General features: G+C 45.7%; 1 protein-coding gene across 1 annotated transcript; it reads left to right on the top strand.

Annotated features, from left to right (window-relative positions):
• Positions 1-9,355: 9,355 nt before the first annotated feature.
• LOC138663672 (oocyte zinc finger protein XlCOF6-like) lies at positions 9,356-65,325 on the top strand. The gene is made up of 7 exons (XM_069749959.1): positions 9,356-9,508; positions 31,243-31,373; positions 31,503-31,682; positions 31,764-31,887; positions 31,968-32,065; positions 32,264-32,354; positions 62,345-65,325. Exons 2-7 carry the CDS (start codon positions 31,296-31,298, stop codon positions 63,928-63,930), a joined length of 2,157 nt encoding a protein of 718 aa, XP_069606060.1. The 5' UTR covers positions 9,356-9,508; positions 31,243-31,295; the 3' UTR covers positions 63,931-65,325.
• The last annotated feature ends 56,571 nt before the right edge of the window (positions 65,326-121,896 follow it).

Genomic DNA, 121,896 nt, shown 5'->3' with positions numbered 1-121,896 from the left:
TTGTTTTTGCAAGTTGTGTATTATATTCTGCACTGTGGTTGTTTAAAGATATTGTTGTATTTTTAGTCTGGTTGTGATGTATGGCGTTGTATAGGATGGCGTTTCATTGTCTGCGGCCTTGATTATTGTCCTTTCCAGGATAGATTTTTCTTTTCCATTTATTGGTTTGGTGGTGTTTTTTTGTATTCAGTTGTGATGTTTTATTCTTGCGTTATATGAATTTTATTGTCTCCGGCCATGTCGGTTTTATTGTAAAGTATGGTAGTATAGAATGATTCTGCGCCCTTTTATTAAATGTAATAATTTTTATTGCAAGTTGTGTATTATGTTCTGCACTGTGGTTGTGTAAAGACATTGTATGTTTCTGGTTGTGATGTATGGCGTTGTATGGCCTTTTATTGTCTCCTGCCCTGTCGGTTTTATTGTAAAGTATGGTAGTATAGAATGATTCTGCGCCCTTTTATTAAATGTAATAATTTGTATTGCAAGTTGTGTATTATGTTCTGCACTGTGGTTGTGTAAAGACATTGTTGTATGTTTCTGGTTGGGAGGTATGGCGTAGTATGGCCTTTTATTGTATCCGGCCCTGTCGGTTTTATTGTAAAGTATGGTGTTGTATTGCTGTTTCTGCCCTTAATTTTTGGGGGTTGTTAATTTTTTCCTTTCAAAAATCTATTGTGTTTTTTGGGTTGCTCCGTGCATACTGTACATTTGTTTTAAACAAAACTCTCTTTTTGGATTACGACATAGGGTCTGTTGTGTATTTGTTTTGTTATCTTTAGGCTTTTGTTTACTCTGGCATTGTGTTGTCTCTGCCATTGTTTTTTTTAATCAATGTGGCAGTGTTGTTTGCTCGGCGTTAGTTCAGTTGGAGTGCAATGTTCTTTGTGGTTGAAATGTAAATGTTTTTTTTTTTTTTTTTTATATTTTACTATGTTCCGCTGTATTGTGCATAGGATAAATTTTATTGTGTTCTTTATTTCAGAATTGCATTAGTCATGGCCAGCGACTCAAGCCACACCCCACCGCTGAGGAGTCCGGTGAGTACATGATCTACTGTTGCTTACTATTCGCTGTCATTTGTAGATGGGTCACTCAACTTTTTGTAAACTATTTTACAGGCTTCTTCAAATGAGGAGGAGAGCCAGGAGGAACAGAGGCAGCAGGAGCAGAGACCACGGGACCAAGCTGTGGTTGCAGGACGGCGAGTAAGTTTTTATGTCAAACCTATTCCTTTTTTTTCTTTAAGTTTTTTGTTTTTGCGGGTATGGGGGTGGTGGGAGGTAGGGGGGGTGGTGGAGGTGGTAGGTGGAGGAGGTAGGGACAACAATTTTTATCTTGCAAACATTAATATTTTCCATTTATTCTAGGTTTCACAACGGGCCCATGATGACCCACTGGACATTGACATGATGGTGGCATCCATAGAGGAACGGGGCCCGTTGTGGGACAGCCGTGACCCCCGGCACGCGGACCAGGGCGTGTTGCGCCGTTTGTGGATTGAGGTGGCACAATCGCTGTGGGATGGCTTCGACAGCGCTTCCCCCGTGGGCAAAGCTAAATTTCGTAAGCATTTCCAAAATGCTGCTGTGACCCATCATGCCAGGATTACACAACCGTCTGTGATGTCTTCTATTGGAATTGCACACGGTTTCGTTATCATTTTCAATATTTTCTCTAAAACTAATTTTTTTTTTTTAATTTATACACAGTTAAACAATTGAAGACCAGATGGCGCTCCATGAAGGACCGTTTCAAGAGGGGCCTGAAAAAGGAGGGACAGATCCGTAGTGGTGCTGCAGCGTCAAGGACCTCTGTCTACAAATATAACCGTATTTTGCAGTTCTTGCGACCGGTCCTTGACAGCAGAGAGTAAGTATAGTACCTATGCACACACCTAGTTTTTACAACATGCATATTCACGTACTATATTCCAGCCACGTAGCTTATTGCCCAGCCATTTATTTTGGCAAGTACAAAGTTAAGAAATGAAGAAAAAAATGCAAGCTCACCGAGGCGTGAAAAGTAAAAAATACATACTTTTATTCACTTCAATCATAAGCAGAGGATGAAACATCAGCACAATACAATAGACACTATCTACGCGTTTCAGGTGACAGGGAACATCAGACCTGAAACGCGCAGATAGTGTTTTTATTGTATTGTGCTGATGTTTCATCCTCTGCTTCTGATTGAAGTGAATAAAGTATTTAGTTTTTACTTTTCACGCCTCGGTGACCTCGAATTTTTTCTTCATTTCTGGTCTTCTCACGCTTGACACAGCGTCTCCATGCTCCGAGCCTTCTGGGATTAGTACTATGGTGAGCTTGACTTCCTCTTTTTTTCCCTGAAATACGAACTATACAGAACACAGAAAGATAGTAGATTGGCCATGCCTGGGCAATATTTCATAGTGGAGTAGTATATTGCCCATCCCGGTGTATCCCAGTTTTTTTTTAAAAAAAAGGAAAAATATAATAGACACGGCATACCTTCTACTCCAAGGCAGGTTATGTTCCCATGGTTGCTCAGCTCGCAGGACCTGTGATGACGTCTCGGTCACATGACCGTGACGTCATGGCAGTTCCGACGATAAGCGTAATTGTCGGGCGTTACAAACGGCAACCATGGGTGACTATTTTGAAATAAATAAATGCATTCTTTTTTTAATATTGATGCGGCATATGCAGTGGCAATATTAAAAATAGGTTAATATTAACGGCGGCAATGGATACCGCCGGTAAAGTTAATTAATGACGCATGTGAAATGTTATATTTAGTATACTAATGGTTTCCTTATGTTTTCACAGAACACACAGCAGCACCCGCGAGACTGTCCGACCCTCTGGAGCGGTCCTTCGTGAAGCGCCATCTGAACCGTCGCAGCCATCCCACAGCGAGAGCAGGTCTGCACCACCACAATCTGGCCAACCGGCAGCCAGTCCATCAGATGTTCCCCTGGCCGAGGCCTCTGTCGCTCCTTCCTTCGGGTCTTCCAGACAGCGTCAGCGGGCCTCGGACAGGGCGATCCTGCCCAAATTTTTACATTTGAGCACCGTATTCCAGAATGGTTTCAAGGCGCTGTGCGATAAAATGTCCAATATCGACCGGCGTCTTGAAACCATAGAATCGGAGCTCTCGAGGCCGGCCAAACATTTTTTTAGTGCCATTTCTGAAGGGCATGGTTGAACATCTTACGCCGGAACTCCAGATTTCAGTCATGCAGGCCTGCAACAACGCATATGTCACTGCTCTGCAGCAGGCTCGGGTCATGCAGTCAGCGACTACAATGCCCGCAGTACCATCGCTGGCTGCCATGGCTCCGACTCCTGCTGCAGAGCACCACCACAGAGCTCCGCGTGCCGAGGGCCACCGCCACCGCCACCACAGAACAGAGCCCCAAACTTCTGCTCCTGCCAGGCCTTCAAGGGCACACAGACGAGAAGCCGACCCACACCCAGAGGGAGAGGAGGAAAAAAAGAAGAAGATGACAAGCACTACAACCTTGGCTATGGCTGCTCCCAAAACAACCACCCAAAGTACACAGCCTGGGTCTACCCGGAGCACACCCAGTACCCAGCCTGGGTCTACACGGAGCACACCCAGTACCCAGCCTGGGTCTACAAGGAGCACACCAAGTACTCAGCCTGGGTCTACCCAGAGCAGGAGTAGCCAGCCAAGGACACTGGTCGTCCCTCCTCCTCCCTCACCTCCTGCGTTGGCAGTCTCGCCACCGTCAACTGGCTGGATTGATGTCGGCATCCCGTCTAGTGTAATAGAGTATGCTGCTTCCTCCCCCTCGTCCTCCTCCTCGGTCTCCTCAACACCCACCAAAAGTGGAGGATATCAATCCCCCTTAATCGCAGATATTGATACCCCATAACATTTCCCATTTCTTTTTTTTTGTGTCCCAAATAAAATTGTTATTTTGTTCAAAAATAATGAGTTTTTATTGTCTATAATAAAGTTTGCACCAAATCACACCGTGCGCCGTATAAACAAATCTTGTGTTTGTAACACCTGATGTGCAATGTCTGACAATATTTTATCAATATTTTTTTTCATTTTTTTATAGGGCTGTCGCTCATTGTACTATGAGATGTTACAAACACAAACAGCATCAATATATCAATTTTAAAATGTACCATCACACAACGATTTCAGTAACGATAGAGTTGGTTTTTGTCAGTAACCAACGTTATCTTTTCTGAAATCGTCCAACGATTAGGCCCCTGCTGGGAGATTGTAGGTGTCAGCGAATGATTAGGAATTTTTTGGGGTAACTGATCACACGCTGTCATTGTTGGATCGGCGTGTTTGACACCGATCCAGCGATGTCTTTGCTGTAAACAAGGGAATATTGGGTTACTAGCGCAGTGTTTTAAACAATCAAAAAAGTGAACAATACCCCAAAAAAAAAAAAAGGTGTCAACCACGTCCCTCGCCGTCATCTTCCCGCAGTGACTGGCACTGTCATTCCCGCCCGTAAAGCAGAGCACACCGTTGACTTAATAATAAACGCTGTGCTGTGCTTTAGGGCTGGCACAGTACGGAAAGGTGACGGCGATGGACGTGTCACACACCGGAATTTTTTTTTTTGTTTAAATTACATTTACAATGGTAAACAGGGAAAACATCGTGAGTGCGGCCATGCGCTTCATAACACAATGGTTACCCAGATTACACGGGGACTTGCTCTTTTTTTGTCGCTGGAGAGCTGTCTGTGTGACAGCTCTCCAGCAACCACGGGACGACTAACAACGATCACGGTCCGGTCGTATCACTGGTCGGTATCGTTGGCTAATCGTTTTATTACGGTACCTTAAGAATATTGGTCAGGTGAGGTGGTAGCAATGTTCACAGTGTCGCCACTATTTGACTCTGGACGTATACTAGCATCCTGAGTGCAATAGTGTTAACTCTGTAGAGTTGTGCAAACATGATCGTCTCCCTCCTTGTCAAGCCTGGTTCCATATGCAAATAGTCTGCAAGATTAAAAATGGTTGACAAGGTGGGAGCTGATCATGTTATATGTCAAAACTATGGAACACACGGCTGAAATATTTTGTTGTTTTGTCACAGTCCATTTGGGTACTGGTGCTCACATAAATTTTGTGGGACACACATTAGTTTATATAACATTGGATTTTAAAATTTGTTTAATATGGAAAAACATATGGGAGATTTGTTTTATGAAAACGGAAAGGCACAAGAACTTTATTTCAAAACACAACGCATTAGAAAATCAGGGGACATTAACAACATTTAAATAACCTTACATAGGCTGGTAAAATGACATGGACTCCACAGTGTTTACATGACAGTGTTTTTATTGTATCATAATACAAAGATGAATTAAACCATTTGATCTTGCCATGAAACACGCCCAACATCTGAAACAAAGTATGCAGCAAATTGGTCCCTCATATGAGCAATCTCCACAGTTGTCCGCAGAGGATGATCTTGATAATCAGGCAATGGATTTGGTATGGGTTCATCGAGTTCCACGTTGACTCTCTCTTTATCAATAATAAAATTGTGGAGAACCACACACGCCTTCACCACCTCATCCACTGTCTCAATTTTCAAATTTATAGCGGATCCTAAGATACGCCATTTGGAGACAAGGATTCCAAAGGCGCACTCCACAGTTCTTCTGGCCCGGGACAGTCTATAATTAAAAATACTTTTGGTGCGGTCCAACCCCCGACTGGAGTACGGTTTAAGTAGGTTGCCACTCATTTGAAAAGCCTCATCCCCAACCACAACAAATGGCATGGCCGGGCCTTCGGTGTTGGGAAGAGGTCGTGGCTGGGGGAAATTAAAATTGTTATCGTATAATCTTCGGCCCATATCAGACTCCTTAAATGTCCGTGAATTATTTGCACGGCCAAACGCTCCAATGTCCACAGCGAGAAACCTGCAGTCCGCACCTGCAATTGCCATGAGCACGGTGGAAAAGTATTTTTTATAATTAAAAAACAGAGATCCACTTCTTGAAGGCTTGGTAATCATAATGTGCTTCCCATCCACGGCTCCAATACAGTTAGGGAAAGAACACACTTGTTCGAATTTTTGGGCGTTGGCCTGCCATAATTCTGTTGTAGGGATGGGTAAAAATTCCTCCCGGAGGTTGTCCCACAATGCGCGGCATGTGTCGGCAATAATACCAGACAGTGTGGAGACTCCAATCCTAAACTGGAAATGCAGTGATCTCAAGGTCTCTCCGGTAGCCAGGAAACTGACAAGAAGAAAAATAAATAAATGTAATTAATTAAATTGTTATGAAATAATTTTTCATTTTTAATTACAATCCCCCACCCCACAAAACCAAAACACGTTACTTTAAAAAATGGCAAGAACATATAAATCCTTCACATTCCATTACGTACCGTAGAGTCACCAGCAGACGTTCCTCGGGGGAAATTGCTTTACGGAGCTGCGTGTCCTGCCTGGAAATGGCTCCTTCCACCAGACGCAGCAGATATCGGAAGCTGTTTTGAGACATCCTGGTGTACTCAAAGTGTTTCTCCTGGTTGTCATTTAACTCGCCAAACAGACAATGGTAGGCTCAACGACTCTCACGGACTTCCACTATAGGGTGTAGCCAAAAACGCCGACGACTCCTTCTCCGTATTTTGTCTCTTTTCCTCTGTTCATGACAGGCAATAGCATACGCAATAGCAAGGGCAAAATCCAGCTCCATATTGAGGTAGATACTCTCCATGGGACGATCCATCTTGATGCTGTATGGTTGGAATTCATCTATGCCGGGGTATATATACCACAATTCCATTATACCCACCCTCATCTACCCATTGGTGGCATTATCTAGTGTCTAGACACTAGACCCACCCTCTTCTATTCATTGGTGGTATTATCTAGTGTCTAGACACTAAATTGTGTTGAAAGATTACATCATTGTTTGACAACGCATGCGTTGTAAAACGCTGCGTTTTTTGGGAAAACGCAACAAAAACGCACAAAAAACGCTGCGTTTTACGACACATCCGTTCGACGCATGCGTCAAAAATGGTGCGTTTTTGCGTGCGTTTCAGTTGCGTCGTGCGTTGCGTTGGCGACGCTGCGTCGCATGACGCTAATGTGAACGTAGCCTAACAGGTGGTACACATACATGCAACATGTTGCGATTCCAGGCCAGAAGGGGGAGCTCTAGACCCAGTTGCAGGGGAGCTTCCCCCAGATATATATATTCTGGCTTGGAGGAGGAGTTAGTGAGTTGGTGAAGTGAGCTGTTCATTCTGGAGAGACAGTGGAAAGAGAAGAGAGAGCAGAGCTGGGACTGTGCAGCCACATGTGGTGCTGAAGCCCCAGGACAGAGGAGATAAGAAGACTGGTTGCATCTGTAGCAAGTGCCAGTGGGGAGAAGCACAGGAAAACTAAGGAGCTGGAGGGTAGTTACAACTGGGCTCCCTCCAGGCTAACGTGCAGGAATCGGGCACTGGGAGCCCGAGGCTGCGTAGACTTTAGGTCATCTGTCCGCACCCACACCCGAAGGTGCAGCAATACATAGAGCCCGAGTCATCTTAGAGACCCCTGTAAAAAGGCTCGCATTGGCCACCATGCGGGTATTGTCCTAGGACAGGAACAGAGAGGACCTTGTTAGGAGCCACAGGCAGCAAGGAACTTGCCTCAAAACTAGAGAAGGAAGGCTTACGAACCTCACCTGAGAGAGGGATCCATCATTGCCTTCAGGCCTACAGAACTGTTGTGAACTCTGTGGTCAAGCTCCCTCCTGTGGTCATGAGTGGTACTTCGGCTGGTTCTGTCTATGAGCTTCCTCTGGTGGATGTGAGTGGGGCTGCGGCTTCTGAGTTTCCTTCCTCAGGTGATGAGGTTAAGTCGTTAGGTGCTGCTCTATTTAACTCCACCTAGTTCTTTGTTCCTGGCTTCCAGTCAATGTTCCAGTATTGGTCTTGCTTTCTCCTGGATCGTTCTTGTGGCCTGTCTGCCCTGCATAAGCTAAGTTTTGCTTGTGTTACTTTTGTTTGCTATATTTTCTGTCGAGCTTGCTATATTAGTGTTTCTTGCTTGCTGGAAGCTCTGGGACGCAGAGGGAGCACCTCCGTACCGTTAGTCGGTGTGGAGGGTCTTTTTGCCCCTCTGCGTGGTTGTTTGTAGGTTTTTGTGCTGACCGCAAAGCTATCTTTCCTATCCTCGGTCTATTCAGTAAGTCGGGCCTCACTTTGCTAAAATCTATTTCATCTCTGAGTTTGTATTTTCATCTTTACTCACAGTCATTATATGTGGGGGGCTGCCTTTTCCTTTGGGGAATTTCTCTGAGGCAAGGTAGGCTTATTTTTCTATCTTCAGGGCTAGTTATTTTCTCAGGCTGTGCCGAGTTGCATAGGGAGCGTTAGGCGCAATCCACGGCTACCTCTAGTGTGGTATGATAGGATTAGGGATTGCGGTCAGCAGAGTTCCCACGTCTCAGAGCTCGTTCTATGTTAGTAACTATCAGGTCACTTTGTGTGCTCTTAACCACTAGGTCCATTGTGGTTCTGAATCACCTGTTCATAACACCGAACCTCACCAACACCTGTTGCTGGTACCCTGGACTGTGGCTTTCTACCACCTGTGTCCTCTGATTATTTCCAGCACCACACCATCGTTGCCAAATACATTGGGAGCCCTGGGGACCCAGCTTCATCTGTGGGAAGCCATACCATCTTTCTGCAGTACCATCACCCCAGAGGACCCCTTTAAGCAGCGTCGGTCATCCCTGACCAAGTACCACAGGTGGCGTCACGAACAAACTTTATTAATCAAACCCCTTTAAAGACCATCCCTTTAACATGGGCACCAAGGACCTGGTACCAAGTACCCCTAGGCCCTGGTGGGCGTTCCATCTGATGTCAGAGAGGGGTTAATCTCTCTAAAATTCAAGCATGGACGCAGCCCTCCGTTCTTTTAACAAAAAACACCCATGGTGACCAGAGAGATGGATGGCCGTATATGAGTCTCAGCCAAACTCTGGAAGGGGTTAAATAAATGAGATTTCGCCATTTTAGCTCCTGGTATGGAGTCCATAGCACAATCATATGTCGCCATATATGAGCCTTAGCCAGACTCTGAATATGGTCTCTGAAGGCCGCTCTCCCTGTAAGAGGTTAAACAGACGAGATTTCGGCATTTTAGCTCCTGGTATGAAGTCATTAGGACAATCATATGTCGCCATATAGTAGACGTCCGGTAACTGGTGATAATTCCCTCATGTGTGGGGTCTATTTGTCTCCAGAGAAATCACATGTTACATTCCACACATAACACTGTGCAGAAAAGGCGGCGCGGGGTAATTGTGCCAGTAGTGAGGGGAAATAATGGCGGGAACGTCACTGACTGAGGAGAAGTTTCCATGTAGCGTCTTCACTCCAGATAGCAGAGGCCCCTGATCATGTGACCCCTGACTCCTCCCCTCCTGTGACCTCATCACAGGTCCTGTGAGAACAGATTTGCCATATATGTGGTGGCGGCTCTGCAGGTGGAGGTAAGTGCTGGAGATTCCCCATTACTGAGCGCGGGGGACATTAACCCTTCTGCACTGAGACTCTTCTGGTGTTTTTGTTGCCACTTTATACGAATCAAAACGTTTCCTGTAATAGATACATACGACCCAACTATGGGAGACAGGAAGTGAGGAAATGTATTGTTCTCATAGTACAGGGCCCCTTTCTAGGCCCCCACACAGTGTAATGGCCCCTTTATGCCTCTTATGCAGTATGTATGATGCCCCACACACAGTATAATGCCCCATTATGCCTATGTAAGCTCTTGCCTGACGTAGTCAGGTTCTCGGGCCTTGACACATCTCCCTCTTCCAATTGATTCTGTAGGGTCCCATCTGGATGGCATATGGCAGTCTTTTTGTACAAATGCCGCACAACTCTGAGGATTCGTTCTTATGACACACCTTTTTACATCCCTTATACAGTATATATGATGCCTTTCACACAGTATAAAGTTTCCACAGTACTGGCATCTTACAGAAAAGATGTTTCCACACTATCGCTATATCCACACACACAGTATAATCTCACAGAACCAACATCCCACCACACACAATATAGTCTTCTCACAGTACCGCCATTCTCTCCACACAGTACATAGTAACATAGTTATTAAAGTTGAAGGAAGACTATAAGTCCATCTAGTTCAACCCATAGCCTAACCTAACATGCCCTAACAAGTTCATCCAGAGGAAGGCAAAAAAAAACGCATGTAGAAAAGAGTAAGCTCCACCTTGGGGAAAAAAATTCCTTCCCGACTCCACATACGGCAATCAGACTAGTTCCCTGGATCAACGCCCTATCAAGGAATCTAGTGTATATACCCTGTAACATTATATTTTTCAAGAAATGTATCCAGTCCCCTCTTAAATTTAAGTAATGAATCACTCATTACAACATCATACGGCAGAGAGTTCCATAGTCTCACTGCTCTTACAGTAAAGAATCCGCGTCTGTTATTATGCTTAAACCTTCTTTCCTCCAGACATAGAGGATGCCCCCTTGTCCCTGTCTCAGGTCTATGATTAAAAAGATCATCAGAAAGGTCTTTGTACTGTCCCCTCATATATTTGTACATTAAAAAAAGATCACCCCATAGCCTTCGTTTTTCCAAACTAAATAGCCCCAAGTGTAATAACCTATCTTGGTATTGCAGACCCCCCAGTCCTCTAATAACCTTGGTTGCTCTTCTCTGCACCCGCTCTAGTTCAGCTATGTCTTTCTTATACACCGGAGACCAGAACTGTGCACAGTATTCTAAGTGTGGTCGAACTAGTGACTTGTATAGAGGTAAAATTATGTTCTCCTCATGAGCATCTATGCCTCTTTTAATGCATCCCATTATTTTATTTGCCTTTGTAGCAGCTGCCTGACACTGGCCACTGAATATGAGTTTGTCATCCACCCATACACCCAGGTCTTTTTCATTGACGGTTTTGCCCAGAGTTTTAGAATTAAGCACATAGTTATACATCTTATTACTTCTACCCAAGTGCATGACCTTACATTTATCCCCATTAAAGCTCATTTGCCATTTATCAGCCCAAGCTTCTAGTTTACATAAATCATCCTGTAATATAAAATTGTCCTCCTCTGTATTGATTACCCTGCAGAGTTTAGTGTCATCTGCAAATATTGAAATTCTACTCTGAATTCCCCCTAAAAGGTCATTAATAAATATGTTAAAAAGAAGAGGGCCCAATACTGACCCCTGGTACCCCACTGCTAACCGCTACCCAGTCCGAGTGTGCTCCATTAATAACCACCCTTTGTTTCCTATCCCTGAGCCAGCTCTCAACCCACTTACACATATTTTCCCCTATCCCCATTATTCTCATTTTATGTATCAACCTTTTGTGTGGCACCGTATCAAAAGCTTTTGAAAAGTCCATATACACTACATCTACTGGGTTCCCTTGGTCCAGTCCGGAACTTACCTCTTCATAGAAGCTGATCAGATTAGTCTGACATGAACGGTCCCTAGTAAACCCGTGCTGATACTGGGTCATGAGGTTATTCCTCTTCAGATACTCCAGTATAGCATCCCTTAGAATGCCCTCCAGGATTTTACCCACAGTAGAGGTTAAGCTTACTGGCCTATAATTACCGAGTTCAGTTTTTGTCCTCTTTTTGAATATTGGCACCACATTTGCTATACGCCAGTCCTGTGGTACAGACCCTGTTATTATGGAGTCTTTAACCCCTTTACCCCCAAGGGTGGTTTGCACGTTAATGACCGGGCCAATTTTTACAATTCTGACCACTGTCCCTTTATGAGGTTATAACTCTGGAACGCTTCAATGGATCCTGGTGATTCTGACATTGTTTTCTCGTGACATATTGTACTTCATGACAATGGTAAAAATTATTTGATAGTACCTGCGTTTATTTGTGAAAAAAACGGAAATTTGGCGAAAATTATGAAAATTTCGCAATTTTCCAACTTTGAATTTTTATGCAATTAAATCACAGAGATATGTCACACAAAATACTTAATAAGTAACATTTCCCACATGTCTACTTTACATCAGCACAATTTTGGAACCAAAATTTTTTTTTGTTAGGGAGTTATAAGGGTTAAAAGTTGACCAGCAATTTCTCATTTCTACAACACCATTTTATTTTAGGGACCACATCTCATTTGAAGTCATTTTGAGGGGTCTATATGATAGAAAATACCCAAGTGTGACACCATTCTAAAAACTACACCCCTCAAGGTGCTCAAAACCATATTCAAGAAGTTTATTAACCCTTCTGGTGCTTCACAGGAATTTTTTGAATGTTTAAATAAAAATGAACATTTAACTTTTTTTCACAAAAAATGTAATTCAGCTCCAATTTGTTTTATTTTACCAAGGGTAACAGGAGAAAATGGACCCCAAACATTGTTGTACAATTTGTCCTGAGTATGCCAATACCCCACATGTGGGGGTAAACCACTGTTTGGGCGCATGGCAGAGCTCGGAAGCGAAGGAGCGCCATTTGACTTTTCAATGCAAAATTGACTGGAATTGAGATGGGACGCCATGTTTCGTTTGGAGAGCCCCTGATGTGGCTAAACATTGAAACCCCCCACAAGTGACACCATTTTGGAAAGTAGACCCCCTAAGGAACTTATCTAGAGGTGTGGTGAGCACTTTGACCCAACAAGTGCTTCACAGAAGTTTATAATGTAGAACCGTAAAAATAAAAAATCATATTTTTTCACAAAAATTATCTTTTCGCCCCCAATTTTTTATTTTCCCAAGGGTAAGAGAAGAAATTGGACCCCAAAAGTTGTTGTACAATTTGTCCTGAGTACGCTGATAGCCCATATGTGGGGGTAAACCACTGTTTGGGCGGATGGGAGAGCTCGGAAGGGAAGGAGCGCCGTTTGACTTTTCAATGCAAAATTGACAGGAATTGAGATGGGACGTCATGTTGCGTTTGAAGAGCCACTGATGTGCCTAAACATTGAAACCCCCCACAAGTGACACCATTTTGGAAAGTAGACCCCCTAAGGAACTTATCTAGAGGTGTGGTGAGCACTTTGACCCACCAAGTGCTTCACAGAAGTTTATAATGTAGAACCGTAAAAATAAAAAATCATATTTTTTCACAAAAATTATCTTTTTGCCCCCAATTTTTTATTTTCCCAAGGGTAAGAGAAGAAATTGGACCCCAAAAGTTGTTGTACAATTTGTCCTGAGTACGCGGATACCCCATATGTGGGGGTAAACCACTGTTTGGGTGGATGGGAGAGCTCGGAAGGGAAGGAGCGCCGTTTGACTTTTCAAAGCTAAATTGACAGGAATTGAGATGGGACGCCATGTTGCGTTTGAAGAGCCACTGATGTGCCTAAACATTGAAACCCCCCACAAATGACACCATTTTGGAAAGTAGACCCCCTAAGGAACTTATCTAGAGGTGTGGTGAGCACTTTGACCCACCAAGTGCTTCACAGAAGTTTATAATGCAGAGCCGTAAAAATAAAACAAAATTTTTTTCCCACAAAAATTATTTTTTTAGCCCCCAGTTTTGTATTTTCCTGAGGGTAACAGGAGAAATTGGACCCCAAAATTTGTTGCCCAATTTGTCCTGAGTGCGATGATACACCATATGTGGGGGGAACCACTGTTTGGGCACATGGGAGGGCTCAGAAGGGAAGGAGTGCCATTTGAATGCAGACTTAGATGGAATGGTCTGCAGGTGTCACATTGCGTTTGCAGAGCCCCTAATGTACCTAAACAGTAGAAACCCCCCACAAGTGACACCATTTTGGAAAGTAGACCCCCTTAGGAACTTATCTAGATGTGTGCTGAGCGCTTTGACCCACCAAGGGCTTCACAGAAGTTTATAATGGAGAGCCGTAAAAATAAAAAAAAAATTTTTTCCCACAAAAATTATTTTTTAGCCCCCAGTTTTGTATTTTCCCGAGGGTAAAAGGAGAAATTCGACCCCACAATTTGTTGTCCAATTTGTCCTGAGTGCGCTGATACCCCATATGTGGGGGGGAACCACTGTTTGGGCGCATGGGAGGGCTCGGAAGGGAAGGAGCTCCATTTGGAATGAGGACTTAGATGGAATGGTCTGCAGGTGTCACATTGCATTTGCAGAGCCCCTAATGTACCTAAACAGTAGAAACCTCCCACAAGTGACACCATTTTGGAAACTAGACCCCCTAAGGAACTCATCTAGATGTGTTGTGATATCTTTGAACCCCCAAGTGTTTCACTACAGTTTGTAACGCAGAGCCGTGAAAATTAAAAAAAAAAATCTTTCCCCCCAAAATTATTTTTTAGCCCCCAGTTTTGTATTTTCCCGAGGGTAAGAGGAGAAATTCGACCCCAAAAGTTGTTGTCCAATTTGTCCTGAGTACGCTGATACCCCGTATGTTGGGGGAAACCAACGTTTGAGCGCATGGCAGAGCTCGGAAGGGAAGGAGCGCCATTTGGAATGCAGACTTAGATGGAATGGTCTGCAGACGTCACATTGCGTTTGCAGAACCCCTAATGTACCTAAACAGTAGAAACCCCCCACAAGTGACCCCATATTGGAAACTAGACCCCCCAGGGAACTAATCTAGATGTGTTGTGAGAACTTTGAACCCCCAAGTGTTTCACTACAGTTTATAACGCAGAGCCGTGAAAATAAAAAATCTTTTTTTTCCCCACAAAAAATATGTTTTAGCCCCGAGTTTTGTATTTTCCCAAGGGTAGCAGGAGAAATTGGACCCCAAAAGTTGTTGTCCTATTTGTCCTGAGTACGCTGATACCCCATATGTTGGGGTAAACCCCTGTTTGGGCACACGGGAGAGCTCGGAAGGGAAGAAGCACTGTTTTACTTTTTCAACGCAGAATTGGCTGGAATTGAGATCGGACGCCATGTCGCGTTTGGAGAGCCCCTGATGTGCCTAAACAGTGGAAACCCCCCAATTATAACTGAAACCCTAATCCAAACACATCCCTAACCCTAATCCCAACAGTAACCCTAACAACACCTCTAACCCTGACACACCCCTAACCCTAATCCCAACCCTATTCCCAACCGTAAATGTAATCTAAACCCTAACTGTAACTTTAGCCCAAACCCTAACTGTAACTTTAGCCCCAACCCAAACTGTAGCCCTAGCCCTAACCCTAGCCCTAACCCTAATCCTAACCCTAGCCCTAACCCTAGCCCTAACCCTAGCCCTAACCCTAGCCCTAACCCTAGCCCTAACCCTAGCCCTAACCCTAACCCTAGCCCTAGCCCTAACCCTAGCCCTAACCCTAGCCCTAACCCTAGCCCTAGCCCTAACCCTAGCCCTAACTCTAACCCTAGCCCTAATGGGAAAATGGAAATAAATACATTTTTTTAATTTTTCCCTAACTAAGGGGGTGATGAAGGGGGGTTTGATTTACTTTTATAGCGGGTTTTTTAGCGGATTTTTATGATTGGCAGCCGTCACACACTGAAAGACGCTTTTTATTGCAAAAAATATTTTTTGCGTTACCACATTTTGAGAGCTATAATTTTTCTATATTCTGGTCCACAGAGTCATGTGAGGTCTTGGTTTTTGCGGGACGAGTTGATGTTTTTATTGGTAACATTTTCGGGCACGTGACATTTTTTGATCGCTTTTTATTCCGATTTTTGTGAGGCAGAATGACCAAAAACCAGCTATTCATGAATTTCTTTTGGGGGAGGCGTTTATACCGTTCCGCGTTTGGTAAAATTGATGAAGCAGTTTTATTCTTCGGGTCAGTACGATTACAGCGACACCTCATTTATATCATTTTTTTATGTTTTGGCGCTTTTATACGATAAAAACTATTTTATAGAAAAAATAATTATTTTTGCATCGCTTTATTCTCAGGGCTATAACTTTTTTATTTTTTTGCTGATGATGCTGTATGGCGGCTCGTTTTTTGCGGGACAAGATGACGTTTTCAGCGGTACCATGGTTAGTTATATCTGTCTTTTTGATCGCGTGTTATTCCACTTTTTGTTCGGCGGTATGATAATAAAGCGTTGTTTTTTGCCTCGTTTTTTTTTTTTTTTTCTTACGGTGTTTACTGAAGGGGTTAACTAGTGGGCCAGTTTTATAGGTCGGGCCGTTACGGACGCGGCGATACTAAATATGTGTACTTTTATTGTTTTTTTTTTTTTATTTAGATAAAGAAATGTATTTATGGGAATAATATTTTTATTTTTTTTTCATTATTTTGGAATATTTTTTTTAATTTTTTTTTACACATTTGAAATTTTTTTTTTTTACTTTTTTACTTTGTCCCAGGGGGGGACATCACAGATCAGTGATCTGACAGTTTGCACAGCACTCTGTCAGATCACTGATCTGATAGGAGTGCAGGCTGCTTCACAGTGCCTGCTCTGAGCAGGCTCTGTGAAGCCACCTCCCTCCCTGCAGGACCCGGATCCGCGGCCATCTTGGATCCGGGGCTGGAGGGAGCAGGGAGGGAGGTGAGACCCTCGCAGCAACGCGATCACATCGCGTTGCTGCGGGGGGCTCAGGGAAGCCCGCAGGGAGCCCCCTCCCTGCGCGGTGCTTCCCTGTACCGCCGGCACATCGCGATCATCTTTGATCGCGGTGTGCCGGGGGTTAATGTGCCGGGGGCGGTCCGTGACCGCTCCTGGCACATAGTGCCGGATGTCAGCTGCGATAAACAGCTGACACCCGGCCGCGATCGGCGGCGCTCCCCCCGTGAGCGCTGCCGATCGCATATGACGTACTATTGCGTCCTTGGGAAGAAAAGCCCACCCCACATGGACGCAATAGTACGTCTAATGGCAGAAAGGGGTTAAAGATTATAAATAATGGTCTATCAATGACTGTACTTAGTTCCTGCAGTACTCGAGGGTGTATCACATTTGGGCCCAGAGATTTGTCAATTTTAGTGATTTTTAGATGCCGCCGCACTTCCTGCTGGGTTAAGCAGGTGACATTTAATTGGGAATTTTTATCACTAGTCATTTTGTCTGCCATGGGATTTTCTTTTGTAAATACTGATGCAAAAAAAAGTCATTTAGCATATTGGCTTTTTCCTCATCATTTCACACAGCCTATTTTTAAGGGGGCCAATACTATCATTTTTTAGTTTCTTACTATTTATGTAGTTAAAGAATATTTTGGGATTATTTTTACTCTCTCTGGCAATCAGTATAATGCTCCCACAGTACCGCCATCCCCCTACATAGTAAAATGTTCCTACAACAGCAGCTTGCCATACACACAGGATAATATTTCCACGGGACTGGCATCCCCCTCACACACAGTATAATGTTCCAACAATACTGCCTTCCCCCACTTTCTAATGTTCCCACAGTACTGCCCCTACATGCACAATATGGTACCATCCACCCCGCTGACAACCTCACAGCTAATAAATTCTCTCTTAGCCTCATTCTTGGTGCAGATACTAATGAACCCAGGATCTATGAAATATTTACCATATAATAGTTGGATAGGTAGAAGTGTATCATCCATAAAAGTAGCCCACTTGGTCACTATGATGCCCATGAATTGAGAGGGCTCATGTGTTTTCGTATTGGTCACCCTCTTCTTACCATCATAATAATTTCAGAGATATCCACATTCCCATGATGGTGGTACCATTGAATAGAATAGTGAATCAGGGAGTTGAAAGCTCCTGATCCACCACTGTAAGTCCGAGACTCACTACATCACTCCTGTAGTATGGAGCCTCACACTGCACAGAATGGAGCATTGCACCTCAGGAACTGGGTTGGGTGAATTGTGTGTGTGTGTGTGTATGTGGTTTTTTTTTTTTAAATATCAGGAATTCTGGGGGCTTAATACAACCGCTGGCAAAAATTATCGAATCATCGGCCTTGGAGAATGTTCACTCAGTTGTTTAATTTTGTAGAAAAAAAGCAGATCACAGACATGGCACAAAACTAAAGTCATTTCAAATGACAACTTTCTGGCTTTAAGAAACACTAAAAGAAATCAAGCACAAAAAGTGTGGTAGTCAGTAATGATGAGCGAGCACTAAAATGCTCGGGTGCCTATTGCTCGGTTTGAGCAGATTGGAATACTCGGGTACTCGGCCAGAACAACGAGCCCAATGTAAGTCAATGGGAGACCCGAGTATTTTTACCGCGATCCCCCCCGGGGGTCCTGTTAAGGTCTAAAAACATCTGAAAATGATGGAAACACTGCTCAAATGGCACAAGGGACATCATGGGGATCGCCCCTGGAAGCATTTCTGACTCCTAGTTCACAGCTGTAAACTTTTTTCCGAGATTCATGCCACTTTTCACGGTGCAACAAAAAACACACTAAAACGAAACCAAAATGGATTTTGCTGGGAAATATGTCAAGGTACATCCTTTGCAGGTTAATGACTTGCCTGTAAGGTCAAATAATTAACCCCAGACCGAAAATTTCCTCCACCACTTGGACTTAGTTCAGACGCGTTTTTGAAGCGTTTTTCAACTTTAACATTGCTTTCAACCACTACAAATGCATTCACTGGGAAATGTCATTGTAAGGCTATGTGCACACGTTCATGTTTTTCTGCTATAAAAACATGGAAAAAACGCTCACATTAAGCATCCTATTTTTAGAATGCATTCCGCGTTTTTTGTGCACATGCTGTGTTTTTTTCCACGGCGGAATCGCATTCCGGAAAAAAACACAGCATGTTCATTCATTCTTTTTTTGGAATCGTTGGGGATTCCGCACACATAAGAATGCATTGGACCACTTACGGAAGTAAGCGGATCATGTGTGGATGGTACCCAGGGTAGAGGAGAGGAGACTCTCCTCCAGGCCCTGGGTACCATATAATTGTTAAAAAAAAAAGGAAATAAAATAAAAAATCATGATACACTCACCTTCCAGCATCCCCAAGCAGGCTTCCTGCTCCTTGCAACGCTCTGGTCCCAGTAATGCATTGTGAAAATGACTTGTGATGATGATGTGTGGTCTCGCGAGACCGCTACGTCATCTGGGGTCATGCCGCAAAGGATTACTAGGACCGGAGCATCGCGAAGAGCAGGAAGCCTGCCGGGGGACGCCGGAAGGTGAAAATATCGTGATTTTTTATTTTTTTTTATTATTTTTAACATTATCTTTTACTATTGATGCTGCATAGGCAGCATCAATAGTAAAAAGTTGGTCACATTTGTAAAACACTATGTTTGACAAGTGTGACCAACCTGTCAATCAGTTTTCCAAGTGATGCTACAGATCACTTGGAAAACGCTAGCATTCTGCAAGCTAATTATGCTTGCAAAACGCTTGTGTTTAGTGGGAAAACGCATGCCAATTCCGCATGCGATATACAAGCAACAGGAGTTGCAGAATTGCCGCGGAAATTTCCACGGCAATTCTGCAATGTGTACACTTAGCCTAACATTTAACAACCCTAGCTGGCCATGTGGTGTGTGACACATAAGCAGACCAATCTTATTTCATTTATGAAGGAGGGACTCTTAAAGTCACAGAGCCTATTTTTACTGGTGCATCAGGCGGAATTAATCTTTTTAAAGATTAACATTATTAAACAGTGGGCCTCCTAATCTGTTGTAGCCTATGCTGTGAGTGGATGGGCTGCCAAGAATTACGAAGCACCATAATACTCCTTTCATAAGGTGTCCAGGGGGGACTCCTGAAAAAGTGTTGCATTGAATTCAAGGCCTGCCCTGCTACCAATTTGTGCACCCCAATAAGCCTTTGAACCCACATACTGGATGGGCCCCTGAAAATCCACTTCACAATATGCATTTTGTACCCCGTTACACATTGCAGCAAGGCCAGCCCTGCTGCATAGTCATATGCACCCCATTACGCCTTGGAACCCACATACTGGATGAGCCCATGAAAATCCTCTCTTATTTTTTAATTATATGATGGTTCCCTCTTTGCAGAATTATTTACAGGAGAATTTGGCAATTTTATTTGACATGTTTTTAACACTAAGGTTCAGATTCGGCTTTAAATAAGGCTAATACTTGCAATACAACACAATTTTATTGCAAACTACAAAATTCAAGGAATAGTATGATTGAATAGTGTGAGTGTATATGTTCACATACAAAGGTTAATAAGTACATATAAGGATTAAATACATATAGTGATTATGTATATATGAAGATTAACTACATACAGTATAATTACATCACCCACAAGAGGCTTTTAAACATCATCCGTCTGGAATATCAGAGAAGCAACACCAAGACTGAGAACCACTGGGAGATTACCTACATTGCATGGGCGTCCCCAATTATGCAGGCATCAGCACACTGTACATGTACAGGTACCCCAGTTTTAGCATCTGTCTTAATCATGTTTCTTTGGTTTTATATAGTGACTAGATTGTGGCCCGATTCTAACGCATCGGGTATTCTAGAATATGCATGTCCCCGTAGTATATGGACAATGATGATTCCAGAATTCGCGGCAGACTGTGCCCGTCGCTGATTGGTCGAGGCAACCTTTATGACATCATCGTCGCCAAGGCAACCATTATGACATCTACGTCGATACTGTGCCCGTCGCTGATTGGTCGAGGCAAATTCGCGGCAGACTGTGCCCGTCGCTGATTGGTCGAGGCAACCTTTATGACATCATCGTCGCCATGCTGTGCCCGTCGCTGATTGGTCGAGGCCTGGGGGCCTCGACCAATCAGAGACGCGGGATTTCCAGGACAGACAGACAGACGGAAAAACCCTTAGACAATTATATATATAGATTTACACTATGTAGTAACTCTAGTTTCACCAAGCCCTTCAAGTGGCCAGCTTTCAAGGTTGTATGAAACTGAGATATCATGGACTCATCAGACCAGGGGCCATAAACCCCTAGAAAATAAAAGCCACAAGTATTTAGATCAAAACACCACAGGCAGAGTTTCATTAAACCTTAATTTTTTACAATGACAAACAGCAAACATATAGAGGCTTATAACTGTTTGTGAAGTGAATAAACAAACATTTCTCAAGATTGTGTCACTATGAGCATTGTCTGTCACATCTGTAAATGTTTTACAAGAATTGCAGCTATGTGATTGTCTGATTTCATTCTGTATACAGTATTTTAATCTGGATTCCAAGTTGCCATTTATATATTCGCCACTAGATGGTGGCCCGATTCTAACACATCGGGTATTCTAGAATATGCATGTCCACGTAGTATGTTGGCCAGACACATAGTATATTGCCCAGTCACGTAGTATATTGCCCAGTGACGTAGTATATTGCCCAGTGCCACGTAGTATATTGCACAACGACGTAGTATATTGCCCAGTGACGTAGTATATTGCGCAGCCACATAGTATATTGATCAGCCACGTAGTATATTGCCCAGTGACATATACAGCACAGCCACGTAGTATATTGCGCAGCCACGTAGTATATTGCGCAACCACGTAGTATATTGCCCAGTTACATAGTATATTGCCCAGTGACGTACAGTAGTATACAGCACAGAGCCACATAGTATATTGGCCAGCCACGTATGTCACAGGTAAAAAAATAAAAAATAAACATACTCACCTAACGATCCGAGGGCCCCTTGTAGTTGTAACATACTCACCATTCTCGTCACTGCTCCTCAGCATTCCGTCTCTCCGCCTCCTGGGATCCAACAGCGCTGTACCGATGGGCGCGCGGCTGCCGCCATCTTGCGTTCCCAGGATGCTTTGCAAAATTACCCAGATGACTTAGCGGTCTTGCAAGACCGCTAGGTCTTCTGGGTAAGTTCGCAAGGCATCTCTGGGAACGGAAGATGGCGGCCGGAGCGAGCGCATCGTCCGACGACGGAGGGTGAGTATAGCAGGTTTTATGTTTTTTTTATTATTTTTAACATTACATCTTTTTACTGTTGATGCTGCATAGGCAGCATCAATAGTAAAAACTTGGGCACACAGGGTTAATAGCAGTGGTAACGGAGTGCGTTACCCATGGCAATTCCAGCCTGGGGACCGTGTGCTAGTACTTATCCCTGCAGAGGAGAGCAAATTCTTGGCAAAGTGAAACGCTGGAACCTACTTGCCTGGAGGCCCGTCCCAAAGCCAAGATCAAGGAGGTCGTGATCGCTGAGACGCTAATGCCAGCTCAGAAGCAACAATGTTGAGAACTGCTGCAACGGAACCGTGCCCTATTCTCGGACTTGCCAGGGCGCACAGATTGTTGAACATGATATGTTAATGAAGCCACATGTAAGGATAAACCTCAAACCCTACAGAATCACTGAATCACGCTGGAAGATAATCTCCAAGGAGGTGAAAAGAATACTGAACCTCAGCATGATAGAGGAATCAAAAAGTGGCTGGTCAAGTCCCAATGTCTTCATATCGAAGCCCAATCGCGAATGGCGGTTTTGTAACGAATACCGCAAACTCAAAGAGGTGTCCCATTTTGACGCGTACCTGATGCCCTGCGTGAACTCATTAAGCGACTGGGACCCGCAAGGTACATCACAACCCTCGACCTGAACAAGGGATACTGGCAGATCCCCATGTCCCAGAGCCAAGGCCAAGGAGAAGACAGCATTCTTGACACCGGATGGGTGTTTTCAGTACACCAGGATGCCCTTCGGACTGCAGGGGGCCCCAGCTACCTTCCAGAGGGCGATGGATAAAATCTTGGCGCCACATAAGAAATATGCTGCAGCCTACTTGGATGACATTGTCATCTTTAGCCCTTACTGGAGCTTGCACCTGCCCAAGGTACAGGCAATCCTCGATGCATTGAGGAAAGTGGGATTTACCATAAATCCAAAGAAATGTGCCGTAGGGAAGGAGGAGGCAAGGTACTTAGGCTACATTATTGCGAGAGGCGAGATTAAGCCCCAGCTGAATAAGATAGAGGCAATTCAGAAGTGGCCGTAACAGCTATCCAAGAAACAAGTGAGGGCGTTTCTTGGGATTGTGGGGTATTACCGGCGTTTTATCTTGAACTTTGCCATAATTTCCTCATCTTTAACGGATCTCCTAGTGGGTGTCAAGTCGATGATGGTGAAATGGACTCCTGATACAGAGATGGCCTTTCAAGAACTCAAGCGGGCTGTATGCAAGCATCCGGTTCTGGTCGCACCAGTCTTTAGCAAAGAATTTGTGGTCCAGACCTATGCTTAAGAAGTTGGGTTGGGAGCCGTGCTGTCACAGGAAATCAATGGAGAAGAGCATCCCGTCCTATACCTCAGCCAAAAACTCTCTTCTTGTGAGAAGAATTATGATATAGTTAAGGAGTGTTTAACTATAAAGTGGGCCATAAACACACTGAAATACTACCTGCCAGGCTGTAGGTGGTTTAAATTAGTGTTGGACCATGGCCCTCTGAGATGGTTGAGAGAGAACTGTCATGCTGCTGCAATGCAGTATAGCGCAACCTCCACCAGAGGGAGCTTGAGAGGGAAGTGAGACTGCGTACACAGAGAAGCACCAGAGAGCAGCAGCACAGGCGCAACCAAGTGGCAAGAGAGTGGTCAGACAAGCGGAGTCAAAAAACAGAGGCAGAAGTATAAAAAGGGGTCAGCAGTACACGTGGTCAGGAACAAGCCAGGAGGTTCAGCAACAGTCAGAAGCGGATAAGACAGTCAGAAGGCAGAAGCGAGTCCGAATACAAGCAAAGTCAGAAACCAAAGAATCAAACCGACAAACAGGGAAACGCTGGGGAAAGGGCAGAATGAGGGAGTCCACAGACACTGGGCAAGTCAGGGATCACAGCAGGACAAATCAAGGGCTACCAGAGTCAGGTTCACACGCCAAAGGCAATACTATAGCGGACACTGCCAGCAGGATGCATAGGAGCTAAATAGCAAACCTGAATCCAGAATGAAGCAAAGTTAACCCTTGACATGATCCGCCTGGAAAAAGGGCAGAAACGATTAAACCCTGGAATGGATCATGACAGAAGTGTAAGAATGCCAAAACCCCTGGCTTTGGGCAGAGAGGGGAAATATGTGACAGAGTCGCTGGCACAGTGTATGAAGGGATATGTGTCACTGCATATCCTACAGTCAGTGATGTAGAACCGGATTATTTTTGCCTCCAGCACACTAAGTGCTGAGAGGGTTTATCTTAAAGTTACAATGGTCTGGTTTTATGTGAGCACTCAGAGTGGGAGGGAGGGTTCTCACCCTATCCCCTCATGCAGAGCCGACACCTGCATGTGTACTAGCAGGACCTGCTTTGATGTCACGATCATGTGATCATTAGTGATTATCAAGCACTGAAATGCTTGGGTGCTATTTGCTCAGTCGAGCAAATTGGAATGCTCGGGTGCTCGACCCGAGCAACAAGCCAAATGTAAGTCTTTGGGAAATTCGAGCATTTTTCCAGTGCGTAGACGTACAGGACGTACGTCAAGACATCCAGGAAGGCCTCCTGAAAACAATGTTCCCATTAGTAGGGAGTGGGTCTCCCATAGTGTTTGCCTATGCAGTGAATGCAAGGGCTGGCAAAAATTTGGAGGGACTCCATAACCCTTGGAAGAGACGTGGAGGAGTGCCTCATAAAAAAATGTTCCCATTGGAAAGGAGTGGGTCTCCTATACTTGTAATGCCCATACACGAAGTGTATAGGCTGACAAACATTTACCCCTGGGGGTAAACATGAACACACTGTCTATCAAATAGTTTTTACGGGCATCAGAAACACCCTTTAAAAAAATTATGTGGGTGTTGCATCACAGACCACGGTCACCCTGGTGATATGGTGGTGGAGAATGAGGAGGAAAACAGCAAATAGCCATCATCAGGAAGCGTATACCCATGTGTTGGTGTGAAGAGGTGCATGGGAATAGACCTCTTAAAAAAAAGACACTGGATTTGAGTTTATGTTACACTGCTATTATTCGGTGGTGTTGAGAAGTCTGGCCCAATCCAGCCCTTGTTCATTTTTATAAGTGTCAGCCTGTCAGCATTTTCAGTTGACAGGCGAATGTACTTATCAGTTATAATTCCACCAGTGTTACTAAAAAACCGCTCTGACAAAACGCTAGCGGCAGGGCAGGCCAGGACCTCCAAGGCGTAAAGAGCCAGTTCATGCTACGTGCCCAGCTTGGAGACCCAATAATTATAAGGGACAGATGAATCACGGAGGATGTTGGTACATTCAGCATGGTACTCCTTCCGCATCTTCCAAAACTTTGCACTCCTTGTGAGAGTACCCTGCGCCTCAGGGCGTGTGATGGGAGGATTTGAGAAAACTCTCCCAGAACTTTGCCAGTGTTCCATTGCCTCTGCTGGATTGGAGTTGTGTCTCTCTCGCCTGTACTCCTTTGTTGTGCAATGAACTGTGACCTCTGCCGCCAGTGTTTTCAGATGGGAATTTTTTAAATAATTCCGCAACAAGGGCCCATTTTAGTAGACCTTTCCACCTCGGGAATAAGAGATAGAAAGTTGTAGCGTGAGTCTAGAAGTGTCACCAACCAGTAATGACTGTCACCCAAAATTTGGAGAACGTGAGGGTCACGGGAAAGGCAGCGTAACATAAACTCAGCCATGCGTGCCAGACTGCTAACAAGCAAGACTTCCATGTCCTCACCAAGAGGACGACTGTCCATGCTCTCCTCCTCCTCCTACGTGTCCTCAGGCCATCCACGCTGAACAGACGGTATGACAGTTGTGCAGGTAGTACTATCTAAAGCCCATGAAACTAGCTCCTGTTCTTTCTACTCTTCCTTTTCGTCATTGTCACCCAAACCACTTTGGGATGAGATGAGGCTGGGGTGTGTGTAATCACCCTGTATGGTTCCTTACTCCATCTCATCGTGCTCTGCCTGCAATGCATCCTCTTTGATTGTGAGTAGAGAGCGTTTCCGAACACAGAAACAGGATGGTGACGCTAATTATGGCATTATTGCTGCTCACCATCTTGGTGGAGTCCTCAAAGTTTTGGAGGATGGTACATATTTCTGACATCCATGTCCACTCCTGATGTTTTATGTGTGAAGTCTGAATAGCCGTGTTCAGGCTGGTAGTCAACAACTGCCCTCTTCTGCTCACAAATCCTTTCCAACATCTGCAGTGTAGAGTTCCAATGTGTATGGACATCACACACTAGTCGGTGAGCCAGAAGCTGCAAGCGCTGCTGAAGCATGGCAAGGGCGGTGGAAGCTGTAGCTGACTTTCTAAAATGGACACAAAGGTAGCAACAAGCAGATCCGCCAGCTTCGGGTAGGTTTTGAGAAACCTCTGAAACACGAGGTTAAGCACATAGGCCAGGCATGGAACGTGTTTGATCTTGCCTTGCCTCAGAGCCGCCACCAGGTTCCAGCCATTGTCACACACGACCATGCCTGGATGTACGTTCAGCGGTGTCAGCCACACATCTGCCTTCTCTTTCAGAGCTGTCTTCATCTCTTCAGCATTGTGCGGTTTGTCAATTAAGCATTTTAGCTTCAGCACAGCCTGTTGCTGCTTGGCTGAGGCAGAGCAGCAGTGCTTACAGCTTGTGACTGATGTGGTCATTTCGGAGATGTAGGCTGAAGAGGAGGATGAGGTGCAGGAGCTGTAGACTGTGGGTCAAACCCTGATTGACATCGCCCGCAATCCTCGGCGTCGGAAGGACGTATCTATCCCCAGGTCTGACTGGGTCCCGCTTTCCACTATGTTAACCCTGTGCCGCCAGCGAGATGTATCGTCCCTGCCCACAAGCACTTGTCCACATGTCCGTGGATAGGAGGACTTTCCCAGTAACTGCATTGTTGAGGGCATTGTTGAGGGCATAGCTAATGTGGGACACATGCTTGTGTAATGAGGGATGGCACACCGGGAGAAATAGTGGCGGCTGGAGACCGAGTACCGAGGGATGGCTGTGCAAACAGCTTGCGGAAAGCTGCCATCTCCATGAGCCTAAAAGGCAACATTTCAGGCGCAAGCAGTCTCGAAATGTGTGAATTTAGTAGTGGAGCATTGGCTGCGTATTTGCGCTTACATTCCAAGGATTGGGGTATGGACAAATGAACGCTGCGCTGGAACAAGGATGTGGACGTGCTTGATGATGGTGCTAGTTGAGTGTGCAACAACAGGTGCAGGGCAGGAGGCATCTTTGCATGCACTATGGACAGGGGATTGGATTGCATGCACAACAGCGGAAGAAGCAGTGTTGTTACCTGCAGACACTATTCCTGGACCCTTGTGTTCGGCCTACAAAGTCGGGTTCTTTGCTGCCATGTGCCTGATCATGCTGGTGGTGCTCAGGCGGTAGTTTTGCTATCCCTGCTGATGCTGGCCTGGCAGGTGGTGCAAATGGCTTTTTTGGGGTTATCGGCAGAGTCTTTAAAAAACAACCAGACTCAGGAAGACTTAACAGTTGTATTGGCAAATTCCGTTGTGTTGGTGTTACGGGGAACAGTTGCCCGCCTTCTGTCTGCGGCCACCACACTGCTTCTTCCTGCCTGTTGGGGTGCTACGCCTCCCTCCCCTTGTGTGCTGCTGTCCTAGCTCTGCATGTCCTCCTGCCAGGTTGGGTCAGTTACTATATCATCCACCACCTCATCTTCCATTTCTGCACCCTGGTCCTCCTCCTGACTTTCTGGCAATTGTGTCTCATCATCAGCCACCTCTTGTGACACTTTCCCACCGTCACCTTCGTGTGACTGTAGCTGCTCAAATATTTGGGCATCTCTACATGCGATCTCCTCTCGCACCGCATCAAGTAGACCGGGCGATAGGCCCAAATCTATAAATGGAAAAGTGAACAGCTCTTCGGAGTGTCCAAGTGTGGGATCAGTTGTCTCCAGGGACCTGGCATGTTGGGAGGATCAGGGTGAGGAATATGCGGTTCAGACTCACGGCTACTGAGACTTGATCATGTGGAAGACAGGGTGGTGGTGGTAAAGTGACTGGAAGCATTATCTGCTGTCCAAGCAATAACCTTTTGACGCTGCTCTTGGTTCAATAGTGGTGTGCTGCTGGGGTCCCCTAGTAATTGGGAAGGGAAGGTCAGGGAGAAGATGTGGGTGTTTGTTGTGGCACAATTTCAGCTTGCCCACGGCCTCGTCCACTGCATGTACCATCGCCAACACCATCATGTCCAGTTCCCCTTCTCTTGCCACGCACCTTGCCCATTTTAAATGGAGGACAATATTTTCCACAGTCACTACAAATGGCTGAATTTGGAGTGAACTTATATGTACAGTCATGGCCAAAATTATTGACACCCCTGCAATTCTGTCAGATAATACTCATTTTCTCCCTGAAAATGATTGCAAACACAAATTATTTGGTATTATTATCTTCATTTAATTTGTCTTAAATGAAAAAACACAAAAGAGAATGAAGCAAAAAGCAAAACATTGATCATTTCACAGAAAACTCCAAAAATGAGCCAGACAAAAGTATTGGCACCCTCAGCCTAATACTTGGTTGCACAACCTTTAGCCAAAATAACTGCGACCAACCGCTTCTGGTAACCATCAATGAGTTTCTTACAAGCTCTGCTGGAATTTTAGACCATTCTTCTTTGGCAAACTGCTCCAGGTCCTTGATATTTGAAGGGTGCCTTCTCCAAACAGCCATTTTTAGATCTCTCCACAGGTGTTCTGTGGGATTCAGGTCTGGACTCATTGCTGGCCACCTTAGAAGTCTCCAGTGCTTTCTCTCAAACTATTTTCTAGTGCTTTTTGAAGTGTGTTTTGGGTCATTGTCCTGCTGGTAGACCCACGACCTCTGAGGGAGACCAAGCTTTCTCACACTGGGCCCTACATTATGCTGCAAAATTTGTTGGTAGTCTTCAGACTTCATAATGCCATGCACACGGTCAAACAGTCCAGTGCCAGAGGCAGCAAAGCAACCCCAAAACATCAGGGAACCTCCACCATGTTTGACTGTAAGGACCATGTTCTTTTCTTTGAATACCTCTTTTTTTCTCCTGTAAACTCTATGTTGATGCCTTTGCCCAAAAAGCTCTACCTTTGTCTCATCTGACCAGAGAACATTCTTCCAAAATGTTTTAGGCTTTTTCAGGTAGGTTTTGGCAAACTCCAGCCTGGCTTTTTTATGTCTCGGGTTAAGAAGTGGGATCTTCCTGGGTCTCCTACCATACAGTCCCTTTTCATTCAGACGCCGACGGATAGTACAGGTTGACACTGTTGTACCCTCGGACTGCAGGGCAGCTTGAACTTGTTTGGATGTTAGTCTAGGTTCTTTATCAAACATCCGCACAATCTTGTGTTGAAATCTCTTGTCAATTTTTCTTTTCCGTCCACATCTAGGGAGGTTAGCCACAGTGCCATGGGCTTTAAACTTCTTGATGACACTGCGCACGGTAGACACAGGAACATTCAGGTCTTTGGAGATGGACTTGTAGCCTTGAGATTGCTCATGCTTCCTCACAATTTGGTTTTTCAAGTCCTCAGACAGTTCTTTGGTCTTCTTTCTTTTCTCCATGCTCAATGTGGTACACACAAGGACACAGGACAGAGGTTGAGTCAACTTTAATCCATGTCAACTGGCTGCAAGTGTGATTTAGTTATTGCCAACACCTGTTAGGTGCCACAGGTAAGTTACAGGTGCTGTTAATTACACAAATTAGAGAAGCATCACATGATTTTTCGAACAGCGCCAATACTTTTGTCCACCTTTTTTATGTTTGCTGTGGAATTATATCCAATTTCGCTTTAGGACAATTCTTTTTGTGTTTTTTCATTTAAGATAAATTAAATGAAGATAATAATACCAAATAATTTGTGTTTGCAATCATTTTCAGGAAGAAAATGAGTATTATCTGACAGAATTGCAGGGGTGTCAATACTTTTGGCCATAACTGTAATCCATGTGACGGACAAACCCCAGTTTAAAATATCTGGCCTGTAGGTAAATATTTTTTTCCAATAAACTGGTGTCAATAACTTGGTTAAAACACTGCAAAAAAAATTTAAATGGAGGCCTGAAATGGCACAAGTGTGAGCGCATTGATATGTGATCCGTGTGACGGACAAACCCCAGTTTAAAATAGCTGGATTTTTAGCGCTGTAATATGGAAAGGATCTGGCTGTGTTCTGCAGTGTCAACAAGCAAATGGAGCAGAAAAACGGTGTTCTCTGGATTGCTTTTAAAGCAAATTATCAGGATTAAGATCCAAAAAAAGTTATTCCTGGCCCCTGATACCTGGGGCTATGTCTAGAAATATTTGTAATAGGCAGCAGCAGACAGAACTGGAATGGACCCTCTTGCTATATGCACTGAAGTCTGCCACATACACTGCCTGCCTGCCCAGCACTGATATCTATGCAGCTTTATTAGTCCTCGGACTGTTAGTTGAGATGGATATGTGTGTTATATATGGTATACCCAGACTAAGTACGAAGCAAGCAAATCTCTCCCTAGCTCAGCAGCTACTCTCCATACACTGCCTGATTCCAGAGCAGACTGTGATGAGCATGGCGGCGCTAGGTCTGATATAGACCTGATGATGCTGTGCGGCCAGCCAATCACTGTAATGCCACAACCAACATGGCTGCGGAATTACAGTGTGTGGCAGACAATCCATGCATGTTCATTGGCTCTCTAAAGAGTGCCAAACATGAAGGGCGGGGACCCGAGCTCCCGCCGAGCAAACCCGGAAATACTCAGCGAGCTCCGAGCACTGAGTAGTGGCGAGCATGCTTGCTCATCACTAGTGATCATCACATGGTCCTGGATAAATACATGGATATGAGAGACAGTCGGGGTGTGTGTTGGGAGAGGGAACACCCCGATGTTGCTCCAGGAGGAGTGGAGGACATTGCTAGGTGTCTGCAGGTGTTTCACTATCCAAGTGTTCCTGTGTCTACCTGCAGAAGCAGCTAAGCGTGTCAACCCCTCACACGTGATAGAAGATTACAGTGCTGGGAAGACTGGAAACATTCGTATAGATGGCCGGTGGGGATGGAGTCAGTCACGGACTCCGGCCAAATCTGCTTCTAGAGCCGTAATAGAAGATGAAGATTTCATCCTCATCATAAAGTAGTTATTTCTCATGTCACGTGTAATGAATATCTCCTGCAGTATTGCTAATGCCGATTCTAGGGTCGGTAAATCAGACGAGAATTAGCGTTATGGAAGATGAGTCTATGAGAAACATATTCAGCTGCCGACTCCGAGGAAGAAACTGCTTGTTTTCTGTGGCCGAAAATGTATAGATTTTATTAGTAGATGTAGAGAAGGAAACTAAATAGTGTAAAATAATAAATCTCATATGTTTCGCTAATTATCTCCAGTAATTGTATTATTACACAGGATTTTAATGATGTTACATCGGCTCATCTTCTTCTCATTCAGGTCTCTACAATATCAGATCTTCTCAGTGGAGATTTTTTACATTAAGAGAGAGGATGGATATGGACAGAGACAAGATGGCAAAGAGGATTTTACACCTCACCCTAGAGATCGTCTTCCGGCTTACTGGAGAGGTGAGAGATTCTGATGATGTCACATTACAACATTCTTATCTATGAGAATAATAGATGAAAAGAACTGGAGAGGTGAGGACTCTGGAAATGTCTGTAGTGAGATTTATTAATGTGTCTCTCCATAACCAGGATTACACAGTAGTGAAGAAGACCTCTAGTGAGCGCTGTCAGGACCCTGTGTCTGAGGGATGGGGAGGACCCCTGAGCCCAATCACGGGGCCTCCACCTCACTCCCTGATACATGAGGACATCAATGACCAGAAGATTTTAGAACTCACCTACAAGATGATTGAGCTGCTGACTGGAGAGGTGACACTGCTGGGAATGCTGGGACATTATATACTAATGCTATGAAGGGATGGGGGATGACGGTATCTTTGCATGTGTCAGGTTCCTATAAGGTGTCAGGACGTCGCTGTCTATTTCTCCATGGAAGAGTGGGAATATTTAGAAAGACACAAAGTTGTGTACAACGACGTCATGATGGACGTTCCCCAGCCCCTCACATCACCAGGTAATAGACAAGACTAAATACACACGGCCATAATTATCTGTATGTAAAGAATTAATTCAGTCCGTCTGTGTTTCCTCCAGATCTATCCAGTAAGATGACAACACCAGATAGATGTCCCCGTCCTCTTCTTCCACAGGACTGTAAACAAGAAGATCCTAATATTCCTCAGGATCATCAGGTAGATGAAGAGAAGGTTTCATGAGATCTCCCCTATGATGTGTAGACGGCTGTGAAGGTCTTGTGCTCAGTCTTGTTTTATCCACAAGTATTATATGTTTTATACTTGTGTAATGAGAACGGTGGAGATGGCAGGATTAGAGCTGATCATAGATGTGACTTCTCCATCTGTCTGTGACTTTTACAATATTTGTTTCAGGGTGAAGATCTGACCGATATTAATACTACAGAGACATATGTGAGGGGTGATGAGTGGTGTAAAGAGGAGATGCCTACTTATGAATACCCAGGTGAGTTGTAACCACTAAAAACAGAGGAGTCACAGATTCTTCTCAGTCACTGGTTGTGGCTACCTTACCTGTCATCAAGTCTGGCCTTTTCACCATTTTGTCGCTAGAGCATAACATTCTCCACTAGTTACTCATTTTTTACTGAGGAAGACCATTAAGTTTGATCATGTCAGTAGATATTATCTATATTTACCGTTTTTGACTACAGTAGTTAGTACCCAAAATACTCTGATTTAACCACTTTCCGCAGTCAGTTTTGTGTTCGTAATTCGGCCCCATTCTTCAAATCTGATGTTTGTCACTCCATATGTTAATAACTTTGGAATTTTTTATAAAGGATAATAGAACACAATTGGAGCTTACAAATCATTTTCTCTTGAATCCGACAATACCCAGTATACGGTTGTACAATACTGTCTGGGCACATGGCAGGGTTAAGAATGGAAGGAGCGCCATTTAGCTATTTGAATGCAGATATTGTATATCCAGGTGAGTAGTGACCACTAGTGATGAGCGAATATGTTCGTTACTCGAGATTTCTCGAGCATGCTGATGCTCGGGGGTCCTCCGAGTATTTTTTAGTGCTCAGAGATTTAGTTTTTCTTGCCGCAGCTGAATGATTTACATCTGTTAGCCAGCATAAGTACATGTGGGGATTTCCTAGCAACCAGGCAACCCTCACATGTACTTATGCTGGCTAACAGATGTAAATCATTCAGCTGCGACAAGAAAAACTAAACCTCCGAGCACTAAAAAATATTTGGAGGACCCCTAGCATGCTCGAGAAATCTTGAGAAACGAGTATATTCGCTCATCACTAGTGACCACTAAATGCAGAGAAGTCACAGTTTCTTCTCAGTCACCAGCTGTGGCTGCTTTATCGGTCGTGTAGTCAGGCTATATCACAATTGTGTGATTTCCATTTTGTCTCTTGACCACAACATTCTCCTCCACTTAAAACTGTTCAATTGACTTTGTGCATTGAAGCCCTTCTACAGAACCTGGCAGATCTAATTACCAACTGAAATTAGAAGATGCTGACTCTTACCTGCCCAGATCTGTAAACTACAAAGTAAAATGATAGCGTACGTTGAATGTGCGGACAAGTTAAAAAATCACTTGAAGAAAAAAATTAAGATTTGCCTGTAAGGCCTCTTTCACACTTCCGTTTTTCGCAATCCGTCGTTTTGGGCAAAAAACAGGTCCTGCAAATGTGCTCGCAGGATGCTTTTTTGCCCATAAAATTGTATTAGCGGCGGATTGCCACACGTTGCGTCCATCGTGCGATGGATCCGTCGTGTTTTGGCGGACCGTCGTCACAAGAAAACGTTCAATGTAACTTTTTTTGTACGTCGCATCTGCCATTTTCGACCGCAAATGCGCAGCCGAAACTCCGCCCCCTCCTCCCCGCACTGCAGAATGGGCAGTGGATGCGTCTAAAAAACTGCAGCCGCTGCCCACATCGTGCAAAACTTTCACAACGTCCGTCAGTACGTCAGCCCAACGCATTGCGACGGACCCATACCGACGGAAGTGTGAAAGAGGCCTAAGAGAAAGCGGAGGGTAATGATGCTGTTGTCTTCCAAGAACCCTGATATCTTGTAGGATGACTACCTACTCTCCTGATCCACAACATTACATGTGCAGTGAGGGCAAAGTATGAATTTCAGCACAATAACATCAGAGTTTCCCTTATCCTGGTTTCATAGATTCACTCAGCATCATATATTACATTATGTATTTAATCCTAAAGAATTTGAATTACTGCACAATCGCTCCTGAAATGGGGAGCAGTAGATAGTGCCCAAAATACTCTGATTTAACCACTTACCATAGCCAGTTTTGTGTTCCTAACCAGGTCCCATTATTTAAATCTGATGTGTGTCACTGTGGTGATAATTTTGGAATTCTTCACAAATGATAATAGGAAACAGATGGACCTTACAAATTATTTTCCAAATTCTCATGAATCCGGGAATACCCTATACATGTTTGTACACTAGTGTCTGGGCACATGGCAGGGTTAAGAAGGGGAGGTGCACCATTTAGCTATTTGAATGCAGATCTTGCTAGATACGTTTGCAGATACAGTGTATTGGGAGCACTGTTCAGGGTCACCTGGCAGCTCAAAAGATGGCCACTATGAACAGGCTTGGCAATATATACTCAGTTTTGCAGATCCCAGTGATTGCCTTACTCATCACCCTTCAGCCCTTCTATAAGGCCTACAAGAGAAAAAATCAATAACGGAGCCCCAGGCAGCAAACGGGGCCCCAGGCAGCGCACAGGGCCCAAGGCAGCGCACAAGGCCCCAGGCAGCGCACAGAGCCCCAGGCAGAGAACAGGGCCCCAGGCAGCACACAGGGGCCCCAGGGAGCGCATAGGGCCCCAGGCAGCCCACAGGGGCCCCGGGCAGCGCACGGAGCCCCAAACAGCGCACGATGCCCCAGGCAGTGCACAGGACCCCAGGCAGCCCACAGGGGCCCCAGGCAGCCCACAAGGCCCCAGGCAGCGCACAAGGCCCCAGGCAACGCACAGGGGCCTCAGGCAGCACACGGGGCTCCTGGCAGAACACAGGGCCTCAGGCAGCGCACAGGGCCCCAGGCAGCACACAGGGGCCCCAGGCAGCGCACGGAGTGCCAAACAGCGCACGGTACCCCAGGCAGTGCACAGGACCCCAGGCAGCCCACAGAGGCCCCAGGCAGCGCAAAGGGGCCTCAGGCAGCACACGGGGCAGAGACAGTGAGCAAGGTGGTAAGAGATAGCGCGCAAGGGGGGGAAATAGACAGAGCGCATGTCCCCTGTGCGCTATCTGGGACCCACTGTATGCTGTCTGGGACCCCCTGTGCGATATCTGGTGCCCTGCTCTTGAGTATATCACTCAATCCTGTAAGGCTAGTTTCACATTTGCGTACAGCCGTGCGCATGCGTACGCTCTCAGTGAAGCCTTGACCACTGCTGCGCCCCGCTGGTTAAGCTCCGCCCACGTTCTTTTGACGGTGCTGCAACCCGCGGCGAAGGCAACAAGATGGATTTTCTTGCATTCACCGAATCGTCAAAACAACGCATGCAGACGCAAACATCCGCAGGGCCTGCGTACCCAATGATAAAGATAGGGTACGCAGGCCACATGCGCCCGCATGCCTATCTTTGCGGAGCTTAACTGGTGGGTGCGGCAGTGGGTGGGGCTTCACCCCTGTGTGCTCCCTGGAGTCCATGTGCTGCCTGGGGCCCCTGTTCTCTGCCTGGAGCTCCATGTGCTGCCTGGGGCCTCGTGTGCTGCCTGGGGCCCCTGTGCGCTCCCTGGAGCCCATGTGCTGCCTGGGGCCCTGTTCGCTGCCTGGGGCCCTGTGCGCTGCCTGGGGCCCCTGTGCACTGTCTGGGCTGCTGTGCTCTGCCTGGGGCCCCATGTGCTGCCTGGGGCCCCTGTGCACTGCCTGGGGCCCTGTGTGCTGCCTGGGCCCCCGTGTGCTGCCTGGGGCCCCTGTGAGCTCCCTGGAGCCCATGTGCTGCCCGGGGCCCGTGTGCTGCATGGGGCCCTGTGTTCTCTCTGGGGCCCTGTACATTGTCGGGGGCCCTTGTGCGCTGCCTTGGGCCCCTCTGCACTGCCTGGAGCCCCCTGCGCTGCCTGGGGCCCCTGTGCGCTGCCTGGGGCCCCATGTGCTACCTGAGGCCCCGTGTGCTGCCTGGGGCCCTGTGCGCTGCCTGGGGCCCCTATGCGCTGTCTGGGACACTGTGCTCTGCCTGGGGCCCCATGTGCTGCCTGGGGCCCCGTGTGCTGCTTGGGGCCCCGTGTGCTGCCTGGGGCCCCTGTGCACTGCCTGGAGTCCATGTGCTGCCTGGGGCCCCTGTGCTCTGCCTGGGGCCTCTGTGCTCTGCCTGGGGCCCCATGTGCTGCCTGGGGCTCCGTGTGCTGCCTGGGGCCCCTGTGCGTTCCCTGAGGTCCATGTGCTGCCTGGGGCCCTGTGCGCTGCCTGGGGCCCCTGTGCACTGCCTGGGGCTCCATGTTATGCCTGGGGCCTCGTGTGCTGCCTGGGGCCCCTGTGCGCTCCCTGGAGCCCATGTGCTGCCTGGGGCCCCTGTGCGCTGTCTGGGCTGCTGTGCTCTGCCTGGGGCCCCATGTTCTGCCTGGGGCCCCGTGTGCTGCCTGGGGCCCCTGTGCACTGCCTAGGGCCCCTGTGCGCTCCCTGGAGCCCATGTGCTGCCTGGGGCCCTGTGCTCTGCCTGGGGCCCTGTGTGCTGCTTGGGGCCCCTGTGCTCTGCCTGGGGCCCCGTGTGCTGCCTGGGGCCCCGTGTGCTGCCTGGGGCCCCGTGTGCTGCCTGGGGCCCTGTGCGCTGCCTGGGGCCCCTGTGTTCTGCCTGGGACCTCGTGTGCTGCATGGGTCTCTGCGCTGCCTGGGGCCCGTGTGCTGCATGGGGCCCTGTGCACTGCCTGGGGCCCTGTACATTGTCGGGGGCCCTTGTGCGCTGCCTGGGGCCATGTGAGCTGCCTGGGGCCCGTGTGCTGCCTGGGGCCCCTGTGCGCTGCCTGGAGCCCAGTGTACTGCATGGGGCCTGTGGGCTGCCTGGGGTCCTGTGCACTGCCTGGGGCCCCTGTGCACTGCTTGGGGCCCCGTGCACTGCCTGTGGCCCTGTGCTCTGCCTGGGGCCCCTGTGCGCTGCCTGTGGCCCCTGTGCGCTGCCTGGGGCCCCGTGTGCTTCCTGGGGCCCCTGTGTGCTGCCTGGGGCCCCATTATTAAAAATGTCACTCAATTGTTCTCAAAAGCCTGAAAAATCTGATCTACAGTAGCTGGGGTATATTCTGACCTTGAGGGGTTTAAACTGGACTAGTCCAATTTGTACCCCGGGGTATAGTTTGGACTACGCCAGAATATACCCGGGATATAATCTGGCCTAGGCCACGGGTATATTCTGGGCGGGGGGTTAATCTGGCCTGTTACACCGGGTATTGACGTGCGAGACTCATCCAAGTTTCCCGCAAGTGAATATACCCGGGGTATAATCTGGCCCAGAGGGGTATAAACTGGACTAGTCCAATTTATACCCCGGTGTAACAGGCCTGATTAACCCCCCGCCCAGAATATACCCGGGGTTAAAGTGGCCTAGGCCAGAACTATACCCCTCTGGGCCAGATTATACCCCGGGTATATTCTGGCCTAGTCCAAACTATACCCCGGTGTATAAATTGGACTTTTCGGGCTTTTGAGAACCATTGAGTGACATTCTTAATAACGGGGCCCCAGGCAGCGCACGGCGCCCCAGGCAGCGCACAGGCGCCCCAGGCAGCGCACGGGGGCTCCAGGCAGCGCACAGGGCCCCAGGCAGCAAACAAGGGCCCAGGCAGCGCACAGGGCTCCAGGCAGTGCAAAAGGGCCCCAGGCAACGTACAGGGCCCCAGGCAGTGCAGAGGGCCCTAGGCAACACCATGCCCCATGCAGCGCACAGGGCCCCAGGCAGCACACAGGGGCCCCAAGGCAGCGCACAGGGACCCATGCAGCACACTAGGTCCCAGGCAGCACACAGGGGCACCAGGCAGCACACGGGGCCCCAGGCAACACACAAGGTCACAGCCAGCACACAGGGGCCCCAGGCAGAGCACGGGGGCCCAGACAGCGCACAGGGCCCCAGGCAGCACATGGGGCCCCAGGCAGAGCACAGGGGCCCCAGGCAGCACACGGGGCCCCAGGCAGCACATGGGGCCTCAGGCAGAGCACAGGGGCTCCAGGCAGCGTACAGGGCCCCAGGCAGCACATGGACTCCAGGGAGCGCACAGGGACTCCAGGCAGCACACAGGGGCCCCAGGCAGCACCCGGGGCCCCATTAGCTGTCTGCCCCGTGTGCTTCCTGGGGCCCCGGGTGCTGCCTGGGGCCCCTGTGTGCTGCCTGGCCAGGCAGAGCACAGGGGCCCCAGGCAGCACACGGGGCAGAGACAGCTAATGGGGCCCCAGGCAGAGCACAGGGGCTCCAGGCAGTGCACAGGGACCCATGCAGCACACGAGGTCCCAGGCAGCGCACAGGGGCCCCAGGCAGCGCACAGGGCCCCAGGTAGCACACGGGGCCCCAGGCAGCACGCGGGGCCCCAGGCAGCACGCGGGGCCCCAGGCAGAGCGCGGGGGCCCAGGCAGCGCACAGGGGCACCAGGCAGCACACGGGGCCCCAGGCAGAGTACAGGGGTCCCAGACATCGCACAGGGGCCCTAGACATCTTAGGCTAGTTTCACATTTGCGCATGGTTGTGTACGCTCTCAGTGAAGCCCCGCCCACTGCCGCGCCCGCCAGTTAAGCTCCGCCCAGGTACGGCCTGCGTACCCTATCTTTATCATTCGGTACGCAGGCCCTGCAGATGTTTGCATTTGCGTCTGCATGCGTTGTTTTGACGATTCGGTGAATGCAAGAAAATCCAACTTGTAGCCTTTGCCGCGGATTACAGCACAGTCAGAAGAACGTGGGCAGAGCTTAACCGGCGGGGCGCAGCAATGGTCAAGGCTTCACTGAGAGCGTATGCATGCGCACGGCTGTACGCAAATGTGAAACTAGCCTTACAGGATTGAGTGATATACTCAAGAGCAGGGCCCCAGACATCGCACAGGGGGTCCAGACAGCGTACAGTGGGTCCCAGATAACTCACAGGGGGTCCCAGACAGGGGACATGCGCTCTGTCTATTTCCCCCCCTTGTGCACTATCTCTTACCCCCTTGCTCACTGTCTCTGCCCCCCTGTGCGCTATCTGGGACCCCTGTGGGCTGCCTGGGGCCCTATGGGCTGCCTGGGGTCCCTGTGGGCTGCCTGGGGTCCCTGTGGGCTGCCTGGGGCCTCGTACGCTGTTTGGGGTGCCATGCACTTTCTGTGGCCCCTGTGCTCTTCCTTGGGCCCCTCTGTGCTGCCTGGGGCCCTGTGCGCTGCCTGGGGCCCCTGTGCTCTTCCTGGGGCCCCTCTGTGCTGCCTGGGGCCCTGCAGGCTGCCTGGCTCCCCTGTGGGCTGCTTGGGGTCCTGTGCGCTGCCTGGGGCCCTGTGCGCTGTATGGGGCCTTGTGCTCTGCCTGGGGCCCCGTGTGCTGCCTGGAGCTCCGTGTGCTGTCTGGGGCCTCGTGCGCTGCCTGGGACCTCGTGTGCTGCCTGAGGCCCTGTGCACTGCCTGGGGCCCCTGTGGGCTGCCTGGAATCCTGTTCTCTTCCTGGGGCCCCTCTGTGCTGCCAGGGGCCCCTCTGTGCTGCCTGGGACCCCTCTGTGCTGCCAGTTGCTCTGTGCGCTGCCTGGGGCCCCTGTGCTCTTCCTGGGGCCCCTCTGTGCTGCCTAGGGCCCTGTGTGCTGCCTTGGGCCCCTGTGCGCTGCCTGGGGCCCTGTGTGCTGCCTAGGGCCCTGTGTGCTGCCTTGGGCCCCTGTGTGCTGCCTGGGGCCCTGTGCGCTGCCTGGGGCCCCTGTGGGCTGCGTGGAGTCCTTTGCGCTGCCTGGGGCCCCGTACGCTGTTTGGGGCCCCGTGCTCTTCCTGGGGCCCCTCTGCGCTGCCTGGGGCCCTGTGCGCTGCCTGGGGCCCCTCTGTGCTTCCTGGGGCCCTGTGTGCTGCCTTGGGCCCCTGTGCACTGCCTGGGGCCCTGTTTTCTGCCAGGGGCCCCGTGTGCTGCCTGGGGCCCTGTTGGCTGCCTGGGGTATATTCTGACCTGGAGGGGTATAAACTGGACTAGTCCAATTTAAACCCCGGGGTATAGTTTGGGCCAGGCCAGAATATACCCGGGATAATCTGGCCTAGGCCACTTTAACCCCGGGTATATTCTGGGCGGGGGGTTAATCTGGCCTGTTACACCGGCACTCAGGAGCAGAGCGTGCGGCCACATAGCAATACATGCAGCCCACGCTCCGCTCCTGAGTGATGGGTGCAGTGCTTGGTGTTGACGTGCGAGACTCATCCGAGTTTCTCGCAAGTGAGTGTGAGCCCTTACACTTCCCCTCTCCCTTAGCTCGCCATTCCACGGGCGAGAGTCCTGTCAGTAGACGTTGACACTCTTCCATTTCTTTAACAATCCTTTGACAAATAAACTGGTCTTGTTCATCACTAATAGGGGGGGTATTCCAGTGGTCGTCCGATCAGTACTGTGTAGTTCAGATTGAGTGGTAGTCAGGTTGAGGGATAGAAGATGGAAGCATGTCCAGGTAAAATGAATCAGCCATCTCTAGATTTTCAGGACTACGCACTTCCCTTGGACTGGTGGGCAGTGGACTATCCAAGTCTGATAACGAGGCAAGTGGTTCTACCTCATCACAGTCAGGGACCGTGGGAATAAGGGCTCCTTTCCACTTGCGAGATAAACGTCCGTGTCTCGCATGTGAAAACCAAGCTGTGGCGCCGCCACTCCAGAGCGGAGAGCGCGGCTGCATAGCAATACATGGAGGCACACTCTCCGCTCTGGAGTGCCGGCGCCAGAGCTTGGTTTTCACATGCGAGACACGGACATTTATCTCGCAAGTGGAAAGGTGCCCTAAGCGTTTCTGTGGCGCCTGGCACTCTCTTCTCTTCTTCAGGATCCCGTGACAGGCAAGGACATAATGTGCTACGGTTGACTATTCGGGTAGGTGCCCCTTCTTCCCTTTCGGGTTGAACTTCATATACTGGCCCATTGGATCATTTCATCATATACAGAGTTTTTTCCTATTGATGTTCTAACTTGCCCCGAGGCCGCTTTTCTCGGACCAACACTTGATCTCCGGCCTTGAGAACTGTCCCCCGAATGGGCGTCGCTTCATGATGTTTGAGTTCCTGGAACTTGGTCTGCACCAGCCAATGAAGAGTCTGCAGCCGATGTCGATGTTCTCGGATCCAGGAAGACACCCCATCCGTGGGTAGGCTTCTGGATCCAAATCCAGCTCTGTAATTTCCCGTACTTTTCACCTGAACAGCAGGGTATACGAAGTATCACTCGGTTGTTGGACATCCGGACCAATTCAGCCACGTACTCAGGCCATCATACTTTCCGATCTTCTTCCAATGTTCTCTACATCTGAATTAGCGTCTGGTTGACGCATTCAAAGGCTCCATTCCCCTGAGGATGGTAGGGCGTCGTCCTTGACTTCTCAATCTGATACAAACAATGTAAATCCTCCATCACTCAACCTTGGAAACAAGTGCCTTGGTCCGAATGCATCTTTTTTGGGCAACCATACACGCTGATGAAGTTTTTGCAGATAGCCTGCGCAGCAGTCTGATCCTGAGTTGGAGTCACCACAGCAAATTTGGTAAAGTGGTCAGTCATCACCAGACAATGTTCATACCCGAGAAGAGCTGGGCCCACGGTCAAGTAATCAATGATCAACAACTCTAAGGGGGCTGAAGTCATGATGGTCTGCTTTGGAGTTCTCTGCTCCGGCGGTTTGGCTAGTTAACAGCTCTGACATCGCTGGCAGGCCTCCTCTACTGCAGTCTTCAATCGGGGGAGATACCAGCTTCTGCAACCACTGGAAAGTCTTCTCCGGACCAAAGTGGGCCCCTCTCTCATGGGCCTCCATAGCCACCAATTGGATCAACTTCTCTGGGAGCAGCACTTGCCAAGTGACCCCCAACTCCTGCACCAACTGAACCCTTCTATACAGCAAGCCATCTTCCAACTGGAGTCTCTCCCACTGCCTTAGAATCAGCAGATTTTCCTGGGGACAGAGCGTCTCTTTCGCATTGGCTGGGAAGTATCTTCAGAGCCGCCCACTGTCTCAATTGGGCAAGTTCCTTATCTTCCAGCTGGAGTCCCACCTAGTCATCCCGAGATCGTCCCAGCACCTCTTCTCTAGACGCCTCTCCAATCTGTCCCTAGGTCGCCGCCAACGACCTCGTGAGGTCCCGAAAACCTGGAATCTCTTCTGCCTCCAACTTTTCATTTCGGTCGTGTCCAGGTTGCTCATGGGTCACTCTCGACAGAAAATCATCATGCGTGTTCTCACCTCCAGCCCGATATGCGATCTTGTTATCGGTGCGCACCAAGACTTCAGATCCAGACAAGTATTTGGCGAACTTTTCGGTCATCGCCCACACCAACGCCAGCAATTCCAACTTGAAGAAATTGTAGTTATCCTGGTTCCGTTACGAGTCGTGGAGGGACCAACTGGAGTAGGCAATCACTCTTTCTTTCCCTTCCTGCATTTGAAATAACAAAATCCCCAGACCATGAAGACTTCCATCGGTGTGCAGAATGAAGGGCTGAGAAAAGTCTGCGTTGGCTAGTATTGGAGCCTCAGTCAAGGCCATCTTCAAGGCTCGGAAGGCTTCCTCTTGGCTATCTCCCCACTGAAAGGTCTGATTCTTTGCACCAGATGGCACCCCTTTCAATAGTTCCAGCAGTGGATTAGTGATGCGAGTGAAATTCTTCACGAACCTTCGGTAGTACCTTGTAAGCCCCATGAAGTCCCGAATGTCCTTTACTGTCTTCAGGGTGGGTTAGTCCTGGACTGCCGCTATTTTCTCATGTGCAGTTCCCACCCCTTCAGCAGAGACAACATGTCCCAGGCACTATTTGCTTACGGAAGAGGTGACATTTTTGGGGCTTCACTTTCAGGCCATGCTTCTGCAGTCTACTTGCTCCAGCCGCCGGAGGTGCTCTTCAAAGGTGGCTCATAGGCAGTAATATCGTCCAGGTAGATAAGTGTTGCTTCGAAGTTCAGATCCCCCAGCCACCTTTCCATCAATCGCTGAAATGTCCCAGGAGCATTAGTCAGGCTGAAGGGCATCCAATTAAATTCAAACAATCCCATGTGCAGTATGAACGCTGTCTTCAGCCGGTCGTGTTCCACCATGGGCACCTCCCAGTATCCGCTGGCCAGATCCAGGGACGAGAAATACTTCACCTTTTCTAAGGCAGATAGCGACTCCTTAATTCTGGGTAAGAGGTAAGAATCCCGCACCATACCGGCATTCAGTCGCCTATAGTCGACAGAAAAACGCAGGGTTCCGTCTTTCTTCTGAACTAGGACAATCGGGGCTACTCACGGGTTCTGGCTCTCCCGTATGACTCCACTCCGCAGCATGTGTGCCAACATTTCTTTCACCTCCTTGAACATCTGAGGTGGTATTTGCTGGTATCTCTCCCGGTTCTGTGCAGTGCTTCCTGTGGGTATTTCATGGGTTATAGCTGTAGTGCACCCGAAGTCCTCTTCATGATGAGCAAAGACATCCTGGTAAGGTTCCAGTACAGCTTCCACCTGGTGCACCTGTTGCGGTGAGAGTCCCGTCAATTCAGCCTGCATCTGCTCTAAGATTCGGCACCCCTCCTTCATACTTCCAGGCGGGTGCTCCGGAGTCATTGTAACTGCCACAGTGCATGGATCTCCTTGTTTTACGGCCAACTGAAGGCCTCCGGCTGCATCAATTCTTCTGGCATGCCCAGCACCTGTGTCACTTCACTCTGGGTGAGAGAGTAAGATTGTCTTCGCCCAGGATAACACACCGCACCACCACATTACCGTCATGGGCGATGGCTAATGTCCGAGCAATTAGTAGTCCCGAGGGTATTTGGTCCATTAACCCCTCTGTGACCTTAGACGTACTATCCCGTCGAGGTGCCCTGGGCTTATCTGACCCTGGACGGGATAGTACGTCATAGCCGATCGGCCGCGCTCACGGGGGGAGCGCGGCCGATCGCGGCCGGGTGTCAGCTGCTTATCGCAGCTGACATCCGGCACTATGTGCCAGGAGCGGTCACGGACCGCCCCCGGCACATTAACCCCTGGCACACCGCGATCAAAGATGATCGCGATGTGCCGGCGGTGCAGGGAAGCACCGCGCAGGGAGGGGGCTCCCTGCGGGCTTCCCTGAGACCCCCGGAGCAACGCGATGTGATCGCGTTGCTGCGAGGGTCTCACCTCCCTACCTGCTCCCTCCAGCCCTGGATCCAAGATGGCCGCGGATCCGGGTCCTGCAGGGAGGGAGGTGGCTTCACAGAGCCTGCTCAGAGCAGGCACTGTGAAGCCTGCAGCGCTGCATGTCAGATCAGTGATCTGACAGAGTGCTGTGCAAACTGTCAGATCACTGATCTGTGATGTCCCCCCCTGGGACAAAGTAAAAAAGTAAAAAAAAAAATTTCCAAATGTGTAAAAAAAATAAAAAAAAATATTCCAAAATAATGAAAAAAAAAAAAAATATATTATTCCCATAAATACATTTCTTCATCTAAATAAAAAAAACCAATAAAAGTACACATATTTAGTATCGCCGCGTCCGTAACGACCCGACCTATAAAACTGTCCCACTAGTTAACCCCTTCAGTAAACACCGTAAGAAAAAAAAAAAAAAAACGAGGCAAAAAACAACGCTTTATTATCATACCGCCGAACAAAAAGTGGAATAACACGCGATCAAAAGGACAGATATAAATAACCATGGTACCGCTGAAAGCGTCATATTGTCCCGCAAAAAAAGAGCCGCCATACAGCATCATCAGCAAAAAAATAAAAAAGTTATAGTCCTGAGAATAAAGCGATGCAAAAATAATTATTTTTTCTGTAAAATAGTTTTTATCGTATAAAAGCACCAAACCATAAAAAAATGATATAAATGAGGTATCGCTGTAATCGTACTGACCCGAAGAATAAAACTGATTTATCAATTTTACCAAACGCGGAACGGTATAAACGCCTCCCCCAATAGAAATTCATGAATAGCTGGCTTTTGGTCATTCTTCCTCACAAAAATCGGAATAAAAAGCGATAAAAAAATGTCACGTGCCCAAAAATGTTTTCAATAAAAACGTCAACTCGTCCCGCAAAAAACAAGACCTCACATGACTCTGTGGACCAAAATATGGAAAAATTATAGCTCTCAAAATGTGGTATTGCAAAAAATATTTTTTGCAATAAAAAGGGTCTTTCAGTGTGTGACGGCTGCCAATCATAAAAATCCGCTAAAAAACTCGCTATAAAAGTAAATCAAACCCCCCTTCATCACCCCCTTAGTTAGGGAAAAATTAAAAAAAAAGTATTTATTTCCATTTTCCCATTAGGGCTAGGGTTAGGGCTAGGGTTAGGGCTAGGGCTAGGGTTAGGGCTAGGGTTAGGGCTAGGGTTAGGGCTAGGGCTAGTGTTAGGGCTAGGGCTAGGGTTAGGGTTAGGGCTAGGGTTAGGGCTAGGGCTAGGGTTAGGGCTAGGGTTAGGGCTAGGGTTAGGGCTAGGGTTAGGGCTAGGGTTAGGGCTAGGGTTAGGGCTAGGGTTAGGGTTGGGGCTACAGTTAGGGTTGGGGCTAAAGTTAGGGTTAAGATTACATTTACAGTTGGGAATAGGGTTGGGATTAGGGTTAGGGGTGTGTCAGGGTTAGAGGTGTGGTTAGGGTTACCGTTGGAATTAGGGTTAGGGGTGTGTTTAGATTAGGGTTTCAGTTATAATTGGGGGGTTTCCACTGTTTCGGCACATCAGGGGCTCTCCAAACACGACATGGCGTCCGATCTCAATTCCAGCCAATTCTGCGTTGAAAAAGTAAAACAGTGCTCCTTCCCTTCCGAGCTCTCCTGTGTGCCCAAACAGGGGTTTACCCCAACATATGGGGTATCAGCGTACTCAGGACAAATTGGACAACTTTTGTGGACCAATTTCTCCTGTTACCCTTGGGAAAATACAAAACTGGGGGCTAAAAAATAATTTTTGTGGGAAAACAAAAAGATTTTTTATTTTCACGGCTCTGCGTTATAAACTGTAGTGAAACACTTGGGGGTTCAAAGTTCTCACAACACATCTAGATAAGTTAATTGAGGGGTCTAGTTTCCAATATGGGGTCACTTGTGGGGGGTTTCTACTGTTTAGGTACATTAGGGGCTCTGCAAACGCAATGTGACGCCTGCAGACCAATCCATCTAAGTCTGCATTCCAAATGATGCTCCTTCCCTTCCGAGCCCTCCCATGCGCCCAAACGGTGGTTCCCCCCCACATATCGGGTATCAGCGTACTCAGGACAAATTGGACAACAACATTTAGGGTCCAATTTCTCCTGCTAACCTTGGAAAAATACAAAACTGGGGGCTAAAATATAATTTTTGTGGAAAAAAAAATATTTTTTATTTGCATGGCTCTGCGTTATAAACTGTAGTGAAATACTTGGGGGTTCAAAGCTCTCACAACACATCAAGATGAGTTCCTTAGGGGGTCTACTTTCCAAAATGGTGTCACTTGTGGGGGGTTTCTACTGTTTAGGTACATTAGGGGCTCTGCAAACGCAATGTGACGCCTGCAGACCATTCCATCTAAGTCTGCATTCCAAATGGCGCTCCTTCCCTTCCGAACCCTCCCATGCGCCCAAACGGTGGTTCCCCCCCACATATGGGGTATCAGCGTACTCAGGACAAATTGGACAACAACTTTTGGGGTCCAATTTCTCCTGTTACCCTAGGGAAAATACAAAACTGGGGGCTAAAAAATAATTTTTGTGGGAAAACAAAAAGATTTTTTATTTTCACGGCTCTGCGTTATAAACTGTAGTGAAACACTTGGGGGTTCAAAGTTCTCACAACACATCTAGATAAGTTCATTGAGGGGTCTAGTTTCCAATATGGGGTCACTTGTGGGGGGTTTCTACTGTTTAGGTACATTAGGGGCTCTGCAAACGCAATGTGACGCCTGCAGACCAATCCATCTAAGTCTGCATTCCAAATGATGCTCCTTCCCTTCCGAACCCTCCCATGCGCCCAAACGGTGGTTCCCCCCCACATATCGGGTATCAGCGTACTCAGGACAAATTGGACAACAACTTTTGGGGTCCAATTTCTCCTGTTACCCTAGGGAAAATACAAAACTGGGGGCTAAAAAATAATTTTTGTGGGAAAAAAATTTTGTTTTATTTTTATGGCTCTGCATTATAAACTTCTGTGAAGCCCTTGGTGGGTCAAAGTGCTCACCACACATCCAGATAAGTTCCTTAGGGGGTCTACTTTCCAAAATGGTGTCACTTGTGGGGGGTTTCAATGTTTAGGCACATCAGTGGCTCTCCAAACGCAACATGGCGTCCCATCTCAATTTCTGTCAATTTTGCATTGAAAAGTCAAACTGCGCTCCTTCCCTTCCGAGCTCTCCCATGCGCCCAAACAGTGGTTTACTGCCACATATGGGGTATCAGCGTACTCAGGACAAATTGGACAACAACTTTTGAGGTCCAATTTCTTCTCTTACCCTTGGAAAAATAAAAAATTGGGGGCAAAAATATAATTTTTGTGAAAAAATATGATTTTTTATTTTTACGGTTCTGCATTATAAACTTCTGTGAAGCACTTGGTGGGTCAAAGTGCTCACCACACCTCTAGATAAGTTCCTTAGGGGGTCTACTTTCCAAAATGGTGTCACTTGTGGGGGGTTTCAATGTTTAGGCACATCAGTGGCTCTCCAAACGCAACATGGCGTCCCATCTCAATTTCTGTCAATTTTGCATTGAAAAGTCAAACTGCGCTCCTTCCCTTCCGAGCTCTCCCATGCGCCCAAACAGTGGTTTACTGCCACATATGGGGTATCAGCGTACTCAGGACAAATTGGACAACAACTTTTGAGGTCCAATTTCTTCTCTTACCCTTGGAAAAATAAAAAATTGGGGGCAAAAATATAATTTTTGTGAAAAAATATGATTTTTTATTTTTACGGTTCTGCATTATAAACTTCTGTGAAGCACTTGGTGGGTCAAAGTGCTCACCACACATCCAGATAAGTTCCTTAGGGGATCTACTTTCCAAAATGGTGTCACTTGTGGGGGGTTTCAATGTTTAGGCACATCAGTGGCTCTCCAAACGCAACATGGCGTCCCATCTCAATTCCTGTCAATTTTGCATTGAAAAGTCAAATAGCGCTCCTTCCCTTCCGAGCTCTCCCATGCGCCCAAACAGTGGTTTACTGCCACATATGGGGTATCAGCGTACTCAGGACAAATTGGACAACAACTTTTTGGGTCCAATTTCTCCTGTTACCCTTGGTAAAATAAAACAAATTGGAGCTGAAGTAAATTTTTTGTGTAAAAAAGTTAAATGTTCATTTTTATTTAAACATTCCAAAAATTCCTATTAAACACCTGAAGGGTTAATAAACTTCTTGAATGTGGTTTTGAGCACCTTGAGGGGTGCAGTTTTTAGAATGGTGTCACACTTGGGTATTTTCTATCATATAGACCCCTCAAAATGACTTCAAATGAGACGTGGTCCCTAAAAAAAAATGGTGTTGTAAAAATGAGAAATTGCTGGTCAACTTTTAACCCTTATAACTCCCTAACAAAAAAAAAAATTGGTTCCAAAATTATGCTGATGTAAAGGAGACATGTGGGAAATGTTACTTATTAAGTATTTTGTGTGACATATCTCTGTGATTTAATTGCATAAAAATTCAAAGTTTGAAAATTGCGAAATTTTCAAAATTTTCGCCAAATTTCCGTTTTTTTCACAAATAAACGCAGGTACTATCAAAGAAATTTTACCACTATCATGAAGTACAATATGTCACGAGAAAACAGTGTCAGAATCACCAGGATCCGTTGAAGCGTTTCGGAGTTATAACCTCATAAAGGGACAGTGGTCAGAATTGTAAAAATTGGCCTGGTCATTAACGTGCAAACCACCCTTGGGGGTAAAGGGGTTAAGGTTGGCTCTATCTGGACTTCCACCCCTACGAGGGGGTACCAGCTCATACGAGCAGCGTGAGCACAGTCTGACCAGGCGGTAGAACGAGTTTAGCTGAGACAGGGACTATCACTTTTCCTAAGACTTTCCCTTCACTAGAGGTTTCTTGGGTCTGGGCAACCTGTATCAATTCTTGAAACACATTCCTCTGGGGAGGTCGTGGGCTCAATCAGTTCAGGAAAGCATCTGGTGACTCGCTGATCAAGAGAGTCCCGAGTTCTTTCAGCACATTCATCCCTAAGCTCACTGCAGGTCCTTTGCCAGGGTCTGTGGCGGTCAACACAACTCCTTTCCAAACCACATCTTTGTCATACACTGTAATTTACATCCATACCACCCCTGCAACCGGGATGGGCAACTGCTTGGCCACCGTTAACTTAATCCTTGGGCCCCGTTCGGGCCATGTCGCCTCAGGAAAATAACATCTAAAATACATTTCTGGCACAGTGGTCACTTGGGAACCGGTATCAACTAGACAGCGGATGGCTTGACCATCCATTTCAGCCTAAACGAGGAGGCTTAGGGAAATTTAAACTTCGTGACTGCCTTCTCTTCTCCTTGGCTTCTCAGGCTCTAGGCGGCGTCCCCCAGCCATGGATCCCACTAGATTTAACGGCTGACGAGGTAAGGACCATCTCCATCTCGCACAGCCTTGGGCATAGTGTCCGGCATTTCCACACTTGAAACAAGTAGGATCCCATTCTGCACGGGGTTGTCCCATTCCCTTGCGATGTTCAATGGGCAAGCGGGACTCTGATTCAATCCTGTCTCTAGGCATACTCGAAGCTGCAGTGGGGGCTATTCTGAGGCTGGACCACTCTTCCCGAATTTCCCGTATTTCCTTCTGAATTTCTCGGGTCCACTCTGGTTTAGCCGCAGATGAGGTGGGTACCTCACTACTCCAGGTCATCTCTGCCAAGGCTGCTGTCCCCTGCTCCTGTTCTCTTACACGTGTTTCTGCCCCAATTTCTAGGAGGGTCATACGCGGTTTGGCACGCAGGCACTCCCGCAGAGCTTGCTTAAGCGAGTCCCTGAGGCCCGACACAAACTGGTCCCTCAATATCCCTTCAGGGGCCTCACTCCTATTACCCCCATGTCATCCCATCTGGCAATATGCGTGTGCACCTCTTGTAATGCATTAATGTATTGCGTCACTGACTCCCCCTCCCTCTGAACACGGCGGAACAATCGCATCCGCAACTCTCTAACATTGGTGGGATCCCCATGCATCTCTTCTAAAATCTGTAACACCTTGTTCAAAGTGTCCTGTTCATGAGGGCGGGCAAAACATTACAGTACGTCTAGCTTCACCGTCCAGGGTTATCAGAGCAATCTCTGCCTGTATAGCAGGGGTCACAGGATGCATCTTCAACATGCCTTTAATCTGCTCACTCCAGTCCCACAGCATCAAATTACTCCCCATGAATTTAGAGAGATCGCTAAGCGTGGCCCTCAGCGGCAAGCTGCACTTCGGGGCTTCCATGACAGATTGGTCTGCTGCCTCTGTGTTCGTAGACTGCCTCCTGCCGACTACGCCAAATGTGAGCAGGTGTGGGAATGCAGTAATGCACAGATTACAGAACCAGGCTGTATAACAAGGTTATTTAATTGGCTAACAAAGGAAAGGGGTAGCAATAGTCTCCTGGCAGGGAGCTGATAACATTAACCAATGGATAGTAACGAGGGAAGTAAAGGGTTAACGCAACAGTCTGATAAGTGAATGGCACTTATCATGGTCTTCTCTGGTCCTAATTCAAATGCAATCTGATGGGGGTTGTAGTACAGGCAACGGCCAGTGTAGGGTCCTCCGATGGGGTCCAAGTTTAACGATCCGTCTTCTGGTGGCAACAGGCAGTCTCCGGTTTTACCCGCTGAGCCCCCAGACCATAAGCCCTCGCAATCAAAGTGGGAAAAGATGCAGAAGCCTGTGTACCAACCGTGGGGTGATGTGTGCTAGCCAGCAAAGGGAACTGCACTTCAATGTCCTGTAACTGGCCTACGCTTCTCTGCACATGCGTGGTAACATAGTAACATAGTAACATAGTTAGTAAGGCCGAAAAAAGACATTTGTCCATCCAGTTCAGCCTATATTCCATCATAATAAATACCCAGATCTACGTCCTTCTACAGAACCTAATAATTGTATGATACAATATTGTTCTGCTCCAGGAAGACATCCAGGCCTCTCTTGAACCCCTCGACTGAGTTTGCCATCACCACCTCCTCAGGCAAGCAATTCCAGATTCTCACTGCCCTAACAGTAAAGAATCCTCTTCTATGTTGGTGGAAAAACCTTCTCTCCTCCAGACGCAAAGAATGCCCCCTTGTGCCCGTCACCTTCCTTGGTATAAACAGATCCTCAGCGAGATATTTGTATTGTCCCCTTATATACTTATACATGGTTATTAGATCGCCCCTCAGTCGTCTTTTTTCTAGACTAAATAATCCTAATTTCGCTAATCTATCTGGGTATTGTAGTTCTCCCATTCCCTTTATTAACCCTCCGTCACATACAACTGATCTGACAGGCGCTTCTCTTTTACTTTCATTTCTCCTTCCTCACCAGATTGTGAGGAAACCCCCTCCCTCCAGGTAGTCTCCTGTCTCTTGAAGGTCTGTGAAACCTGATATCACAGTTGGATTTCAGAGCTTCAGGGGAGAGGATATAGCTGCACAGATCTCTCAGGCTCATTGTATGTGAATACGTCACATTCAGTAAGGTTGGTATTTTATGTTTTTATTCATCACAATAGTTTATTTAGCTTGTTTTATGAATGTATAGCACAAAATGTGAGGATATTTCATAGAAATAAGGGAGATTTTATAAAAGAAAGTGTGCTGCTCAGGCATATACAGTAGTTCCCTAACATATTCCTTCTCTTGCTTCAGATTATCTGCTGAAATGGAGAGGAAAATGTACAATTTATCCAAACAACTTAATGTTGAGGAAGTAACAAACATGCTGATAGATGATAGAGACCTCACACTGAATGAGGATTTAGGAGAGGAAAGTGAGATTGATTCTCATGATGAGGTGGAAGAATGTGTCCTGGATTCTGAAACAGAGCAAGATGGTGACAGTGGTGAGGATGAAGAAGTTGGATCATATTATATTGGAAAAGATAAAAATACTAAATGGAACAAGAAGCCATTCCAGAAAAAACGTACTTCTTCTATCAACACTTCATGATGATGCTGCCATCGATCCTGGGACTGGGGCAGAAAAAACCCCGGAGATAATTACATTTTACAATGCCACCAAAGGGAGTGTGGATACAGCAGATCAGATGTGCTCCACTTTCAACGTCAGCAGAAACATCAAACGCTGGCCAATGGTCATATTTTTTGCTATGTTGAATTTGGGTGGTATAAATTCACAAGTAATTTATCTTGAAAACAAGCTTGAACCACTCCGTAGACGATTGTATCTGAAAAAATTGGCCCATGAACTAGTACTTGGAGAGCTACGCAGGAGAAGCGTGAAAACAATCGGTATCCCCTCTCGCCTTCAAGTTCAGCTCAAAAGGTTCCGCCCAGAAGATGATGGTGAAAAGTCACCATCTGCACCACCTCACAAAAGAAGGAGATGCACCACCTGCCAAACGGAAAGCGGAACCAGAAGGCTTTCAAATTATGAATGTCTCAAATGTCATAAAGCAATTTGCCTGACACATGCAAAAATGGTGTGTAATTCTTGCTATTTGCTCTGCAAGTGTGACTTTTCTGGGGAAACCTCAGCATCTACTTGTGATTGAATATGTTTTTAATAGTACTTAAGGTACCTTAAAATTAAGTTTGTGTTCAAAAATTTTCTTTGTACATTTTTTTGAGAGAGTCGAACTGGGGACTATTTGGCGGGAGTTTTGATAAGTTGGTATTTCATAGTTATTAGTTTTATGTTAAGTAAATGTTTTTTTTTGCAACTGATTATGTGTAGTCTCTTTTATTACATCCCTATGAAGGTCACTGATCACTTTTAGAGCACTGAAATTGCAAACATTAGATATTATAGGTATTTTTCCAGCAGGCGCCTGACAGGCACATTGTATGTGAACTCGTTAGTCCGAATATTGTATGTGACGGAGGGTTAATTTTGTTGCCCTCCTTTGTACTCTCTCTAGTTCCATTATATCCTTCCTGAGCACCGGTGCCCAAAACTGGACACAGTACTCCATGTGCGGTCTAACTAGGGATTTGTACAGAGGCAGTATAATGCTCTCATCATGTGTATCCAGACCTCTTTTAATGCACCCCATGATCCTGTTTGCCTTGGCAGCTGCTGCCTGGCACTGGCTGCTCCAGGTAAGTTTATCATTAACTAGGATCCCCAAGTCCTTCTCCCTGTCAGATTTACCCAGTGGTTTCCCGTTCAGTGTGTAATGGTGATATTGATTCCCTCTTCCCATGTGTATAACCTTACATTTATCATTGTTAAACCTCATCTGCCACCTTTCAGCCCAAGTTTCCAACTTATCCAGATCCATCTGTAGCAGAATACTATCTTCTCTTGTATTAACTGCTTTACATAGTTTTGTATCATCTGCAAATATCGATATTTTACTGTGTAAACCTTCTACCAGATCATTAATGAATATGTTGAAGAGAACAGGTCCCAATACTGACCCCTGCGGTACCCCACTGGTCACAGCGACCCAGTTAGAGGCTATACCATTTATAACCACCCTCTGCTTTCTATCACTTAGCCAGTTACTAACCCATTTACACACATTTTCCCCCAGACCAAGCATTCTCATTTTGTGTACCAACCTCTTGTGCGGCACGGTATCAAACGCTTTGGAAAAATCGAGATATACCACGTCCAATGACTCACCGTGGTCCAGCCTATAGCTTACCTCTTCATAAAAACTGATTAGATTGGTTTGACAGGAGCGATTTCTCATAAACCCATAAACCCATAAACCCCGTGGTCTTATGCTTAGCCAGGCACGTAGCGCTCCGCACACTCACTGTCTTGCTGGAGCAGTCAGGAGATCTCGGCTGCAATACGTCTCCACGTTGTCTGTCATCCTGCAGAGCACGCCTGCTTCTGCTCGCGCTGCCGCCCAGAAACTAACTCATTTACGCGCTTTTTGCTCTGTTTCTGGCTAAACATGCCCCCTCTTCCCTGGTCATGTGACCTGTCAGGTTCTCTATTCCTTCCCCCAGGCAACATGGGACGCAGCCTCGACAGTTCTGGACCTGGCTCAGTACAGGTACCCGCAGTCTGGTCTTTCTCCTTACAATGGCAAGAATATTAGTCAGATAGCAAAGTCAGAACCAGGAGGTCAGAGAAAATACAAAATTAGAAGACGCAAATGTATTCAGTAAACAAGCAGGGTAAGAAAAGAAAACAAATACACAAGCTAGAAGCTGATCACAGAGGACTGGATCAGAGGAGAACAAGGCTATATCTGGCAGCTTCCAGTAATATGTTTTGGGCTTTAGTAGGGTGTGGGAGTGGTGCTTTCCAATTAGCTGAAGTATGGAGCAGATTACTTCAGCTGGACAGCACACACACCCATACTGCCAAACTGAATGCTAAGGCCGGCGTCACACTAGCGTATTGCATCCGATGCGAGAGCATCGGATGCGATATGCTAATGACCCTCGGCTCCTGCTCGCAGCAGAACAGGAGCCGTGTCATCCGTCTGTGCTCCGATTCTCTCGCACAGGGAGGATCGGAGCACAGCTGCGGAGGAGGCGGAGAAATGACTTTCTCCATCTCCTCCATTGCTGGGGTCCGCTTATAGCGCACATCACTCGGATGTTATCCGAGTGGTGTGCGCTGTCTCACGCGCACCCATAGGCTTATATGGGTGCGAGTGTGCCGCGAGTGAGCTGCGATTGTCTCGGACCGAGGAAAACGGCCGACAAAAAGTCGGCTGCTGGGAGCGGCCCCATAACTTAATATTGGTCCGAGTGCAATGCGATTTTTTATCGCATTGCACTCGGCCGTTTTAAACGCCAGTGTGACGCCGGCCTTATACTGGTCCCAGGCACTCTTAATCTTTTTCACTGGACAGATCCTGTGCCATCGAGATCTTCTGGTTCCCATGTGTCATCAATTACCAGCACCATCTGTGGAATGAACAAGTCGACTTCAGGTGACAAAAGAAGACATAGCAGAAGCAGATCCCAAAGGAGATGGAACACTATTTGCAGAAGCCCTAATGTAAAGGCAGGAAACTATAGCAGTATAAATTCCCATAAAGTGACTCCATTTTGGAAATTATTACCCTCAATAAATTAATCTTTAGAAGCAGGTAGTATTTTGACTCCAAAGACACTTTCTGGAAATTAGCACGCAGTGGATGTTGGAGAGTGAAAATTGCACATTTGCCGTTTATTACCGAACACATAGTGCCAAGATTATGCTCCAGGATACACGTACAAACACACAGCAAATTAAGTGGGGTCTTCTTACTATAGTAATGCCAAATACAGGTCCTTCTCAAAAAATTAGCATATAGTGTTAAATTTCATTATTTACCATAATGTAATGATTACAATTAAACTTTCATATATTATAGATTCATTATCCACCAACTGAAATTTGTCAGGTCTTTTATTGTTTTAATACTGATGATTTTGGCATACAACTCCTGATAACCCAAAAAACCTGTCTCAATAAATTAGCATATCAAGAAAAGGTTCTCTAAACGACCTATTACCCTAATCTTCTGAATCAACTAATTAACTCTAAACACATGCAAAAGATACCTGAGGCTTTTATAAACTCCCTGCCTGGTTCATTACTCAAAACCCCCATCATGGGTAAGACTAGCGACCTGACAGATGTCAAGAAGGCCATCATTGACACCCTCAAGCAAGAGGGTAAGACCCAGAAAGAAATTTCTCAACAAATAGGCTGTTCCCAGAGTGCTGTATCAAGGCACCTCAATGGTAAGTCTGTTGGAAGGAAACAATGTGGCAGAAAACGCTGTACAACGAGAAGAGGAGACCGGACCCTGAGGAAGATTGTGGAGAAGGACCGATTCCAGACCTTGGGGAACCTGAGGAAGCAGTGGACTGAGTCTGGTGTGGAAACATCCAGAGCCACCGTGCACAGGCGTGTGCAGGAAATGGGCTACAGGTGCCGCATTCCCCAGGTAAAGCCACTTTTGAACCATAAACAGCGGCAGAGGCGCCTGACCTGGGCTACAGAGAAGCAGCACTGGACTGTTGCTAAGTGGTCCCAAGTACTTTTTTCTGATGAAAGCAAATTTTGCATGTCATTCGGAAATCAAGGTGCCAGAGTCTGGAGGAAGACTGGGGAGAAGGAAATGCCAAAATGCCTGAAGTCCAGTGTCAAGTACCCACAGTCAGTGATGGTGTGGGGTGCCATGTCAGCTGCTGGTGTTGGTCCACTGTGTTTCATCAAGGGCAGGGTCAATGCAGCTAGCTATCAGGAGATTTTGGAGCACTTCATGCTTCCATCGGCTGAAATGCTTTATGGAGATGAAGATTTCATTTTTCAGCACGACCTGGCACCTGCTCACAGTGCCAAAACCACTGGTAAATGGTTTACTGACCATGGTATTACTGTGCTCAATTGGCCTGCCAACTCTCCTGACGCAAGACCCAACACTCTGGATGAGCTTAAGGCCGCTATTGAAGCATCCTGGGCCTCCATAACATCTCAGCAGTGTCACAGGCTGATTGCCTCCATGCCACGCCGCATTGAAGCAGTCATTTCTGCCAAAGGATTCCCGACCAAGTATTGAGTGCATAACTGAACATTATTATTTGTTGGTTTTTTTGTTTGTTATTAAAAAACACTTTTATTTGATTGGATGGGTGAAATATGCTAATTTATTGAGACAGGTTTTTTGGGTTATCAGGAGTTGTATGCCAAAATCATCAGTATTAAAACAATAAAAGACCTGACAAATTTCAGTTGGTGGATAATGAATCTATAATATATGAAAGTTTAATTGTAATCATTACATTATGGTAAATAATGAAATTTAACACTATATGCTAATTTTTTGAGAAGGACCTGTACATGGATGCTAAATATGGTTTGGACATATTGTAAGGCTCAGAAGTGAGGGGAGATTTGACTTTAGAAGAACAGATATTGCTGGATTGGATTATGGAAGCCATGTTGCTTTTCAGAAGCCTTTGAGTCACTGAGGGTATATGCACACGCTGCGGATTTTGCTGCGGATCCGCAGCGGTTTCCCAATGCGTTTACAGTATAATGTAAACCTATGGGAAACAAAATCTGCAGTGCACACGCTGCGGAAAAAAAGCGCGGAAACGCAGCGGTTTACATTCCGCAGCATGTCAATTCTTTGTGCGGATTCCACTGCCCGTTAACACCTGCTCCAATGAAAAACTGAAAGGTGTAAAACCGTAGTGGAATCCGCAATAGAAACCGCGATAAATCCGCAGGAAAAACCGCAGCGCTTTTGCACTGCGGATTTATCAAATGTGCACATACCCTAATAATGTGGAAACCTCTTTTTTTTACTGACGGATGATTGACCTGAGTGGGGACTTGTTTTTGTGAGATAGTTAGAAGTTTTTATTGGTAATATTTTCGCCTACATAACATTGGTGACTTTTTATTCCATATTTGGGAGGCAGAATGAACAAAACAGTTCAACACCACACTCTACTGGTTAATGCTATGAGGTGTTCTGTTATACAGTGAGCTGTTATTGCCTTGGTGAATAATTTAACCCCTTCCCGACCCATGACGCCACGTAGGCGTCATGAAAGTCAGGTGCCAATCCGACCCATGACGCCTATGTGGCGTCATGGAAAGATTGCGTCCCTGCAGATCGGGTGAAAGGGTTAACTCCCATTTCACCCGATCTGCAGGGACAGGGGGAGTGGTAGTTTAGCCCAGGGGGGGTGGCTTCACCCCCCTGTGGCTACGATCGCTCTGATTGGCTGTTGAAAGTGAAACTGCCAATCAGAGCGATTTGTAATATTTCACCTATTATAACTGGTGAAATATTACAATCCAGCCATGGCCGATGCTGCAATATCATCGGCCATGGCTGGAAACACTAATGTGCCCCCACCCCACCGATCGCCCCCCCAGCCCTCCGATCTGTCCGGTACACTGCTCCGGCTCCCCTCCGTCCTGTGCTCCGCTCCCCCCGTGCTCTTGTCCGCTCCCCCCGTGCTCAAATCACCCCCCCTGCACTCCGATCCACCCCCCCGTGCTCCGTTCCACCCCCCGTGCTCCGTTCCACCCCCCCATGCTCCGTTCCATTCCCCCCCCGTGCTCCGTTCCACCCCCGTGCTCCGTTCCACCCCTCCTGCGCTCCGATCCACCCCCCCATGCTCCGATTCCCCCCCCCCGTGCCCCCCCACCCAATCATACTTACCGATCCTGCCGGGGTCCGTCCGTCTTCTCCCTGGGCGCCGCCACCTTCCAAAATGGCGGGCGCATGAGCAGTGCGCCCGCCGAATCTGCCGGCCGGCAGATTCTTTCCAAAGTGCATTTTGATCACTGAGATATAGTCTATCACAGTGATCAAAATAAAAAAAATTATAAATGACCCCCCTCCTTTGTCACCCCCATAGGTAGGGACAATAAAAAAAATAAAGAATTTTTTTTTTCCACTAATCTTAGAATAGGGTTAGGGTTAGGGCTAGGGCTAGGGTTAGGATTAGGGTTTCGGTATGTACACACGTATTCTGGTCCTCTGCGGATTTTTCCGCTGCGGATTTGATAAATCCGCAGTGCTAAACCGCTGCGGATTTATGGCGGATTTACCGCGTTTTTTCTGCGCATTTCACTGCGGTTTTACAACTGCGATTTTCTATTTGAGCAGTTGTAAAACCGCTGCGGAATCCGCACAAAGAAGTGACATGCTGCGGAATGTAAACCGCTGCGTTTCTGTGCAGTTTTTCTGCAGCATGTGTACAGCGATTTTTGTTTCCCATAGGTTTACATTGAACTGTAAACTCATGGGAAACTGCTGTGGATCCGCAGCGTTTTCCACAGCGTGTGCACATACCTTTAGAATTAGGCTATGTGCACACGGAGCGGATTTGGCTGCGGATCCGCAGCGGATTGGCCGCTGCGGATTTGCAGCAGTGTTCCATCAGGTTTACAGTACCATGTAAACCTATGGAAAACCAAATCCGCTGTGCCCATGGTGCGGAAAATACCGCGCGGAAACGCTGCGTTGTATTTTCCGCAGCATGTCAATTCTTTGTGCGGATTCCGCAGCGTTTTACACCTGTTCCTCAATAGGAATCCGCAGGTGAAATCCGCACAAAAAACACTGGAAATCCGCGGAAAATCCGCAGGTAAAACGCAGTGCCTTTTACCCGCGGATTTTTCAAAAATGATGCTGAAAAATCTCACACGAATCCGCAACGTGGGCACATAGCCTTAGGGTTAGGGTTGGAATTAGGGTTGTGGTTAGGGTTGTGATTAGGGTTATGGCTACAGTTGGGATTAGAGTTAGGGGTGTGTTGGGGTTAGTGTTGGAGGTAGAATTGAGGGGTTACCACTGTTTAGGCACATCAGGGGTCTCCAAACGCAACATGGCGCCACCATTGATTCCAGCCAATCTCGTATTCAAAAAGTCAAATGGTGCTCCCTCAATTCTGAGCCCCGACGTGTGCCCAAACAGTGGTTTACCCCCACATATGTGGTACCAGCATACTCAGGATAAACTGCGCAACAATTACTGGGGTCCAATTTCTCCTGTTACCCTTGTGAAAATAAAAAAATGCTTGCTAAAACATCATTTTTGAGGAAAGAAAAATTATTTTTTATTTTCACAGCTCTGCGATGTAAACGTCTGTGAAGCACTTGGGGGTTCAAAGTGCTCACCACATATCTAGATAAGTTCCTTGGGGGGTCTAGTTTCTAAAATGGGGTCACTTGTGGGGGGTTTCTACTGTTTAGGCACACCAGGGGCTCTGCAAACGCAACGTGACACCCGCAGACCATTCCATCAAAGTCTGCATTTCAAAAGTCACTACTTCCCTTCTGAGCCCCGACGTGTGCCCAAACAGTGGTTTACCTCCACACATGGGGTATCAGCGTACTCAGGAGAAATTGGACAACAACTTTTGGGGTCAAATTTCTCCTGTTACCCTTGGGAAAATTAAAAAATTCTGGGCTAAATAATTATTTTTGAGGAAAGAAAACGTATTTATTATTTTCACGGCTCTGCATTATAAACTTCTATGAAGCACTTGGGGTTCAAAGTGCTCACCACACATCTAGATAAGTTCCTTTCGGGGTCTAGTTTCCAAAATGGGGTCACTTGTGGGGGGTTTCTACTGTTTAGCCACATCAGGGGCTCTGCAAACGCAACGTGACGCCCGCAGAGCATTCCATCAAAGTCTGCATTTCAAAAGGTCACTACTTCACTTCCGAGCCCTGGCATGTGTCCAAACAGTGGTTTACCCCCACATATGGGGTATCAGCGTACTCAGGAGAAACTGGACAACAACTTTTGGGGTCAAATTTCTCCTGTTACCCTTGGGAAAATAAAAAATTGCAGGCTAAAAGATCATTTTTGAGAAAATAATTTTTTTATTTATTTTCGTGGCTCTGCGTTATAAACTTCTGTGAAGCACTTGGGGGTTCAAAGTCCTCACCACACATCTAGATTAGTTCCTTTGGGGGTCTAGTTTCCAAAATGGGGTCATTTCTGGGGGATCTCCAATGCTTAGGCACACAGGGGCTCTCCAAACACGGCATGGTGTCCGCTAATGATTGGAGCTAATTTTCCATTTAAAAAGCCAAATGGCGTGCCTTCCCTTCCGAGCCCTGCCGTGCGCCCAAACAGTGGTTTACCCCCACATATGAGGTATCGGCGTACTCGGGAGAAATTGCCCAACAAATTTTATGATCCATTTTATCCTATTGCCCATGTGAAAATGAAAAAATTGAGGCGAAAAAAATTTTTTTGCGAAAAAAAGTACTTTTTCATTTTTACAGATCAATTTGTGAAGCACCTGAGGGTTTAAAGTGCTCACTAGGCATCTAGATAAGTTCTTTGGGGGGTCTAGTTTCCAAAATGGGGTCACTTGTGGGGGAGCGCCAATGTTTAGGCACACAGGGGCTCTCCAAACGCGACATGGTGTCCGCTAACGATGGCGATAATTTTTCATTCAAAAAGTCAAATGGCGCTCCTTCCCTTCCGAGCCTTACCATGTGCCCAAACAGTGGTTTACCCCCACATGTGAGGTATTGGTGTACTCAGGAGAAATTGCCCAATAAATTTTAGGATCCATTTTATCCTGTTGCCCATGTGAAAATTAAAAAATTGAGGCTAAAATAATTTTTTTGTGAAAAAAAAGTACTTTTTCATTTTTACGGATCAATTTGTGAAGCACCTGGGGGTTCAAAGTGCTCACTATGCATCTAGATAAGTTCCTTGGGGCGTCTAGTTTCCAAAATGGGGTCACTTGTGGGGGAGCTCCAATTTTTAGGCACACGGGGCTCTCCAAACGTGACATGGTGTCCGCTAAAGAGTGGAGCCAATTTTTCATTCAAAAAGTCAAATGGCGCTCCTTCCCTTCCAAGCCCTGCTGTGCGCCCAAACAGTGGTTTACCCCCACATATTAGGTATCAGCGTACTCAGGACAAATTGGACAACAACTTTCTTGGTTCAGTTTCTCCTTTACCATTGGGAAAATAAAAAAATTGTTGCTAAAAGATAATTTTTGTGACTAAAAAGTTAAATGTTCATTTTTTCCTTCCATGTTGCTTCTGCTGCTGTGAAGCACCTGAAGGGTTAATAAACTTCTTGAATGTGGTTTTGAGTACCTTGAGGGGTGCAGTTTTTAGAATGGTGTCACTTTTGGGTATTTTCAGCCATATAGACCCCTCAAACTGACTTCAAATGTGAGGTGGTCCCTAAAAAAAATGGTTTTGTAAATTTCGTTGTAAAAATGAGAAATCGCTGGTCAAATTTTAACCCTTGTAACTTCCTAGCAAAAAAAAATTTTGTTTCCAAAATTGTGCTGATGTAAAGTATACATGTGGGAAATGTTATTTATTAACTATTTTGTGTCACATAACTCTCTGGTTTAACAGAATAAAAATTCAAAATGTGAAAATTGCGAAATTTTCGCCAAATTTCCGTTTTTATCACAAACGCAGAATTTATTGACCTAAATTTACCACTTACATGAAGCCCAATATGTCACGAAAAAACAGTCTCAGAACCTCTAGGATCCGTTGAAGCGTTCCTGAGTTATTACCTCATAAAGGGACACTGGTCAGAATTGCAAAAAACGGCAAGGTCTTTAAGGTCAAAATAAGCTGGGTCATGAAGGGGTTAATATTTTTACATAACTTGCTATTTTTATGGATAGTTTAAGTATAAATGTTGAAAAATATAAAATTCAAGGATATGTTATTAAAAAATAATTGGTTTTATTCTTGGCAGATGGCTGTACCAGGAGATCAGGAGAACTAACATCTTCAATTTTTAAATCAGATGATCTTGAGATACCACAGGATACAATTGAAGTGAATGCCATTACTCCAGATATACCATCATCCCTTTACAACAAATATTTGTCATCTGATTCTTTAAAACAGGTCCTGTCTTCTGATTCATTACTGACTATTAAGGAAAATCAAAGTTGCAAAATAATCATTGAAACACAAATTGCTCCTAAACCAGAGGAGCAATTTTCAGGTTCGGAATGTGGAAATAGTTTTCCCATTGAAAAGTCTTTTTTTAAACATCAACAAATTCACACAGCAGAGAACAGCTTTTCTTGTTTCAAGTATGGGAGATGTTTTAACCAGAAATCAGATGTTGTTATACACCAAAGAACACACACGGGGGACAAGCCATTTTCATGTTCAGAATGTGGGAAATGTTTTACAGAGAAATCAAATTTTATCAGACATCAAAAAACTCACACAGGGGAAAAGCCCTTTTCATGTTCAGAATGTGGGAAACGCTTTATCCAGAAATCAGATGTTGTTATTCACCAAAGAACCCACACAGGCGAGAAGCCATTTTCATGTTCAGTATGTGGGAAATATTTTAGACAGAAAGGTAATCTTCTTATACACCAAATAACTCACACAGGGGAGAAACCGTTTTCATGTTCAGAATGTGGGAAATGTTTTAAATGGAAAACAAATCTTGATAGCCACCAGAGAACCCACATACGGGAGAAACCTTTTTCATGTTCAGAATGTGGGAAATGTTTTAACTGGAAAGCGCATCTTGATAGACACCAGAGAACCCACAGAGGTGAGAAGCCCTTTTCATGTCCAGAATGTGGGAAATGTTTTACAGAAAAATCTGGTCTTATCAAACATCAGAGAACTCACACAGGGAAAAAGCCATTTTCATGTTTAGAATGTGGGAAATGTTTTACAGAGAAATCAAGTCTTATCAAACATCAGAGAACTCACACTGGGGAGAAGCCTTTTTCATGTTCAGAATGTGGGAAATGTTTTAACCAGAAAACAGATGTTGTTATACACCAAAGAACACACACAGGGGAGAAGCCATTTTCATGTTCAGAATGTGGGAAATGTTTTAAATGGAAAACAAATCTTAATAGCCACCAAAGAACCCACAGACCGGAGAAGCCTTTTTCATGTTCAGAATGTGGGAAATGTTTTAAATTGAAAACAAATCTTGATAGCCACCAGAGAACCCACATACAAGAGAAGCCTTTTTCATGTTCAGAATGTGGGAAATGTTTTAACCGGAAAAGGTATCTTGATAACCACCAGAGAACCCACAGAGGGGAGAAACCTTTTTTATGTTCAGAATGTGGAAAATGTTTTACAGAAAAATCAAATCTTATCAAACATCAGAGAACTCATACAGGGGAGAAACCTTTTTCATGTTCAGAATGTGGGAAATGTTTTACCGAGAAATCAAATCTTGTCAAACATCAGAGAACTCACACAGGGGAGAAGCCTTTTTCGTGTTCAGAATGTGGGAAATGTTTTAACCAGAAATCAGTTGCTGTGAAGCACCAGAGAACCCACACAGGGTAGAAGACTTTTTCATGTTCAGAATGTGGGAAATGCTTTATACAGAAATCAAATCTTATTACACAGCAAAAAAACTCACATTAAGGAGAAACTTGTTTAGAGAGTGGGAGATTTTTCAACGCAAAATTGCATCTTGTTAGACATCAGAGCAGTCACACAAGGGAGAAGCCTTTTTCATATTCAGAATGTGGGTATGTTTTGACCATAAAGTGCATCTTGATAGCCACTGGAGAACCCACACTGGGGGAGGCCGCAACTACGACAAACTAGTCTTTGTAGACTAGAAAGGCCCCAGTTGCACAACTAAAAACACAACCTCTGACCTAACTCCCTAATAGGCCATGTAGGGGTTTTTCGTATCGCCATAGGAACCAAGTAAGGAGATCACAGTACACTGTCAAAAAGCGGAAAGGAAAGTGTGAAGTTTGATATGAAAATCCTGGGTGAAAAACTAAAACACATTCATAAAGGGTAAATGTGAAGAAACCAGATTGTACCTTAATTTGCCAGACGACTATGTTTTTGCAAATCAAGAAGAATTGACTTTTTATCTGTATATTGGCTTGTGGATTTAAAGGGACACTGTCACCTGGATTTGGAGGGAACAATCTTCAGCCATGGAGGCGGGGTTTTTGTGTTTTTGATTCACCCTTTGCTTACCCGCTGGCTGCATGCTGGCTGCAATATTGGATTGAAGTTCATTCTCTGTCCTCCATAGTACACGCCTGCGCTGTGCAAGATTGCCTTGTGCAGGCATGTACTACGGAGGACAGAGAATGAACTTTAATTCAATATTGCAGCCAGCAGGTAAGGAAAGGGTGAATCAAAAACCCCGCCTCCGTGGCTGAAGATTGTTCCCTCCAAATCCAGGTGACAGTGTCCCTTTAAGTGTTTATTTCTGGTGGGTCAAGATGACAGACTTGCAAACTGATAATAAGTCTGTAATAGTGACTTGTACATAGTGTGTTTATCTTTGTTTACTGTGTGCTGATATGCTAATTGTGTATTGTATTCTATTACCGGTTTGTTGATTTCGAAGGTAGATGGGTAAAGGCTGTGGGAGGGACTGAAGGACACTGGGTAATTCAAAAAATAGCTTGCATGCCTCGGGTATAAAAAGACTCAGAGCTACCAGCCGGACATTCTGGCTTTGGACCTTGTATGGACTCTATGGACTGTTCTCGGTCATCTACCTTTGCTTGTTGTTGCCTCTTTTCTGTGTGTATCACAGGTTGAATAGCGACCCTGGGAGCTCTGATGTAACATCTACCATCCCGGTGAGTCAGTGGAAGGGTGGGACGCTGTAATGTGTACCATCTTGGGAGTAATTGCTGGGACTGTTCTGTTTGCTATTGTGTGTTGTGGTTCAGTAAAGTATTGCCACACTGTTTTACCCTTGCCCTGTGTTGTCTGAGTAGCATTGTACCCACGTTTAATGGGAGAGCGAGCGTTAGGCAGGACGATCCCAGGTCCATGCGATTTCGGCTAGCAGACTTGGTCCCCCGTCGACACCCCGTTTCCCCACAGTAAAAAAGGCAAGCTAAGGAGAACCAAGAATAAATAGAACATGTATAACCTCCCTGAAGTCTAATAGTGGGAAAATGAAAAGGTGTGAAATCAAACAGACTCACTTCAAGAATAGAACAGGAGTTTACCAAGCAAGGTAAACCACTTACCTGAAGGCCTGGAACTCCTGAACAAGCATCCACCAAGAGGTATAGCAAGCAAGGAAGTGCAGTGAAGGGAAGGGTGAACATATAAAAACCCACCCAGAACTTGATAGGGCAAACCAAAACAGGAAAATGAGAAAAACTTGGAGAGGAGCAAATCAAGAAAGGAAAACGAAGACAATAGAAACCATAAGCATTTGGACAGAGAAGAAAAAGGAAACCATTGAGCAGATAGAAGAACTGACCATGCAGCAACAGGTCTCCTGATTGAATCTCCAAACTGAGTTATGACAGTACCTCCACTTCTACGAGAGGCCAGCAGACCCTCAGAAACCCCTGACATTGCAGATGCAACTTTCTCATGAAGCAATTTATACATACACACTTGGTCAAAATTGTTGGTACCCCTTGTTTAATGATAGAAAAACCCACAATGGTCCCAGAAATAGCTTAAATCTGTCAAAAGTAATAATAAATAAAAGATCTAGGAAAATGCACAAATGAAAGTTAGACATTGTTTTTCAACCAAGCTTCCACAGAATTAAAAAAAAGCCTCATGAAATAGGCCTGGACAGAAATGATGGTACCCCTGAAAATAATGTGAAATATTGTCCAGGCCTATTTCATGAGTTTTATTTTTTTTTTTAAATTCTGTGGAAGCATAGTTGAAAAGCAATGTCTGACTTTCATATGTTCATTTTCATAGATTTTTAAATTTATTATTACATATACAGTGGGGCAAAAAAGTATTTAGTCAGTCAGCAATAGTGCAAGTTCCACCACTTAAAAAGATGAGAGGCGTCTGTAATTTACATCATAGGTAGACCTCAACTATGGGAGACAAACTGAGAAAAAAAAATCCAGAAAATCACATTTTCTGTTTTTTTTAACATTTTATTTGCATATTATGGTGGAAAATAAGTATTTGGTCAGAAACAAACAATCAAGATTTCTGGCTCTCACAGAGCTGTAACTTCTTCTTTAAGAGTCTCCTCTTTCCTCCACTCATTACCTGTAGTATTGGCACCTGTTTAAACTTGTTATCAGTATAAAAAGACACCTGTGCACACCCTCAAACAGTCTGACTCCAAACTCCACTATGGTGAAGACCAAAGAGCTGTCAAAGGACACCAGAAACAAAATTGTAGCCCTGCACCAGGCTGGGAAGACTGAATCTGCAATAGCCAACCAGCTTGGAGTGAAGAAATCAACAGTGGGAGCAATAATTAGAAAACGGAAGACATACAAGACCACTGATAATCTCCCTCGATCTGGGGCTCCACGCAAAATCCCACCCCGTGGGGTCAGAATGATCACAAGAACGGTGAGCAAAAATCCCAGAACCACGCGGGGGGACCTAGTGAATGAACTGCAGAGAGCTGGGACCAATGTAACAAGGCCTACCATAAGTAACACACTACGCCACCATGGACTCAGATCCTGCAGTGCCAGACGTGTCCCACTGCTTAAGCCAGTACATGTCCGGGCCCGTCTGAAGTTTGCTAGAGAGCATTTGGATGATCCAGAGGAGTTTTGGGAGAATGTCCTATGGTCTGATGAAACCAAACTGGAACTGTTTGGTAGAAACACAACTTGTCGTGTTTGGAGGAAAAAGAATACTGAGTTGCATCCGTCAAGCACCATACCTACTGTAAAGCATGGTGGTGGAAACATCATGCTTTGGGGCTGTTTCTCTGCAAAGGGGCCAGGACGACTGATCCGGGTACATGAAAGAATGAATGGGGCCATGTATCGTGAGATTTTGAGTGCAAACCTCCTTCCATCAGCAAGGGCATTGAAGATGAAACGTGGCTGGGTCTTTCAACATGACAATGATCCAAAGCACACCGCCAGGGCAACGAAGGAGTGGCTTCATAAGAAGCATTTCAAGGTCCTGGAGTGGCCTAGCCAGTCTCCAGATCTCAACCCTATAGAAAACCTTTGGAGGGAGTTGAAAGTCCGTGTTGCCAAGCGAAAAGCCAAAAACATCACTGCTCTAGAGGAGATCTGCATGGAGGAATGGGCCAACATACCAACAACAGTGTGTGGCAACCTTGTGAAGACTTACAGAAAACGTTTGACCTCTGTCATTGCCAACAAAGGATATATTACAAAGTATTGAGATGAAATTTTGTTTCTGACCAAATACTTATTTTCCACCATAATATGCAAATAAAATGTTAAAAAAACAGACAATGTGATTTTCTGGATTTTTTTTTCTCAGTTTGTCTCCCATAGTTGAGGTCTACCTATGATGTAAATTACAGACGCCTCTCATCTTTTTAAGTGGTGGAACTTGCACTATTGCTGACTGACTAAATACTTTTTTGCCCCACTGTATATACACACCATATATACTCGACTATAAGCCAAACCCTAGTATAAGCCGAGGCACCTCCTTTTGCCACGGAAAACTCTAAGCTTATTGACTCGAGTATAAGCGGAGTATGCATTGTCCTCATCACTGTCCTGCTATGCATGGCTTCCCCTTCCCTGTCCTAGTAAGACTGCCTCCCCATCCCTGCCCCTGTCGGCATGCCTCCCCTGTCCCTGTCATTGTAGGCATGCCTCCCCTGTCCCTGTCCTGGTATTAATGTCTCCCCATCCCTGTCATTGTATGTATGCGTCCCTCTTCCCTGTCCTGATATGATTGCCTCCCCCGTTCCTTCCCTATAAGCATGCATCCCTCGTTCTGTCCCTGTATGCTTGCCTCCCCTGTTCAGTCCCTGTATGCATGCCTACCCTTCCCTGTCCTGGTATGAATGCCTCGCCCCATTCTGTCCCTGTATGCATGCCTTCCAGTTCCATCCCTATATGCATGCCTCCGTATTGCCTATCCCTGTGTACATGTTTCCTATTGAAAAAAAGCAAAACATCATACTCACCTACCTGCGCGCCCTGGGTGCTGGCACTGCATCTCCTTCCGGCCACCAGCGCCTGCCTGCAGCTCTTCCTGTGCTCAGCATTCATGTGGTACCACTCACTAAGGTGATGAATATGCACTCCACCCCTATGGGAGTGGAGACGCGTCCATATACATCACCTTAGTGAGCAGTACCACATGACTGCTGAACACAGAAATCTGCAGGCAGGCGCCAGCGGCTGGAACGAGATGCAGTGCCAGCACCGAGGGCGCGCAGGTAGGTGAATCTGATGTGTGTTCCGACCCCTGGCACCCGCTGCCCCGCCGGTTTTCTCTACCGTGACTCGTGTATAAGCCGAGGGGGGACGTTTTCAGCACAAAAAAGTGCTGAAAAACTCGGCTTATACACGAGTAATATATACAGTGGGGAAAAAAAGTATTTAGTCAGCAATAGTGCAAGTTCCACCACTTAAAAAGATGAGAGGCGTCTGTAATTTACATCATAGGTAGACCTCAACTATGGGAGACAAACTGAGAAAAAAAAATCCAGAAAATCACATTGTCTGTTTTTTTAACAATTTATTTGCATATTATGGTGGAAAATAAGTATTTGGTCAGAAACAAACAATCAAGATTTCTGGCTCTCACAGACCTGTAACTTCTTCTTTAAGAGTCTCCTCTTTCCTCCACTCATTACCTGTAGTAATGGCACCTGTTTAAACTTGTTATCAGTATAAAAAGACACCTGTGCACACCCTCAAACAGTCTGACTCCAAACTCCACTATGGTGAAGACCAAAGAGCTGTCAAAGGACACCAGAAACAAAATTGTAGCCCTGCACCAGGCTGGGAAGACTGAATCTGCAATAGCCAACCAGCTTGGAGTGAAGAAATCAACAGTAGGAGCAATAATTAGAAAATGGAAGACATACAAGACCACTGATAATCTCCCTCGATCTGGGGCTCCATGCAAAATCCCACCCCGTGGGGTCAGAATGATCACAAGAACGGTGAGCAAATATCCCAGAACCACGCGGGGGGAACTAGTGAATTTACTGCAGAGAGCTGGGACCAATGTAACAAGGCCTACCATAAGTAACACACTTCGCCACCATGGACTCAGATCCTGCAGTGCCCGACGTTTCCCACTGCTTAAGCCAGTACATGTCTGGGCCCGTCTGAAGTTTGCTAGAGAGCATTTGGATGATCCAGAGAGTTTTGGGAGAATGTCCTATGGTCTGATGAAACCAAACTGGAACTGTTTGGTAGAAACACAACTTGTCGCGTTTGGAGGAAAAAGAATACTGAGTTGCATCCATCAAACACCATACCTACTGTAAAGCATGGTGGTGGAAACATCATGCTTTGGGGCTGTTTCTATGCAAAGGGGCCAGGACGACTGATCCGGGTACATGAAAGAATGAATGGGGCCATGTATCGTGAGATTTTGAGTGCAAACCTCCTTCCATCAGCAAGGGCATTGAAGATGAAACGTGGCTGGGTCTTTCAACATGACAATGACCCAAAGCACACCGCCAGGGCAATGAAGGAGTGGCTTCGTAAGAAGCATTTCAAGGTCCTGGAGTGGCCTAGCCAGTTTCCAGATCTCAACCCTATAGAAAACCTTTGGAGGGAGTTGAAAGTCCGTGTTGCCAAGCGAAAAGCCAAAAACATCACTGCTCTAGAGGAGATCTGCATGGAGGAATGGGCCAACATACCAACAACAGTGTGTGGCAACCTTGTGAAGACTTACAGAAAACGTTTGACCTCTGTCATTGCCAACAAAGGATATATTACAAAGTATTGAGATGAAATTTTGTTTCCGACCAAATACTTATTTTCCACCATAATATGCAAATAAAATGTTAAAAAAACAGACAATGTGATTTTCTGGATTTTTTTTTTCTCAGTTTGTCTCCCATAGTTGAGGTCTACCTATGATGTAAATTACAGACGCCTCTCATCTTTTTAAGTGGTGGAACTTGCACTATTGCTGACTGGCTAAATACTTTTTTGCCCCACTGTATATATATATATATATATATATATATATATATATATATATATATATATATATATATACTAGCTGAAGAGCCCGGCGTTGCCTGGGCATAGTAAATATCTGTGGTTAGTTATAGCACCTCACTTCTCTTATTTTCCCATCACGCCTCTCATTTTCCCAATCACATCTCTCATTTTCTCCCTCACACCTCTCATTTTCTCCCTCACTTCTCTCATTCCCCCCTAACACTTGTCATTTCAACCTCACATCTGTCATTTTCTGATCACTCCACTATTTTTCCTCACTCCTCTCATTTTGCACTCACACCTTTTCATTTTCACCTCACACCTCTCATTTTCACCTCATCACCTCAGTATATACATGTTTGTCATCTCCCTTATATATAGTATACATCTGTATGTCATCTCCTGTATATAGTATATATCTGCTGTGTGTCATCTCCCCTATATATAGTATATACCTGAATGTCATCTCCTTCTATATACAGTATATACCTGTATGTCATCTCCTCCTGTATATAGTATATACCTGCATGTCATCTATATATAGCATATACCTGTATGTCATCTCCTCCTGTATATAGTATATACCTGTAGGTCATCTGCTCCTGTATATAGTATATACCTGTATGTCATCTCCTCCTGTATATATATGTACCTGTGTGTCATCTCCTCATCTATACAGTATATACCTGTGTGTCATCTCTCCTGTATATAGTATATATCTGTGTGTCATCTCCCCTGTATATAGTATATACCTGTTTGTCATCTCCTCCTGAATATAGCATATACCTGTATGTCATCTCCTGTATATATATGTACCTGTATGTCATCTCCTCTATATAGTATATACCTGTGTGTCATCTCTCCTGTATATAGTATATATCTGTGTGTCATCTCCCCTGTATATAGTATATACCTGTGTGTCATCTCCTCCTGTATTAGACCTCATTCACACGTTATTTACTCAGTATTTTTACCTCAGTATTTGTAAGCTAAATTGGCAGCCTGATAAATCCCCAGCCAACAGGAAGCCCTCCCCCTGGCAGTATATATTAGCTCACATATACACATAATAGACAGGTCATGTGACTGACAGCTGCCGTATTTCCTATATGGTACATTTGTTGTAGTTTGCTTATTAATCAGATTTTTATTTTTGAAGGATAATACCAGACTTGTGTGTGTTTTAGGGCGAGTTTCGTTTGTCAAGTTGTGTGTGCTGAGTTGCGTGTGGCGACATGCATGTAGCGACTTTTGTGAGATGAGTTTTGTGTGGCAACATGCGTGTAGCAACTTTTTGTGTGTCGAGTTGCAGGTGACAGGTTAGTGTAGCAAGTTGTGTGCAGCAAGTTTTGCACATGGTGAGTTTTGCGTGTGGCGAGTTTTATGTGTGGTGCCTTTTGAGTATGTGCAAGTTTTGTGTGAGGCAACTTTTGCATGTGTTGCAACTATTGTGCATGTTGCAATTTTTCCGCGTGTGCAAGTTTTGCGTGTGGCGAGTTTTCCATGAGGTGAGTTTTGCACTTGTGGCGAGTTTTGCAAGAGCCTAGTTTTTGCATGTGGCGAGTTCTGCGCGTGGCGAGTTTTGAGCGGCGACTTTTGTGTTTCGACTTTTATGTGGCGAGGTTGGTGTATTTGTGGTGAAATGTGTGCTGAGGGTAATATGTGTTCAAGCACGTGGTAGTGTGTGGCGCATTTTGTGTGTGTGTTCATATCCCCGTGTGTGGTGAGTATCCCATGTCAGGGCCCCACCTTAGCAACTGTACGGTATATACTCTTTTGCGCCATCGCTCTCATTCTTTAAGTCCCCCTTGTTCACATCTGGCAGCTGTCAATTTGCCTCCTACACTTTTCCTTTCATTTTTTCCCATTATGTAGATAGGGGCAAAATTGTTTAGTGAATTGGAAAGCGCGGGGTTAAAATTTCACCTCACAACATTGCCTATGACGCTCTCAGGGTCCAGACGTGTGACTGTGCAAAATTTTGTGGCTGTAGCTGCGACGGTGCAGATGCCAATCCCGGACATACATACATACATACATACACACACACACACACACACATACACACACACACATTCAGCTTTATATATTAGATATATATATATATACAGTATGTATATAACATACATACACATATATATATGTATATACAATACCTGCGTGCTCCAAGTTTGGTCATTGTAGGCCGGTTGACCCCATTTTTTGCTGTCTGATACTCAAATTCTATACAGCACTATTTAGCTTCCAAAATTATAAAAAGGCCACATATTTGCCAGTGTGGTATTTCCATGACAGCCCTCATATATCTGCATGTTCCAAGTTTGGTCATTGTAGGCCGGTGGACCCCTTCTTTTTGCTGTCTGATACTCTAATTCTATACAGCACTATTTTACATAAATTTAGTTCACAAAAAAGCCCCCAAAAATTGAATACAGTCTGTTATATCAGGCTGAGGCCTGCCTGGTGTTTGGGTTTGAAAAATCGTGGATTTGCAAGCATACTGCTCATATATTATTTCGCTACTAATAAATATATTTGTGTTGAGCATTTGAAATAGTTCAGTAGTCCATTTAAAATGGGCAAGGCAAGGGATGGGGAAGTGGACGTGATGATGATGGTACATGTAGGACGAGGTCGTGGCCAAGGTGAAAGTGGGCAACTACAAAGACCCACATCTTCTCTCTCGACCTTCCTGTCCCAGTTTCTAGGGGACCGCAGCACACCACTATTGAAGACAAAGCAGTGTGAAACGGTTGATGGTTGAATAGCGGATAATGCTTCCAGTCACTTAGCCGCCACCACCACCACCATGTCTTCCACATGGTCAAGTATGAGTAGCCGTGAGTGTGGCCCGGATATGCCTCACCCTGATCCTCCTTCCTCCCACCATGCCGAGTGCCCTGAGACAACTGATTCCACACTTGGACACTCGGAAGAGCTGTTCAGTTTTCCATTTCAAGATTCTGAACACTCGATCGGTCAACTTGAAGTGGGGACAGATGAGATCGCATGTACAGATGCCCAATGCTTTGACCAGCCCCGGTCACGTGAATGTGATGATGGGAAAGTGTCAGTAGAGGTGGACGATGATGAGACACAATTGCCAGAAGGTCAGGAGGAGGAGCAGGATGCGGATGTGGAAGACGAGGTGGTGGATGACCCAACCTGGCAAGAGGACAGAGCGAGGGCAGCAGCACACATAGGGAAGGAGGCATATCGCCACAACAGCCAGGAAGAAGCAGTGTGGTGGCCACAGACAGAAGGCGTGCATCTGTTCCCCGTAACACCAACATGAGGGAAGTAGCCATTCCAACTGTTGGATCTAAATTCTAATATTTCTCTTCTGCTTGCACTAGAAATGCTGCCTTATAGGCTCGTTGAGACTGAAGCTGAAGCTTTCCGCAACCTGATGGAAACGGCCATCCCAAGGTACTCGGTCCTCAGTCGCCACTATTTTTCCCTGTGTGCTGTACCGGCATTACACCAGCATGTGTCCCACAACATTACCTGTGCCCTTAACAATGCTGTTAAAGGGAAAGTCCACCTAACCACGGACACGTGGACAAGTGCTTGTGGGCAGGGACAGTACATCTCACTGATGGCAAACTGGGTGAACATAGTGGAAGCCGGGCAAAAAATAGAGATCAGAAGGCACTAGGGCAGTTAGTCAGCATATATTGCTCTCTTGCACGCTGGATTCAATTCAGGACGTTAGCGGCACAGACACAAAATTAGCAATTGACGGGTGGTGCTCAACATGAAGCTAAATACTGCTGTAGATTCATAGAAGAACAAATGAAAGTGGCACTCACCCAGGTATTGCTGAATAGAGATGTCCTTTATTCAAGAGAACTGGTGGACATACATGAAACGGAGCAGCGGCTGGTAGCGGTTAGGGTGCGGGAGGGAGGTGAAGGATAGTGGAAGCCGGGACCCAGTCGGACTTTGGGATGGAACACATCCTCCTCATGCCGAAGATTGCTGACCCTTTATCAATCATGGTTGCCCTCACAGTCTACAGCTCCTGCACCTCCTCCTCCTACTCCTCTTCATCCTCCATCTCTGAAATCAACATATCAGTCAGAAGCTTGAAGCACTGCCTCAGCCAAGCGGCAACAGGCTGTGCTGAAGCTAATCTGCATAGGTCACAAACCGCACAATGCAGAAGAGTTGTGGACAGTGCTGAAAGAGCAGTCACATGTTTCGATGACACCGCTGAACCTACAGCCAGGCATGGTCCTGTGTGACAGTGGCCGTAAGCTGGTGGCGGCTCTGAGGCAAAGTGAGCTCACACACGTACCTTGCTTGGCCCATGTGCTTAACCTCGTGGTTCAACGTTTTCTGAAAAGCTACCCTGAGCTGCCGGATCTGCTAGTGAAAGTACGCCATCTGTCTGCCCATTTTAGAAAGTCAGCTACAGCTTCATCCGCCCTTGCCGGGCTTCAGCACCATTTGCAGCTTCCAGCTCACCGGCTGGTGTGTGATGTCCCCACACACTGGAACTCTACGCTGCTTATGTTGGAAAAGCTTTGTGAGCAGAAGAGGGCAGTTGTTGACTACCAACATCATCAAGGCCATCAATATTAAGTTCAGACTCCACACATAAGACCTCACGAGTGGACATGGATGTCCGACATATGTACCATCTTCCAAAACTTTGTAGACAGCACCAAGATGGTGAGCGGCGATGACGCCATAATTAGCATCACCATCACGCTTCTCAACATTCTGAAAACTTCTCTGCTCACAATTAAAGAGGATACATTGCAGACAAAGCATGAGGACATGGATCAAAGAACCATACAGGGGGATTACGCTCAGCCCAGCCTCATGTCTTCTCATCGTGGATTAGTAGTCAATGAGGAGGAGGAAGAAGAACAGGGGCTACTTTCATGCGCTACAGACGGTACTACAAATACAGCTGTCATACCGTCTGTTCTGTGGGGATGGCCTGAGGACATGGAGGAGGATGATGAGGAGGAGGACTGCATGGTCAGTCGTCCTGTTGGTGAGGACACGGAAGTCTTGCCTGTTAGCAGTCTGGCACGCATGTCTGACTTTATATTGAGCTGTGTTTCACGTGACCCTCGCATTATAAAAATTTTTGGTGACACTCATTACTGGTTGGTGACACTTCTAGACTCACGCAACAAGGAGAACTTTCAATCTCTTCTACCAGAAGCAGAGAGGTGTAGTAAAATGTTGCAGTACCAGAGGGCCCTTGTAGCGGAATTACTTAGAAAATTCCCTTGTGAGAACGCTGGCAGCAGACGTCAGAGTTTGTTGTACAACCAAGGAGTCCAAGCGAGAGAGACAGAAGTGCAATCCAGCTCAGGCAGGGGAACAATGGCAAAGTTCTGGGACAGTTTTCTCAGACCCTCCCATTGTGATGGCACAGAGGGAAGGGGTGCTGTCACAAGAAGTGCAATGTTTGTGAAGATGATGAGTGAGTACCTTGCAGATCGTACAAATGTCCTCCATGATTCCTCTGTGCCTTTTAATTATTGGATATCCAAGCTGGACACAAGGCATGAACTGGCTCTCTACGCCTTGGAGATCCTGGCCTGCCCTGTTGCTAGCGTTCTGTCAGAGCGGGTTTTTAGTGCCGCTGGTGGAATTATAACAGATAAGCGCATCCGCCTGTCAACTGAAAATCCTGACAGACTGACTCTTATAAAAATGAACAAGGGCTGGATTGGGCAAGACTTCTGTACACCACCAAGTGAAAACAGCGAAACATAATCTCAAATACATTCACTCTTTTTTGGATGTGTATTCTCATGCACCTCTTCACAACCACACATGGGCATACGCTTCCAGATTTGGTCTGTTTGTTGTTGTCCTCTTCCTTATCCTCATCCTCATCATCCACAACCACTAGATGACCAGGGTGAACGTGCTCTGTACTGTTATAGGCAGGTGAATTTGGGGCACGGGGGCTGTGATGGCACTAGTTTATTTAGTTAAAAAAGGACCCCACATTGGGGAATTGGGCATTACATTACATTGGGCCTACTTATTAACTCTGTCGCATGCATTGTGTCCTTTACCTGCCATGAGATCACCAGGGTGAACGTGCTCTGTACGGTGTATTTTGGCCACGGGGGCTGTGATGGCACTAGTTTATTTTGTAAAAAAAAGGACCCCACATTGGGGAATTGGGCATTACATTACATTGGGCCTACTTCTTAAAGGGAACCTGTCACCCCGTTTTTTGAGATTGAGCTATAAATACTGTTAAATAGGGCCTGCGCTGTGCGTTACTATAGTGTATGTAGTGTACCCCGATTCCCCATGTATGCTGAGAAATACATTACCAAAGTCGCCGTTTTCGCCTGTCAATCAGGCTGGTCTGGTCAGGTGGGCGTGTTCACAGCGCTCTTTTCTTCCCCAGCTTTCCGTTGGTGGCGTAGTGGTGTGCGCATGTCCAGAGTTCCGACTTCCCTGCGCCCACGTGAAGACACAGCGCGCGATCTGCGCTGTAATCCCTTGCATCGGTGGGGGCGGCCATCTTCCTGGGGCCGCGCGTGCGCAGATGGAGTGCTCTGCTGCACGGGGCTTCAGGAAAATGGCCGCGGGATGCCGCGCGTGCGCATTAGAGATCGCGGCGGCCATTTTCCCAAAGCCGAGTTTGCATCTCGGCTTTGGGAAAATGGCCGCCGCGATCTCTAATGCGCACGCGCGGCATCCCGCGGCCATTTTCCTGAAGCCCCGTGCAGCAGAGCACTCCATCTGCGCACGCGCGGCCCCAGGAAGATGGCCGCCCCCACCGATGCAAGGGATTACAGCGCAGATCGCGCGCTGTGTCTTCACGTGGGCGCAGGGAAGTCGGAACTCTGGACATGCGCACACCACTACGCCACCAACGGAAAGCTGGGGAAGAAAAGAGCGCTGTGAACACGCCCACCTGACCAGACCAGCCTGATTGACAGGCGAAAACGGCGACTTTGGTAATGTATTTCTCAGCATACATGGGGAATCGGGGTACACTACATACACTATAGTAACGCACAGCGCAGGCCCTATTTAACAGTATTTATAGCTCAATCTCAAAAAACGGGGTGACAGGTTCCCTTTAACTCTGCCTCCTGCATTGTGTCCTTAACCTGCCACTAGATCACCAGGGTGAACGTGCTCTGTACGGTGCATTTTGGCCATGGGGACTGTGATGGCACTAGTTTATTTTGTAAAAAAAGGACCCCACATTGGAGAATTGGGCATTACATTACATTGGGCCTACTTCTTAAGTCTGTCTCCTGCAATGTGTCCTTTAACTGCCATTAGATGACCAGGGTGAACATGCTCAGTACTGTTATAGGCCGGTGAATTTTGGGCAAAGGGGCTGTGATGGCACTAGTCTATTTTCAAAAAGGTACCCCCATTGGGGAATTGTTTGGCAGCTCATGCACTGCATTACAAGTCTCAGAGACACACACCACTACATTGGGCCTACTTCTTAACTCTGTCTCCTGCAATGTCTATTGTTTAACTGCCAGTAGATCACCAGGATGAACGTGCTTTGTAATGTTATAGGCCAGTGAATTTTGGGCAAGGGGCCTGCGATGGCAATAGTATATTTTTAAAAAAGGTACCCCACATTGGTGAAACCACATCCTTGTTGGCAAAGACTTTATAACTTTTTGTGTATTTTAAAGAACTCCCTTAAAAAGCTCCTTTTTGTGTTACCTGGTTGCTCACATTGTACACAATACACTTCATATAAATTTGATAAAGCAACGCTGTTAGTTTGGCTCAGTAGTTCCTTAAAAATATAGCTTTGTCCACTATATTAGTTTCTCTCCTTGAGAGCCATAACTTTGGCTGCCTCATATGCACAAATGGCGAATATACAAATGGCAATTTGGAATCCAGATTAAAATACTGTATAACGAATGAATTCAGACACTCACATAGCTGCATTTCTTGTAAAACATTTACAGATGTGACAGACAATGCTCATAGTGACACAATCTTGATAAATGTTTGTTTATTCACTTCACAAACAGTTCTACGCCTCTATATGTTTGCTGTTTGTCATTGTAAAACATTAAGGTTTACTGAAACTATGCCAGTGGTGGCTTGATCTAAATCCTTGTGGCTTTTATTTTCTAGGGGTTTATGGCCCCTCGTCTGATGAGTCCATGATATCTCAGTTTCATCCAACCTTGAAAAGTGGCCACTTGAAGGTGTGGATTAAACTAGAGTTACTACATAGTGTAAATCACTATATAAGACCAATGAAACATGACTAAGACAGATGCCAAAACCGGTGTACCTGTACATGTACAGTGTGCTGATGCCTGCATAATTGGGGACGCCCATGCAGTGTAGGTAATCTCCCAGGGGTTCTCTGTCTTGGTGTTGCATCTCTGATTTTCCAGACGGATGATGTTTAAAAGCCTCTTGGTGATGATCCAAGTATACTGTATGTAGTTAATCTTCATATACTGTATACAGTACATAATCACTATATTTATTTAATCCTTATATGTACTTATTAACCTGTGTATGTTAACATATACAAAAGTGTACGCACTCATACTATTCAATCATAATATTCCTTGAATTTTGTAGTTTGCAATAAAATTGTGTTGTATTGCAAGTATTAGCATTTTAAAGCCGTATCTGAACCTAGTGTTAAAAACATGGCAAATAAAATTGCCAAATTCTCCTGTAAATAATTGTGCAAAGAGGGAACCATCATACCATTAAAAAATACGAGTGGATTTTCATGGGCCCATCCAGTATATGGGTTCAAAGGCATATTGGGGTGCATATGACTTACTATGCAGAAGGGCTGGCCTTGCTGCCAATGTGTAAAACAAAGGACTATGGGAGTACAAAATACATATTGTGAAGTGGATTTTCATGGGCCCATCCAGTATGTGGGTTCCAAGGCCTAATGGGGTGCATATGACTGACTATGCAGCAGGGCTGGCCTTGCTGCCAATGTGTAAAACAAAGGAGTACGGAGTACAAAATGCATATTGTGAAGTGGATTTTCATGGGCCCATCCAGGATGTGGGTTCAAAGGCGTAATGGGGTGCATATGACTGACTATGCAGCATGGCTGGCCTTGCTGCCAATGTGTAAAACAAAGGAGTATGGGAGTACAAAATGCATATTGTGAAGTGGATTTTCATGGGCCCATCTAGTATGTGGGTTCAAAGGCTTATTGGGGTGCATATGATTTGGTAGCAGGGCAGGCCTTCAATTCAATGCAACACTTTTTCAGGCGTCCCCCCTGGACATCTTATGACAGGGGTATTGTGGTGCGTCATAATTCTTGGCAGCCCATCCACTCACAGCATAGGCTACAACAGCTTAGGAGACCCACTGTTCAATAATGGCCCTTTAAGGCTACGTTCACATTAGCGTTGCGCGCCGGTGCGTCGGCGACGCAACGGCGACGCAACGCACGACTCACAAAAAAACGCGCGCAAACGCACGCAAAAACGCTGCGTTTTGCGACGTGTGCGTCGTTTTTTGACGAAAATCGGACGCACGAAAAATGCAACTTGTTGCATTTTCTTGCGTCCGACGCTAGCGTCGGAAACGACGCACGTGTCGAAAAACGCAACCAAAAAAACGCACGCGTCCCCCATGTTAAACATAGGGGCGCGTCGCCGCTGCGTCGCCGCTGCGTCGCCGACGCAACAGCGACGCACATTAGCGGAACGCTAATGTGAACGTAGCCTAAGAAGATTAATGCCGCCTGATGCACCAGTGAAAATAGGCTCTGTGACTTTAAGAGTACCTCCTTCATAAATGAAACAAGATGAGTCTGCTTATGTGTCACACACCACATGGCCAGCTAGGGTTGTTAAATGTTGCAATGACATTTCGCAGTGAATGCATTTGTAGTGGTTGAAAGCAATGTTAACGTTGAAAAACGCTTCAAAAACGCTGCATCTGAACTAAGCCTAAGTGGGGGAGGAAATTTTCAGTCTGGGGTTAATTATTTGGCCTTACAGGCAAGTCATTAACCTGCAAAGGATGTACCTTGACATATTTCCCAGCAAAATCCGTTTTGTTTTCGTTTTAGTGTGTTTTTTGTTGCACTGGGAAAAATGGCATGAATCTCGGAAAAAAATGTTTACAGCTGTGAACTAGGAGTCAGGAATGCTTCCAGGGGCGATTCCCATGATGTCCCTGTATCTTTTAAGCAGTGTTTCCATGATTTTCAGACGTTTTTAGACCTTAAAAGGACCGGGGGGGGAGAAGATCGCGGTAAAAATGCTCAGGTCTCCCATAGACTTACATTGGGCTTGTTGTTCTGGCCAAGTACCTGAGTATTCCAATCTGCTCGACCCGAGCAATGAGCACCCGAGCATTTTAGTGTTCGCTCATCGCTAATAGATACTCTTGTAGCTTTAGATTTTATACAACATTCACATTTTACAGTAATTGAGCAATCGGATATCAATAGGTCTTTTGTCAAATTCTTCTTTTATAACGCCATTATACTCTCAGGATGTCTGTGTCCTAGACGTCTATGCCACATGTGAATACAATTCTTGTGATCATGTGAACATAACTTCATCTGTTCCTTTAATGTGTCTAGGTGATATAATTGTTCACCTGCTTTTACATTAATTATTACCTTATAATGTTATAAAGTTTAAGAAAAATTAGAATGTGTAAAAATATTTTTTTTTTAAATCCCCAAAGAAATTTTTTTCTTCCAATAAATCCATTTATTTTTGTAAATAAAAAAACAATAAAAGTACACATATTTGGTATTGCCGTGTCCGTAACGACATGCTCTATAAAACTGTCCCACTAGTTAACCCTTTCAGTGAAGACCGTAAAAATAAAAAAATAAAAACGAGGCAAAAAACAATGCTTTATCATCATACTGCCGAACAAAAAGTGCAATAAAATGAGATCAAAAAGACGGATGTAAAAAAAATTGTACCGCTGAAAACGCCATCTTGTCCAACAAAAAAAAACAAGCTGCCATACAGCTCCATCAACAGAAAAATAAAAAAATTATAGCTCTCAGAATAAAGTCATGCAATAATAACTATTTTTTCTATAAAATAGTTTTTATTGTGTAAAAGCGCCAATACATGAAAAAAAGGTATAAGTGAGGTATCGCTGTAATTGTACTAACCCGAAGAATAAAGCTGCCTTATCAATTTTATCACACGCGGAACAGTATAAAAAAAATTATAAAAAAAGCAATTCCTGAATTGCTGGTTTTTGTTCATTCTGCCTCCCAAAAATCGGAATAAAAAGCGATAAAAAAAAGTAATTAGTTAGGGAAAAATAATAAAATTTAAAAAATTTATTTATTTCCATTTTCTCATTAGGGTTAGGATTAGGCCTAAAGTTAGGCTTGGGGCTAAAGATAGGGTTAGTGTTGGGGTCAAAGTTAGGGTTGGGGCTAGAGTTGGGGTTAGGGTTTGGATTATGTTTACGGTTGGGGTTACGGTTGGGATTAGGGTTAGGGGTGTGTTCGAGTTAGAGGTGTGGTTAGGGTTGGGATTAGGATTAGGGATGTGTTGGGGTTAGGGTTGGAGTTAAAATTGGGAGGTTTACAATGTTTAGGCACATCAAGGGCTCTCCAAAGGCGACATGGTGTCTAATCTCAATTCCAGCCAATTCTGCGCTGAAAAAGTGAAACAGTGCTCCTGCCCTTCCAAGCTCTGCCGTGCACCCAAACAGTGGTTTACCCCCACATATGGGGCATCAGCGGAACTCAAACAAATTGGACAACTTTTTTTGGTCCAATTTCTCCTGTTACCCTTGTGAAAATAAAAATTTTGGGGCTAAAAAATCATTTTTTTGGGAAAAAAATGATTTTTTATTTTCACGGCTCCTCGTTATAACCTTTAGTGAAACACTTGGGGGTTCAAAGCTCACACAACACATCTAGATAAGTTCCTCGGGGGTCTAGTTTCCAATATGGGGTCACTTGTGGGGAGTTTCTACTGTTTAGGTACATCAGGGGCTCTGCAAATGCAATGTGACGCCTACAGGCAATTCCATCAAAGTTTGCATTCCAAAACGGCGCTTCTTCCCTTCCGAGCTCTGCCATGTGCCCAAATGGTGGTTCCCCCCACATATGGTGTATCAAAGTACTCAGGACAAATTGCATAACTTTTAGGGTCCAATTTCTCCTGTAACCCTTGGGAAAATAAATTGGGGGCGAAAAGATAATTTTTGTGAAAAAAATTATTTTTTATTTTTACGGCTGTACATTATAAACTTCTGTGAAGCACTTGGGGGTTCAAAGTGCTCACCACACATCTAGATAAGTTCCTTAGGGGGTCTACTTACCAAAATGGTGTCACTTGTGGGGGGTTTCCACTGTTTAGGCACATCAGGGGCTCTCCAAACGCGACATGGTGTCTGATCTCAATTTCAGCCAATATTGCATTGAAAAGTCAAACTGTGCCCTTCCTTTCCGAGCTCTGCCATGCGCCCAAACAGTGGTTTACCCCAACATTTGGGGTTATCAGCACACTCAGGACAAGTTGCATAACAACTTTTGTGGTCCAATTTCTTCTGTTACCCTTGGTAAAATAAAACAAATTGGATCTGAAGTAAATTTTTAGTGAAAAAAGTTAAATGTTCATATATTTTTTTAACCCCTTCATGACCCAGCCTATTTTGACCTTAAAGACCTTGCCGTTTTTTGCAATTCTGACCAGTGTCCCATTATGAGGTAATAACTCAGGAACGCTTCAACGGATCCTAGCGGTTCTGAGATTGTTTTCTCGTGACATATTGGGCTTCATGTTAGTGGTAAATTTAGGTCAATAAATTCTGCGTTTATTTGTGATAAAAACGGAAATTTGGCAAAAATTTTGAAAATTTTGCAATTTTCACATTTTGAATTTTTATTCTGTTAAACCAGAGAGATATGTGACACAAAATAGTTAATAAATAACATTTCCCACATGTTTACTTTACATCAGCACAATTTTGGAAACAAAATTTTTTTTTGTTAGGAAGTTATAAGGGTTAAAATTTGACCAGCGATTTGTCATTTTTACAACGAAATTTACAAAACCATTTTTTTTAGGGACCACCTCACATTTGAAGTCAGTTTGAGGGGTCTATATGGCTGAAAATACCCAAAAGTGACACCATTCTAAAAAACTGCACCCCTCAAGGTACTCAAAACCACATCCAAGAAGTTTATTAACCCTTCAGGTGCTTCACAGCAGCAGAAGCAACATGGAAGGAAGAAATGAACATTTAACTTTTTAGTCACAAAAATTATCTTTTAGCAACAATTTTTTTATTTTCCCAATGGTAAAAGGAGAAACTGAACCACGAAAGTTGTTGTCCAATTTGTCCTGAGTACGCTGATACCTCATATGTGGGGGTAAACCACTGTTTGGGCGCACGGCAGGGCTTGGAAGGGAAGGAGCGCCATTTGACTTTTTGAATCAAAAATTGGCTCCACTCTTTAGCGGACACCGTGTCACGTTTGGAGAGCCCCCGTGTGCCTAAAAATTGGAGCTCCCCCACAAGTGACCCCATTTTGGAAACTAGACCCCCCAAGGAACCTATTTAGATGCCTAGTGAGCACTTTAAACCCTCAGGTGCTTCACAAATTGATCTGTAAAAATGAAAAAGTACTTTTTTTTCACAAAAAAATTATTTTCGCCTCAATTTTTTCATTTTCACATGGGCAGTAGGATAAAATGGATCATAAAATTTGTTGGGCAATTTCTCCCGAGTACGCCGATACCTCATATGTGGGGGTAAACCACTGTTTGGGCACACGGCAGGGCTCGGAAGGGAAGGCGCGCCATTTGACTTTTTGAATGGAAAATTAGCTCCAATTGTTAGCGGACACCATGTCGCGTTTGGAGAGCCCCTGTGTGCCAATGCATTGGAGCTCCCCCATAAGTGACCCCATTTTGGAAACTAGACCCCCCAAGGAACTTATCTAGATGCATATTGAGCACTTTAAACCCCCAGGTGCTTCACAGAAGTTTATAACGCAGAGTCATGAAAATAAAAAATAATTTTTCTTTCCTCAAAAATGATTTTTTAGCCTGGAATTTCCTATTTTGCCAAGGATAATAGGAGAAATTAGACCCCAAATATTGTTGTCCAGTTTGTCCTGAGTACGCTGATACCCCATATGTGGGGGTAAACCACTGTTTGGGCGCACGGCAGGGCTCGGAAGGGATGGCACGCCATTTGGCTTTTTAAATGGAAAATTAGCTCCAATCATTAGCGGACACCATGTCACGTTTGGAGAGCCCCTGTGTGCCTAAACATTGGAGATCCCCCAGAAATGACCCCATTTTGGAAACTAGACCCCCAAAGGAACTAATCTAGATGTGTGGTGAGGACTTTGAACCCCCAAGTGCTTCACAGAAGTTTATAACGCAGAGCCATGAAAAAAAAAAAAATTATTTTCTCAAAAATGATCTTTTAGCCTGCAATTTTTTATTTTACAAAGGGTAACAGGAGAAATTTGACCCCAAAAGTTGTTGTCCAATTTCTCCTGAGTACGCTGATACCCCATATGTGGGGGTAAACCACTGTTTGGGCACATGCCGGGGCTCGGAAGTGAAGTAGTGACGTTTTGAAATGCAGACTTTGATGGAATGCTCTGTGGGCGTCACGTTGCGTTTGCAGAGCCCCTGATGTGGCTTAACAGTAGAAACCCCCCACAAGTGACCCCATTTTGGAAACTAGACCCCGAAAGGAACTTATCTAGATGTGTGGTGAGCACTTTGAACCCCCAAGTGCTTCATAGAAGTTTATAATGCAGAGCCGTGAAAATAATAAATACGTTTTCTTTCCTCAAAAATAATTATTTAGCCCAGAATTTTTTATTTTCCCAAGGGTTACAGGAGAAATTGGATCCCAAAAGTTGTTGTCCAGTTTCTCCTGAGTACGCTGATACCCCATATGTGGGGGTAAACCACTGTTTGGGCACATGCCGAGGCTCGGAAGTGAAGTAGTGACGTTTTGAAATGCAGACTTTGATGGAATGCTCTGTGGGCGTCACGTTGCGTTTGCAGAGCCCCTGATGTGGCTTAACAGTAGAAACCCCCCACAAGTGACCCCATTTTGGAAACTAGACCCCGAAAGGAACTTATCTAGATGTGTGGTGAGCACTTTGAACCCCCAAGTGCTTCACAGAAGTTTATAACGCAGAGCCATAAAAAAAAAAAAAATTATTTTCTCAAAAATGATCTTTTAGCCTGCAATTTTTTATTTTACAAAGGGTAACAGGAGAAATTTGACCCCAAAAGTTGTTGTCCAATTTCTCCTGAGTACGCTGATACCCCATTTGTGGGGGTAAACCACTGTTTGGGCACACGTCGGGGCTCAGAAGGGAAGTAGTGACTTTTGAAATGCAGACTTTGATGGAATGGTCTGCGGGCGTCACATTGCGTTTGCAGAGCCCCTGGTGTGCTTAAACAGTAGAAACCCCCCACAAGTGACCCCATTTTAGAAACTAGACCCCCCAAGGAACTTATCTAGATATGTGGTGAGCACTTTGAACCCCCAAGTGCTTCACAGACGTTTACAACGCAGAGCCGTGAAAATAAAAAATCATTTTTCTTTCCTCAAAAATGATGTTTTAGCAAGCATTTCTTTATTTTCACAAGGGTAACAGGAGAAACTGGACCTCAGTAATTGTTGCGCAGTTTATCCTGAGTATGCTGGTACCCCATATGTGGGGGTAAACCACTGTTTGGGCACACGTCGGGGCTCGGAATTGAGGGAGCACCATTTGACTTTTTGAATACGAGATTGGCTGGAATCAATGGTGGCGCCATGTTGCGTTTGGAGACCCCCTGATGTGCCTAAACAGTGGAAACCCCTCAATTCTAACTCCAACACTAACCCCAACACACCCCTAATCCTAATCCCAACTGTAGCCATAACCCTAATTCCAACCCTAACCCTAAGGCCATGTGCCCACGTTGCGGATTCGTGTGAGATTTTTCAGCATCATTTTTGAAAAATCCGCGGGTAAAAGGCACTACGTTTTACCTGCGGATTTTCCGCGGATTTCACCTGCGGATTCCTATTGAGGAACAGGTGTAAAACGCTGCGGAATCCGCACAAAGAATTGACATGCTGCGGAAAATACAACGCAGCGTTTCCGCGCGGTATTTTCCGCACCATGGGCACAGCGGATTTGGTTTTCCATATGTTTACATGGTACTGTAAACCTGATGGAACACTGCTGCGAATCCACAGCCAAATCCGCACCGTGTGCACATAGCCTAATTCTAAAGGTATGTGCACACGCTGCGGAAAACGCTGCGGATCCGCAGCAGTTTCCCATGAGTTTACAGTTCAATGTAAACCTACGGGAAACAAAAATCGCTGTACACATGCTGCAGAAAAACTGCACGGAAACGCAGCGGTTTACATTCCGCAGCATGTCACTTCTCTGTGCGGATTCCGCAGCGGTTTTACAACTGCTCCAATAGAAAATCGCAATTGTAAAACCGCAGTGAAATGCGCAGAAAAAAATGCGGTAAATCCGCCATAAATCCGCAGCGGTTTAGCACTGCGGATTTATCAAATCCGCAGCGGAAAAATCCGCAGAGGACCAGAATACGTGTGCACATACCGAAACCCTAACCCTAGCCCTAACCCTACCCCTAACCCTACCCCTACCCCTAACCCTAGCCCTAACCCTACCCCTAACCCTAACCATAGCCCTACCCCTAACCCTACCCATAACCCTACCCCTAACCCTAGCCCTAACCCTACCCCTACCCCTAAACCTATTCTAACATTAGTGGAAAAAAAAATATTTCTTTATTTTTTTATTGTCCCTACCTATGGGGGTGACAAAGGGGGGGGGGGGTCATTTATTATTTTTTTTATTTTGATCACTGAGATGGATTACGGGGGGTGATTGGAGCACGGGGGGAGCGGACAAGAGCACGGGGGGGAGCGGAGCACTGGACGGAGGGGAGCCGGAGCAGTGTACCGGCCAGATCGGGGGGCTGGGGGGGGCGATCGGTGGGGTGGGGGCACATTAGTATTTCCAGCCATGGCCGATGATATTTCAGCATCGGCCATGGCTGGATTGTAATATTTCACCCGTTATAATAGGTGAAATATTACAAATCGCTCTGATTGGCAGTTTCACTTTCAACAGCCAACCAGAGCGATCGTAGCCACGAGGGGGTGAAGCCACCCCCCCTAGGCTAAACTACCACTCCCCCTGTCCCTGCAGATCGGGTGAAATGTGAGTTAACCCTTTCACCCAATCTGCAGGGACGCGATCTTTCCATGACGCCACATAGGCGTCATGGGTCGGATTGGCACCGACTTTCATGACGCCTACGTGGCGTCATGGGTCGGGAAGGGGTTAAACATTCCAAACATTCCTGTGAAGCACCTGAAGGGTTAATAAACTTCTTGAATGTGGTTTTGAGCACCTTGAGGGGTGAAGTTTTTAGAATGTTGTAACTTTTGGGCATTTTCTGTCATATAGGCCCCTCAAAGTCACTTCAAGTGTGATGTGGTCCCTAAAAAGATGGTTTGGCAAATTTTGTTGTAAAAATGAGAAATCGCTGGGCATTCTTATAACTTCCTAACAAAAAAAATAATGTTTCCAAAATTGTGCTGATGTAAAGCAGATATGTGGGAAATGTTATTTATCAACTATTTTCTGTGATATAACTCTCTAATTTAAGGGCATAAAAAAAAAAAAAAAAAGTTTGAAAATTGCAAAATTTTCAAACTTTAGCCAAAATTCAGTTTTTTTGACAAATAAATGCAAGTCATGTTGAAGAAATTTTACCACTATCATAAAGTACAATATATCACTAGAAAACATTCTCAGAATCAACAGGATCCGTTGAAGCATTTCAGAGTTATGATCTCATAAAGTGACAGGGGTCAGAATTGAAAAAAATGGCCTGGTCAGGAAGTTGAAAACAGTCTTCAGGGTGAAGGGGTTAAGAGCATTTTCATTATCCCTTTCAGTGTTTGTTTGCTCTTTCCTTCTATGATATTCATCTATAAGTCTGGTCTTTACAAACTCTAGTGTAATGTCTGCTTCAGGTCTTGTCTCTAGTGCATTTACCATAGCAGTGTATGAATCTGGTAAACTGTACAATAATATTGCTGCTATATGGCTTTCCTTAACGTCTTCACCGATTGATCTCAGCTGTGTTACCACCTCCATCATGGAGTTTATATGCTCCTGCATGTCTTTCCTTGCACTCAATCTCATCTGGTAAAGTTTTCTTAGCAGTAATAGTTTCAGATTTAAGCTGGATCTTTCATGTAGCTTTCTCAATGCTTCTCACATTACCTTTGCTGTATTCTCATTCCTTATGTGGATTAACCCTCATCCTCCACTAATAAGCTGATAGTAGCTCTTGCTTATCTGTTTTTTTTTTTTCTTCCCATGTCTGATTATTATCATTGGGTCTGTCTGTAGTGATTACCTCCCATATATGATCTTTAGACAATAACATCTCCACTTTGAACTTCCATAACTGATAGTTCTCATTGTTCAGCTTAGCTACTGTGAGTCTCAGCTATGAACTGCTATTCATCTTTAACTTATCTGTCTTACCTGTTTGGAGAGAATTGATCTGAAGTATTCTTTTGCATTCACCAAGTCCTTTTTGTCTTCTATGCTGGGGCCATAACCTGTTGCATAGTTTGGTCGCACAAGAAACTTGTGAGAGTAGATATTGAAGACGGGATTTTTTCTCTGCAGAACCAACCTCAGGTATATCTATTCTCAGGCACCTAGAGATGGGAGAAATAAATCAGAGAGACAGACTACTCGTTGTGTTTCCAAAATAATCTGATCTTTATTCGTCCGGGCTGATCTTTTACAGTGCAAGGTCAAAGGATTTATTTCCTTGCTTTAACGCTTTATTGTGTTACATAATAATTTGGCAAAAATATAGATTATACAAAGGGTTGTCAAACACATCCTGGGATACAAGATAGATTACATGAGAAAATGTGGGGGTACTTCCCACACGTCAATATGTTCTGGTTCAAAAATTAAAGTTCAAGAGAATTTGGCTGAACACATAGAATTTTTGGGTGGTTACAGACCATGTCGCTAAATTTGACAAGCAACAACTAGTGTTGAGCGATACCTTCTGATATGCAGAAGTATCGGTATCGGATTGGATCGGCCGATATCCAAAAAATATCAGATATCGCTGATACCGATACCCGATACCAATGCAAGTCAATGGGACAAAAATATCGGAATGTAAATAAGCCCTTTCTGTACTTCTACATCCTGTTCCAGAGGGGGGAAGAGTGTGGGTGGTGTGTGGGCAGACACTGTGCGTGTCTGTGTGTGCGGGCGGCGTCTGTGCGGGCCTGCCAGGGCTCAGTGCAGGCCTGCCAGGGCTCTGTGCGTGCTGCCGGGGGCTCTGCGGGCTGCCGGGGGCTCTGCGGGCTGCCCGGGCTCTGTGCGGGCTGCCGGGGCTCTGTGCGGGCTGGTGGGGGTCTGTGTGTGACTGCCGGGGGCTCTGTGCAGGCCTGCCGGGGCTCTGTGCGGGCTGCCAGGGCTCTGTACGGGCTGCCGGGGCTCTGCGTGACTGCCAGGAGCTCTGTGCGGGCTGCAGGGGCTCTGTGCGGGCTGCAAGGGGTCTGTGCGTGCCTGCTGGGGGCTCTGTGCGTGCTGCCGGGGGTCTGTGTGTGACTGCTGGGGGCTCTGTGCGGGCTGCCGTGGCTCTGTGCGTCACTGCCGGGGGCTCTGTGCGGGCTGCCGGGCTCTGTGCGAGCTGCCAGGGGTCTGTGTGTGACTGCCGGGGGCTCTGTGCAGGCTGCCGGGGGTCTGTGCAGGTTGCCAGGGCTCTGTGCGGGCTGCCGGGGCTCTGTGCGGGCTGCCGGGGATCTGTGCGTAACTGCCGTGGGCTCTGTACAGGCTGCCAGGGCTCTGTGCGGGCTGCTGAGGCTCTGTGTGGGCTGCCGGGGGTCTGTGCGTGCCTGCCGGGGGCTCTGTACGAGCTGGCAGGGTCTGTGTGTGACTGCTGGGGGCTCTGTGCAGGCTGCAGGGGCTCTGTGTGGGCTGCCGGGGCTCGGTGCGGGCCGCTGGGGGCTCTGTGCTGGCTGCAGGGGGCTGTGTGGGCTGCCGGGGGCTCTGTGTGGGCTGCCGGGGCTCTGTGCGGGCTGTCGGGGGTCTGTACGGGCAGCCGGGGCTCTGTGGTGGCAGCCGGGGCTCTGCGCGGGCTGCCGGGGCTCTGTGCGGGCTGCCGGGGGTCTGTGCCCACACAGAAGTTTTTATTTTTAAATTGTCGCTTGATATGTTTGCGACTACTTGACGACTGAACTTCCTCCATGAGAACACTCGACCAGATTCAAAATCTCCTTTATCGCGGATGAATTTATCGCATTTTTTCTGCTTAATTTCTGTTTGCAAATTGGTAAGTTTATTGTCGAGTCTCTTTTCAAGAGTCGACCACTGATTGTCTGACAGTCTGGTTTTTAACTCTTCTTTGGTTTTAGCAAGCTCCATTTTAGTGTTCTCATAGTTATGTATAAATCATTTTTATTGGTCACAGCAGTAAAGAATAAAGGTAAACCGTACAAACTTATAAATCAGTGCAATGATAGGCAATAATTTTAAGTCAAACAAGAAGAGCATAGTTACATTTATCTCTTGCGATATACTTTTCTGATTAATAATGCTCTTGACTATCCCGAAATTATGAATTATTAACATTAAAGAACTACCGGGATAGTTGGTAACAATTCTTAGCTTCCTTTGTAAATATTTAAAATATAATATGTGTAATCAAAACTGGATATGAGGAGGACAAACATAGAAAGTAAGATAGAGGGAAGAAAAGAGGGTAGAAAGAAGAAGAAGAGAAGGGTAATTGAGGGGGTGAGGAATTCAGGGAAGGAGTGTGGCTACCCCCGTAGCCCAGCGGACAGGATACATGCCGAGAAACGGCCCGAAGGCATACGACAATAAGCTACATAGTGTGTCGGGTTCTGGAAACCCAGAGATCCAGTTCAGGAGTTTCCCTAAAAGCGATCCAAGGGGCCCATATGTTGTAGGTTTTCTCTACGTTACCTGGTGACTGGTTTATCAACTGCTCCATTCTATAGATGCTATTAAGTTCTGCCACAAATTCTATACGGGTAGGAAATTTTTCTTGTTTCCAAAACCTAGGGATTAGATTTCTGACTGCGGTAAGAAAGTGTCTGAGGATACCCCTCTTGAACCTAGATATTGATAGGTCGCATAGAGACAGCAATGCTAGACCTGCTGAAGGTTGGATCTGTGTGATAGACAACTTATTATGAAGTTCAAAGACGGCCAACCACAGATCCTTTACGGGGGGGCAATCCCACCAGATATGCATGTAAGAGCCTATTTCCTTTAAACATCTCCAGCAAGTGTCAGGGGTCGTGGGGAACACCGCATGCACCATGGCGGGGCATCTATACCATCTTGCTAGAATCTTATAGCTCCTCTCCTGTGATACCGCGCATAATGACGATCTGGAAGAGAAGAGAAGAATTTTTCCCCTGTCTTCAGATGACAAGGGCCTTCCCAAATCGCCCTCCCATTTCGAGAAAAACAATGGCCAACCCTGCAGTGGAGCCCTCCCCTCTTGGAAAATTTTATATAGCAGCGAGACAGTATGATCCGGGGGGTTTGCTGATGTACAAAGCATCTCAAAGGGAGTTAGCGGCCTGTAGATATTGGTTTGTTTAGAGATTGAGTGGATATAACTTTTTAGTTGTTCATAGAAGAACCAATCGGTAGAGTGAGATTCTTCCTCCGGGAATAATTCCCGAAGGGACTTCATCCCAGTTTCTTTTAAGTAATCATGGATGATGGGTTTGGAGTCTTTTCTCTTATTTAGAAATGTCTCTCTATTCAGCCCTGCTGGAAAAGCAGAGTTGTCATAAATTGGAATTAAGGGGCCTGGGAGAGTTGTGATCTGAAGGTCTTTGTTCCGGTTTTTAATGAGAAGCAATATGTTTCGCGTGAGGAAAGGTATGTAGGTGCCCGATCCTAGCCCCCTGCCTCCTGTCCAAAGAACAACTTGGGGGTCACATCCGTTAAGATCGTTTTCCAGGTTTACCCACTTTTTGTTGTTTTTACTGTGATAAAGGTCTAGGATACAGGTTCCTATTGATGCATAACTATAAATCGCGAGATCCGGGAGACCCAATCCACCTGTCAGTTTAGATCTACTTAATGTTGTATATGAAATACGTGCCCGATTATGAGACCAAATAAAACGAGTAATTATTTGTTTAAGGCGGGAAAAGAAGGAAGCTGGTAGGTATAGGGGGATTGTTTGGAAAAAATATAAGAGGCGAGGTAAGAGGTCCATCTTAACTGCATTGATTCTACCCAGCCAGGACAATTGGAGCTTGTGCCATCTCTCCAAGTCTGAGTTTGTTTTTTGTAGGGTTGGTGTAAGGTTGGTTTCAAACAGTTTAGAAGTTTTGCTTGTTATTTTAATACCTAAATAAGTAAGGGAATCAAAGCACCATTTAAATGGAAAGGACCTCCTTAATTGATCCACCAAGGGGAGTTGGAGTGAAATGTTTAGGATTTCGGATTTATGGGAATTCATTTTGAAGTTACTTAGGTGACCGAATTTATGTAGCTCCGAAATGATATTTGGTAGGCTCGTAGAGGGGGATGTAATGTATAGCAGGATGTCATCTGCAAAAAGCGCTGGTTTATGTTCTTCAGAAAGTAATTTTATACCAGTGAATGATGGGTTGTTTCTCAGGGCCACAGCTAGATGCTCCATTGTTAGAATATATAAGAGGGGAGAGAGAGGGCACCCCTGCCTTGTACCATTCCTGATCGGGAACAATTCCGATAATGTGCCGTTTACCTTGACCTGGGCACTAGGACAAGAATATAGGGCGGAGATCCTACGCAGCATGTTTTCTTTTAGGCCAATTTCCTCTAGGGTCTGGGAAATAAATTCCCAATGGACCCGGTCAAAGGCCTTTTCCGCATCTATTGACATGATACACAGGGGGTCCCCCTCTCTGCCCGCTCTGTCAATTAGAGAAATGGTTCGGATTGTGTTGTCCCTTGCCTCTCGCCCTGGGACGAAGCCCACCTGGTCCTGGTTTATTAGTTTTGGTAAAAGAGGGCATAATCTATTGGCTAACATTTTTGCATATATTTTGATATCCAGATTTATTAAAGAGATCGGGCGGTAATTTTCGCACATAGAAGAGTCCTTGCCAGGCTTAGGGAGAACTGTTATGTGAGCGATGAGTGCCTGTGTAGGGAAAGAGCCCCCAAGAGAGACAAAATTACAAGCCTTCAGAAGTATTGGACTAAGCAGTGAGTTGAACGACTTGTAGAAGCCTGCCGAGAACCCATCAGGGCCCGGGCTCTTGCCCTGTTTCAGGGCGCTAATGGTTTCAGACACCTCCTCCACTGAGAATTCCTTTTCAAGATCTAGTAGATCGCCTTCTGGCAGAGTGGGTAGTTTATGTTCCTGTAAATATGATTTGATTTTGTTACGGAGAGAATGTAGTGGGGCCTCATTATAGTGACCCGCTATGTTGTATAGAGATTTATAGTATTCGCTAAAGTTGGAGAGAATATCTTTGGTGTTAAACACTTTCTTCCCCTCTTTGTTTTTAATAAAAGAAATGTAGGTATTGGGATTACGTTGATTAAGGGCTCTGGCCAAGAGTCTACCACTTTTATTGCCTAGCTGGTAAAAGCGGCTCTTGAGTCTTTCTCTGAGGCATTTAGATTTTTGGTCTATTAAAGATAGCAGTTTTTGTCTGGCCGAGGAGAGCCTAGCAAATGTGCTGGCCTCAAGGTCTCGTTTGTGTTTATTTTCTAATTGGTGGATTTGTTCTGTTAAGCTAAGTATTTCTGCCGCTCTTACTTTTTTTAACCTAGCGCCATGAGAGATGAGGACGCCTCTTACTACACTTTTCAAAGCCTCCCATTTTACAGTGGGGGACGTGGTGTCTTCCTCGTGGTCAGTCAGGAAATCTGTAATTGTGTGATCAATCTTGGATTTACATATGGGATCCTGTAACAGATTTTCATTCAGACGCCACGAGAAGCCTGGTCTTGAGGCGGAATGAAGTGAGATTGTTAGGTAAATAGGAGCGTGATCTGACCACAGTATCGACCCCACATCCGCCTTTACCTGCATGTCGAGTAACTTATGTGAAACGAAAAAATAGTCTATTCTACTATAAGTGTTGTGTATTTGTGAGAAGAAGCTGTAGTCCTTAGTTGTTGGATTAAGAACCCTCCAGACATCTACCAGTCTCATGTCGCGCAGCTGGGATCTTATTTTTTTAATAGAAGATGCAGGATATGAGGACTTACCCGAAGAGACATCCACCGCAGGGTTCATAGGAATATTAAAGTCGCCCCCAAGTATCACAGGAGAGGAACCAGCAAACTCCTCGAGACGTCTTTTGCATTCGGCTCCAAACTTCTGTTGCCCTTGGTTTGGAAAATATACATTAGCAATTACAAGTTTATGTGCTGCCCATGTGATGAGTAGGAAGATATATCTGCCGTTTTTGTCAATTTGTGAGTCTAAGATCTCAGGCACAAAGGATTTGTGGAAGGCTATTGAGACGCCTTTTGACTTTGAAAATGGATTCGGGCTATGATACCATTTGGGGTAATTTTTCGTGATACAGTTTGGAACCACACCAGTTTTGAAATGTGTCTCTTGGAGCAGTAGCACAGAGACCCTCTGTTTGTGACTCTCAAATAGGACCCGACGTCTTTTTTCTGGTATATTTAGCCCCTTAACGTTGAAGGAGCAAAATTTAATTTCATCCATTATCAAATATCCCCACGCCAACCCGCAACACCATGAGCCCCGTCCGCCAGAACCCGCGACAGCCAAGGGTAGTAGGGAAGAAACAATAGGAGGGAAGGGAAAAAGGTGGGGTAAAGAAGAAATAATAGAACATGGAAAACATAAAAGAAGGTGCGTTAGGATTGACGCACCAGGTTAGACTATGCATCTGTGTAGTTAGGGCAAAAGAATGGAGAAGAAGAAGTCTCCTCCCTTCCCTTCGCCCGTGCACCTTAGGTGGATAAGGGAAGCCAAGGGAGATACCGAACCCCCCAACCCCCCCGAACTTGATATGTCCCATAAATGAGGATTTGCAAACATGTAATGTCTGATTGAATAGGATAATAGTCCTTGCACCGGCGAGACGTCCCGCATGCCATCAGAGAACACGAAAAAAAAAAAAAAAAAGGAAGAAAGGGGGGGGGGGGGGAATAAATTCACCGATGACAGACAAGACGCCACGCACTCGGGTGCTCAAAAAAAAAAAAAAAAAAATTAGGATCAAACCTCTGAGGCGAGCCCATGGCGAGACAAACCGCCCCGCCAGGAGACTCAGCCCAATAACAATAAGTGATCATGGGACCACTCAGATGCAGCAAAGTATCTGGGCATATTGCAACAATGGATAGAAACTAATTGAAACTAAGAAGAAGATGGAACAAATGAAGAGAGGAGAACTTCATGGGGGATCTGAGGAGCCTTCGTTGGTATGACGATTCTTGGAACGGGGAACCTTAAGCCACCTCGGAGGAGCATCAGGAAGTGTCGGAGCCTGAGGCCAATCTGGAAGATTTATTAATGGGAGTTCAAATGTTCCTAAGAAGTTAGCCAGGTCCCCAATCCGGCGAAAGTATGCACTTTTGCCACCTTTGAATGCTGTTAGTTGAAATGGGAACCCCCATCTGTAAGGGATATCTCTTTCCTTGAGAACTTCCAGCAAGGGTTTCAGAGCTTTGCGCAGAAATAGGGTGCGCCTGGATAGGTCTGATAGAAGTAGAATTGGTTGGCCTTCAAACTGGAGGGATCCCTTTTTCCTAGAGGCCATCATGATGGCCTCCTTAATTCTGAAATAATGCACCCTGCAGATGACGTCTCTAGGGCGCGCCTCAGACGTGGGTTTAGGACCAAGGGATCTATGGATCCTATCAAACTCAATGGTGTTGTCCTCGTGGTCGCCGAGAATGTCCAGAAATATTCTCTGAACTGTACGGTCTAGGTCCCGAGGACTGACAGATTCTGGGAGGCCACGTATACGGATATTGTTGCGCCTATTGCGATTCTCCAGATCCTCAAGGCCAGATGACATTTCCTCCAGTTTCATGGTGTGGTCCATTAAAATTTCTCTGTGCGCCTGAAGTTCCTGTGAAATATCCTCTTGTGTCTTTTCCACATCTTCTATACGCGATGTGAATTCTGTCTGTAAGTTATATATCTCCTTTTTGTATGAGTTCTCAAGCCTACACGCAAAACTTTCCAGGTCCGTTTTAGTTGGAAGAGCTTTAATGTATTTACTCAGTTCAGCTATATTCATGTCCTCCGATATTTCTACATCTCCCCCACCATTGTCTGTTGTTTTTTTAGGAGAGACGTGTGAGGTCTGTGATTCTTTTGGGGAGGAACTATTTTTGTGCGGTGTTTGCGACATTGCTGATCTGGTGTTCCTTGTTTGAAGTGGTTGGTTTAAGAATCGATCCATGTCCTCTATAGGAGGTTCCTTGTGTAAGCTTATGGGTTGTCCAGAAGTCTTCTTAGCTTTACCCATATGTATCTGCTGCTATTAATTGCCCGTGGTAGTGTTCAGGGGAGCATGGGGGGCAGCGGTCACCACATCAGACAAAGCCCCCCATCAGCAAGCCCCCTCCGAGGTGCATTAGTTATGATCTTGAGGTTAGTGGGGCATATACAATGTCCTGGACTAGGAAAAGGAACCTTTAGTTGTTATACACAATACCAGCACTAGGTGTCACCAGAGGTCTGGGCTTGTAAGTTATAGGCTTGTTACACGGTGTGCTGCAGTTCTTTTTTCTGATAATAATGTAAATAAGTCACAATGACAACCCTGTAAGGAGCTATGGTAGGGTGGTTGCACCGCTTCTGCAGCAAGGATGACAAGCAAAACAATATGCAGGAGTGCCAGGTAACTTATGCACGTCCGCCCTGAAATGGTGCTTCTTTATGAGGAGTCCCGTCCCCAAAATGGCGTCCACCCTCTCAATGGCGGGAAACCAATCCACACTGGCGGCACAATGGTGGGTACCCTGGGGAGGTTCTCCTATCCCACCTTTAGGAGTCCTACCTTCCCTGTCCTCTTCTTCAGTGAGGTGCACACTTCAGGGTTTTCCCAGCAGGGGTTCCAGGATGTTCGCGGCGCTCTCTCTGTGAGTGCACACCGCGCCTGCCGAGCCTCCTCGAGCCGTCCGCAGAGCCTGAGGGGATCAGTGGAGCGCAGCCCGCGCACTCCACAGGGACTCACCCGCAGGGGCTCCGACCAAGCACGGCCGCGGCGTTCTCCCCGCAGATGCTCACCGCGCCCAGACCGCCGAGCCGCACCGTGCCCCCTGCAGAGCCTGATGGAACCGGTGGAGCGCGGACCGCGCGCTTCTCTGGGATTCACCTGCGGGGATTCTAACTGGGCTCGCCCGCGATGTTCTTTCGGCGGGCGCCGCAGGGAATCCAAGGGCGGGAGGGTCCCCTCTTCACTGCCCCCTCAGTTCGGCTGGGGTCCGCGGGCCTCCCACAACCGCCGCTCACCTCGTCCTGCACCGCCTGCTGTGTCAATCTGTGCCCGGAGTGAAGAACTGTAAGGCCACTCCAAGCCCGTGGGTCCGGTGCAACGGCTCCTCGTGGATGGGAGATCACCCGCTGGGGGTCTCCCTTAGTCCATATGTAATTGCCCACTAAAATTTGGTGGTCCACGTTTGTGTAGGGTCTGGGGGAAGACCTTTTTCCTCCTTTTTGCTGGAGGAGCTCTCCACCATGCGTCCTTCTTCTCCGGCTGCTAGACACGCCCCCAGTGTTCTCATAGTTAATTACATTCTGTTTTAGCACCAACACCATAAGATCTTGTGAGCACTTCAGTAAGATTTTTTCCCATCCTTAGTAAAGTCAGTATTGTCTTTAAATTGTGCCATCTCTTTCCAAACTCGCAAGCCACGAGGAACTCTGACACAGTCCTGATATGACTTGAGGGAATTATTGGTCCAAAATAAGTTGACCTCTCGTTCCGCAGTATTAAATAGTTTAAATTCCAGAGTTTTGGTGCTTAAAGAAAAAACATCATCGTGGGTTTCACATTCAGAAAAATACGCCCTTCTAATAGTTCAACGGACAAAGGCAAGACTTCTGGTTCCATAATGAAGGAACCGCAGCTGGTGACAAATCACCTATTGGCAAATTAGTTTATAACAAATGGGGCTGGTTAGGGCCACAAGTGCTTCGTGTGAAAAAAAGATAAAATACAATGGCTTCAGGATATAGAAAAAACACGGCATCGTTATGAAGATTTAACAGAAATAGTTAATAATGGCCCTCTTTTTGCATGCCGACGAGGCAGAAAAATAAAAAAGATTTGTTAGTCCAAATTTTTTTTAAAAATGATCAGAATAATTGGCTAGAAACTGGGACCCCAAAGGGTAATTTTAGATGTGGCCACTGTTATTTTTGTTCATTCCACAGAACTGGTAAGAATTTACAGATTGGAACCATTTTCCATCAGGTGTGGCAATTTATTTCCTGTAGGTCCACATTCATAGTATATGCAATTTTTTGCCCTTGCAGCTTTTTTTTACATTGGTAAGACTATTTGTCCACATTTCATTAGGATCAGGTAGCATTTCAACTTTGTTCGCACAGGTAAAGGAGCCCCCAAACTAATTAGTCACGTGAGAGAAGTGCATGCCGGCAATACCAAGGTATTGGAATTTGCGGGATTAGAACACGAGGAGGTGATCTACACAGGTTGCTATTAAGAAGGGAAAGTAAATGGATCCTACGCACAAATGCAATGGGTCCATTAGGTTTAAATGAAAAGATTGACATGGCAGTTTTCTTGTAATGTGATTTTCTTTACTGCAGCAATAGTTACCGTATATACTCGAGTATAAGCCGACCCAAGTATAAGCCGACCCCCCTAATTTTGCCACAAAAAACTGGGAAAACTTATTGACTCGAGTATAAGCCTAGGGTGGAAATGCAGCAGCTACCGGTGAATTTCAATAATAAAAATAGATAATTATTTCCCCATAGCTGTGCCATATAGTGCTCTGCACCGTTCATTATTGCACTATAGCTCTGCCCCATATAGTGCTCTTGCACTGTTCATATTGCCCCATAGAAAGCTCTGCCCCATATAGTGCTCTGCACCGTTCATATTGCCCCATAGAAAGCTCTGCTCCATATAGTGCTCTTGCACCGTTCATATTGCCCCATAGAAAGCTCTGCCCCATATAGTGCTCTTGCACCGTTCATATTGCCCCATAGAAAGCTCTGCCCCATATAGTGCTCTTGCACCGTTCATATTGCCCCATAGAAAGCTCTGCCCCATATAGTGCTCTTGCACCGTTCATATTGCCCCATAGAAAGCTCTGCCCCATATAGTGCTCTTGCACCGTTCATATTGCCCCATAGAAAGCTCTGCCCCATATAGTGCTCTTGCACCATTCATATTGCCCCATAGAAAGGTCTGCCATTGTCGCTGCTGCTGCTGCTGCAGTAAAAAAAAAAAAAAAAACACATACTCACCTCTCTTGCTTGCAGCTCCCGGCGTCTCGTTCTGGCGTCTCATCCCGGCGTCTCCGCTCTGACTGATCAGGCAGAGGGCGCCGCACACACTATATGCGTCATCGCGCCCTCTGACCTGAACAGTCAGAGCGCAGAGACGCCGGGAAGATGGAGCGGCGCCCGGCGGCTGGAACGCGGACAGGTGAATATGTAATACTTACCTGGTCCTGGCGTCCGGCTCCTTCCCCCGGACAGCTGTCTTCGGTGCCGCAGCTTCTTCCTCTATCAGCGGTCACCGTTACCGCTGATTAGAGAAAGGAATAGGCGGCTCCACCCTTATGGGAGGTGGAGCCGCCTATTCATTTCTCTAATGAGCGGTCCCACGTGACCGCTGATAGAGGAAGAGCTGCAGCACCGAAGACCGTGGGACGGCAGGGGGAGCGCCAGGATCGCTGGGACTAGGTAAGTATGCCTCAGCGCCCTCTCCCCCTCACCCGCCGACCCCACCGCCGACCGTGACTTGAGTATAAGCCGAGAGGGGCACTTTCAGCCCAAAAATTTAGGCTGAAAATCTCGGCTTATACTCGAGTATATACGGTACTACTATCATTATTATTATTATTTTCTAATGTTTATTTTGTTTAGAAGAATACATTACAGTTAATGGTGTTTATTAGAATGGTTTTTATTTTTAATGTTATTTCAATTTTTTTTACCTTGTCATTCATTTATTTACTCACTTTTGTATCTCACATCCCTGGTGGGTGGGTTTTCACTTTCAAGTTGCCGATTGATGGGAGTTCCCTTTTAGGTGTGGGAGATAAAGGGTGCTTTTCCATTTCCTTTCGGCATTGAGACCCGTAGAAGCGTGGCAGCACGAAACGGCCATCGTCTTTTTGTCCACGTTCTCCCCATTGTGCCCGCACATGTTCTGAATAAAGGACTTTTGCACAAAAGACCGGTGAGTGCACTTGCTGTTTTTTTTCTACTTGGACTTATCTGATTCCGCTATTTTAGTGCACCCAGTGTCTAGCAGGCATACAGTTAAGTCCATATATATTTGGACAGAGACAACATTTTTCTAATTTTGGTTATAGCCATTACCACAATGAAGTTTAAACAGCTTTCATTTGAGGGTATCCACATTAAAATTGGATGAAGGGTTTAGGAGTTTCAGCTCCTTAACATGTGCCACCCTGCTTTTAAAGGGACCAAAAGTAATTGGACAGATTAAATAATTTTAAATAAAATGTTCATTTCTAGTACTTGGCTGAAAACCCTTTGTTGGCAATGATTGCCTGAAGTCTTGAACTCATGGACATCACCAGACGCTGTGTTTCCTCCTTTTTGATGCTCTGCCAGGCCTTCGCTGTGGTGGTTTTCAGTTGCTTTTTGTTTGTGGGCCTTTCTGTCTGAAGTTTAGTCTTTAACAAGTGAAATGCATGCTCACTTGAGTTGAGATCAGGTGACTGACTTGGCCATTCAAGAATATTCCACTTCTCTGCTTTAATAAACTCCTGGGTTGCTTTGGCTTTATGTTTTGGGTCATTGTCCATTTGTAGTATGAAATGACGACCAATCAGTTTGGCTGCATTTGGCTGGATCTGAGCACACAGTATGGCTCTGAATACCTCAGAATTTATTCGGCTGCTTCTGTCCTGTGTCACATCATCAATAACCACTAGTGACCCAGTGCCACTGGCAGCCATGCATGCCCAAGCCATCACACTTCCGCCGCAGTGTTTTAAAGATGATATGGTATGCTTTGGTTCATGAGCTATACCACGATTTCGCCATACTTTTCTATTTCCAGCATTCTGGTAGAGGTTGATCTTGATTTCATCTGTCCAAAGATTGTTCTTCCAGAACTGTGCTGGCTTTTTAGATGTTTTTTAGCAAAGTCCAGTCTAGCCTTTTTATTCTTGATGCTTATGAGTGACTTGCACCGTGCAGTGAACCCTCTGTATTTACTTTCATACAGTCTTCTCTTTATGGTAGATTTGGATATTGATACGCTGACCTCCTGGAGAGTGTTGTTCACTTGGTTGGCTGTTGTGAATGGGTTTCTCTTCACCATGGAGATTATTCTGCGATCATCCACCACTGTTGCCTTCCGTGGGCGCCCAGGTCTTTTTGCATTGATGAGTTCACCAGTGCTTTCTTTCTTTCTCAGGATGTACCAAACTGTAGATTTTGCCACTCCTAATATTGTAGCAATTTCTCGGATGAGTTTTTTCTGTTTTCGCGGCTTAAGGATGGCTTGTTTCACCTGCATGGAGAGCTCCTTTGACCACATGTTTACTTCACAGCAAAACCTTCCAAATGCAAGCACCACACCTCAAATCAACTCCAGGCCTTTTATCTGCTTAACTGAGAATGACATAACGAAGGGATTGCCCACACCTGTCCATGAAATAGCCTTGGAGTCAATTGTCCAATTACTTTTGATCCCTTTAAAAACAGGGTGGCACATGTTAAGGAGCTGAAACTCCTAAACCCCTCACCCAATTTTAATGTGGATACCCTCAAATGAAAGCTGAAAGTCTGAACTTCAACTGCATCTGAATTGTTTTGTTTAAAATTCATGGTGGTAATGTCTATAACCAAAATTAGAAAAATGTTGTCTTTGTCCAAATATATATGGACTTAACTGTATATGGCATAGCAGCGGCATTTAGTTGTAGGTTTTGTGGTGGCGGTCTGTCATGTGGGCATAACGGTGCCGTGTTTTTTCTATATCCTGAAGCCAACTAGCAACAACATGTCCTTGACAATTTCTGGGAATCAAAAAACGACCGCTGGCCATATGGAATGTCCAGACGTAGACAGATGATAACTGTGTACATAGGTCAAGCTATTTTCTGGTATTTTATTCAGAACAGAAATTAACTATTTCTTTTCTTTCACTAATAAGCTGATAGTAGCTCTTGCTTGTCTGTTTTTCTTATCCCATGTCTGATTATTATCATTGGGTCTGTCTGTAGTGATAACCTCCCATAAATCATCTTTAGACAATAAATCTCCACTTTGAACTTCCATAACTGATAGTTCTCATTGTTCAGCTTAGCTACTGTGAGTCTCAGCTCTGAACTGCTGCTTATCTTTAACTTATTTGTCTTACTTATTTGGAGAGAATTGCTCTGAAGTATTCTTTTGCATTCATCAAGTCCTTTTTGTCTTCTATGCTGGGGCCATAACCTGTTGCATAGTTTAGTCACAGAAGAAACTTGTGAGAGTAGATTATATGGGGTAATTCAACTTTTATCTACACAGAACATGAGGTACATGAACCAGCTTCTTAATACAGCATAACAGGAAGTCTGAAGGACATTTTACCAAAGAGAAAGTGAAACCAAAGTACAGCAAGTATATGCATCACATCAAACAAAGCATATAACAGTAACAACATTGCAATCTACTGTCAGAAAAGTGTAAACTCCTCCTGCACACAAATAAGTCTGTATCTGTTGCATATCTGCCAACACCACCAGGCCTTTTTCCCCTCTGTTTTTGGGATCAGAGCCTGGCTTCTGCTGTCCACATTAGTCTACTTAAAAAGGCAGTTAGTACCCTACACATAGCAGTAGTCCAAACATTTTCTACTGCCTGCTACCAAGCACACTCAAGGCCATTTTCCCCACTGTTTTTGGGGTCAGAGCCTGCCTACTGCTGTCCATATGAGTCCCCTTAAAAAGGCAATAACATAGTAACATAGTTTTTAAGATTAAAGGAAGCCTTTAACTCCATCTAGTTCAACCCATAGCCTAACCTAACATGCCCTAACATGTTGATCCAGAGGAAGGCAAAAAAAAAAAAACCCTGTAGCAAACAGTAAGCTCCACATTGGGGAAAAAAATTCCTTCCCGACTCCACATACGGCAATCAGAATAGTTCAAGGACCGACACCCTATCAAGGAATCTAGTGTAAATAACCTGCAACATTATAGTTTTCAAGAAAGGCATCCAGTCCATTCTTACATTTTAGTAATGAATCACTCATTACAACATCATACAGCAGAGTTCCATAGTCTCGCTGCTCTTATAGTAAAGAATCCGCATTTGTTGTTATGATTAAACCTTTCCTCCAGACGTAGAAGATGCCCCCTTGTACCCGTCTCAGGTCTACGAGTAAAAAGATCATTAAAAAGGTCTTTGTACTGTCCCCTCATGTATTTATACATTGCAATAAAATCACCCCTTAGCCTTTGTTTTTCCAAACTATATAACCCCAAGTGTAATAACCTGTCTTGGTATTACAGACCCCCCTGTACTCTAATAACCTTGGTCCCTCTACTCTGCACCCACTCTAGTTCAGCTATGTCTTTCTAATACACCGGAGACCAGAACTGTACACAGCAGTCTAAGTGTGGTCGCACTAGTGACGTGTATAAAGGTAAAATTATGTTCTCCTCATGAGCATCTATGCCTCTTTTAATGCATCTTATTATTTTATTTGCCTATGCAGCAGCTGCCTGACACTGGCCACTTAGGGTATGTGTCCACGTGCAGTAAAAGCTGCGTGTCTGACGCTGCATAGAGCCGCAGCGTCAGACACGCAGCGTCCAGATGTTACAGCATAGTGGAGGGGATTTAATGAAATCCCGTCTCCACTATGCGTGGTAACACGCACGCGGCGGCCCTGCGACTCCGGACATGCTGCGCGTCTTTTCAGATCGCAGCATGTCCGTATATCTTGTGGCGACGCTGCGTCGCCGCAAGATATAGAACAGGGCCCTATGGTGGGGAGCGATGATCCCGGATGTGTGCTATGAACACATCCGGCATCATCGCGTCCCAGAAAGGGGGCGGGGCTTACCGCAGAGCGGGTTTGCCGCTCCGACGATACCGCCGGCCATCCTGATCGTGGACACGCAGCCTAAATGTGAGTTTGTCGTCCACCTATTCCCCCAGGTCTTTTTCAGTGACAGTTTTGCCCAGTCTGTTACAATTAAGCACATACAGTTAGGTCCATATATATTTGGACAGAGACAACATTTTTCTGATTTGGGTTATAGACATTACCACAATAAATTTTAAACAAAACAATTCAGATGCAGTTGAAGTTCAGACTTTCAGCTTTCATTTGAGGGTATCCACATTAAAATTGGATGAATGGTTTAGGAGTTTCAGCTCCTTAACATGTGCCACCCTGTTTTTAAAGGGACCAAAAGTAATTGGACAATTGACTCCAAGGCTATTTCATGGACAGGTGTTGGCAATCCCTTCATTATGTCAGTCTCAATTAAGCAGATAAAAGGCCTGGAGTTGATTTGAGGTGTAGTGCTTGCATTTGGAAGGTTTTGATGTGAAGTAAACATGCGGTCAAAGGAGCTCTCCATGCAGGTGAAACAAGCCATCCTTAAGCTGCGAAAACAGAAAAAACCCATCCTAGAATTTGCTACAATATTAGGAGGGGCAAAATCTACAGTTTGGTACATCCTGAGAAAGAAAGAAAGCACTGGTGAACTCATCAATGCAAAAAGACCTGGGCGCCCACGGAAGACAACAGTGGTGGATGATGGCAGAATAATCTCCATGGTGAAGAGAAACCCCTTCACAACAGCCAACCAAGTGAACAACACTCTCCAGGAGGTCGGCGTATCAATATCCAAATCTACCATAAAGAGAAGACTGCATGAAAGTAAATACAGAGGGTTCACTGCACGGTGCAAGCCACTCATAAGCATTAAGAATAAAAAGGCTAGACTGGACTTTGCTAAAAAAAATCTGAAAAAGCCAGCACAGTTCTGGAAGAACATTCTTTGGACAGATGAAACCAAGATCAACCTCTATCAGAATGATGGAAAGAGAAAAATATGGCCAAGGCGTGGTATAGCTCATGATCCAAAGCATACCACATCATCTGTAAAACACAGCAGAGACAGTGTGATGGCTTGGGCATGCATGGCTGCCAGTGGCACTGGGTCACTAGTGGTTATTGATGATGTGACACAGGACAGAAGCAGCCGAATGAAGTCTGAGGTATTCAGAGACATACTGTGTGCTCAGATCCAGCCAAATGCAGCAAAACTGATTGGTCGTTGTTTCATACTACAGATGGACAATGACCCAGAACATACATCTAAAGCAACCCAGGAGTTTATTAAAGCAAAGAAGTAGAATATTCTAAAATGGCCAAGGCAGTCACCTGATCTCAACCCAATTGAGCATGCATTTCACTTGTTAAAGACTAAACTTCAGACAGAATGGCCCACAAAAAAACAGTAACTGACAATCACCACAGTGAAGGCCTGGCAGAGCATCTAAAAGGAGGAAACACAGCATCTGGTGATGGCCATGAGTTCAAGACTTCAGGCAGTCATTGCCAACAAAGGATTTTCAACCAAGTACTAAAAATGAACATTTTATTTAAAATTATTGAATCTGTCCAATTACAATTGGTCCCTTTAAAAAGGGGGTGGCACATGTTAAGGAGCTGAAACTCCTAAACCCTTCATCCAATTTTAATGTGGATACCCTCAAATGAAAGCTGAAAGTCTGAACTTCAACTGCATCTGAATTGTTGTGTTCAAAATTCATTGTGGTAAGGTCTATAACCAAAATTAGAAAAATGTTGTCTCTGTCCAAATATATATGGACCTAACTGTAATTATACATCTTCTTTCTTCTGCCCAAGTGCATTACCTTACATTTATCCCCATTAAAGCTTATTTGCCATTTATCAGCCAGTACGTAACCCATTTACACATATTTTCTCCTATTCCCATTGTTCTCATTTTATGTATCAACCTTTTGTGTATTAAAAGCTTTAGAAAAGTCCATATACACCACGTCCACTGCGTGTCCTTGGTCTAGTCCTGAACTTACCGTAGTGCGCTATGCAAAGCAGTAGTCCAAACATTTCCTACTACCTGCTACAAAGCACGCACCAGGCCATTTTCCCTGCTGTTTTTGTTGTCGGAACCTGGCTTTTTCTGTCCACATTACTCCACTGAAAATGGCGGTTAGTGTCCTACGCAGGGCCGTATTTGCCACTAGGCACTCGAGGGCACGTGCCTAGGGCGGGGAGATGCGGGGGGGGCGGCACCTAAGCAGGTTTTTTTTTTTTTTTAATTATTATTATAAAGTCCGGTTTGGCCGTGGTTACCTTAAGACCCCGCCCCCATCAACACCCCCCCCCCTGCGCCGCCGCTGATGCCTCCTTGCTGGCCCCCCCCTTGAAGACAAGACAGTATTGACTGTCATACTCACCTCACCTGCTCCAGCGGTGCCGGCTGGTCTGCTCTCAGCGACTGCAACTCACCCTGAGTGAGCCGCTGTCACATGGTACCGCCTGATTAAGGTGATGAATATGCGTGCATATTCATCACCTTAATCAGGCGGTACCACCTGACCGCGGCGCTCACACAGGACGAGGGGCAGTGCTGCGCAGGGAGTGGGACAGAGCACAGAGGTGGAGGATTCCGTTCCTCTGCGCGGTCCGCGGTGTGTGAGGTAACTTACTGATGAGACAGCCAGGGAGGACGGGGGGAGCCGGGGAGGATGAAGGAGGACCGTGGTGGACGGGGAGCCGACGAGCCATACAAGATGGGAGCGTCGCGTCGGGGAGCCGATGATGGAGCCACCCACGCATACAGCCAGGCCCAGGGGGGAGATGACGAGCCAAGCATACGGCGGGGCCCGGGGGGGATGGGATGGGAGATGAGCCAGTGCACGCATACGGGGGGGGGATGAGCCAGTGCTGAGCCACCCATGCATACATACAGGGAGGGGGAGATGAGCCACGCATAGGAGGGGGGGAGATGAGCCAATGCACGCATACGGGGGGGGGGATGAGCCAGTGCTGAGCCACCCATGCATACATACAGGGAGGGGGAGGTGAGCCACGCATAGGGGGGGGGATGAGCCAGTGCTGAGCCACCCATGCATACATACAGGGAGGGGGAGATGAGCCACGCATAGGAGGGGGGGAGATGAGCCAGTGCACGCATACGGGGGGGGGGGGATGAGCCAGTGCTGAGCCACCCATGCATACATACAGGGAGTGGGAGATGAGCCACGCATAGGAGGGGGGGAGATGAGCCAGTGCACGCATACGGGGGGGGGATGAGCCAGTGCTGAGCCACCCATGCATACATACAGGGAGGGGGAGATGAGCCACGCATAGGAGGGGGGGGGATGAGCCAGTGCTGAGCCACCCATGCATGCATACAGGGAGGGGGGGGGAGATGAGCCACGCATAGGGGGGGATGAGCCAGTGCTGAGCCACCCATGCATACATACAGGGAGGGGGAGATGAGCCACGCATAGGGGGGGGGATGAGCCAGTGCTGAGCCACCCATGCATACATACAGGGAGGGGGAGATGAGCCACGCATAGGGGGGGATGAGCCAGTGCTGAGCCACCCATGCATACATACAGGGAGGGGGAGATGAGCCACGCATAGGGGGGTGGGGGATGAGCCAGTGCTGAGCCACCCATGCATACATACAGGGAGGGGGAGATGAGCCACACATAGGGGGGGGGGTGAGCCAGTGCTGAGCCACCCATGCATACATACAGGGAGGGGGAGATGAGCCACGCATGGGGGGGGGATGAGCCAGTGCTGAGCCACCCATGCATACATACAGGGAGGGGGAGGTGAGCCACGCATAGGGGGGGATGAGCCAGTGCTGAGCCACCCATGCATACATACAGGGAGGGGGAGATGAGCCACGCATAGGGGGGGATGAGCCAGTGCTGAGCCACCCATGCATACATACAGGGAGGGGGAGGTGAGCCACGCATAGGGGGGGGATGAGCCAGTGCTGAGCCACCCATGCATACATACAGGGAGGGGGAGATGAGCCACGCATAGGGGGGGATGAGCCAGTGCTGAGCCACCCATGCATACATACAGGGAGGGGGAGATGAGCCACGCATACAGGGGGGGGTGGGAGATGAGCCAGTGCCTGAGCCACCCATGCATTCATACAGGAGGGAGAGATGAGCCACGCACGCGGAGGGGGGGGGGGGATGAGCCAGTGCCTGAGCCACCCATGCATACATACAGGGAGGGGGAGATGAGCCACGCATAGGGGGGGATGAGCCAGTGCTGAGCCACCCATGCATGCATACAGGGAGGGGGAGATGAGCCACGCATAGGGGGGGATGAGCCAGTGCTGAGCCACCCATGCATACAGGGAGGGGGAGATGAGCCACGCATACGGGGGGGGGGAAAGATGAGCCACCTATGCATACAGGGAGGGGGAGATGAGCCATGCATACATGATGGGAGGGGGGGGTTGGCCATTATACAGTATGCATGGAGCATCATATGTGGTCATTATACAGTATTGAGCATCATGTGTGGCCTTTATACAGTATGGAGCATCATGTGTGGCCTTTATACAGTATGGAGCATCATGTGTGGCCATCATACAGTATGGAGCATCATGTTGGCCATCATACAGTATGGAGCATCATGTGGCCATTATACAGTATGAAGCATCATGTGTGGCCTTTATACAGTATGGAGCACTGTGTGGCCATCATACAGTATGGAGCATCATGTGTGCCCATTATACAGTATGCATGGAGCATCATGTGGCCATTATACAGTATTGAGCATCATATGTGGCCATTATACAGTATTGAGCATCATGTGTGGCCATTATACAGTATGAAGCATCATGTGTGGCCTTTATACAGTATGGAGCACTGTGTGGCCATCATACAGTATGGAGCATCATGTGTGCCCATTATACAGTATGCATGGAGCATCATGTGGCCATTATACAGTATTGAGCATCATATGTGGCCATTATACAGTATTGAGCATCATGTGTGGCCATTATACAGTATGAAGCATCATGTGTGCCCATTATACAGTATGGAGCACTGTGTGGCCATTATACAGTATGGAGCATCATATGTGGCTGGCTATTATACAATACAGTATCAGTAATAGAATGATAAAGTCCATATAGTAATCCTACAATGTTTGCTAGACATGGTGTGGGGAGAGTTTATAGTTCAGTTAGTACACACAGACACCATACTTGATAACCAGTAAATGCTCTCTTGTCCACCACACTGCAGTGTCAAAAGAGGAAGACGGCAAGACAGGCAGCAACATCGCATCAGAGACCTCTTGACCTCGAAACAGAAGATCCTCAGATCCTGGTATTGTGACAATATTAAGAAGAATATTTATTCATTGATACAATGCTATTAACTCCACAGCACTTTACATGCATCATCAACACTGTCCCCATTGGGGCTCACAATGTAAACATCCTATTAGTAGGTCTTTTGAGTGTGGTAGGAAACCACACAAACACGGGGAGAACATAGAATCTCTGCAGATGTCATCCTTGTTGGGATTTGAACCCCAGACCCCAGTGCTACAAAGCTGTTGTGGTGACTACTGAGCCACTAAATACAGTGCTAAGCACGAACTTAAGCCACCATATACAGTGCTAACCACTGAGGCAACGTGCTGCCATAATAGCTATACAAGAATATTTTTGCTGGCACTGGCAGCATTGTGTATTAGCTCTTTCTTTGCACATCATATGCACTAAACATCTGTTTTTAATTGATTTATATGATGATTTAATATTGATATCCTATCCTTATAATAGGCCATCAATATTGACACCAGCAATGATCAGTTGACGGAAGGAGTTGCAGCGCTTCATGGAATAATGACTGCTATGTTACCATACTTATACGCTATGTTCAAATAGTCATTTGTTGATTTTGCAGCATTAAGGCTGGAAACACGGACTGAGAGACCTGCGAGATACTCGCATGAGTCTCGCATGTCTCACACGGGACAGCTGCAGGCTCTCTGGACGGGAGTGCTTTAGCTGCATAGAAACACATACAGCTGACGTGCTCCCTCCTGTAACCGTCCCAGGGGAGTCATATAACTTAAGACTCGTACAAGTATCTCGCATGCATCTCACACCGTGTGTTTCCAGTCTAAGAGGCCACATTTACTGAATTCAAATACGGTTTCAATCAAAAACATCTTAGGGTGCTTTCACACTGCTAAATTTCTAAAACGTATCTATAAGTTTTAAAACGGATAGCCACGGATCAGTTTTGGCGTCCCATGTATCCCTATGGGCACGGATTGGTCCTATATGGCCATCCATGTGTGTCAGTTTTGTAATTGATCTATTTGTGTCAGTTTTGTTCATGCACCCAGAATCGGACACTGCTCCGGTTTTGGGCTGCCTTGAAAAACGCCTACACAAACGGACAGACACTTATCCTTAGCTGTCTGAGTCAAATAACATGGATGTCTATGGAGACTGATCTGTACAGATCCGTGAAAGAAACAGATGTTTTGCTGTACTGAGCATTCTCAGAAGCAAGGTACAGCTCTGGTCACTGATGACAGATCCGTTAAAAAACGGTCGGTGGACTTAAGTTGGCAACTTGGCATAGATCAGTGCCTGTCCAGGGAATCCTGGAAATTCAAGGATTCAAACATAATCAAACAGGCCAAGTTACAAGTTAATATATCACCTTTCTTTGATGTCACCTTCACAGTTCTTGCATTTATGGAACTTGTGAGTTTTGGGAGAGTTTCTGCTTGTTTTTCTTTGCAGGATGTCAGAATTGACTCCCAGAGCTGCTGTTTTGATGGTTACTACCTCCCACCATCTTAGATTTTTGGCTTAGGCCGGTTTCACATGTCCTGATATCAGTGTCCGTGTGCCGCCCGTGTGCTGCATCAGGACCACACAGATGGCTGCCGGGAAACAATCACTACAGTAAGCGCTGTCCCCTGGCAGCTGGTGCTGAAGCTGGCTTTCATGCATTCTCCCTGCTCTGCCGCGATCAGCGTGAGTATAGGAGAATGAATGAGAAACTGACCTGCTGCGACCTCCTTACCTGTTACCATGCGAGAATGCAATAGATGAGGTCACGGCAGTTCAAGCTCTGTCACTCACAGTGACCTCATCTCTTGCATTCTCCCACGGTCCAGAGGTCACAGCAGGTCATTTTCTCATTCATTAATTCTTCCCTGCTCGCCGGCAGAGCAGGAGAGAAAAATGACAGCCGTGTTCAGCACCAGCCGCCGGGGAGAGTGGCTTACATTAGCGCTACTTCCCAGCTGGCGAACCGTGCATACGGAGGACCTCAAAGTGTGTTCTCCATGTGTACGTGTGCAGCACAGTTTGCGCTATAAAGCTTTAGAAAAACAACGTATTAACTTACATATTCCTATGATAATGAGGGCTCCAGGTTACGGCGTAGACTGAGATGGGCAGTCTCCATTCTCTCCCCCTCACTGGTCTTATCACGCCTTGCTGTGCGTCATCATTCCTTCTCTTCTCACCCCTATGTTGAAATTCCCACCTCCTCATATGATGCACAGACGGACATCAGTTCCAGTCCGGTGCATTGTGGGAACTTATCAGGTGTACGGGCCAGCTTCAATATGCGCACTGCGCATGCGCCCGGACGAACCCAAGACCGTACAGCCCATACACCCGCAGGGGTATGTTAGGGGCAGCTGAACAGTAGGTTTATGCACAGCTGCAACCTCTGGAGAATCCTGCACCTTGGGGTTCACAGACTCCAGAGACACCAGCAGCTTTGAAAATGTTTGCCCCTTCTAATGGTATTTTAACAGGAACTCTGTTAAACTGATTAATTTGTATGGCAGAAACATTCAATATGAACCCATCTGTGCTGTGTATTACCCACAAATCTCTTCACGGAAAAATTATCACACCTACTTTTTTGTGAAATATCTGATATTTTCATATATTTTCATACCTTATCCAAGGCATTGCACTATTCAACATTTTTTGGCAGCAGAGTGATCCCTTTTCTTTCCCATATTGCTTGAAAAGTGTGCTGCTCTTTACTGTAGTGCTATATATCTCAGTATCATAGCATCCAACACATCATTTCTTTTTTTGTTTTTAGTGAAATTTTATTATTCCAAAATGAGCGATAGCAGGAAGAAACTGAGCGGGGCCGAGTATCGTAAACGTGCTAAGGAAAAGACTTTGCGAACTGCAAAAGAGACAGAAAAAGCTGTGAAAATTGATGCTTTTTTTACGAAGCCTGGAACACCTAGCACAAGTAGCACTGTGGCAGAAATAACAGAAGAAGTTATTGATGTCAGTGAAGATACCAGACAGGAGCCTGGGAGTTCCAGTGTTCATCAGGAGACTTAACCTCCTGCAGAAGATGTTTCAAGTGCAAATGAATCCGCTGTACTTCCAGGGATTAGTAATGATCCCGCAGAATGGCTGCTAAATAATGCTACAAGAGATTATGTGGCTATCAATGGCTTTAATCAAAACATGGATGCTGACTTCAGCAAATCAAGAAAGCAGTTTGGCACCAAGTACAGGATGCTGACCAAAAATATGTTTGAAAAAGAGCTAGTGAATGATGAAAAGCAAACACGTCCCTACCTGGTATATTCTGAAAGTACAGGCAGGCTTTTTTGTGCCCCATGTCGACTATTTGGTGGCAAAGCAGCTATTGCACTAGTTGGTTTTAATGACTGGAAAAATAGTGGCACAAGACTAAATGAACATGAGCGGTCAACGGAGCATAAAACATGTGTACTTGCTTTTCATACACGGGGAAGCAAATTGGGAAAAATAAATAAACTGCTTACTGAGGAATTGACTTGTGAAATAAATTATTGGAGAAATGTTTTGAAAAGAGTTGTGTCTGTGGTAAGGGCACTTGGTACACACGGACTTGCCTTCAGAGGGAGTAATGACTGCTTTGGTTCCAAACATAGTGGGAACTTTAAAATGCTTCTGGAAGTCATAGCAGAGTATGACCCTTTCCTGGCTGATCATATCACTCGTTTTGGGAACCCAGGTAAAGGAAAGACATCATACCTATTGTTTGCCACATGTGAGGAATTTATCAATGTGATGGCTGATGAAGTCACAAAAAATATCATCAAAGAGATCAAAACTGAGAAATATTTCTCAATCAGTGTGGACTCAACTCCTGATATTTCACATGTTGACCAGCTTACTTTTATAATACGATATGTCAAGGATGATGGGACACCTATGGAACGTTTTCTACTCTTCATACCAAATCCAGGACATCGATCAGAAAGGCTGACAGAAGCGGTGATTAACACACTGAAGCATTTTGACTTGGACATCAAAAATTGTCGAGGGCAGTCATATGACAATGCCAACAACGTCTCTGGTCACTACAGTGGTCTGCAAGCAAGAATTAAGCAAATTAACCCATTTGCTGTCTATATTCCCTGCTCTGCACATTCCCTGAATTTAGTTGGTACATGTGCATCTGAGAGCTGTAAGGAAGCGTGTTCTTTCTTTGAACTTTTACAGCATTTGTATGTTTTTTTTACAGCCTCCACAAACCGTTGGGATGTTTTACAAAAAGAGTTATCTGCAGATCCAGGAACTTTGACTGTAAAAAGATTGTCAGAGACACGCTGGTCTGCTTGTGAGGAGGCCTGTCGCAGTTTGAACAAGGACTTTGAACAAATATTAAATGCACTGTCTGCAATCTCAGAAGACAACAGTGAAAAAGCTGCTACACGATGTTCCGCTGATGGGCTACTTAGTCAACTACAACGACTTGAAACTGTATTCATGGCACACTTTTGGGGGTCCATTTTGGAAAGATTTCAAGCTGTTAGTCGCAAATTACAACAAATAGATATAGATATATGTTTAGTAATAGAACTGTATGATTCTCTTGTGCAGTTTGTGAAGCAGATCAGGGAGATGTTTGACACATTTGAGTCGAGTGCCATGGCTAAATCAAGTGTGAAAGAATATGATCTTCGATTCAGGAAAAGGAAGCGCAACACTACTGAAAGTCAAGAAGACCTACAAAAAGATTTCCGTGTAAATACTTACTTTGTCATCTGTGACAATCTAATATCGGAACTGGAACGGAGAAAGTCAGCCTATGAGGAGTTTTTCGAAAAATTTAAATTTCTGCCAAATTTAAACAAACTCGAAGCTTCTGCTATCAGGGAAGCAGCTGAAAAACTTGGAGAAGTTTACAAAACAGACATTGAGGCAACTGACTTTGTTGAAGAATGCCTACACTTGCATGGACACTTTTTGACTCTGGAGGAAGAATATAATTCTTCTTTGAGTATCCTTAGGAAAATTCGTAAAGATGACCTTCATAACATTTATCCAAATGTGGATATTGCTTTGAGAATGTTTCTGTGCACACCAGCAACTAACTGTTCAGCAGAACGCTCTTTTTCTGCATTAAAGCGAATTAAAAATTATTTGAGGTCTAGCATGTGTGAAGATCGCCTAAATGCTCTTGCAATGTTGGCCATTGAAAGTGATCTTGTAAGGTCGCTGAATTATGACAAACTCATTGACCATTTTGCAGCCCAAAGAGCACGCCGTAAAAAGTTTTAAAACATCTGCTACACAGAAAGCAAAGATGTATCCAAAATGCACAGTTACTTTCCTTGATTATTTTCACCACGTTTTAGAAGATAAGCAAGGTTAAAAATAAAGTTTACAATTGCACTAGTTCCTATTGTATGTTAATATTATGGTTTATTGTTAATTACTGTTATTTATAATATATATATATATATATTGCATACAGTATATATATATATATATACGTATATATATATATATATATATATATATATATTGGTTCTTGCACTATATTATTGTTAATTTTGATTATTTATTTTCACCATGTTTTTGTAGATAAGCAAGGTTAAAAAGAAAGTTTACAATTGCACTAGTTCTTGTATGTTATCGGGAACCTGTCACCCCTCCCAGGCGTTTTTAACTAAAAGAGCCACCTTGTGCAGCAGTAATGCTGCTTTCTGACAAGGTGGCTCTTTTAGTTCTGGGTGCTGTAAGTGCCGAAATAATCCGTTTTGTAATTAGTCCTAAATACCTTTCTCCAGTCCTGGAGGCAGGCCTTTCCCCCCTGCTGCAGACTCCACATAGCCGTCACTCAAGTCTTCTTGGCGCCAGGCGCCGCCTCCTCAGCGCTGTTTTGAAATGAGCCCGCGCCTGCCCTCTTTTCTCCTGCCTTGGGCAGGCGCAGTGAGCGCTGCCCGTCCGTCCTCATATGCAGTCTAGCTGACTGCGCCTGTGCGGCCGCCCTGCCTGTGAATCCCAGCCCCGCAGTGTCTTCTGATTTATTCACATTGCAGGGCTGGGAATCACAGGCAAGGCGGCCGCACAGGCGCAGTCAGCTAGACTGCATATGAGGAAAGATGGGCAGCGCTCACTGCGCCTGCCCAAGGCAGGAGAAAAGAGCGCAGGGCGCAGGCGCCGGATCATTTCAAAACAGTGGTAAGGAGGCGGCGCCAAGAAGACTTGAGTGGCGGCTATGTGGCGTCTGCAGCAGGGGGGAAAGGCCTGCCTCCAGGACTGAAGAAAGGTATTTAGGACTAATTACAAAACAGATTATTTCTGCAGTTACAGCACCCAGAACTAAAAGAGCCACCTTGCCAGAATGCAGCATTACTGCTGCACAAGGTGGCTCTTTTAGTTAAAAACGCCTGAGGGGGGGGGGGGGGGGTGACAGGTTCCCTTTAATATTATTATTTATTGTTAATTGCTATTATAATGTAGCATTGTTTATTAGCACTTTATTTTTGCCTTTTGCACATAAACCAATAAAATCATTAAAAGATTATTTTTTGGATTTATTTAAAGGCAGTCTGTCTGCAGGATTTCACCCCTTCAAACTTTTTATATGTAACATAGTAACATAGTTAGTAAGGCCGAAAAAAGACATTTGTCCATCCAGTTCAGCCTATATTCCATCATAATAAATCCCCAGATCTACGTCCTTCTACAGAACCTAATAATTGTATGATACAATATTGTTCTGCTCCAGGAAGACATCCAGGCCTCTCTTGAACCCCTCGACTGAGTTCGCCATCACCACCTCCTCAGGCAAGCAATTCCAGATTCTTACCACCCTAACAGTAAAGAATCCTCTTCTATGTTGGTGGAAAAACCTTCTCTCCTCCAGACGCAAAGAATGCCCTCTTGTGCCCGTCACCTTTCTTGGTATAAACAGATCCCCAGCGAGATATTTGTATTGTCCCCTTATATACTTATACATGGTTATTAGATCGCCCCTCAGTCGTCTTTTTTCTAGACTAAATAATCCTAATTTCGCTAATCTATCTGGGTATTGTAGTTCTTCCATCCCCTTTATTAATTTTGTTGCCCTCCTTTGTACTCTCTCTAGTTCCATTATATCCTTCCTGAGCACCGGTGCCCAAAACTGGACACAGTACTCCATGTGCGGTCTAACTAGGGATTTGTACAGAGGCAGTATAATGCTCTCATCATGTGTATCCAGACCTCTTTTAATGCACCCCATGATCCTGTTTGCCTTGGCAGCTGCTGCCTGGCACTGGCTGCTCCAGGTAAGTTTATCATTAACTAGGATCCCCAAGTCCTTCTCCCTGTCAGATTTACCCAGTGGTTTCCCGTTCAGTGTGTAATGGTGATATTGATTCCTTCTTCCCATGTGTATATCCTTACATTTATCATTGTTAAACCTCATCTGCCACCTTTCAGCCCAAGTTTCCAACTTATCCAGATCCATCTGTAGCAGAATACTATCTTCTCTTGTATTAACTGCTTTACATAGTTTTGTATCATCTGCAAATATCGATATTTTACTGTGTAAACCTTCTACCAGATCATTAATGAATATGTTGAAGAGAACAGGTCCCAATACCGACTCCTGCGGTACCCCACTGGTCACAGCGACCCAGTTAGAGACTATACCATTTATAACCACCCTCTGCTTTCTATCACTAAGCCAGTTACTAACCCATTTACACACATTTTCCCCCAGACCAAGCATTCTCATTTTGTGTACCAACCTCTTGTGCGGCACGGTATCAAACGCTTTGGAAAAATCGAGATATACCACGTCCAATGACTCACCGTGGTCCAGCCTATAGCTTACCTCTTCATAAAAACTGATTAGATTGGTTTGACAGGAGCGATTTCTCATAAACCCATGCTGATATGGAGTTAAACAGTTATTCTCATTGAGATAATCCAGAATAACATCCTTCAGAAACCCTTCAAATATTTTACCAACAATAGAGGTTAGACTTACTGGCATGTGCATGTATGTAGCTCTTTCAAATACAAATACCTTTTATATGGTCAGAAATAAGCATTTCAATTGATATATAAATAAGTTAGTATGGTGGATCTTAACCCTCTATCGCTCCAGCTCTGTTTCCCGCAGAGTGCCACCTCCTTTGCTTCACTGACAGCCTCTATGCTGTGTTTCCTTCTGGAAAAAAGGGCTGTAAGTTGATCAGGAAGAGGTGGCACTGGGCAGGTATAGAGCTGGAGTAACAGATCAAGTCCCTCATTTGCATATGTCTGCAAACCGATTTCAGATGAATGGACTGAACATGTAAAAATATTGCTGGAATTGTCTTTGAAAGAGCTACATGGGCATACTGCATATACATAGATTTGGACCCCTTACTCATTCCCTATGGGACTTGCGAACATGTGCAGCACTTAGCAGTTTTGCCCTTACGATGAGACAAAAAAACACTGCTAGCTGCTTTTTGTTTCCGTTGCTGCAAGTATCGCCTATGCCGGATCGCGACAAAACCGCAAGTGCTGCACATATCCGCAAGTCCCACAGGGAATGAATGATGAGGAGGCCGAAAACAGTGTTGCTGTAAGTGATGCGTTACGTGGCAAATGCAGAAAAACTGTCGGATCTGCCGCAAATGGTAAAAATTGCTGATGTGAAAGTAGCCTAAGGCTAATTTCACACTGGCGTTTTTTGCCAGATGTCGCAATGCGTCGTTTATGGCAAAAAACGCATCCTGTAAAGTTGTTTGCAGGATGCGTTTTTGCCCCATAGATTAACATTAGCGATGCTTTGCCACATGTCGCAACTGTCGTGCGACGGTTGCGCCGTGTTGTGGCGGACCGCCGGGAGCGAAAAACGTTAAATGTAACGTTTTTTGCTCCTGACGGACCGCTTTTTCCGACCGCGCATGCGCGGCTGGAACTCCGCCCCCACCTCCCCGCACCTTACAATGGGGCAGCGGATGCGCCGGAGAAATGCATCCGCTGCACCCGTTGTGCAGTGCGTTAAACGCTAGCATCGGAATCTCTGCCCGACGCAATGCGACGGGGAGATTCCGACGCTAGTGTGAAAGTAGCCTAAGTCCCTGCCGACAGTGTCTGCATTAGTCATACTCACCAATGGGGGAGGCAGCACGAAAAGTGCCTAGGGCAGCATAAACTCTAAATACGGCCCTGGTCCTACGCAAAGCAGTAGTCCAAACATTTCCTACTGCCTGCTACCAAGCACGCACAAGGCCATTTTCCCCACTATTTTGGCTGTGACAGCTAGCTTGGCTTGTACCATCAACATCTGAAAATCTGCGATCAAAACCCAAAATGCCTGTTGTTAAGGGAGAGGGACATGGACTTGGTGTTGTCAGTGGTGCATAAAAAGGCACTGAGTCTGTGTCAGGTCAGAAGAAGCTTGATGCATCCACTATGTTCCTGGAAAAATGTCCCAGTCTGGAATGTAAACTTGTGTGGAAACCAGAAGAGCGAGAGCAGATTCTGTCTTGGATAGCAGACAAGGCCTCTACGTATTTGTCAAGCAGCAACAAATCTTCCACGACCACACAGTCTACTGTCTATACACAGAAGGCTGGCCCATCCAATGCTGAAGCTGGTTCTCCTTCCTCCCTCCATTATCAGTCACAGGAGACATATGACTCCAAGCTTGGCCACTCAGATGATGTTTTCTACGTATCCTTTGGTTGTCTCTGGCCTATACTGTGCAGCATTGAAGATGGACGTGAGGAGGTGGTCTGCATTGATGCTCAAAAATTTGAGGATCTACGGCCAGAAAAAAGCCACTTGAAGGAATGTCATTTACTATCTCCAGAGGTGGATTCTGATGATGAAACACAGTTGCCATTAGGTCAGCCTACAATATTAACTGGGAAGGAGGATGAGATTGAAGATGAGGATGTCGATGATGAGTCCACTGATCTGACCTGGACAGTAGGCACGCATAGCCATCACAGCAACACAGAGGAAGATGGATATGTACAGTTATATGAAAAAGTTTGGGCACCCCTATTAATCTTAAGCTTAATGTTTTATAAAAACTGGTTTTTTTTTGCAACAGCTATTTCAGTTTCATATATCTAATAACTGTTGGACACAGTAATGTTTCTGCCTTGAAATGAGGTTTATTGTACAAACAGAAAATGTGCAATCTGCATTCAAACAAAATTTGACAGGTGCATAAGTATGGGCACCCCACCAGAAAAGTGACATTAATCTTTAGTAGATACTCCTTTTGCAAAAATAACAGCCTCTAGTCGCTTCCTGTAGCTTTTAATGAGTTCCTGGATCCTGGATGAAGGTATTTTTGACCATTCCTCTTTACAAAACAATTCCAGTTCAGTTAAGTTTGATGGTCGCCGAGCATGAACAGCCCTCTTCAAATGATCCCACAGATGTTCAATGATATTCAGGTCTGGGGACTGGGATGGCCATTCCAGAACAGTGTAATTATTCCTCTGCATGAATAGCTGAGTAGATTTGGAGCGGTGTTTTGGATCATTGTCTTGCTGAAAGATCCATCCCCTGCGTAACTTCAACTTTGTCACTGATTCATGAACATTATTGTCAAGAATCTGCTGATACTGAGAGTAATTCATGCGTCCCTCAACTTTAACAAGATTCCCGCTGCCGGCATTGGCCACACAGCCCCAAAGCATGATGGAACCTCCACCAAATTTTACTGTGGGTAGCAAGTGTTTTTCTTGGAATGCTGTGTTTTTTGGCCACCATGCATAACGCCTTTTTGTATGACCAAACAACTCAATCTTGGTTTCATCAGTCCACAGGACCTTCTTCCAAAAAAAAATTGGCTTCTCCAAATGTGCTTTTGCATACCTCAGCCGACTCTGTTTGTGGTGTGCTTGCAGAAACGGCTTATTTCGCATCACTCTCCCATACAGCTTCTCCTTGTGAAAAGTGCGTTGTATAGTTGACCGATGCACAGTGACACCATCTGCAGCTAGTTGATGCTGCAGCTCTCTGGAGGTGATCTGAAGATTGTCCTTGACTGATCTCACCATTCTTCTTCTCTGCCTTTCTGATGTTTTTCTTGGCCTGCCACTTCTGGCCTTAACAAGAAGTGTATCTGTGTTCTTCCATTTCCTTACTATGTTCCTCACAGTGGAAATTGACAGATTAAATCTCTGAGACAGCTTTTTGTATCCTTCCCCTGAACAACTATGTTGAATAATCTTTGTTTTCAGATCATTAGACAGTTGTTTTGAGGAGCCCATGATGCCACTCTTCAGAGGAGATTCACACAGGAGAACAACTTGCAAGTGGCCACTTTAAGTAGCTATTCTCATGATTGCATACACCTGGCTATGAAGTTCAAAGCTCAATGAGGTTAGAAAACCAAAAAAAGTGCTTTAGTAAGTCAGTAAAAAGTAGGTAGGAGTATTTAAAACAAGAAAATGATAAGGGTGCCCATACTTATGCACCTGTCAAATTTTGTTTGAATGCAGATTGCACATTTTCTGTTAGTACAATAAACCTCATTTCAAGGCAGAGACATTACTGTATCCAACAGTTATTAGATATATGAAACTGAAATAGCTGTTGCAGAAAAACCTATTTTTATAAAACATTAAGCTTAAGATTAATAGGGGTGCCCAAACTTTTTCATATAACTGTAGCACTAACACAGGCACCAAGGGGACGTGGTTTGCCCAAAGTGCGAACTGGGTCAACTGTTCCCAAGAGCACCCCCGCTGTGCGCCAAGTCAGGGCAAGGGGGTGTTCAGCCACTGTGTGGAATTTATTTTCTGAAAGTCCTTCAGAGAAAAATATTGTAGTCTGTAGCATCTGCCATACCAAGTTAAGCAGAGGCCAGGTCAAAGG

This window comes from Ranitomeya imitator, chromosome 2, assembly GCF_032444005.1.
Source record: "Ranitomeya imitator isolate aRanImi1 chromosome 2, aRanImi1.pri, whole genome shotgun sequence".
NCBI classification, from domain to species: domain Eukaryota; kingdom Metazoa; phylum Chordata; class Amphibia; order Anura; family Dendrobatidae; genus Ranitomeya; species Ranitomeya imitator.
Note: the sequence above shows the minus strand (reverse complement) of the source record. Positions and strands in the feature narration are given on the sequence as shown.

Coding starts and splice junctions, on each gene's coding strand:
- LOC138663672 (XM_069749959.1), top strand. CDS start 31,296: ATGGATATGGACAGAGACAAGATGGCAAAGAGGATTTTACACCTCACC. Junction 31,374..31,502: donor TCTTCCGGCTTACTGGAGAG/GTGAGAGATTCT, acceptor CTCCATAACCAG/GATTACACAGTAGTGAAGAA. Junction 32,355..62,344: donor GCCTACTTATGAATACCCAG/GTGAGTTGTAAC, acceptor TATTCTTGGCAG/ATGGCTGTACCAGGAGATCA.